The sequence below is a fragment of the Pteronotus mesoamericanus genome, unplaced genomic scaffold, assembly GCF_021234165.1.
Source record: "Pteronotus mesoamericanus isolate MK-2021 breed Mesoamerican mustached bat unplaced genomic scaffold, CSHL_Meso_final contig_246, whole genome shotgun sequence".
NCBI lineage: Eukaryota > Metazoa > Chordata > Mammalia > Chiroptera > Mormoopidae > Pteronotus > Pteronotus mesoamericanus.
This window is the reverse complement of record NW_026555104.1, coordinates 11520761-11637002: the sequence shown is the minus strand read 5'-3', so window position 1 is coordinate 11637002 and position 116242 is coordinate 11520761. Positions and strand designations below refer to the sequence as shown.

Below are 116242 nucleotides of genomic sequence, written 5' to 3'. Positions count from 1 at the left end.
AGATCTTTTGTGGTTTCATCCTCTGATGCTGTGGTCGTGAAGGTCTGGAAAAAGATATTACTCTGATATTTCAAACATATGTTATCTTATGCAAAAAAAGAGTAGACAGGCTTATTTAAGGTAAAAATTGACCTTTCTCAAGAAAGCTACAAGCCTAGGACGTGACTACCCACCATGACTTGCTTTTAGTTAGGATTTTTTTTTTTATTTTCGAAAGATTTTCTTTATTTATTTTTAGACACAGGGAGGGAGGAAGAGAGGGAGAGAAACATCAATGTGTTGTTCCATCTTGAACAATCCCTACTGGGGGCCTGGCCTGCAACCCAGGCATGTGCCCTGATTGGGAATCAGACCGGTGACCCTTTGGTTTGCAGGCTGGTGCTCAGTACAGTGAGCCACACCAGCCAGGGCTAGTTTGGAATTTTTATGTTCAGACCATCCTATGTGATTACTTACAGTCTCTAAGTTTGTTTAAGGCCCACCATGTAGGCCTTCCCTGAGTTTGTCAGATTTAGTATGTGACCTCTTTTTTTATCTGCAGTATAGTTACAATTTGTGTTCTGTTTTCCCATAAGTTCTTTGTTCTCCTTTCATCCCCTTTTTTGCCCTCTTCTGGATTAACCAGAAGTATTTATGATTCAGTTTAAGATTTTCATGATTTAACCTTGGTAGCTTATTGGACATACTTCTTTGTTTACTTTTTTAAGGTGTTGCTTTAGAGTTTCCAGTACACATCTTTAATTTATCACAGTCTACCTTCAAGTAAAAATGTACCATTTTATGTATAATATAAAAAATCTTACAGCCCTGGCTGGTGTGGCTCAGTTGGTTGAAGCATCATACTGTACTCCAAAAGATTGCAGGTTTCATTCCCCATCAGGGCACATACCGAGTTTGTGGGTTCAGTCTCCGATTGGGGTGCATACAAAAGGCAACCAATCGATGCTTCTCTCTCACATCAATGCCCGCCCCCCCATTCTCTCTCCTTCCTCCCTCTAAAAACAATGAAAAAAAAATCGTCCTCAGGTGAGGATAAAAAAAAGACCTTAAAAAAGTATGCAGTACTTCCATTTTCCCTCTCTTAGACTTTGTGCTGTTGTTGTCACACATCTTCTACCTGTTATAAATGTACAATATATTGTTATTATTGCTTTGATCAATTATCTTTCATAATATTTTTAAATAAAAAATGTTTACTTACATATTTACCATTTCCAGTGTCTCCATATCTTTGTGTGGATCGAGATTTCTATCTAGTATAATCTTTTTAAAAATAGTCTTATTGAGATATATAATTCACATACGATGAAATTCACCCACTTAAAGTATACAGTTCATTGATTTGTAGTAATATTCAGAGAGTTGTGCTACCATCACCAGAATCAATTTTAGAATATTTTTAGTATCCCCCGCAAACCATGCATCTGTTAGTCACTCTCATTTTCCTCCAAAGCCCCAACCCTAGGCAATGGTAATCTACTTCTCTCTCCACGGACTTGGAGTTTTGCTCCAAGCATTTTGAAACTGTTATTAGGTGTATACATTTTCAAGACAGTTATGTTTTCTTAATTAACTGGCCCCCTTTTCATTATGAAATGACCTTCTTTCTCATGGTATTATTCTTTGCTCGCAAATCTACTTTGTGTGATATTATTATAGTCACTCCAGCCACTCCAAAAGTTTTCTTTTGACATTAACTCCAGGGAAAGCATAAAGATGTTCAGAAAAGGAAAATACTTGTAATTTGCAACATGGCTAAGCCATAAATAGCATACATATTTATAATAATTCAAATACTTGCCCTGGCTGGTGTGGCTCAGTGGATTGAGTGCCAGCTTGCAAACAGAAAGGGGGCGAGTTTGATTTCCTGCTGGGGCACATGCCTGGGTTGCAGGCCAGGTCCCCATTTGGGGGTGTGCAAGAGGCAACTGATTGATGTTTCTCTCCCTCTCTTTCCTCCTCCCTTACCCTCCCTCTAAAAATAAAATCTTTTAAAAAGTAATGCAGACACTGAATATTGATCTCTTCTAATCTAAATTACAATGTAATTGGGAAGAATAGAGGGATGGGAAATGTGTATGTATATATCCTTCCACATGCTGAGGAAGGAGCTAAGTCTCTATTGCACACTTGGAGATTAATAAATATTGCCTAAGTCAGAAAAAATGATAGCCACACAGCATGTTATTTTGCAATATGGAGGCACTGTCAAAACTAAGCTAAAATAGGTGCTAGGAAACTTTATGCAAAGGGTCAGGTAGTAAATATTTAGGTTCGTGGGTCAGAGGTGACTGTGGCAGCTACTTAACTCTGCCCTTGGAGTGTGAAAGCAGTCATAGACAATATGGGCAAGTCTTTTCCAATAAAACTTTATCATAACAAGCAACTGACCAGGTTTAGCCTGTGGGTTGTTAACTCCTGGGCTAAGTGAATTGAAAAGTAGTTTACTCAGAAGCAAGGAATATAGGGGTGGGGTGGGGCTGGGAAATGCTCTGGTCTTAACAAACCTTGTACTACTGATGACTCTTGAAACTATGAGCATGTGTTACTTTGTTAAAAAAAAAAAAATTCAGCCCTGACCGGTGTGGTTCAGTGGGTTGGGAGTCCTCCAGCGGACCAAAAGATCACTGGTTCAATTCCAGATCAGGGCATGTGCCTGGTTTGCCTGCTAATTCCCTGGCTGAGGGCGTGTGAGAGGCAACTGATCAATGTTTCTTTCACACATCAATGTTTCTTTCCCTCTCTTTCTCCCTCCCTTCCCCTCTCTCTAAAAATAAAATATTTTTAAAAATAAAATAATAAATGGTAAAAATAAAGCCTCAGCCTAGGCTGTCTGCTTCTTGCTTAAAGAGACTGAATGGAGAATTAGTTACACAAAGTACAGCTCAATATCCTATATCAATGTGAGCTTTTAAATTGGTATATTGAATTCTGTATTCTTCCACTGCCTTTGAGAGATTTTCCCAAAGCTAGAAGGCTGATTTCTCAGATGCAATGTTGCAGAGAGTTCAAATTCTTCAATCACTTGGCAGGGTTTGCAGCAATGGTGGTACTTGCAGCAGTGAATCCAAGACACAGAGAAACCTAACATTTTGAAGTCAAGAGTGGGAACTTTAATTAAAGATGCTGGAAGGACAGAGCAGAGTAAACCAGTAAAAGGTAGTATCCTGACTATCATACTCCTGATTGTTACACAACAGAGCATTCTGTCTTTCTCAGACTTCTAGAAATAAGACTTCAAGAACAGAACAATCAACTGGTATTGGATCTAAGGCAACTGTGAGGACCTCAGCACCCGAACTCATGGATTTTCTATTTAATATTTGGACATTAATGTTACTTCTCTAAGTCTCTGCTTCTCTTTGTGTCCATTTTTTCCCCCCTAACCAAGTACTCATTCTCTACCCTTTATCTACAGCTTCTGCTGAGTTGTAGTGTCTGGAAGGCAGTATGCTTTAATTTATTTAAAGGACTCATGACACTTTTGCTGTCTTTAAACAATATCCTTCTAGACAACACGCCTATTGCTATTTCCAGTTTGATTTGCTTATGGTTTGGGTGTGTTTTATATTAGGTCATTTTCACAAATTGGTCTCCCTTTGACAAAGGGTCAATCCCAATTTCAATAGCTGTGTCTGGAGAGTCAGGGTCACATGGAACAAAATATGGTGACCTAGAGGTGCCTCACCAGTTGCAGTCTGCAGGCAGGACAGCTAAGCTCAGACAGTGTATTTAGGAGAAGTAAAATACAGTTAATGACTAGGAGATGAAAGACTCAGAGAGGGTAATTATCATCCCTAAGGACAAAGAAATAGGCAATATTGAGTTCATCGGTCCTGTCTTTTGGGAGAAATCTTTGTAAGATCATGTAGGGGAGAGTACAAACAGAGTTAATGATGACATGGGGTGTGCTAGGTGGGAGTGGCATTGCATAAAACCTAGGAGAAGAATGAAAAGTCTAGAAATTATCTGCAGAGAGGTCTTCTCAGTCCGTGGATCGGGGGTGTCTGTGGGAGTTAAGAGCAGCTGGTTGTCTGATCATGTTTACATTAAGACGGAATGGGAAGCCAGTCATAAGAGACCGCATATGGTACAATTCCACTTAAGTAAAATGTCCAGAATAGGCAAATCCACAGAGAAAGCAAGAGTAACAGTTGCCTAGGGCTGGGGTGGGGGAAAATAGGGATTGACTGCAAATGGGTATGGGATTTCTGATGGGGGTGATAAAAATGTTCTAAAATTTATTTTTATAATGGTTGCACGTAGTAAAAACCACTGAACTGTACATGTTAAGTGGGTGAATTTTATAGTATGTGAGTTATATTTCAATAAAGCTGTTATAAGAGCCAATAGGAAATTTTCTGAGATTCCAATATCATTGTCTTGAAACCTTGTATTGTTCCTGGACCATGGAAAGCTGTAACTGTGAAGGAAAGTGGTCTGGATTGTCTATACCATACAATATCATTGTTACCTATAAGCTATGGGTAAGGAGTCAATACAAATTCAAATAATCAAGTCTAGGGATCTGAAGTATTGTAGAAGTAAATTTAAGTAAATCAATAAATTATGTAGTCCAGCGATTTTCAACCAATATGCTGTGAGAATTTTTAAAACATGCAATACCTGACACTAAGTAGTCAACTGGTGTGCTATGGCACACATGTTTTAAAAATTCTTGTGGCACACTAGTGTGCCATGGCATGCTGACTTAGTCAAATAGATTTAAATATAAATCTAAAACTAAACTGTTGTCAGGTATGAATAACATCTCCTTCACTAAAAGTAAGGTCCTGGTGTTAAGGGGTAGTATTTTACTTGAATGGTGATTAAATACATTCAACCAATCTGCCTTGCTGGTTGTTTAATTTTAAAGTAACTTCCAAAAGACTGAATGCATAGTCATTATCCTAGTAAAGGTTGGAAAGTGTTAGTGAGATGTCTGGGGTGCTGGCAAGGGCAGTAACCAGAAGTTAGGACACGTGGGTGCTAGCTCTACCCCGCCTGTTAGGAGCTGTTGTGGCCTACGTAACTCACTCACTCTTAGAGACTTTCTCATTTATAAAATGGAGATAATAATATTGAGACTGCCTATCTTACAGGTTATTGGGAGGATCAAATGAGCTGGTATGTGAAGATATTTCAAACAAGTTAAAGCACCATGCCAATATAATATTTATTATCATTGAGTTAAATGCCCTTTAGTTAACTTAATTCCCATGATAGTGGTTAAAAGGTAGCATTCTGCAAGAATTTGCCCTTCTTGCTGCCTAAAATACCATTTGTATTTACTGTGAACTCTTCATAAGCTTGTTCTGAAGCCATCAGGATACATGGCTATCTGTTTAATATCTTCAAGAACATTGTTCCTAGAAATGTTGCTGCAAATGCCCTGAAAGGCCCTCTTCCCAATACAGAAAAGGTTTATGGGTTAAAACTGGGCATGCGATCATCCAGGAGATGAGGACTGGTAATAACATTGCCCTCTTATCAGAAAAGGTTTAAAAGGGACCTCAAGTCTCAAATTAGAAGATGTTTGGAACACATCACATTTTGTCAACCAAATAAAGAAAATGAAGTTTAATTTCCCAAAATTTTATTAAAAATGGACTGTCATCAGATATTTTATTGCAGAGATGAAATCTCACAAGAAAGCAGTAAAGTTTGCTGTAATAACAAGTCTTAAATAAATATAAATTCTTTCTGCAGTTCTTGAACTTGAGAGGTTTTTGTTATTCTTCTTTTAAAGGTGATTTCTTTTTTCTATGAAATGGATAAACATTTTCCCACAAGAATTTATATTCATTGAAATAACTTTTAAGTTGTTTAAGTATGTATGGAGGTGGGAGGTGGGTGATGGGGAGGAAGGGTGGTACTTATATACGTCTGAAAAATTGGAAAAACAATTCCCAGTCCATTTCTTAAAATATTACTAGTTACTATTTTGATGTAAAAACTGCCATTTTTTCCTAAAACTGCAGTATTTATTTTGTGCCTTAAAAAAATTAAAATAACTCTGTCTAATCAACCGTAATAGTTCCACGGCAGATAGAAAGTTAAAACTAAAAGGAAATTTTTAAATATATTCTATAATATGCCTTTGGTTATGGCTACCTTCACTGGGTATTTTTTAGATCAAATTTCTCCTTAGGTAGCACTTTTGGTTTTAGAAAGTGCTGAGGTAAGTATCTAGGAGCAGAATATGTCTACGTGGCACTCCTTTCCAGTTGGAAGTATTTTATAGTTAACAAAACTGAACATAACAAAAATATCCTAAATATAGCACCAATTCCATTAGCATTTACCTAGCATGCTTCCACCTGGCATTTTTGCATACACACAGGAGTCAGTCTTGGAGGGCAAGGGAGGTGTAACAGAACTATTTAGTTTTTTGTTTATCTCCATGAGAGCTAAACAGATGTGTGACCAGTGGTACAGGTACTCGATGACGATGTTACCAAATTTCCATACTTCAATTCGGGAATGATCTATACCAAAGGAAAAAAAAGTTAGTGTGGATAGTTTTGTACTTTTTAAATTAAAATATAAGTTACAGTATTATGATCAGAGTCTTTTAGATATGTTTGGAGTCAAAACCATAGCAGAATCTTGTTTAAATAATCACAGGACAATGCATTAAAAATTTTTGGTATATTCAGTTAATGGAATACTACACAACATTTAACAGTTAAAGAACTAAAGCTTCATATATCATGTGGATAAATCTCAAAACATTATTGAGCACAAAATGTAAGTTGCAGAATATATTCTTTGTATACAATTTTTTAAAGTTTTGCCCTGGCTGGTGAGGCTCAGTGGACTGAGGGCCGGCCTGCAAACCGAAGGGTCATGGTTCTATTCCCAGTCAGGGCACAAGCCTGGATTGCAGGCCAGGTCCCCACCAAGTAAGGGGCACATGAGAGGCAACCCACGTTGATGTTTCTCTCCCTCTCTTTCTCCCCCTCTTCCCCTCTGTCTAAAAATAAATTTTAAAAAATCTTAAAAAAATAAAAGTTTTAAAACCTGCAAAATAATATGTTGTTTATGGACTCATAAGCACGTAGTAAAAGTAAATCACACATAAACACCAAGTTCATGGTAGTGTTATCTCTAGGGAAGAAGAAGAAGTAGCATCAGGGAGGGGGTAAGTCTCAGCTGTTCTTATGATGTTTTATTTCTTTAAAAAAGCCTGACTCAAACATGCACAATGTTAAGGTAAGATATAATATGGCTTCATAATGACTACACAAGTATTAAGTCTCAAACTTCTATGTTTGGGGTATTTCCTAATTTAAAATTATTTTTAAGTATATAATCACAGCACACCATTATGATTCATTTGTTAAATTGCAAACTATTAAACTGCCATTTATAAAAGTTACTTTTGCCCAGGAGTCAATTGAAAGGATAGAGTCAGTGCCATTTGCTATTGTGGCACCATTTGCTGAGCTGGCCTATGACCTTATTGAACATGACTGACAATTTACTCCTTTGAGTTTATATCCCAAGGAGTGGAAATCACTGGAAAGCAAGAAGAGAACTAACTGCTCCCTACAGCCACAGACAGAAGATAACATTGAAACTACAGCCTCGTGTTACAACGCCCCAGCAGCCCAGGGGCCCCACAACAGCAACCTCACTCACCCTTTTTTAATCCAGTTATAATCCCATGAAAATTCAGAGTCCCCACCCCTCAATGCTGGTGTATCTATCCACACCTCGCCCTTCTCCTTTCTTGGAGAGTAAATAAAACTTTACTCTCTACACTTTCTTTTCTTTGTGAATTCTTTCACAACTTGCATCACCGACTGCCCTAATATCAATGACTAAAATACAAATAGAATGGTCCAATGGAAAGAGAATATACTGTACAGTTGAACAGGTCTGGGTCCCTATCTTGACTCCAACTAGTCTTGGGACCTCGAGCAGGACACACTTAATTGTTTTGAGCCCTTCGTCCATAAAACATGGATAATACCTCAGAATTATTATGAAGATTAATAAGAAACCTGTCACAGAGTAGTTGCTCAAAAAAAATTAACTTTTGAGGTGCCTTCCACCCTTAGGTCTATGCTTTATTCTTATTTTGTTTGGTTTTGTTTTGTTATATTCATTTTTTTACTTCTAGTGTCTCATGCAATGACTAGCCCAATAAATGTCGGCTAACTTGAATTGAATAAACCATAAATGATACTTATAATTCAATTAGAGGTTTTAAATGTCATCTATCCATAGCTCTTTAACAACAATGATAATTATGTCATTTAGGGATATCTATTACATGACAAAATAGAACATGGTTAACTTACTTTTCTTCTATCAACATGAAGGCACAAAGAATGGAAAACATTCACAAGTCTCAATTTTTATTTGAAACTGACTTTAAAACGTGAACACAATGTTCTAAAATTGTCTTTTAACACACACACACACACACACACACACACAGAGGCACTGTCTTTTCTTCCAATTATAAGTATTCAATAAATGTTAAAACAACATTAAATTATGGAATAATTAAATTAGGTGTTTTAAATAGTAAGTCCTTTCACATTATAACCCGGTAACATTAGTGACAATTATGAATAAAAACAAAAACAAATGCTGGTTGTGAGAGTACATTAAATATACCTGATTCATCTCATGTTATGGGAAATACTAGACCAATCAACATACATACTTAAAATATTGAGGTGCATTTGTTATAATCAACTCTTTTTGTATTTTTTTAGGTTCTGGACCAAGGTAATGCAATAGGCTACAAAGATTACTTTGATTATTGTAATGTTATGAATCAAAATTGAATAAAAGTTCACCCTAAAACACTTCTAAAACCAGTCCTGATTTTCTGAGATACAGCAACTCTCCTGCTCCCCATAGCTTTTATTCTCCCCTTCCTTAACCTCCATTAAGAGCTCTGTTCCAATGGCTTCTGCAACAGTGTTCTTATCTGACATCCAAATGAATACACCCCTATCTGCAACCGTTATTAAGCCAGTCAGCCATCTCCATGGTGATTCAAGGACACAAGGATGGGGAGCGAGGTCACTCCCTTTCACAAGCCTCTGTTGCTTATTTCCTGTTTTATTGTTACCAGGAACAGAAGCTCTGAACCTGTCTGGGCCAAAGTTCCTTTTTCCTGCCCTTTTCAAAGAGAGGTTGATGCATTAACAGCTGGCTCTAATGATTCCTTTAATGAAACCTCCATTGCTCTGTGGCAGAAATTTTAAACCTTTTTCATCTTACGGCACACCTAAATTAATTACTAAATTTCTGCGGCACAACAAAATATATTTTTTTTCCAATCTGACAAAAAAAGGGAATGATTTTGATTGATTTATAATAATAATAGTAATTACCTACCATTTTTGCTTTAAAGTGACTTTTTAAAAAATCATGTTTATTCTATTACAGTTGTGTCACTTTTACCCCCTATGCCCTCTTCCACTCAGCCCATCCTCCCCACCACAGTCAATTCCCACTCTGTTGTCCATGTCCGTGGGTCATTCATACATGTTCTTTGTCTACGCCTTTCCTCTTCTTTCCACCATTGTCCTTTCCCATCCCCTCTGGTCACTTTCAGTCTCTTCCATGTTTCCATGCCTCTGGTTTATATTTTCATTAGTTTATTTTGTTGAATAGATTCCACTTATAGGTAGATCATATGGTATTTGTCTTTCACTGACTGGCTTATTTCACTTAGCATAATATTCTCCATTTCCATCCATGTTGTCACTAAAGGTAGTTCCTTCCTTCTTTTTTTAAAAAATGCAGATTGATTTTATTTATTTTTTAATGTCAAAATTCATTATAAAATATTTTAAAAATTTAAGTCATTTATAAAGTCTCAGCAATTAAAACAACATGACCCCAGCAGAGAAATAATCAAAGTAGATCAATGAAATTAAATGGGCATTCTAGAAACAAATGTATATATCTATCTAACATTGTAATCTATGGTTAAGTTGATATTTCAAATCAATGGGGAAAATAAGGCTTATTCAACCAATAAGGTGCATGGACCACTATTACTTGAAATAAAACAAATATATAGAGCCCTGTTTCACACATTATACAAAAATATTCAGGTGAGCTAAAAATCAATACATAAAATCTAAAGAGTTTTAAGAGAAAATACAAAATTATTTTGTATTTTTACATAATTTTTTTTACAGAAAAATAATTAAGAAATTATTTTTCTTACCCTGAAGTAAAATATTGAAACCCAGAAGCTATAAAGTAAAATACTGACAATATGTATTAAACATTTAAGACTATACAGTAATATACATATAAAAAAAGTTAAAGGACAAGTAATATAATAGGAAAATATTTGCAACACATCTAAAAAAAGGTTAATAGTTTTTTTAGTGCAAAAATTCTACAAACATTTAATCAAAAAATGGATAAAGCATACCAAAAGTCATATAAAGGTTTTTAAATAATAGAGATAGGTAAGAAATATACAAAAACAGGTTTAGTTTCAACAAATAATAAAGGAACAATTAAAATAACACTTCATTGTCACAATCAGATTAATAAGTATTAAAAATATTGGTAATATCAAGTATTGGTGACTGTGAAAGGAACTGGGCATTCATAGACTCTCTTTCTTCATCTTCTTAAAGTCAGTCCCTTTAGCACATCTTGCAATGCTGGTTTGGTGGAGATGTATTCTTTTAGCCTTCTTTTGTGTGGGAAACTCCTTATTTCACCTTCTATTTTCATTGAGAGCCTCGGTGGGTAGAGCAGTCTTGGTTGCAGGCCTTTGCTTTTCATGACTTGGAATATTTCTTGCCACTCCCTTCTGGCTTGCAGTATTTCTATTGAGAAGTCAGCTGCTAGTCATATTGGGGATCCCTTATATGTTATTACCTCTTTCTCCATTGCTTTCTTAGGATTCTCTGTTTATCTTTGATATTTGCCATTTTAATGATGATGTGTCTTGGAGTGGGCCTCATTGGGTTTCTCTTGACTGGGACCCTCTTTGTTTCCTGGACTTACATGACTTTTTCTCTCCTCAGATTGGGGAAGTTTTCCATCATTACTTTTTCAAACAGGTTCTCTGTGCATCCTCATTCTCTTCTCCTTCTGGTAACCCTATTATACGGATATTATTACATTTCAGGTTGTTGTGCGTTTCCCTAAACATCTCTTCATTCTTTTTGAGTCTTTTTTCATTTTCTTGCTCTTTCTGGGAGCTCTTTTCTATATCATCCTCCAGCTCGCTGATTCGATCCTCTGCTTCATCTAGCCTGCTTTTGATTCCTTTCACTGTGTTCTTCAATTCAGAAATTGTATTCTTCATTTCCTCTTGCCTCTTGTTGATAGTTTTTATGTCCTTTTTTCATGCTGATATAGTTTGCAGGTAGTTTTCCTGTAGTTTTTGTAATTCTCTGTGAGCTCACTGAGCTCATTGAGCTTCCTTAGAACCGTTGTTTGGAACTCAATATCTGATAGTTTATTTGCCTCTATTTCATTTAGTTCTCTTTCTGGGGATCCCTCCTTTCCCTTTGAGTGGGGGGTGTTTCTTTGTCTTCCCATTATTTTTGAGGCTCTTCTTATTTGCTTCTGCACTTAAGTTGATCTGTCTTGATTTCCTGACTTTGTGGTGTGAACTTCTATGGTAGGGGACTGCTGTTTTTTCTTTCTGGATCTGCCTCTGATGATGTCAGCTGTTGACCCTGTCTGACCTTAGGCAGTCTGTTCGGGACTTCCAGGAATCTACTGTCTGAGGCTGACTCCTTCAGCTGTTAGTCTAGTCATTCTGCACTCAGCAGACCAGCCTAGAGACACCACAGGGAGGGGCTGAGTCCCTCCTTGGAGTGGGGCTATTGGGTCCTCATGCTGTTGCTGCTCAGGGGAGTGATCTGCCTGAGCAAGATGGCAGCTACAGCATGGGTGAGGAGTCAGCATCAGGATCTCGCTGGTCATTCTCTCAGTTCTCTTCAAAACCTTTTTCCCCAGTCTCTCCTCAGGTGTCTCTAGCCCACTCTGCCCCCGCCTTTGCTGGAGACCAGAGTAAGTGGCTGCAAACAAAAATTTTATGCATTGGCCTCTTAAACAGCTTTTTGAGTCTCCAGCTGCCCATCCGTCAGAGAGCAACCCTGCTGCTTTTTCCAGCTGGTTGTAATCTGTGTATATTTTGGGCTCTGGTGCTGTTGGCTAGAGATTCCCGCTTATGGTTTAGTCCCTGCTCTTCTCAGGAGGATCCAATTTGCCGTTTCAATATCCTTCTGGTGCTGCTGCCCATGGGTGCTTCGCATGCCTTCTTGAGTCTCTACCACACCTCTTACCAGTCGGGTTGTGCTAAAGCTGATTCTTCTGTCTATCCAAGGTTATAAGGCTCCTCTCTCACTATTGTTCAGTTGTTTGTTCCAGGTGATTTCTCCACAGTTTAGTTGTAATTCCAGATTGGTCCTGGGAGGAGGTCAGTGTGACTTCCATTCACTCCTCCACCATCTTGATTTTTCCCTAAAGTGACTTTAAAAAAAAAAATCAGGTGCCTATACTTGTATACAAGGATTTCTGGCATCAAGAATTAACCAATCTGACAAAGCCTCATTATGAGACTTAACCAATAAGATGCAATTTTATTATATGTCCTATATATTTATGATTCGAGATGGCATTTACACATGATGGTTATTGATGTGTTGATTGTTGTCATTTTTTACTTGACAGTCTAAGGGAAAAGAGGTCAGTGCCCCTGATTAAATATACAGGTATTGCATGTTTTAAAAATTCTTGTGGCTCAAGGGTTGGAAAAAAATCCCCTGCTCTGTGGGATTCCCATTAATAATGGTTGAGTGCTACTGCCCTCTTGTGGTGGAGGGATGCCAGCTCTTTGCAGTAGTTTACACATATTTCATAATTCTTTCAGACAGAAATACTACTTCTTTGCTTTTCTAACCATAAGAAATAAGACATTTTTTGCTTTGCCTTTGTAGGAGTTATAATAAATTATTTGAAGACATCTGAACTAAAATAATTGCTGAATCAACCTTTAAGTTTGTTTATAAACCTATTGATTTCAAAACAGATTCAAGTTCAATAAAACTTTTAATTACTTAGGGAATTCATTTTGCTGAAAATAGAATATTTCTAATTAAAGCTCCATTTATGTATGTCTGCTTTAACACTGAATTAAGTTAAATCTTTAAAAAAAATTTTTTTTTGGCCCTGGCCAGTGTGGCTCAGCTGGTTGGACACTGTTCTGGAAAGTGAAAAGTTGCTGGTTTGCTTCCCAGTTGGGACACATGCCTGGGTTACAGGTTTAGTACCTCATCAGGACACATGTAAGAGGCAACCAATTAATGTTTCTATACCACATCAATGTTTCTCTCTCCCTCTTTCTCTCTCCCTTCCCCTTCTCTCTACAAATAAATACATTACATCTTTAGAATAAAAAAAATTTTTTGAATTATCAAAGCTTGGGTGGAAGTCTATTCCAGGCTAAACATTGAGTTCCTGCAGGTATATTACTTTCATTCCTATTGTTAGCACTTCTGTACAATATTACACTGAATTGGGTTCTTAAAATGATGTAGCTATAAATCAAATTATGTACAAATGGAAATTAATGCAACTGGTCTTTACAAAAATTCATACTTTAATGCACTGTCCTCCAAAATATTCAGTCATGTCTCTGTATTAGTAAGAAATGTTCAGCATGATCCCATATATGTGTATTTATTTATAAATTATTTATTTTAAAACATTAAAAAATAGAAATTAGACTTTGATGGGATAAATATATTAGAAATAATCATCCTGGACTATTTTTTTAAAAAAATATATTTTATTGATTATGTTATTTCAGTTGTCCCATTTCCTTTCTCCCCCATATTCCCCTCCACCCTGCAATACCCCTCCCACCAGCATTCCCCCACTGCACACACACTTAGTTCATGTCCGTGGGTCATACATATAAGCTTTTTGGCTTCTCCATTTCCTATACTATTCTTAACTTTCCCCTGCCTATTTTGTACCTATTATTTATACTTCTTATTCCCTGTACTTTTTCCTCCATTCTCCCCCCGCCCTCTCCCCGCTGATCTCCATTTCTGTGATTCTGTTCCTGTTCTAGTTGTTTGCCTAGTTTGCTTTTTGGTTTTGTTTTGGTTGATAGTTGTGAGTTTGTTGTCATTTTACTGCTCATAAAGATCATAGCTTTTGATCTCCTTCTTTTTCTTAGATAAGTCCCTTTAACATTTCATATAATAAGGGCTTGGTGATGATGAACTCCTTTAACTTGACCTTATCTGGGAAGCACTTTATCTGCCCTTCCATTCTAAATGAGAACTTTGCTGGATAGAGTCATCTTGGATGTAGGTCCCTGCTTTTCATGATTTTGAAAACTTCTTTTCAGCCCCTTCTTGCCTGCAAGGTTTCTTTGGAGAAATCAGCTGATAGTCTTACTCCTTTGTAGGTAACTCTCTCCTTTTCTCTTGCTGCTTTTAAGAGTCTCTCCTTGTCTTTAATCTTGGGTAATGTAATTGTGATGTGCCTTGGTGTGTGCTTCCTTGGGTCCAACTTCTTTGGGACTCTCTGAGCTTCCTGGACTTCCTGGACTTCCTGGAAGTCTATTTCCTTCACCAGATTGGTGAAGTTCTCCTTCATTATTCTTTCAAATAAGTTTTCAATTTCTTGTTCTTCCTCTTCTCCTTCCACCACCCCTATGATTCAGATGTTGGAACATTTAAAGTTGTCCCAGAGGTTCCTAAGCCTTTCCTCATTTTTTTAAAATTCTTGTTTCTTCATTCTGTTATGGTTGAATGTTCGTTTCTTCCTTTTGTTCCAAATCTTTGATTTCAGTCCTGGTTTCCTTCCCTTCACTCTTGGTTCCATGTATATATTTCTACTTTTTGGCTATAATAAATAGTGCTTCTATAAACATTTGTTTACAAGTGCTTGTGAGAGCATATGTTTTTAGTTCTTATGGGTATGTAGCCACAAGTGTAATGCTGGGTCATATGTAAACTCCTTGTTTAACTTCCTGAGGAAATGCCTCCATGGTCACAAGAAATTTGGAAACGTCCAAGTTTGCTGTTAAGAAATCTGAATCCTGTCTGATTTATGGTCCTGTGCATGTGACCTTTTTCTGTTTTGTTTTATTTTATTTTATTTTGTTTTTCCAGAAGCCCTTTATTCCCTTTATTCCCAAGACAGTGAAATTTCATAACGATATACTTTGATATGGGTCTGTTTTCACCCATTGATATTAGCATTTGCTGGCCCTTTTCAATTGTGAAACTCAGGTCTGTAAGTCCTTGATTATTTCCTCTATGGCATAAAGATTGCTACTTATGGCTGTGCAATTTGTGCACCACACAAAGGTGCTCTGCTGAGGAGGTAGGAGGGGATTGAAATGTAACCAGGAGTCCATTCATTAAACTGTGTGCTTTAGTTTAAGGCTACATATGCTTGGAGGAGGGACATCACTCTCTTCACACATCTTTTTCTACTCTAAGCAATGTGCTCAGAGTGCATTCACCCCCGTAGGTGTCTTTTTCTCATTTATACAAAGGTGATCTAGAGGTTGGTGGTGGCCCTGCCTTTCTTTTTTTTGGGTGCTATCTTTGGAACTCTTATTGTTTAGATATTGGATCTCCTAAATTCGGTCTCCAAAATGTGTATTTTCTCTCCTATTTTCCATCTTTTGGTCTTTTTGTTTCACTTTCTGAGACATTCTCTCAACCTTCCAATCTATTGATTTTTTTTTTTAATCCTCACTTGAGGACATGTTCACTGACCTTAGAGGAAGAGAGATGGAGAGAGAAGAAAAACAGCAATGTGAGGGAGAAACAACAATCAGTGGCCTTCTATACACACCCAGGGATTGAAACTGCAATCTAAGTACGTGCCCTGATGGGGGATGAAATCCACAACCTTTTTGGTGTATGGGGTGATGCTCTAATCAACTGAGCCATCCAGCCAGGGCTCCTATTGGATTTTGTTTCTGCATGTTTTAAGGTCTAATAGCTTTTGTTGTTCTTTAAATATTTGCTTTAAACAACATCTTGTTCTGTTTCAAGAATGCAAAGTCTTATCTCTCTGAAGGTATTAATGATAATTTTTTTTGAAGTTTTCTTCTCCCCATTGTATCTCCTCTTTCCTTCTGTTCCAGTGTTTTGGTCTCTGTATCTTATTTTTTCTATATCACACCACTTGGAAACTTCCTCTCCACAATCCTAGAAATTTATTCCTTCAAGAAGGTAACATAGAAAGTCTCTGGGTTATCAGATACAGTTGAGAGGAAGAGAACCAGAGTGAAATAGGGAGAGTATTAGTGTGTCTCCTGAATAGCTGAGACACCTGCAGGCTTTTCCACTAAGCTGCAAACAAAAAGGAGCAAACATCCCTGACTACTGTAGCTTAGTGGGTTGGGTATTGTTCCACAAACCACAAGGTCACTGGTTCGATTTCCAGTGAGGGCACATGCCTGGGTTGTGAGCCAGGTCTCTAGCTGACAGCATTCAGAGATGTCACTGATTGATGTTTCTCTCCCTCCCTTCCCCTCTCTCTAAAAATAAATAAATAAAAGCTACCTCCCCCCCAAAAAAGGCACAAACACAACTGGTACCTATACCATTGGAGTGCAAGAATATAGTGCAGGACTGGGACTTCCAGCCAAGGTGGGAGCATAGGTAGATACACTTTGCCTCCTTGCACCACCAAAAGGACAACAACAAATTTAAAAATAAAAAACAAACAGAACTGCCAGAAAAATCAAACTGTATGGAAGCCTGACAGCTAAGGAGTTAGAGAAGAAACATTCATTCAGACTGGTAGGAGGGGCAGAGATGGGCAGCCAGGGCAGAGAGGGCATGTGCGGCAAGGCTGTAGCTGGTGGACTTGGCAGTCCCACATTTGTGTGCACATAAACCAGGAGGAACGACTGGGGAGCGAGATAGACTGTGCAACCCAGGATTCCAGTGCAGGAAAAGAAAGCCTCCAAAACTATGGCTGTAAAATACTGTAGGGGTTGCAGTGGAAGGACTAACTCCCGGCCTCACAGAAGAGTTTGTTGGAGAGACCCACAGGATCCTAGAACATGTGCATACCTACCCACCTGGAAATCAGCACCAGGAGGGCCCAATTTGCTTGTGGGTAGCTGGGAAAGTGACTGAAAGCCAGCCGATAGCTGAGCAAGTGGCATTGTTCCCTCTCTGACCCCTCCCCCACATACAGCAACACAATGCAGTAACATGGGTTGCCCCGCCCTGGCGAATACCTAAGGCTCTGTCTCTTATAATGTAACAGGAGTGTTGGGACAAAGGAATATGGCCCAAATGAAAGAACAGATCAAAACTCAAAAAAAAAAACCCCAACTAAGCAATGAAGAGACAGCCACCCTACCAGATGCAGAGTTCAAAACACTGGTAATCAGGATGCTCACAGGAATGGCTGAGTATGGTCCCAATATGGAGGAAAAAGTGAAGGCTATGCAAAGTGAAATAGAGAAATATATACATGGAACCAAGAGTGAAGGGAAGGAAACCAGGACTGAAATCAAAGATTTGGAACAAAAGGAAGAAATGAACATTCAACCATAACAGAATGAAGAAACAAGAATTTTAAAAAAAATGAGGAAAGGCTTAGGAACCTCTGGGACAACTTTAAATGTTCCAACATCTGAATCATAGGGGTGGTGGAAGGAGAAGAGGAAGAACAAGAAATTGAAAACTTATTTGAAAGAATAATGAAGGAGAACTTCACCAATCTGGTGAAGGAAATAGACTTCCAGGAAGTCCAGGAAGTCCAGGAAGCTCAGAGAGTCCCAAAGAAGTTGGACCCAAGGAAGCACACACCAAGGCACATCACAATTACATTACCCAAGATTAAAGACAAGGAGAGACTCTTAAAAGCAGCAAGAGAAAAGGAGAGAGTTACCTACAAAGGAGTAAGACTATCAGCTGATTTCTCCAAAGAAACCTTGCAGGCAAGAAGGGGCTGAAAAGAAGTTTTCAAAATCATGAAAAGCAGGGACCTACATCCAAGATGACTCTATCCAGCAAAGTTCTCATTTAGAATGGAAGGGCAGATAAAGTGCTTCCCAGATAAGGTCAAGTTAAAGGAGTTCATCATCACCAAGCCCTTATTATATGAAATGTTAAAGGGACTTATCTAAGAAAAAGAAGGAGATCAAAAGCTATGATCTTTATGAGCAGTAAAATGACAACAAACTCACAACTATCAACCAAAACAAAACCAAAAAGCAAACTAGGCAAACAACTAGAACAGGAACAGAATCACAGAAATGGAGATCAGCGGGGAGAGGGCGGGGGAGAATGGAGGAAAAAGTACAGGGAATAAGAAGTATAAATAATAGGTACAAAATAGGCAGGGGAAAGTTAAGAATAGTATAGGAAATGGAGAAGCCAAAAAGCTTATATGTATGACCCACGGACATGAACTAAGTGTGTGTGCAGTGGGGGAATGCTGGTGGGAGGGGTATTGCAGGGTGGAGGGGAATATGGGGGAGAAAGGAAATGGGACAACTGAAATAACATAATCAATAAAATACACTTTTTAAAAAAATGAATGAACAAAGAGAATGGCCAAGTTAATTCCTATGATAGTAATGCCTTGGGAAGGCAAGGATACCAAACAAAGCTGCTCCTTCATAGATGACTGCCTCAATCTAAAGGTGACACAGCTGCCTGGAATTCCACCAGAATACAAAATACCCCTTTCTAGAAATACAAACAAAAAACAGTATGAGATATTACAGCACTCTTGTTAGAATGACTGTGATCAAAAGTATAGGAAAAAAATGTTGGCGAGGATGTGAAGAAAGGAGAACACTTGTACACTGTTGGTAGCAATGCAAATTGATATAGCCACTTTGGAAAACAGTATGGAGTTTCCTCAAAACATTAGAAATAGAAGTCCCATATGATCCTGCAATTCCACTCTTGAGTATATAATCAAAGGAGATGAAATCACAAGCTTGAAGAGATATCTGCACCCTCTGGATCACCGCAGCATTACAATAGTCAAGACATGTAAACAACCTAAGTATCCATTAACAGATGAAGAAAGAAAATGTAGTATGTGAAATGGAATACTACTCAGCCATAAAGAGGAGAAAATCCTGCCATTTGCTACAACATACATGGAGCTTGAGGGCATTATGCTAAGTGAAATAAATCAGACAGGAAAGACAGACTGTATGATCTCACTTACATGTGGAATTTTAAAAAAAAAAAAACTGAACTCGTAGAATCAGACAGCAGATTGATAGTTACCAGAGGCAGATATTGGAGGATGGATGGAATGAGGGAAGGTGGTCAAAATGTACAAACTTACCGTTGTAACCAATAAATTCTGGGTGTGTAATGTGAAGTCTTGTAACTACAGTTAACAATATTTTTTGGATATTTGAAAGTTGCTAAAACAATAGTAGATCTTAAATGTTCGCATCACAAGAAAAAATTGTAACTATATATGGTGATGGATGTTAACTAAGCCTATTGGGGTGATCATTTCACAATATATACATATATCAAATCACGTGGTGTATCTTAAACTAATAGAATGTTATATGTCACTATCTTAATAAAAATAGACTGTACTTTTTCTGAACATTAAAAAAAATTACTCCTCTCTAGAACTAGGATGAAGAGGGGAAAGAGTTGGCAGCAGAAGCCCTAAGAAGGTGTGGGCTCATCATCAGCCCTAATTCTATCTTCTTGGAAAAACCATTAATTTGGAAGGCTTGTTGGGTTAGGATCTATGCTAACAGTCCCTCCCTATCCTGAGCAGGTCCTACAGGTATTAGTGATAGCATTTCATGCTGAGTGGGGTCGTTGAGTAAGGTGCCTTACGTAATGCCACTAGGAAGTTCAGACAAACCTTGAGCAACAGATTGCAATTCCACAAGACTCCTCTTTTTCTGGCACAAACAGAAAGGCATCCAAAGAGTTGCCCTCCTTTTCCCCAAGTGGGGAGCTTAGAATTTCCTGATACAATTGCATCTGGAAGAGAGAGGGTTGGTATCTGGGTGACTAACAAACTGTCTTGATTGCTCCAGAAATGGGGATAATGCCAAGGGCTTAGTTTTGGTGGTGGGGTAGCCTAAGGAACAGTGGTTTCTGGCTGAATCCAGCACTGTTTTCTGCAGTTAGTATTTCTGCCACCTGAGGACAGTGTTGGAAAAGAGAAATGGGTGGGAGCATTGGAGATCAAAGGTGCTTAGGAATTAGCTGGCATGGATCAAAATGACAGGAAGCCAAGCAAATGGAAATTAGCATGTTTTCTGAAACAAAAAGGCTATATATGTTAAGGAGGTAGTTCTGATACACACATTGGAGGAGTAGCCTGAAGAGATTCCCCTGAAACATTGGTACAGTTCCACAGAAAATGCCTTTGTCTGGGGATAGGCTTGTTTAAGGCTGAGAGCCAATCCCAAATACACCCGCAAGGTAGAGGGGGGAAGGGCCTGCTCCTCCTCTCCAGGTCCCATCTGAGGGGACTGGGTTGGACGGTGATGGGTGCCTGAGTCCTCACCCAGGAAGGGGAGCTTTAGTCTGAGAGGACATAAGTGATCTTGGCAGCAGGGCCTGGATCTAGGCCAAGACACTGGCAGGTTGGGTGGGGACCAAGGTAGGTAAGGGCTCAGGGAAGGTGTCAGTTTGACAAACTGGTCATGCATGGAGAGAAGGGGGTCCTGGGTCTCAAGATAGGGACTAAATCTACTCCAAAGGGAAAAGCAGCAATGAGGCACTGGTAGAGAAAACATTTCTTCTGGATTTTTAAGTCCCCACAGAACAGTAAACGAGTCTAGACCTAGTTTATGCAAGTGTATAATGAACAAGTATTCACTCTTGTTGTTGCTATTGTTTCCTCTTAATCACTTCCTTAGAAGAAGTGATTCGTGTAACACCTATGAATCCAGAGGTTGCAGAGAATCAGCCCAGAGCCATGAGGCTACAGTAGAAGCCATTCCCAATAAAAATTCTAATCTTTACTCACATGGTTCATAGTCTGCATTAATTCACGTTAACTTTTGTTCGAACCTTGTGTTCTCTCGTATTTCCTAGCATGCCCAAACTTCTGGGAGTGCCTCGCCCTCCTAGGCCAGAGGCCCCTTTCTCATCCATGCACCTGGTTCACTGCTCCGTGCTTCTCCTGAGCTACATGCTTCCACTGCCAAAGACAGCCTGAGAAGTGTTGTTGTCTTCCTTCGGGTTGCCTTTTCCTTCCTCTTGCACTAGGAGTCTCTCTAGTTCTGAGCCTCTCGGCCTCATATAGGTGTTACAGAAGTCCAGAAACCCTTCTGATTTGATCCAGAGTTTCCACAAGGAGTAGTTGAGGGGAAGGGACAGGAGAGGGATGTTTTTCTGAGCAATTTCTTCTGAGTCATTTTCCCAATTAATGATTAGTTTTTGTGAGTAACAAAAAGGAACTTTTTTTTTTTAATTGTTGTTCAAGTACAGTTGCTTTCATTTTCCCGCCACCGCTCTCCCCCCGCCCCCCACAACCCCGACTCCCACCTTCAATCCTATCCTCCTTTGGTTTTATTCATGGGTCCTTTATACATGTTAAAAAGGAACAAACTTTAATTTTATTCCTTATTGTTCTATTCACATAAACGACCTGAGGTCTCCGGTAGGGTAATGTGTACCCACAGAGGAATGTGTGCTCATATGTGTACAGGGCAGGCGAAGGTAGGTTTACAGTTGTTCATATGGAAAATGCAGTGATTAATAAGTAAATACTAATACAAGAATAAACTTTGTTTCGTGTACTCACAACTGTAAACCTCCTTTTGTCTACCCCTCACCTTCTCCAACCCGGGAGCCTCACTGCTCATGATTCCTGCTGACTCTCCTCCTCCAAAAAGTCTGCATTACAAGTCTACAAAGACTCATGATCTATTATTTTCTTCAATTCTTCATTGAAACTACAGATAATAATAGCCTTTTGGCTAAATATACTTGTCTCCTATCCTCACTGAGGCCCCTATTCACTTTTGTTTTTTAGTGAATAATGTACACATCATCAGTGAGTGAGAGACAGATGTCCTTCTGAATTCTCATGTGTGTGGCGCAGGCAGTCACCCTGGAGAACACAGTAGGTTATAGACAGTGTCCCTCCTTTTAGGAGACTATAATAAGAACTATTTTTCCTAAAAATTGAATTTGTGAGCTACTTGTTTTGTTCTAATATCTCTTGCAACCATGTTTTATTGTTGTTAGTATGATTTAGACCATAATTAAAGTCAAAATTTACCTTTGATATATTCACCAATGAGCTTTAAATTAACGTTCACATGCTTAGCCGTTGGATCGAAGGCACATATTTTCTCAACTAAGTATCTGTTAATGTACTGTAAATAAAGAACAAAAGTTATGGGATCACCAGTGAGTGGAACTAGAGTACATAATTCACCAGTTTACATAATTTCATTCACAAAAATTTGAAAACAGGCAAAACCAATCTATGGTGATAGAAGTCAGGTTTCTGGTCACCCGTGGGGGTGAGTATGTGTGTTTGAGGGAGTAAAGGGAGAGGGTACAAAGGAGGTTTTGGGGACGCCACTAAGGATCTCTTTCTTGATCTAGGTGCTGGTTACAAATGTTCAGTGTGTAAAAAATTCTCACATTTGCACACTTATGATTCATGCAATTATTATTTGTGTACCTCAACTTGTGTGGGTTGTTTTTCAATAAAAGGAATACATAACGAAAACTCACCAGTTTACACTTATCCCAGTTTCCTAAGTCACTTGATAATTCCAACTCTGGATTAATGAACAAGATAACTCCTGTCAGGATGTCACGTATTAGTTTCATCTCGGCTTCTAACAGCCAGGACTGGCTGTCTGACAGAGATGTGGGCTCAGCTAGCGGATCATAATCATACAGCAACAGTGATACAAAGTTCATGGAGGTTAGCAGCCGGAGGCTTGCCTGCAGCTCTTGCAGCATGATTCGGAAGAAGAGAACTCCTGCCCGCTGGACCTCTCCCACACTTTCAATCTCTGTAATAACAGAATGACATCCCGCATGGCTATTCAGTACACACATTACTTTTCATAGAATTTTGAGCATAATGTAGTAAAGAAAAAACATGTCTTATGGGTTTAAACAATCTTAGTTTCTCTAGTAATGAAATCAAAAGGCAGAAATGAAATTACGCCTGGTGAAACTCACAAGAAGAGGCTTTGAGGAAAGGTAAAAACTCCTGTTTTATAGTTAGACTTTAGTTTGAATAACTACTCTCCCTCTTATTTGTTCTGTTGTTTCTGAACTTTCTTTTCCTTGTCTGTGAGAATGGGGCTGATTTCTACTTACTTGGTGAATTGTGGACATTAAGTGAGATGATATGTGTAAAAATGCTTGGTCTTGGCCTTATACATAGTGAACACTCAAAAGACATGAGTTTTCTCTTTTTCATTTCCTCCTTATCCCACCCTACCCTATGTAATAGCTAGAAAACTTTCATCTTATTCACACACGTGTTACTTCTGATTCCATCCACCCTCTTCTAGATAGCCAAAGGTTCCCATGCTTCCTTCTTCCCTCCCTTCTGCCCAAACTAGCTTTGTGCTAAGAGTAGCCTAATTGGATGTGGAATCACAAGGATTGAAGTCTGGTCCTGGCTCTGCCCCTAGTTTGCTCCTGGACCTTTACTTTGATGGGCTTTAGCTTCTTTATCTGTAAAATGAGATGTTCTGATGAATTAATACTATTTAATGTAATGGAAAGAGCACCCAAATTGGAGTTCAAATCCAGCCTCCACCACTTGTTAACTGAGTGATTTGGTGCAAGTTATTTTGTCTCTCTAAACTTCACTTTTCTCACCTATATTGTAAAATGATGCATCACCATTCACCTCACAGAGTTATGGTAAGGACTAATTGAAATAGCATATTTAAAGGGCTTGGTATATGATGTAGCATTTAATAAATGCTAGTTCTATATTATCTTTAAGAGTCCTTTCAGTTCTAAAACCATGTGATGCTAGCCAAGAAAATGCGATTCCTTACCCTTTACTCTAGCATATAGATCATACACATCAGTCTAAGACTGTCTGAAGGAATTTCTTTCATGTGGAAAATCCATATATGGCAACAATACGTTTTAGAAAACACATCATTTGTTGCATTGTCTGCGACTTTCCCAAAATTTATTAAACCCATAAATCCAGACTGTCACCACATTCACAGTACCTAAGACAAGATTTTTCTTTATTTCTCCAGATAATTCGCCCAGTATTTCATAGCAGGCAGCTTGGACCACTTTCATCATTTTCTGTAGGTCTTTAAATTCTCGATACAACAACATCTTACTCTTGCCAATGTTAAAATCGAGAGCCCCCAACGCCTCTCCTGTTCTCTCACGAAGTGGAATGACTATGTGGTTTTCTCCGCAGGCAGAGGCCAAAACAACTTCTGAACTGTCTGTACACTTAAAGAGGAAATCTCTGAAACCAGAACCAAGTAAGCATAAACATGTAAAACATCAGCCTGTTCATAGCATTCTACCCAAACATACTGAATCACTCTCTTTTGTGCCTCCTATACTCCAGCCCACCAGCCCTTGCTGCTGTTTCTTCTGCCTGGACCACTCTGCCCCTTGATTTCACAGATCTCTCTCCCTCAGCTCACTCTCTTCTCTTAGAGAAGCCTTCCCTGACCATACAGTCTAAAGCAGCAGCATCTGAGTCATGCTCCATCATGATACCCTGATTTATTGTGTTTACTATATTTATCTGATAGTTATTCTTTTGTTTGTTTGTTGGTTTACATGTTGTCCAGTATGTGCTGGTGGAATGCCTGAAGGAATGATGAGTGTGTCAGGCTCTCTGGAAGAAGAGCCTGAGACAGGGAAATGATTTACAGGGAAACAGGAGGGAGTGCTCTCAGGAGAAACCTGTGAGGGTCTGAGGAAGCAGGAGAAGGAAGGGGGAAAAGTTACATAAGAAAGTGATTTCAGGTAAAGTCTAAACTCAGCCCGATTCTAAGGGGAGCTCTCAGAGGCAAATTGTGTTGAAATCTGCCCCACCTTGATGCAAGGAAGAGGTCTTTTGTCAGCTTTGGCTCTAAGTTGCTGTGGGTGTGTGGGGAGGGTGTTTACATAACTCTGAGGCATCTCCATCTCTCAGGGGCTCTCCTCCAGAGAAAGCTCCTTGTGAGTCTTTAGCAGCAGTACCTACAGCAGCTGGCAAAAGATACATGGGGGACCCCAGCTGGGCATCGACAGCATCTGCTTGTGAGGGACCTGAGGTTTTCATAGAAATGAAGCAGCTGCTTCCTTCTCTAGTGAGGTACATTTCTCTCTCTCTTTCTCTCTCTTTTAATCTCTTTTCCTCTTCCCCCATCTATATTAATATTGAGATGTCATTCCTTTGAGGCATTTCTTGGTGCTTTGCATAGCCTCAAAAAGGACACTTCTAGTTCATAATATCCATCCTATAATGACAGGTAAGATTGTTTCTTTCTTTTGCTACTCCCACCACTTTGTACCTTTATGATAACCATACTAATGATGCGTCGTGTTAAACTTTCCAGGCATAAGGATAAAGCTGATTCGTCAACAGAGTACCTCAAAAGGCACCTGGTCTAAGTTACAGGGATCAAAGGATAAGAGTCTGGGTAAACTCTTTAACACTGTAAGGAATAATTAACGTGGAAAAGAGTTTAAAACTGAATGAAAATTCTAGTGTGAGGTTAAACTAATATTTAATTAAATAGGTTCTTAAGTATCAATTCAGTCTTTAGTTTTAGATAGGTTATTGGCCACTTAGCTACATTGACCCTCTCAGAAGCAGTCGACCTCTTTGCAATAGGTGCGTTCTCAGTTAAGCTCTGTTTTGCATCTGTTTCTTGTATTCCACAGGTGAGAGGCATTTGAAGTAACCTAGCACTTACTAAGAACAACATTCTTTGATTCTTCTCCACTTTTGTCCAGCCTGCCTTCTTTAAACAAACTTGTTCACAAGCTAGCTAATATTAAGATGAGGAGCTTTGATAAGTGGTGTGGATGTATTTGTCATAATCATGGTGGGTTTTGTTGAATCCCTTGTTTACAAAAAAAATCATAGAAAATAAAACACTATCATGCTTAAAAGCATGCAATTTTAATATAAAATACCAGTGAAATATTTTGTTTGTTTTTTTTACGTTGTTTGAAAAAAGCCCACATGATATAGAGCAGACTACAAGTACTATGAGGCCAATGAAATTTATTTTATAAAAAGGACTTGAGAGGGAAAGTCCCCTTCTCGTCAAGAGATTTTTCTCTAAAACCCAATCAGAGTGAGAGTCAGTGTATACTAATAAGAGGCAAAAGCTGTGTCTTCAGATCTATGACACCAGGGTGCGTGCTCTGGTAATCAAACAAAACAGACATGAAGATGCCTCTCATACCTGAAGATGCATGTCTTCCTGAAGATGGTAGGGGGATTTTTGTGGATTTCTGTTAGACCCAGGGGCCCTGTGACCATCATATTCCGTAAAACATAGTCTGAACCCTTGAAAAAAAGGAAACAACTTCATTATGGAAAAGAATAATTAGACCTCATATTCTCATTAAAGCTTTTGGGGACTGAAAAATAGGAAAAAATTACGAAAGTTTAGATGACCTCCAGTTTTAAGTACAGTGACATTTTACTTATTCAGAACCATTAAGGAATGAGGTGTTCAACAGGAGAAAATTTTCCAAATATGAGATTCATTTAAGTGTAAAAACTTATTTTTTATAATTGTGATAAAATGTTGTATTATATTATTTTTTAGAAGCTACAAGTACATTGCAGAACATTTGGAAAATACAAAAAGTCCTCTCCCCCCAAAATAAGTGCAATAAAAAAATATTTTCCAGTGAGGTCTTGTCTTCACCACTTCATCAAAACTGTTCTTGTCAAGGTTACTAGAAACTCTCTCATTGTCAGATCCCTAATCCCCATCTTCCTCTCCCTCTTGGCCGCACTTGATGCAATGAACAACTCTCTTCTTGATGTACTTTCTTCACATGGCTTTTGGGACACCACTGGCTCCTGGTTTTCCTGCTGCCTCACTAAGCACTCCTCTCATTTTCCTTGCTTTCTTTTTTTTGTCTTCCTCACCTCTAAGGGAGTTTCAAACTGTAGGTCATAATACATATGGGTTATAAGAATATTTTGATATCTTTTTTAATAGCCTTATTGAGGGATACTTGACATACAAAAATGTGCATATTCAATGTCTACAGTTTGATGAGTTTAGGCTCATAAGTTTTGGTCAACTTTTTTTTTTTTGGTAGAAACTAGTTTGTAATATTAATATGTTCTGTAGAATACACTAAGCTTTAGAAGTGACAAATTCAACTGGGAGAAGCAAAGAGGGGCTTTTTATGCCCTCTTTAAAAAAATTATTTGATTAAAAGGGAAACTGTGATAATAGGATCCACAGGGGCTACATGATAGGTGCTGCTTGGAAGAGCAACTGCTTCTCTTGCCTCTCTACACTCCATGACCTCAAGTGTTCTTCCAAACTCTTTGGATGAAATGTTTTCAATAGAATATTTAGTGAACTGTAAAGATTACCCCACATTGGCAATTGGGCTTCTAGCTTTTTTTCTAATTTATTTCTTCCATGGTTTGTTATTTGGTGTTACACATACTAGGCTGATTTTTTTTAAAGAATCTCTCTGTGATTGTGTTTTTAAGTTTAAATCTTTAGGTAAAACCAAACAATTTCTCTCCTGTCCACCCCCACCCCACATTGTATAAATTGACCTCTTCTGTTGTTAGACAAGAAGCATTATATTAAAAAATAAGGGGCTTATAATAGCATGCCTGAAAATAAGCTTGTCTTTCATTTATTTTTACTTGGACCAAGAAACTACAGGTTCAGCAAGTGCCTTGGCTATTATTCAGTAGTGAGATAACTGTTTCTAGTTAAAATATCCTAGGAAATCATTCAGAGAAAGAGCTACAATTATTTTCTCCACCGTTTTCTTTCTTCTCCTATTGACTTGTTATTTTTTCCTTTACATTTGCAATATTTAGTCATTCTTAACTTTCTCATTACACATTATTTATCTTTAGTTCTTATCATCTTTTGCTTTTTTCTTTTGACAAGATTTTTTAAAAATAATTAAATAAAATATAATACAAAGTATTAGAAAACATCACCCATAATAAAAGTAGGTATTTTGGGAAACTTCTGTTTTAAGTGTGTGTTGTGTGTTTGTAAGGGGTAAGGATATAAAATGTTTTTATGCTATGGTCAAGGTCAGTAGAATTTTGAGCCAGTGTGATTTCAAACACTTGAAGTGCCTCAGGGCTCAGTCCTCAGACTTCATTTTTTCTATCTTCACTAATTTCCTTGGTCATCTCATCCAGTCTCAAGGTTTTTGTTTTGTTTTGGTTATTTGATAAAATGTACATAGCATAATATTATCATTTTAACCATTCTATAAGTGTTCAATTCAGTGGTATTAAATATATTCACAGTGTTGTGTAATCCAGTCTCATGATTTTAAATACCATTTAAAATCTAGATTAGCTAGCCTAGATTTCTCCTCAAACACTAAGCTCATATATCTAACTGCCTATTTAGTATCTCCACTTAGATGTCTAATAGACATTTCAAATTATCATTTAAAAAACCTTTTTCAATTTAGTAGGTAAAAGTTATCTTTTACTAACTTTATATTTATTTCATTATGAGAACAATTGAACAGTTTTTCCATATGTTTATTGGTCATTTGCATTAGTTTTTAAAAAATAGACTTGCCTTTGTGTATTTTTCTTTTGGGTTTTTTAAAATCTCACTGATTTGTTTACAGTGTTAGCCCATTGTTGGATATATGGCAATTTCTCCCCAGTTTTTCAAAAGCAATTTATATTTCCTATACCTTTGGTGCAAGACAGTTTTATACTTTTTTTTTAAAAATCATGTTTATTCTATTACAGTTGTCTCAATTTTTCCCCTTTTGCCCTCCCTCCATCCATCCCACCCTGCCCCACTCTCCCACAGTCAATTCCCACTCTGTTGTCCATGCCCATGGGTCATTCATACATGTTCTTTGTTTAGCTCCTTCTCCTTCTCTCCACCATTGTCCTCCTTCCCCATCCCTTCTGGTGACTTTCAGTCTGCTCCATGTTTCCTTGCCTGTGGTTTATTTTGTTCGTTAGTTTATTTTGTTGAATAGATTCCACTTGTAGGTGAGATCATATGGTATTTGTCTTTCACTGACTTATTTCACTTAGCATAATATTCTCCAGTTCCATCCATGATGTTGCAAAAGGTAGGAGTTCCCTTTCTTTCTTTATTTTCATTTTAGATGCAGATTTTATATATATATATTTATTTAAATGTCAAGATCCATTATAAAATATTAAAAAATTTAAATCCATTATAAAGTCTCAGCAATTAAAACATGACGCCAGCACAGAAATAATCAAGTAAATCAATGAAATGAAATGAGCATTCTGGAAACAAATGTATGTATCTATCTAACAATGTAATATATGGTTAAGTTGATATTTCAGATCAATGGGGAAAATAAGGCTTATTCAACAAATAAGGTGCATGGACCACTATTACTTGAAATAAAACAAATATAGAGCCCTATTTCACAATTATACAAAAATATTCAGGTGAGTTAAAAATCAGTATGTAGAATTTAAGGAGTTTTAGGAGAAAATACAAAATAATATTTTTCTTACTCTGAAGTTAAATATTCAAACCCAAAAGCTATACAGTAAAATATTGACAATATGATTGTATTAAACATTTAAGACTATACAGTAATATACACATAAAAAAGTTAAAGGACAAGTAATAGAATAGGAAAATATTTGCAACACATCTAAAAAAAGGGTTAATCATTTTTTTTCTGTTTTTTCTTTAGGCAAAAATTTTACTAACATTTAATAAAAAAATCAATAAAGAATACCAAAAGTCATTTAAAGTGTTTTTTAAAATAATAGAAATAGCTCTTGGGGTCTGACCTACTTTGCAGCAAAATGGCTAAATGCACCAAGAAAGTCAAAATTGTCAGTAAATACAGCACCCGTTATGGCGCCTCCCTCAGGAAAATGGTGAAGAAAATTGAGATCAGCCAGCACGCCAAGTACACTTGTTCCTTCTGTGGCAAAACCAAGATGAAGAGACGAGCAGTGGGGATCTGGCACCGTGGCTCCTGCATGAAAACGGTCGCTGGTGATGCCTGGACCTACAACACCACTTCTGCTGTCACAGTAAAGTCTGCCATCAGAAGACTGAAGGAATTGAAAGACCAGTAGAAGATCCACAATTTGAAGCATTGCTAGCTGATAATAAATGGGTTAATTTATGTAACCAAAAAAAAAAAAAAAATAGGCAAGAACTATACAAAAACAGGTTTAGTTTCAACAAATAATAAAGGAACAATTAAAATAACACTTCATTGTCACAATCAGATTAATAAGTATTAAAAATATTGGTAATATCAAGTATTGGTGACTATGAAAGGAACTGGGTATTCATAGACTCTTTATCTTCATCTTCTTAAAGCAGTCCTTTTAGCATATCTTGCAATGCTGGTTTGGTGGAGATGTATTCTTTTAGCCTTCTTTTTTCAGGGAAACCTCTTATTTCACCTTCTATTTTAATTGAGAGCCTCACTGGGTAGAGTAGTCTTGGTTGCAGGCCTTTGCTTTTCATGACTTGGAATATTTCTTGCCATTCTCTTCTGACTTGCAGTGTTTCTGTTCAGAAGGCAGCTGCTAGGCTTACTGGGGCTCCCTTGTATGTTACTACCTGTTTCTCTCTTGCTGCCTTTAGGATTCTCTGTTTGTCTTTGATAGTTGCCATTTTAATGATGATGTGTCTTGGACTGGGCCTCATTGGGTTCCTCTTGAATGGGACCCTTTGTGCTTCCTGGACTTGCGTGACTTTTTCTCTCTTCAGATTAGGGAAGTTTTCCATCATTACTTTTTCAGGTGGGTTCTCTATCCCTTCCTCCTCTTCTTCTCCTCTGGTATCTCTATTATATGGATATTATTACATTTCAGGTTGTTGTGCATTTCCCTCAATGCCTCTTCATTCTTTTTGAGTATTTTTTCATTATCTTGCTCTGTCTGAGAGCTCTTTTCTACCTTGTCCTCCAGCTCACTGATTTGATCCTCTGCTCTGTCTAGCCTACTTTTGATTCCTTCTACTGTGTTCTTCACAAGAGATTGTATTCTTCATTTCCTCTTGTCTCTTATTGATAGTTTCTATGTCCTTTTTCATGCTATATAGCTTGCAGTAAGTTCCTCATAGTTTCCCTGTAGTTTTTGGTAATTCTCTCTGAGCTCACTGAGCTTATTGAGCTTCCTTATAACCATTGTTTGGAACTCAATATCTGATACTTTACTTGCCTGTATTTCATTTAGTTTTTTTCTGGTGAATCCTCCTTTCTCTGCGATTGCGGGATGTTTCTTTGTCTTCCCATAATTTGTGAGGCTCTTCTTTTTTGCTTCTGCTTCTTAAATTGATCTGTCTTGATTTCCTTACTTTGTGGTGTGAACTTCTATGGTAGGGAGCTGCTGTTTTTTTTTTCTGGATCTGCCTCTGATGATGTCAGCTGTTGACCCTGTTTGACCTTAGGCAATTTGTTTGAGACTTCCAGGAATCTACTGTCTGAGGCTGTCTCCTTCAGCTGTTAATCTATTCACTCTGCACTCAGCAGGCCGGCCTAGAGACACCACAGGGTGGGGCCAAGTCACTCCTGGGGGCGGGGCTATTGGGTTCTCTTATGCTGTTGCTGCTCAGGGGAGTGATCTGCCTCAGTAAGATGGTGGCTGCCTCATGGGGGAATGAGTCAGCACTGGGATCCCACCAGCTACTCTCTCAGTTCTCTCCCCAAAGCCTCCATCTCCAGTCTCTCCTCAGGCAGCCCACTCTGCCCTCGCTTTTGCCAGAGACCAGGGTAAGCGTCTGCAAACAAAAATTTATGTGTTGGCACTTTAAACGGCTCTTTGTTTCTCCAGCCACCTGTCTCTGGCCGAGAGCAGCCCTGCTGCTTTTCCAAGCTGGGTTATCTGTGTGCTTTTTGGGCTCTGGTGCTGTAGGCTGGAGATCCCTGCTTACGGTTTTGACCCCACTCTTCTCAGGGGGATCCAACTGGCCGTTTCAATATCCTTCTTGTGCTGCTGCATGTGGGCGCCCCACCCACCTTCTTGAGTCTCTACTGCACTCCTTACCAGTCAGGTTGTGCTAAAGCTGATTCCTTTGTCTGTCTGAGGTTATAAGGCTCCTCTCTCACTATTGCTCAGTTGTTTGTTCCAGGTGATTTCTCCACAGTTTAGTTGTAATTCCAGATTTGTCCTGGGAGAAGGTCAGTGTGACTTCCACTCACTGCTTTGCCCTCTTGATTCTCCCCAGTTTTATACTTTTATGTAGTCAGTGTATAGACCTCACCTTAATTGTTTTAACTTTCATGTAGGTTTAGCCATCCTTTCCCCAGACTAAGATTGTAAAGTCCCTGTCATCCTAATTTTTAATAGCTTTTCTCATGTATTTATTCTTCTTCCAGATGAAGACTTAAATCATTTTGTAAATTTAAAAAATCATTTAGGGATTTTTATTGGAATTTTGCTAAATTTAGAAATAATTTTTGGAAGAAGTCATAGATTTTAAAAATGGTCTTCTTGTAAAAAAAATTCATGATATGACTTTCTAATTTACACAACAATTTTATGTCCCTTGGTAAAGTTTGTAACTTGCTTCATGTAAAAGCTTAGGGCGATGGCTTAAAGTGGGGAGAATGTTCCAGACAAGGTGAGAGCATTTTTGAAGCCCCTAGGGGAGAAAGCAAAATGTTTTCTATTATATATGATGGGACTTGAAACACTAATTGTGGTATGGTATTTTTCCTCCCCCTCCTTCTTCTGCCCATTTAAGCAGACAGTCTCTATTGCCTTAGAAAAGAAATGTGATGAGGTGAAAAAGTGGAAAGCACTGGCTAATCTCCAGCTTTTGTTTTAAGATGATGCGACTTAAGATAGCAAACGAGGTGCAAATGTTAGCCACCTGCCTCTCAAAAATCTCAGGGAAACAAAAGCCTGAGGTCTTGGCTTCCTTGCTGGCTGTCAGTTGGGGACTACCCTTAGCTCTAGAGATCTTGGGTCCTTGTGCTCAGCCCTATACATCTCAGAATCAGCAATGGGGTGTCTAATTTTTCTCATACTATCATCTCCCTGACTGTTCTCCCGTCCTTTCATCATTCAGGGACCATGGCCCAAAAAGATTCTCTGCTTTTAAGAGACCACTGATACTCTCTACATTTTGAGGTGCAGAGCAGACTGGAGGAGAGAGGAGAGTAGATCTGGAGGGGCTGCAAAAGAGGAAGGAGCAGGCTTAGAGAGTCACTATAGTTGAGTGCTTGAAAAACGGTATCCCTATAGCTACCCTCAGCCATTTTTAACACCAAAACCTCACCACAGTGTCTTTCACCTAGGACAAACCCCTGTGTTTATCCTTAGATAGCTGTACTGGTCTCAGCTTGGCTGTGACCCACCCAGACCCTGCTGCTGAGTGGTCCTCCTCTCCGCCCCTTTGGGGATGATCTTCACCTCCATAAGATGGCCTGGGTTAGAAAGACAGGGACCTTTGTGGCCTCATCTGCAGCACTGAGATTCTAAAACTACTGCTCTTGAAGCCATGCTTCTTGCTGACTGCTATGAGTAATTTTAACCTTTTCCACGATGCCCTTGGTGTCATTTCCATTAAGGCCCCAAAAAGGTGCTTAGGCATGAAAAGACACTGGCCAAGTGGAATCCTCCTTGAACCCCACACTGTTTAGCCCCACTGTGGCTATGGCCTATCAGACTTGGTAGTCTGCTTCCACACTAAGTGGTCCTTACCCGCCAACCTCCCACACATATACATACCAGCTGGTCCATCCTGTTCCAACAGTACTCGGACACTCCCATCCCCACCCCACCCCAGAAACAGCACCCGTAACTAGAAAAAGCTCTTCACATTATAGATTGAGAGTCTTTAAAAAAATTGGTATGATGTAATTGTATCTTTCCAAAACTAGTGCCTTATCCCTTCCCACTTCACCCATATGATTCTGGTGGGGGTTTCCGTTACTGTAAACACCCCATCCTGGCCAGGGGGGGCATATTTCAGCATATCCAAATGAGTTTTCTTTCTTGGGTTTTTCAAATGTAACAGGAAGGAAAGATTCTTTTCCAGCTACTAAGCAACTGGCTTGCCCCATGGAGAAAACCCATCTTCAGCTGGAAGTACAAAGCCGAAGTACAGAGGGAAGCAACCATGAGAACTGGGAAGAGAAAAGAAGATGAGAGAGCCTTGTTGGCATTGAATCTCTGGATCTGCTCATCCTGGAAGTCAGCTCATCACCTGTCCTTTCTTCATGTTGGTCACATGAGTCAATCGGTTCCCCTTTTTGCCTAAGGCACTGTAAAATGAATTCCTGCCACTCATAACCAAGACTCTTGAGTTGGAGTCATGGGAAACATGTCCCAAGTTAGCCCAATAGCTAACTAAATATGGTTTTAAAATATCAGCAAGACAATAACATCTAGAAACTCTATTACTCTGGGAAGGTCTAACACTGCCCAGCCCTGCCTACCTTCTCTGGGCTAGGCTCAATGAAGTATGTAGTAATGGAGATAGCGCCTGGTGTGATGTCATAGAGCCAGCTGATACCAGTGATCACAACATGCAGGATGTGCTCCCGGCTGTGGACGTAGTGATAGGCCTTGCTAAAGACATTGGCAACACCCTGTAGAGACAGAAAGTTTTAATTGCCCTTTCTTTTTATATTAAAATAGCAAAATAATTAGTAATGCATCAATTAGATTATTTTATTCATTAATGATATTCTACTTCCTACAAGTTATTCACCAATTCTCAGAAGGCAGTGTTCTAGCTTCTACTATGAAAAAATAAAAAGAATCATCAAGAAATCAAAGGTGTAAGAAGAAATCTACCATAAGGTCCACATAACTTATGTTTCCTGATAATCATCCAGTGAAATTTGTGATAGGTACATCCAGAAAACAGTTCCAGAAGAACAAAATAAACTTTGAAGTGAGAAAAAAGTGCTTAGAAGCCAAGAACTAATATCAGCCTTGGGCAGATGGGTAGGAGCTGCCCTGGTCTGATGCAATAGTAATGTCTGCATCTTCACTTGGCTATTGTCGTCAGCTCTGCAATACAGGATGTGTTGAGTGTCAAAGCCTGCAACATGCTAGATTACACAGTCTTCTTATAGGACAAAGGATCCTATTTCATAGAGAAGCAATGAGAACTCCTTAGAACTCATCTGTGGTCTTGTTGTCAAGAAACCTTAGGAACAACAAATTCCTTAAAAATAAATGTATTTTATATTAGGACCTAAGGCATCTAAGGTTAACGCAGGAACTTTTACCTCCAAGGACTAGAGGATCAGTTTGTAATTCATTTTGACATGTTCTCTAACAAAGCTATGTGTATATATAGTTCACCTACTGACAACTCCATATTCCTCCATTTTGTTCTTAATATCGTCACATCATTATGTAGATGAGAATGAATCTTATTAAAAAGATGTCCAGAGAAAGATTCAACCACTTTCCATTTACTCATCCAGTAAGTGGAAAATTTTAAAATAATGGTAAATAAACATCAAGAGGCAAGGACTTACGGGGAACAAATGATAAGGGCATAGCAAGTTCCTGGTTGCTGCTGCACCCCAGTCCATTGCCTCAGTGAAGGCTTTTGGTTCCCCTTCATTGCATTTTCTATTCATAAAATTAAATTTAAATGCTTTAAAAATGATCCAGTTATTTTATAGTATTAGAAGAGCCTAAAGCTTAAGCTCTTTCCCTCATTCTTCATTCATTCTTCGTTCTCAAAAATTACAACACTGATACCAAGAATTAAGGGAATGCATATCATATTTAGCACCATTTGTGGAAAAAACAAAGGATTTCCAGGTACTGTTATTAATAAGACATAAATATATCCTTTCTAAAAGTTCATTCCTAATGTGTAGGTATTAGTGATCTAATAGTTGGATTTTGGTTCTATAGCATAAAATTCTTTATATGATTAATTCAATGGGATATATACTAATAATCTTCCCAGAGAGCCTTAGGCATAGAGGTGCAACTGAGGCTGAGTTCTTCCATGTGTAATGGGGAACCTCTCCAAAGACTGACATACACACAGGGAACTGGAACCAGTATGATGACACTGTCTACATATTGTACACAGCTCTACCCTAACCTACTTTCAGGTTTTGCTTTTTAAAAAGTATAGAAGGAGAGGCCATCCTAACATTACTATTGAAGAATTTTCCTCTGACTTACCTGATAGAATCTGATCTCATGAGGCAAGAAGATGTTGATTTTCTGAGGATCTCTAAGGGTGTCAACAGCCATGACCCCAAAAATCCTCAAATATGCATCCTGAAGAGGCAAAGCAAGCAATGACCCATTTTGATCAGTCTTCTGGCGGGAATCGTTCCAGAAAAAAATGTTCCCATGGTGCTGAACTTGGGGGACGTGTATTGGCTTCCCTTCATCTACTACTGTAAAGCTGAAGAAAAGGAACATTAGGATGAGAGAAAAGCACAGGAGGGGCTTTAGATTAAACCACTCAGGGAAGGAGATCAATTCTCCACAATCATTGGCATTGTAAAATTACCTGTTTGGAGAGTCTGACTTGAAAGATTTAAAAAACAAGCTCAGACCATAACAGAGATAACATATAGACAGGAAGCAGTCACAATTAATAGAGCAGGAATAACTGAGCTAATATTGTGAAGCAGAGTCCCTACATGGTGACTCAATGCCTAAGGTGAGCTCTAGAAATGATCAGGTGAAATCACCTGAGACTGGAAACCCATCACCTCCCATTCTAGAAACATTGGTGACCTAAGGCATCGCTCTCAGGCAGCTAACTAGGATTTCAATGCTAGCTTACTTCAGGAAGGGAATTGTTATATTTTTTAGAAGGCTGAAAACAACCTTTTCAAGAAATCCTTACCTGATTCCTTTCATGTCCCTGTAGAGCACTTTGTTTAGTACAAACGGAGCATCATCTAAAGTACAAGCTACATTCCTTAACAGAACAGTCCCTCTATCAGGCAGTAGTAGGTTTTCTTCTAAGAGGGAAATGTGAGCACTGATCTTCTTATTTCCATGGGTTTGAGCATCCTACAGCAAAATGTTTCAGATCATGCATTTGCCAATAGCTATTCTCTTGTGTCTCCATTCATTAGCCAGTTTGTGCATCTGACCCCAATAATTTCATTTTCATGAGTAAATAATGAACATATTACCATTCATGGGCAGTCCCCCAAACCTGAGTTTTAGTGAGTGGAATGAATTTATGCCAACTGGACTAGTTTACTAAACAAACAAACAATTCTCAAAGCCTACTCAAATCTACAGGTTTAAAACTTGGATTCCTTTGAACTACAGTCATATTGTCTGGGCTTTAGTTAAAAGTATTTATTTTAGAGAGGTGGTGCAAGAAGATGGCTTTATTCCACTCATTTCTTATCCATCTACTATGATGTAAACATGAGAAAAGTGCTCTCAACTAATTCTTAACATAGTTTGGCTATTAATTTGATTTATGTCATTTTAGGAAAGGATATCTTGGGGCCCCAGATTGCAGACTTTATGCAACTCTATTTCTAATTGAAATAACTGAAAATTCTCTGTACCTAAAATATTGTTATGTCACTAAGAATATTATGTGTTAACACATATATTAAACATGTCCATAAATTGGGGGGGGGGGGTGAGAGACACTTTCCTTGATATTTGTCTCCTCTTTCTATATATTGGAGTTTGCTTTTCTTGACTTTTTTCTTCTGCTTTTCTTTCTTTCTTTCTACACAAATGATCTATAGAGTAACTAACAAAAATGTGGTACTGCAGATTTCTGAAGCCAGTTGGAGTAATAGCTCTTTTTCTTGATTGGTCTCCTGTTCCTAGTCATATCATTTCAAACTACATTGGAAACTTCAGCCATTCAGGAGATGATTCCAATAATCAAGACTGCTATTTAGCTGAGCTGAATGACAAGGGTGCCTAGATCGATAGAATCTGTGATATATGTAGGAGATAGCCATGCTATTACAATCTGGGAGGAGCAGCAAGCTGGATTCTCTGAGGGAGTGGCAAAGCTGTCAACAGGGACCCAGCAGGGTAATGTGTTTTAAGTGACCAAGTTCTGTTATAGACTCAGTTTGTTTCTAGGCAGTGCTATGAAAAATTGTGTGAGGTTGGATTCAACTTTATAGTAACTTTATGATTTAAACAGTTCCTTTTTTAACTGAATCCCAAAATATCATGCAAGGGAAATGCAGCTTGATCTTCTTGCACATTTCCCTACTGGTATTTTTCAGTATGAGTCTATTTTGTGATTTAAGTTTATTTGAATGTGAGCACAAATGAAATTTGAAATCCCAAAACATGATTCTTTTACATCTGTACTTTCTGCTTCTACCTTGCCAACCTGCAATCATTACAACTGCATCTTACCTAGGCTTTGGGTCATTGCAATGTATTAAAATGAGTAAAAAATGTATAGCAGTACCCAACATATTTTAAGAGAATTTAGTGTGCTCTTCCTTTGCAACCATTGAACATTGCCTACTATGAAGAAATTTTTCTTCTTATATATCATTTTGGGAAATATACCTGTGTGAGGGCCTTAAAGGTCTCAGTGTACACTGGTTCCAGGGAAACCCCACTTGTTTCGGCAGCCCGTTGAATTTGGTGCAGCCACTTCCGTCTGGCACTATTTCTCAGACTATCAGTATGGTTCCTCTCTAAAGCAGTCATCAGAAACTCCACAAGGCTTTCCAGAACATGATCTTCATTGCCCTTGTGTTCAGATACAACCAATTCTATGTATTTCTGAAAGTGTTTTGAAGACAGCCGTACTTCATCACCAGGATGTGGCTTTGGGAATTGGATGTGTAGTTTAGCTAAAAGATACAAACACAAAACCAAGGACTAACCAAAAGCTCATTTATCTGAGGGGGAATTTTTATTCTCCTCTTATAGCAAACTGAAGTGTCTGACAATGGCTCCTATGGAAAATCAGGTATATCAAAGGCATCTAAGCCCAACAGAACATCTTACAGTGACTTCCTACTCTAAGCTCAAGACGACTCCTGTGTTGTCTTCTCTGTTGTTTTTTAAAAAATTCTACCACTTAGGTGAAATTCCAGGTTTAACTTTGATTCCTCCCTACCTTTTATTGGGTTGGCCAAAAGTCCATATGTTTTTTTCTGTAAAATAAAAAACATTTTTCATTTTTTTTCCAGGTATAGGATTATAACACCTGCAAATAGACAAAGTTTTATTGCTTCACTTCCTTTCTAATACAAATGCTCTCATTGTTTTCTCTTGACTGCTTTGGCTAAAATGTCTAAAAAAATAATATTATCAGACATCCTTGTCTTATTTTTTATTTTAGGAGACAGTGTGTCACCATTTAATAAGAAAGTGTGTTTATTATTAATCAAGAATGGGTGTGGAATCTGTTGAATGTTCTTTTAATATGTTAATCATAACATTTTTAATTTTCAACAATAATTTTATTGATTTGGATATTTTGAACATGTCTGCTATCTCCTTCATGGTGTGGCATTGGTTGTTCTCAATTAAAATCTCGATTTGATCTTTGGTCGTTAACAATTGCAGCTGGTCCACCCTACTGTAGACCATCATCCAGCAAGAGATCTCCAGCATGAAACTTTACAAACCACTTTTGACACATTCCATCAGTCACAGCACCTTCTCTGTGCACTGCACAAATCTTCTCTTGCATTTCAGTTGTGTTTTTACCTTTCTTGAAATAATAAAATGTAATATACTGAAAATGTTGTGTATTTTCTTCCACCTTTACTTTTAAAATGGCTACACAAAAATTCACTAATTTTTATGTTTTTTAATGCATATTGATATGACAGGTGTCACAACACAAACTAATAAAATTTTTATGAATGAAGTTAAAGACAACTAAGTGCTACTAAAGCCATCTTACAGAAAAAGCCAAACAAAATTTTTGGCCAACCAATACCTTCCATTTCCAAGAGACCACTTAATTCTATCCTGTTAGTCTTTGACAGTGTATCTGGTGGACATTCCTCTCCATTCCTATTTTCATAGTCCCAAACCAGTATTAAACACTTTATAATTGGATTACCAATGATAAAGCTCAATACATATTTATAAAATTAAATTAAAACACCACTTCCATTATGCAATTCCCTGCTTCAAAGTATATTTGGATCCTGCCCATTTTCCAATAATATTCCTATAATAATTTCCAGTAATATTCCTATAATACCATATAGGAATTATTTGCTTCAGCATCCCCGTTTTTCTCATGATCTCTGGCCATGCCTTGCACACTTCTGTACCCACATCTCTCTTATTTTTTTATACTACAATCATTATCTACTACCACATCTAAATATTACCAATACCTTACATCTTCCTCTATGCCCCTGCCATTGTTCCACTCCCTGCCTCCCATACCCTGCACCAATATCCTGAAATTTTGCTTTTGATTTTTTTCTCTCCTTTTATTTTCCCATTGGCATTATCATATGTGATTGTGTGTACATGTACACAGGTGTACTTCTAAACAATATGTATTTTAGTTTTGTCTGTATTCTTTAGAAAAAGGGCATCATACTCTATTTAGTTTTCTGGGACTTGCTTTTTTATTCAACATTATGCTACTATATACATCCATGTTGTTCCTGCAGCTGTTACTCATTCATTTTCACCACTATACAATGTCATTATGTAAGAATACCACCATCAATGTATTTATTCTCTAATCAGTGAGACTGTAGGTTATATCCCATGTATTGTTCTTATGAATAGCACTGTGAGCACTTTTGTACATGTTTTCTGGTGCACATGCATAAATTAAAAGTTCAAAATCTGTCCTTCCTCAAGAAGGTTTCCACCTGAAAGATAATAGCATCCATTCTATATCAAATATTTGACAATTAACAAATATTTCCCCTTTTAGTCATCTTATCATATGAAAGCATCTCATTTCTAGAGTTGGACTTTTGTTGATTTTTGCTCTTTAGCATCCACTCATCTTTCTCCTGGTAATGGTACCCCAAATTTTGCTTTGTGGAAACTGCTCTAATCCCATGTCAGGTCATATGTTTGAGTGAGGTTCCACTTGTGGATCTAGAGGTGAAGCATGCATCCCAGATCTAAGCCAGTCAGAACATTCTGTTCCCCTAACCAGAGCAGTTGGTTTAGTACAGAGGTATGCCAGACTCTTTATTTAAATTAAGGAAGAAGTTTTTTCTTTCTTATTCTCACTGGACTTGAATAAACCTGTGAGGATGTGAGAGTGAACCTGGTCGCAACAAGGGGAAAGGGTATGTGAAAATGGAGTCAATAGATAGAAGAGAATAGGGCCAGACTGAAAGAGAAAAAAAGAGAAAGTGAGAAAGGAGATAATTGTCCTAATGCCATTATTTGAATTCCCAGATCTAGTTGTGTCCTGAACTAGCCCTGAACTTTTCCATTACACGAACCACTAAAATCCTTCTTTGCTTAGCCATTTAGTGCTGGGTTTTTTTTTCTTTCTTTCTTTTTAACTTGGACTAAAAGGGTCCTAACTCATATAGTCTCCAGTTAGATTAAACATAGCTTGTGGGTTCTTCCTCTTCTATATTTTTCTTCTTCTTCTCCTTTCATTCCTTTCTTCTTGAACAATTTGGTCCTAAAGCCATTAGGTGGAGTGGAGCAAGGTAAGTATCTGCTCCTGGTCAAAGGAAGCCATAGTGGCCCAAAGCAGTGTATCAGAATCCAAGGGGGCAAGGAGGGCATCTGTGCAGGAAGTGCCTTGGTATGGGTTGTCAGAGCCCAAGCAGGGTAAGGGGGTTATCTGTGCACAAGAGCAATTGTAAGCCCACATAGGCCGTTTAGCTTAAGGTATCAGAACCAAAAAAGGATAATGAGGGTGTTCCCAGGGGATGTCCAACATGGAGTATCTAAGCCGGAGCAGGGTGAGAAGAGAACCCAAACGGAAGGCCAGTCTGGCTTGGGAAGTCAGAACCGAAACAGGGCGAGGAGGGTGTCCGTGTGGAGGGGCAGCCCTGCATGGGGAATCAGAGCCCAGGCAGATGGAGGGGGACTGCCAGGCGGAGAGTCTGCTCAGCATGAGGAGAGGCAGAAGCCTGGGTAAACCAAGGAGGGCCCCTGCGTGAAACGGCGCCTCGTCCTGGAGTGCCAGAGCTTAAGGAGTGTGTGAAGGGCGTCCACATGGCGGGGTGGTCTGGTGTGGGGTGTCAGAGCCTGAGCAGAGTGAGGAAGGAAACTGTGTGGGAAGGGCTGATGAGTACAGGGTGCTGGAACTTAAGTGTAGAGATGACATCAGTGTGGAGGGGAGGGGAGTGTGGTGGGGGATTAGTTCCATTCGGGGAGGTTGATCAAATAAATACAGTCATGCGCCTCTTGACGAGAGGGATTCATCTGAGAAATGTGTTGTTAGGCAATTCTGTCATTGTGAGAACATTATAGGGATGTACATACCCAAACCTAGATGGTATAGCCTACTACACACCTCGGCTCTATGGTATAGCCTGTTGCCCCCAGGCTACAAGCCTGTATAGCATGTGACTGTACAAAACAACAAAAGTCAAGCACAACAGAAAATGATGCAATCAAGAGATGCAGTGAAAACAAGATATATGAGGCTGCTGCCATTGTAACATAGCACACTGTTTTATAGCAAACTTTTTTTCTATATGTAGAAAGAGTACACTCTAAATTAATGATATGTATAATACAATAAATATATAAACCAGTAATAGAGCCATTTACTAGTAAGTATTATGTACTATACATAATTATATGTGGTATACTTTTATCCAACTGGCAGTGCAGTAGATTTGTTTACACCAGCATCACCACAAACATGAGAATAATGTGCTAGGCTGTGATGTTCCAATGGCTATGATGTTACTAGGAGATAGAAATTTTTGAGCTCCATTATAACTTCATGGGAACATTGTCATATATGCAGTCTGTCGACTGAAATGTCATGTGGTGCGTGATTGTAAGTGTATTTAGGATAATATGAGCAAGATAGCAGAGAGCTACAAAAAAGAGAGAAAACTAGAATGAACCCTCTGGTATTGGACTGGACTTTAAGGTATGGGTGTGAACTTATGATTTTTTTATATTAAATGATATTTACAGAGATATGTACAGATAAATGTTTGTGTACACACACACACACACACACACACACACACACACGTACACATATTCCCTTTAAGAAACTTGGGGTTAGGGACCTAGGAGCAATAAGCATGTGTAGAACCTAGATCTTGGCTTCTAAATGCCATTCTTCACGAAAAGAAACCAGGGACAAGTAAGTGATTTCAGGGAGCAGGGAGAGTATAAGGTGAACATAGAAGATTCCATTGTTCCAGAAAGCAAGGAGATGCTCAAAGAATAATGAACACACCTTAAAAGGACACAGAAAACTGTCTGGCAGTTTCTTATAAACAGATAAGAACAGATAGTACACTTGATCTTAGCCAAAAGGCTGAGAAGCGATGGCAGTTTCTTATAAAACTAAAGATACTACCCCGGGGCCAAGAAATTCTACTTCTAGGTATTTTATCTGAAAGAAATGAAAATGCCCTGACCAGTGTGGCTCAGTTGATTGGGTGTCATCCTGCAAACTGTGGTTTGCAGGTTTGATTCCTTGGTTGGGGTACATGCCTGGGTTGCGGGTTAGGTCCCTGGTCGGGTATGTGCAAGAGGCAACAAATTGATGTTTCTCTCTCACATCGATGTTTCTCTCCCTCTCTCTCCCTCCCTTCCCCTCCCTCTAGAACAAATTTGAAAAAAAGAAAAAGAAAAAAGAAAAGAAATGAAAACACATATACAATTATTCATATATGATTATTCATAGCATCTTTATTGAAATAGCCTAGAACTGGGAACAGATGTTTACCAACTGAAGAATGGAATAACTGTAGTATATTTATACAATGAAATACTACTTAGCGATAAAAAGAAACAAATTGTTGATAATGCAACAACATGTAAGAAACTCAAGGAACAAATAAGGGAGTGAAAGAAGCCTCATTCAAAAGAATACATGTCTTACTTATATGAAGCTCTAGAAGAGATAAAACTAACTTATGGTGAAAAACAACCAGAAGAGTGATTGCCTTGGGAATTGGGTAGTGGGGACTGAATGAAAAAGAAGCATGTTTTTGTTTGGCACTTTGATAGGGATATGGGATACACGGGTTATAAATTTGCCAAAACTCAGTGAATATACACTTGAGAATTTGTGTATTTCATTGTGTGTAAATTTTACCTCAAAAGAAAATAAAACCATTAGCATATATTGAACTCTAACTAATGATATGCATACTGAAGTATTCAGGAAGGAGTGTTTTATGTCTGTAATTTAATGTGAAATGCATCAAAAGTAAGAGAAATGCAAGGACAGATAGATGGAGACATGAATAGATAGATAATAAAAAAAACTGTAGGAAAGTGTTAATGATATAAATCTAGGTGGTAGGCATATATATACTCATTGTAAAATTCTTTCAGCTTTGCTGTATGTTTAAAATTTTTTATAATAAAATATTGGAGGGGAGGGGAGGACACAGGAGACAGATTGAAAGGACTTCTATGGATCAAATCTAGTACAATATGAACATTAAAATAAATAATGATAGTGTTGGATTATAACCCACTGAATAAAATAGGAAACCATGAATACCTAGTGTCATGCATGAACAAAAGGTTTGACACGAAAGGGAATGTTTATATGCTTTCAAATTACCCACAAAATACTTATTAATTACAAAAAGAAAGAAAAGTAATTTTAAAACAGCATGAGATTTCTGATGGCATTCAATGAGAACACAGCTTATATGATATTCTTGCCAAAAATGAACAACCTGAATTTAATTATGAGGAAATATTAGATAAACCTAAAAAAAGAAAAAATTAACAAACAACCTGTTAAAGTATGAAAATCAAGGAAAGACTGAGGAGTTTCTTAGAGATTCCTTGTTCCAGAGAGAAGAAGCAGCAGTAGTTTTACACTACTTGTCCAGATTTAACTACTTGTCTAATTTATAAGATGACTAAATTTTGAGGATCCAATGTACAGCACAGGGACTTTAGTTAACAATGCTGTATTATACACTTGAAAGTTGCTAAGAGTAGATATTAAATATTCTCACCACACACAAAAAAATAGTAATTATGTGAGGTGGAAGTTTTAACTAACACCACTATCGGAATAATTTCACAATATATGAATGTATTGAATCAACACATACATCTTAAATTTATATATTGTTATATGTCAGTTATATCTCATAAAGCTGAACAATTCATAGTCATACTAGAAGGTGTTAAGGTGGTGTCTTGTGGTTTTAGAACAACCAATGCCTAATTGTATGTCACAGTATTGGGAAACTTGAAGCCAAATTGTTACCACAACTTAAATAAGAAAATTCTTGTATTTTTACCTGTCTCTATGGATTTTTTTTCCATTCCCTCCTTGTATGTATACAAGAGTTCATCAACTTCCTCCAGATCCAGGAAACCTGAGCCATCACCGTCCCACATCTGAAAGAGGGCTTCTAGGAGAAGTCCCCGTCGAACTCTGGACGCATTTTGTCTCACCTGGAATACGAACAGGAAAACGAAGCACAGAAGACATGCTTTTTCTTTGGACTAGCTAGCATCCTGTTTATTCCCCCCCAAAATGCAGTACTTCTTATAAAAAGAGCTTTACTTTGGGACTAAGCATGATATTAATGGAATAATGAAGCATTTAATTTTAATCCTCTAAATAACATTTCTGTTTCATCTCTCGACCAAAAAAAAATTTGCATTTTCTGCACTGGATTAAAACACAGTAATTTAGGAAGAGGACTATACTCCGTTAGAGTCATTAATTCTTTCCTTTCCACTCCCTCACTGGTAGTTCAGGAATCTGATAAACACAGGAGTGTTTGGCCTGGCTTCTTGGTGGGATATGTTTTGTAGTGAAGGGAGACAAATATCTGTGTTCAAACAATAAAAAATGACTGTGTTCAAAAATTCTTTTTTATATTTAACATTGACCTAACTTGACATTAATTACATTTTAGACTTTTACTATATTAATCATATCAATTAGACAGTAATTTAATTAATAAATAGATTTAACTGTTAAAAGAAAATGAATAAGTACCATTTGGTTAAATGGGGGAGGGGACTCAATTGAGGAGGCAAAAGGGATATCGACTCCAGAATTAAGTTGATAAGACTCTTAAGGCTGATGAGATTACTGAATGTGCCTAGTGAATCCAACTTACATATTTCATATAAGAGCACATAAATTGTTTATATCAGCTAATGTGTGTGCATTTACCTAGCACCTAAATAAGTAGTAAGTTCTTATAAAGTATGTACTACCTGGGTGCAGTGCAAATGAATAAAAATACATATTTAAGCCATAATCAAACCCTAGGTATGTGCATTTGTAAATGCACTCACATGACACACACAGTGCACACACAGACACACATGTGCACATATTCTTGTTCATACACATATCTACTCCTTAGAATCTGCTTTTTAGGCTTCAGTGAAAGAAAAACACAGCTCTACAAAATGATCTCCTGCCACCAGCAATCATGATATTAGGGGAATGAGTTCTCTAGAGTGTGATCTTAGAACATTTGACCACAAAATATTGAATGGCCATGCTCATTGAAATAGTGGTAAATTGGGTTGTAAGTTTTTAAAGAAAAGCCTACTAGGAACTGGGATTGAGAAATTTACTTATAATAGTGACCTCACTTGTTTCATTGATAAACAATATTACCCACCTCTTCTAAGGCACTCATTTTCTCTTCTTCTGTTTCAGCATAGCTCCCCTTAAAAAAGGAGGTGAGTGTCTCACTGACACTCAAAGGGGCATCTCCGCCAACAAATGTCTCAAGGAGTTGCACAAACTGGACCAGATTGAAGGAAACTGCATTGAAGGCACTCCTACCTTTCACTTCTTTGTAAGACTGAATATTTCTGATAATTGGATGTAGGTCTATCAAGCAGGAAACATACACCAAACAGTAAAGTGAAAAATTTTTTCAAAGGTTAAGAAAAAGCAGTACTTCTTGTAATGGATATCTGCTATTATTTTCCTTTCAGAAACCCATGCTCCCTTTCTGAGGACAGCACCTTTCTTTTTTTTATTTGACATGTTTTCATAGAATTAATGTTTCTTCCCCAGTGTCAGTTTAGATAAATCAATGGTGCTTAACCTCTCTCACCCTTGCCCCTGGATGGCCACGTGGTATAGTTTGGGTCAATGATTTGTATATAACAGCAACAGGCTACAAGTCAATGAGAATTAGACCCAGAACTTTCGGGGGATCTCCTGGGGGAAGAACCATTCTTTTTGTACTCTGGTTTCTAAACTGGTAAGATGTAGGCTTAGAGATATTCTCATGGACATCTTTGTCATAGTATGGAAAAAACAACCTAAAACTGAAAGTTACAAAGAGAAGAACAGGGTTGAGAGGCAAAGAGACAGTGTCCTGCTGCTGTACGTGAGCCCTTGGATTCAATTGTATCCAAAATCAGTTGTAATCTGAGCTGGCCAGTTAAATAAGTCTGTAAATACCAGCATGGTAACCTCTTCCCCAAAGAGTCTTTACTGTGTTTCTCTTGAAGCTCAATGTTATGCCATGAAGCATATTTCATAAAATTTTAACCTGGTGACTTACGTTTGATTTATTTGTTGATTTAATTATCTATGCCCTTATGACTTCCATATGAGATCTGACATAACTTAAAAATAATCACCCATGCATTTTTTTCAAATAGTAAAGCAAATTGAAATAAAGATGTAAGACCAGGAGAAGAACATAAACTAGCAGACCACAAGAGCTGGACTAATGCTGTGCATTTTCACCAAAATATTTTGAGGATAGAAAGTTTACTATTTGACCCATACTTAAATAAGAAAAAAATTGCAGGTAAGAAGAAAATGATCTTGATCTAATTAGCTTTACTACTTGTCAATGAAATGTAAAATGATAAAATAGCATTGTAGTAAAATATAAGTACTTGTTGGAATAATCACTGTTAAATACATGGTTTATCTGAGAGCTAAAAGCTACTGTTTGCTCTCTCTGTTGAGCAGATCTTTCTCTATAAGTCTTCAAAAACAATCTGTATTCTTACTGTCTCACATATTTGGATGTGAAACTACCAGGGAGAGGAATAGCCAAAATGATTTCTACTGAGTAGTAATATCTAATATCTGATTCCCTTTGTATTCCTGGATCATAGCTTCAAAGCAGCTATTGGGGCCATGTAATTAATGATTTTAAAAAACTGCATATTAATGCATATGTTTTTAAACACAAGGACATTTATAAATAGTACATTCCTACTACCACCAGAAATATTCATCTTGCATATTTTTAGGTCCGTCAGCTCAGGGACAAAATAATGCAAAGTTCACCCTGCTGTTGTGCCTTGGCTAAGTCCAGTCTTCATCATGTGGTATCACAATAGATTAAATTCATCAATCAGACTGCAATTTTTCCTTTCTAATTTTGTTGTTAACATGTACCTGTGAACCTGGAGTTACCATAGATTAAGTTTGCCTGTTCCTCATCTTCATATTTGGCATACTTCTTCCAGTTACAAGAGAAAAGTTCACCTATAAAATACACATTCCATAACATAGGCAGTTTAACTTCACTTTCACAATGTTTTTGTTCTAGAGTATAAATAAAAGAAGGATCAAATGAGTCACCTGACCATGACTTTCCTTCTACTTGGGGGGACTTGGGTTCACAGGCTTTGTCTTTCTGAACTTTCTCTTTTGCAGTTTCTAAAAGGTACAAAGGAAACTGTAAGTTGGACATTATATTTTCTTAGGTTAACGAACAAGAGAATTGCCTTGCATATAGAACACTGAAAACTTTCTTTCAGTACTTTCCCATATACGTTGTGTCATAATCAACCACAATGATATTAGTTAATAACTCTAGTTGTTGAGAGAAGCTCTGTGATGAAAGCTATTTGTTGTACCCCAATTTGGCCATGCAAAATGAGAGCTACATTTCCTAGCCTCCCTCACAGCTAGGTGTCACTATATGCCTAAATACTGACCAACGATACGTGAAAGGAAGTGATGCGGTGCCTACCTATTTTCCTTTCTTACCATCAGGTCACAGTGCAGACATGGCAATAAGCCATCTTGGACCATGTGGTTGGAGGAGACACAAGATAAAAGGAGCCTGAGACATTGAAGATTTCATGAAACTGAGCTGTTATATAAATTTTGACCTTTGGACGAGAAAGAAAGACACTCCTATCTTATACAGACGTTGTTATTTTGTGTTGTTTCTGTTTATGTTTTTCCAAACACTGTCATTTTGGATCACTGTTACACATAGCCAATATTAAGTCTTCACTAACATAACATGTAATTGAATAATAACCACTAATTTTTTTTAAAACTGCACTCCTATGTAAGGAGAGGCAGAAATTAGTAGCTCTGTTTTGTGGAGAAATAAACATGATGCTAAAAAATAAAAGATTTCAAATTAGTTAATGATAGTGTAGAATCTAAACCACAGGTTACCAATCTCTTAGAATTTCCTTTGGTACTGTAGAATTAAGGAGCAGAGCTTTAAAATATTTATGCCTAACTGAGATCTTCAGTGGTATTGGGATTGGCTCTCTAAAAGTTAAAATTTTCAAAAAAGGTCATAAATTGGCACAGGCAATTCAGAGGAAAAGTTTTCTACAGAATAAATATTTTAAAAGCAGGGTGCTTTCTGTGTTACATATGACTTTCAGAAACACTTCTAGAACACATATCTCATATACAACTAAAAAAAGCAAGATTCATTTATAGTTGAAATAAAAGAAATGTTTAAAAAGTAGTTTCTAACATCAGATACCACATTTAAAACAAAAGGGCTTCTACTGAGTTTTTAGAGGTCCAGTGCAAATTTCTTCATGTAACATTACCAGATTTTTCCCTTACAAATGGGTTTCTAGTATTAAAGAAATTCTAGGTAAATAGACAATAGAAACTTTCTAGTTTGCATTTACTCAATTGTTCAAGGTCTAGACTCATGCTGAGTAGCAAAATATGTCTCGGATTTGCATGACCTCATGTGCCAGAAAATATCCTAATTGAAATGAGTGTTTTCTGAAAAGACTTTAAAAACCACTCCACAAAACAGAGAGATAATGTAAGAGAGCTGCACCACTACCTGAAAGGTGGTCTTTTCTACTTGATACTGGATCATCCTCTTGCAGTTCAGAAAAGGTGAATAGTTTCTCTTCATATATTTGCTCCTGAGTGTTCTCTTCCTGTAGAGGGATTTCAGTGTGCTCAAAGGGAGTAGGCTCCCCAGATTTTTCACTTTCTCTTAGGATACTACTTTCCCTTGATTGTGAAGTTGAGTCCATGCCATGTTCCTCTGGAATTGTCTCTCTGGGTTGTTCTTGTTCTTCAGTTGATTCTTTATGTGTTTCTCCTATTATTGACTGTCTGCGTGACCCTCTCCGTGATCCTTTTCGTGTAACTGACTCTCTGCGTGATCCTTCTTCTGCAATTGACCCTCTGCGTAATCCTTTTTGTGTTACTGACTCTCTGCGAGATCCTTCTGCAATTGACCCTCTGCGTGACCCTTTCTGTGTTATTGATTCTCTGCGAGATCCTTCTGCAATTGACCCTCTGCGTGACCCTTTCTGTGTTATTGATTCTCTGCGAGATCCTTCTGCAACTGACTCTCTGTGTGATCCTTGTTCTATTACTGACTCTCTGCGAGATCCATCTTCTACAGTTGACTCTCTGTGTGTTCCTTGTTGCATTGTTGGCCCTTTGTGTTGTTCTTGTGCTGTTATTGATTCTTTGTGCAGTTTTTGTTCTCCAGTTGACTCTGTGTCTTGTTCTTCAGTTAAAATATCATGTGGTTCTGGTTCTGCAATTGTCCCTGTCTGCTGTTCTGGTAGACTTGGTGGTTGTGTTGGTATTCTATGTATATCATGTTTATGTTGATCTTCTGAATGTTCTGATAATTTTGGGGGGGTTTTGCTAGCATGTTTTTCAGACAGTAAGGTATTCATCTCTAAGAGCACATTGTCAAAGTCTTCATAAACATGTTTCTGATTATCCATGTCTCCCCAGAACTCAGGCAAGTCTATCTCTTCAAACTCAATGAATGGCCCTAGTGCAGAAAACAAAACATTTACCTAAACAATTGATCTTCTAATGCAGAATCAGAACTGTCAAATTAATGCAAAAAAGCATTGAGCACAGTGTTTATAATATAGGCCTATTGCTTTAAGTAAATATCAGTTACCTTTCCTTGTAACACAATAAAAACCAGAAAAGTACACATTTGAACATAAAAGATGCTCACTATTGTAAATTATAAAGTATTCCTTCCTAAAAGATGTGGTTTTGAAAGTGAACATGATTCTTCTTTTGCTAGTTGGAGAGTTGCTTAAACTGCCAAGGCAAATACAACTTATTCTCTACTTTTGGTCCTACCACAATAAGGCTGGCATGGGATGAAGGAGATAACTCATATCATCCACCTCAGATAACTTTTCAATATCTTTAATAGCAAAATAAAATCACGTCTCTATCCTTGACAATCTTTCACTTGGTTATTTTTTCCAATATTAATTTTCTCTCCCTTTCTTCCTGTCTACCTTTCTTTCTTTTTCATTCTTCAGTTCTTTTCCTTGACAACCTATGTGGACACCTCACTGAAATTTCTAGGGGAAGACTGAATAGCATTCACCAGAATCCCACTGTTAACAAAGACCACCACCAAAATGCCACTGGTGTCCTGGATTACAGAGAGTGAGACCCTGCCATAAGGCTGCCCCCTCCTTTCTAAAACATTTAGGATTTAAGCTATTAAATTGTGACTCCAATGGTTTTAGGGAATACTCTACATACATCATCCACAAATTTTTAAGTATCCAGGTAATAAATTTTCACACAGAAATAAAATAGTGGCATTCTTGGGAAACCCATTCATTCAATGACTTTCTCTTTAAAAAAAATAAAAATAAAATCCATAGTCCTATTTGTTTTGGTAGTAATATAAACCTTTCACTGTATAAGTACAGTAAAGGTATACAAGTAAAAATGCTTAGGAAAAGGAAGCATTTTTCTTCAAAATGCTAGAATTCTAAGTTAGACATTAAAACTAGAATTACCATTACCAACTTAATTTGTTTCAGAAATTAACTAATTTAATTTGTTTCAGATTGTTACTAAAACACCACTTCATTTAAATGAATTCAAAATTGAGTTCTAGTTGAGTTCTAGCTTGACAACTTTTAGTATTACACTGTAATGAAAAATACATCTGGTTGTGATGAAGAGTAAATTTTGTGGGGAATGAACAACCAAGTACAGCTATCATGATCTAAGGGAGACATTATGTGAAGAAATTCCACAGGGATAGAATGACCTTGTATTATCATATTAGTATACTTCATCATTTCAGCCTGAGCATGCTCACTCTGAGTGGCTCTTACATTGTCTTGGATTTCGGAGTAAACGTCTAAGCATTTTTGGACTTTGGTCATAGAATATTTCCAGCAAAGCTAATGTCCTCTGCCGATCCAAAAACCCGACCTAAGCAGAGAGGTTGCAGTTAGTTGTTACAGAAGATTCGAGATTTTTATGTAGATGGAATATGACTTATTGAAACATTCATTATCATCACCACCACCACCACTGGGTAAACAAAATCTGAGTCAAAATCAGGAAAGCTCTATCTTGCCACTTTAGGCTTATGCTCTAATACTTCCCTATTCTGAGACATGTCAAAATGCCTTGCACTTAATAGACGCTTAACAAATATTTGTTGTTACTGATGTAATTGCTAAATCTAATGTATTATACAATGTTCAGTTCTTATCTAATCTGACCTAAGTATGACACTTGGAACAATTAACTGTTCTCTACTTGTTCTTTGTTTTTTGTATTTTTATTTTGAGAAAAAAATTATAATTACAGAAAAATAATAAAATAATAAAACTAACCCTTGTGTTCCCAACACCCAGAAATGATGCTTGTTAACATTTTGTGTATATACTTTAAAAATACATAAAAATCATAGCACATGTCATTTAAATAATTTCTTATGAGTTAATTTGAGCCAAAGTGATGCCATATGCTGGGGAGCAAGATTTCAAATGTTACCCCTCTTTTAAAAATTTTTTGTAAGCATTTCATAGATCCTTAATATTGCTTTTATTTATGCAAACTTGAAGTCTGATTCATGTATATAAAGAAATATATTTTGTTTTTTAACTGTGTGTTATTCTATAATATAAAACCATAATTTTTTTAAAAGTCCCTCTTTTGATGGGCATTTAGATTATCTTCTGTATTTTGATACCAAATATAATGTGTATAATGGATATCCTTATACACATCTCCTGTGTGTATATGTAAATCTTTCCCTAGGGTAAATAAATAGGAGGGCAATGAATTGTATACTATATACATTTTCTCTTTTTAAAAATATTTGTTTATTGATTTGAGAGAAAGTAAGAAACATCAATTTCTTGTTCTACTTATTTATGCATTCATTGGATTCGTTGGTTGATTTTTGTATGGTCCCTGACCAGGTATCAAACCCCCAACCTTGGTATGTCAGTACCATTCTCTAACCAACTGAGCTACCCAGCCAGGGCCAGTGCATTTTCAACTTTAGCAGTTCTTGTGCAAATAGCTCCACAAAACACCTATACCAATGTACATTCTTATTATTACTGAATGAAGATATATCTCCATATTTACCCAATACTTGATATTGTTAGAATTTATGATTTCTCTAATCTGATAGATAAAATATATTATCTAATTATTTTAATTTGCATCTTCCTGATTATTAGTGAAATTGAATATGTTTTCATGTTTATTATGTATTGTGGTTTCCTCATCTATGAATGGCTTTTTCATATCCTTTTCCCTTTTTCAGTTGGGAAAAATTGTCTACTTCTTATTAATTTGCAAATTTTTTGTAATGATCATTCTGTTATCTAGATAGCACATATCCTTTCCCAGTTTATTTCTTATTTTTTTAATTTAAATTTTGGTGAATTTAGTCATATCGATGTTTCAACTTAGAGGTAGTCAAATGTATTAATCACTTCCTGTATGGTTTGTGCGTATTTGGAGTATTATTTAGGAAATATTACCTATACTGAGGTCAAAAGGTATACTTCTCAAACTAAAAAATTTTTCTTTTCTAATCCTCACCTGAGGACACTCTTTCATTGCTTTTTAGTGAGGATGAGAGAAAGGAAGGGAGAGAGAGAAACATCAATGTGAGAAAGAAACATCAATTGTTTGCCCTCTGCATGCACCTGGACTGGGGATCACACATGCCAGGACTGAGGATAGAGCCCGCAATCCATGCTTGTTCCTCAATCGGGGACTGAACCCCCAACTGTTCTGTTAAGGGATGATGCTCCAATCAACTGAGCCACATTGGCTAGAGCTAAAACTTTAAAAATTTTGTTTTCCATATCAAGGTCTCTGAACAGATGGAATTTATTTTTCTCATTAAGAAGTTGACGTTTAATTTTATATTTTTCCTAATATGGAAAGCCAATTGTCCCAATATCATTTACTGAATAATCCTTCTCACTGATTTATATTGCTACCCATGCCATACACTAAATTCCCACAGTCTCATGGGTCTGATGCCACTTTCAAAATTCTGTTAGTATAAGTTTATTTTTAAAAATCAGATAAATTCTCCACTTGTTCTTTTTTTTACCTTTTTGTTTTTGTTCTTCATTTTGTAATTGTTTGTGTTATATCTAGACCATCATTTTTCCATATAATTTTAAAAAGCTAATCTTTTAAAAAATATATACAAAAATGATAATGGTATGAGTTTATGAATTGCCATAATATAAACATAAGGAGCTGTTTCTCAAAAGAGAAGAATTAACTTTAGTAGAGGGCATGATTTTGCTCCAAAATTTGATAGGTCTACACTATGATTCTATTATTGCCATAGCATTTCAGTTTGCCCCATACATTTTAAATATTGTAGGATCTTCTAGGTGATAAGGCACAAGAAAAAGAAGAGTTTTTGTATTGCAAAGCCTTTTCTTGCTCTGGGGTCCACTCTGGATGCTAATGGCTCAGTGAATGAATAAAAACAACACATGAGAATAATTGTTGTTCCTACAATGTAAAACGGTAAAATAAACATAGTGCTCTTTCTTACTGGTTGGTGGCACAATGTGATAGCAATTTGCCTCATACTTGAAAAAGATCCTGTTATGCCTCAGGCTGCTTGACTGCTAAAAATTTCCCATGGTAGTAAACCCTGAATTTTTATGGTTTTTCTCATTTACCTTCTGACACGCATGTGTATTACTAAGGCATCAAATGCTTTTTCCAGCTTACCAGCTCCAATCACCATGATAGAAATCATCAAAGCAGTGGACTAGCATGATGTCCTGCGATATGTCAACCTAATCAAGATCTAGGCAGCCCTAGCTGGGCAGCTTAGTTGGTTAGAGCATTGTCTAGATACACCAAAGCTGTGGATTTGATCCCATGTTGGGGCACATGCTAGAGTCAATCAATGAATGCATAAATAAGTAGAACAACAAATTGATGTTTCTCTCTCTAAAAATTAATAAAATTTTTTTAAATGTTCTCTTTATACTAGATTATGATAGAAGGAAAGAGAGTTGCATTGGCCCTCTGGCAAGGCAGTGAAAGTATACTGCTGTTCATGACAGGTGAAATTTAAACTTCTGTTGGTTCTTACACACCGTTGTAGAGAAAATAGTATTTGACAGACTAATAGTGGTGAAAGAAAGGGGTGTGTCAATTTGGTCCAATAAAGATTCCACCTCTTGGATAGCAGCTGCAAATGGAGTCACAGTAATGTACAAAAAATTCTGTTCTTTGAAAGATAGTTAGAAAATTCCAGTTAACCATATGTTTTGTTTTGAACATTTCTCTAAGCTGATGTAGCTACAAGTATATAGACATATGTCTATATGGTTTTTGTCATTGTTTTACAAAAATGGAATTATATTGTACACATTTCTCTGTATTTTACTTTTTTTCACTCAGTAATAAAGTGCAAAATTTCCTCCAAGTCCACTGGTGTAGATCTCTTCAATTTGTATAAAGGCTGCATAATATTCCAAGATGTAGACATACCATTATTTTAAAAACATTTCCCCCTACACATAAGCATTCCCTTAATCTTTCTCTCTCCTTCTCTCTCTCGTTTAAACAATACCACAGAAATCATTCTTGTTCATGTATTTTCTATTTACTAGCGCTTTTACATTTGGGGGATAAAAATTTCAGGAATGGGATCACTTGGTTGAAGAACGTATGTATTTTTTATTTAAAGAATATAACCAGCCTTGTCTGGTGTGGCTCAGTGGACTGAGTGCTGGCCTGTGAACCGAAAGGTCACAGGTTTGATTTCTAATCAGGACCTGTGCCTAGGTTTTGGGCCAGGTTCCCAGCTGGGGTCATATGAGAGGCAACTGATCATGTATCTCTTGCACCTCAGTGTTTCTCTCTTTTTCCCTCCCTCCCTCCTCTCTAAAAATAAATAAATAAACTATTAAAAAATAGATATACCCAGATTGCTCTACAAAGATACTATAAGTATTAAATTTTCACCAGGAATAGTGAGGAAATAATTTTCTTCTATCTTTACCAGAAATATGTATTATTATTTAAAAATACTTTTGCTCATCTGTTGAACATATAACAATTCCATGCATTGTGTGTTCATACCTTTTGACGAGTTTTCTTTAGGGACTTCTTATATAGTGCTCTACCATCAGAGAAAGGGGCATTTAGTTCAGTGTCAGCCATAGTACTCTTTGACTCAAACCATATGGAGTTCATCACACTGAGTCATTTGGAGGTTTTGTTTGTGTTTGTTGTTTATGCCAATGGTTCTTCTTGTCCCAATTCCAGGTGTCTTCTTGGAGGTACACCCAGAACTTTTTTACTGCCCTCTTCTCTACATACCCACTCCCCTTCACACACAGGTGTTTGAAAATACTCATCACCTTTCCTCTAGCCACAGGAGTGGGACTAACCTCAGCCCTGCCTACCTAGACCCCTCCTTCTGCAGTGGTTATACTCCCTCTTTAGTGTCATGTTGGATTCAGGGCTTCTCTATGAAGCTTGCAGTCTCTGAGCCAAACCCAGGAAAAGAAGCATAAGCCCTGTTGTTCTTAAATGTCTCCTCAGCCTACTTAGAATTTCCAAGAGTATAATATTCCCTTCAACCCCCAACCCTGATTGGGGATCAGGGATGGGGGATCAGATACTAACTCTTGACTTAGAGACCCAGACAACCTCTCACCCCTAGTCGCATTTCCTCCACCTCCTCCTTCCATCAGCTAGTCACAATTTCCCAGTGATAGAAAAAGGACTTTGATGCCATAGTTTGCATTCTTCCTTACTCTACAGTTCATTTTTTTCCTCAGAAGCCCAGGATTTTCAAGTAAAAGTATAGGCTCTGAGCTCTTGTCTCAGCTATTGGTTAAATATATTCCGAAACTCAATTAAACTTCTTTATCCCAGGCTACATCTATCTTCCCTACATGATCAACACAAACTTCTATTTGAATGCTGGAAAGAAAAGCAAAATCACAAGAAAATCTCAGTTTATTCTTCTAATTATTATCTCACTGTGTTTGTTATGGCATATGAATTAGTATTAAATTGGCCAACAAATAGTTGATATCTAAGCATTTACCAGAGAGTAAAATCTTGACCTCCTTGTTATCCAACATTTATTATAAGCTCTGTTAAAAGAACCAAAATTCAAGAAGTATTGCCTGGAAGACATGTAAACCATATCAGATTTTATAAAATATAGTTCTAACTTAAGCCAAGTTAGCAGGGCTCTGAGAACCTAGACTGCAATATATTGTTTCCTTCAAGAATTGCTTTTTTTGAATTGCAATCAGGTGTGATATCATTTGCCTATATTTAAAGTGGTTATAAAAAAAGAACCTTCCCTAAGAAAGTCATTGTTTCATTTATTATACATCTATGATAAAGGATGTTCACTTCAACTCTTAGAGCCCCTTTGGGGAGTATTTGTGGGAGAAACTCCTGACTTTGAACCCCAAGTGTCTGTACTTCTTCTTAACACCAGTCTGCAGTTATCTTATAAATTTTGTCAATGGAATGCTCAGTCATGTTTCCCTTTTTGCATTCACTGCTAGGAAGCTTAGATTCAAACTTGTAGATACCCCAGAACAAATATTTAGGTCATTATAATACACATTTTGGGCTTTGTTCCCAGCTTTATTTACTATCTTCTCTCTTATACTTTACTTCTTTCTTCCTACTTTTAATTTATGTTCCTTTGTTGCAATCTTTTTTTGGAATGTGGGGATACAAATGAAGTTCATAAACATATATCAGTAAATTATTTTTGCAAATCCATTTGGTATCCTCCCAATATCCTCCCAAATACCACTCTTGGAATTTTTTTTTTATAAAAACTTATCTTGTTTTTTAAGAAGCAACATAATAAGATATGGTAAGCTTTCTATTCCCAGAAGCTCTTTCCTATAGGATGCCACCAGAAAAAAAGAGTAAGCAAAAACAATGTTAAGCAACCCATTCTTAAGAATGGGACAGAGTTCTTTATATAAAGGACCTGTGGACAAAGCCAAAGGAGGGGTAGGATTGAGGGTGGGAGGTGGGGTTGGGTGTGGTGGGGGAGAGTCACAGGGGGAAAATGGGGAAAACTGTATTTGAACAACAATTTAAAAAAAAAAGAATGAGACAGAGATTTAGAGACAGGTTATACACTGTGAAGTGCTGTGCCATGCAAGGTGTGGCCTGTAAACTGGTAAAAGTCTGTGATGAGAACAATAAAGAAATTGAGAATAGCATCTAGATAATTTTACAGCAATTTGAGAAAGTAACAGATACTAAATCAAATTTGAATCTGATAATAAAAATATCTGGGTTGTATTTTGCATGTCCTTTCCTCCTTGCCATGTGCCCCAGTAATCCATTTTCATCGTGTATCAGTTCATAGCAGATTGCAAATTAAAAATATCACCATCAACAATAACCTAAAAACTAGTCCTTTGCAACAAACAGTTTGAAAAGCGTGGCTTTAAGGGCCTTACCCTACCTTCCCACAGTCACAATGCAGGAAGAGTTCAGCAAACATCTGCCTCTGCATATCCATTTTTATGACCTCCCGGAATTCATCTGCACAGTGGCAAAGATGTTTAAGGAGTTTCTCAAACATTTCACTTTTAAAATCTGAAATGTGTGAAGAGATGTACTGCAAGGAAAAAGAGAATAAATGATTGATTTAAAACTGTGCTCTTTACTTGGATTTTCCAAAGAATTCACTTGATGTGCATGAAATTATTGGCTGCAATTTTCCTCCCATATCATTTGCTTGTCACTTAGATAAAGCATTTCATCTTAGTGCTATTCTACATGCTGCACAGCAGAGAGAGGTAATCAGTACAGCTCCCAACACCATACACCAGGGGGACTAGATATTTTTGGAGAAATTTTCCTCTAGATCAATAAGCACTATTTAGGGCAGACTTTTTAACTTACTGTATGAAATAGCAGCAGCCATAGAACTTTGCCTGTAAATTACTAGTTCTAAGAGTTGAATGCAGTTTTTCTTATGATGTATGGCATATAAGACCATCTGTTTTCCAAGGCTGGCTGTATTTAATTATTAGAGCATAAGGGATAGAGATTGAAGGCAGGGTGTATGTTAGTTTGTTTTTTGTCTTCTGATATTGCAATAAGATATTATTTGCCTATGATTTTCTTTTCCTTTTGAAAGTGTAGAGTCTGAAACATCTAAGATCCTGGGCCATTTCTATTTTTTTTTAATGTAAATTTCCAGTCAAGGAACAAATCCCCCTTTCTTATCACATTCCATTTAGATAACTGCAGATTCTTAGCAAGATGGAAAGTGATGCAGACATAAAAGTTAAAGGATTAAGTATTTGGTGTGTTGGTCACCAGTTCATGGTTGACTTGTTTTGAGATGATATAGACCCAGCTTATACGCAGTGTACACATTGTTTTATCCTGAGGGATCCATATTCCTACCATCAGTATTCTAAACTCATATGACCCTGGCCCATTTTTCTTGTTCCCTGTTGAATAGGTTCCTGGAAGTGGGATTGCTAACTTAGAAGGTTAATGCGTTAGTATTTTTGGTAGCTTGTCACGTCATGCTTGTACACTTTTGTGCTTCCACAACTAATGTATGAGTGGCTCTTTCTCCTCAGCCTTACAGATTTTTGCTTATTTGATAGGTCAAGAACATTACATCCTTGATCTATACCTAACTATAGTATCTCATGATAGAGAAAAATGGATCAAGCTCTGAAAGAGTTTCTGTGAATTGAGTTTTTAACCCAGTTCACAGTCAATGATCTCCTCCTCTGCCCCAAGCACAGCCACAACCAAATTTATACTGGTAGCCAAATTTGTACTGAATAACCTTACTTTCTTAGCCATAAATGATCGGACCGGGGAGTATACTTAACCTAAACAAAGCCATTCAGATTCTCTCTACTGGGAATTGGGAATTAGGAGTGGGGAATGGCTAGGTGGTCTCTGAGAGACACTGGATCTGTAAATGTAAACTTAAGGATTGGTGGCTGGCTAGATTACTCCATGTCAACTGAGGATGCAGAGAAAGTCTGTGCACAGAGACAGGTAAATCAGAAAGCAGAGAGAAAAGAGTCTTGATGTTTTCCAAGTCCCTATTCTAGTCTCTTCCTGAAGCCAGACCACATTTCTGCTCTTGAATTCTGCACATTTCATTTTCAGCCACATTAGCTCAGGTTGGTTTTTGTTTCTTGAAATTAAAAAATAGTAACTAATAGTTTGTTAAAATAAAACATTCTGTTGGCACATTTCACTGACATAATTTTTTCATTTCCACCTAAGGACATTTTTTCATTGCTGTTTGAGAGAGAGAGAAACATGGATGTGAGAAAGAAAAGTCAATTGGTTGTCTCCCATACGCACTGGACCAGGGATCAAAACTGCAACCTAGGTAGGTGCCCTTACCAGGAATCAAACCCACAGCCTTTCAGTTACTGGACAAAACTCCATCCAACTGAGCCACACTGGCCAGTGCTGATATACTTTTTGAAATGAAAGCTATAGTTGATATTTTACTTCCTCATTAATATAATCTAGGCAAATATAGGATGTATTATGCAAGAGATAAATAAGGCTTGTATCCATGCTAACAAATCATAAACCATTATTCAACTGACTTAGAGATCAAAAGAGGAAAATTTAAAGCAGAGCAAAAGAGCTTTTCTAAATATTTAGTTTCCTTAGTGGCCTAAAGCACCTAATTATCATTATTCTTATTGGCTCAATGAGCACCATTAAGGTCTTATCTGTTACCTTGGAAAACAGAATAGTGTAATATTAATAACTTGCATTTAGAACTTGTCTAGGTTCAAATCCCAGTTCCCATATCTAGTGGCTGAGTTACCTTGGATGAATCACTGAACTTCCCAGTTTCCTCATTTGTGAAATGGGTGCTATAGTAGCTATCTCATGGAGAGGATACTGTGTTTACAGAGCATAGGTAGTCCATGTGATAAGTTCTCTGTAGCTATTGCTCTTATTTCCGTTGGAGCTAGGCTTAAAAAAAATCAACCAAGAAAGTTTTCTTTACAGGATAAAAGTCTCAGCTGACTTACAAATTTAGAAGAAAAAGAAATCCAATGAGATGATTGGTGGCTCTTTTTTTTTTTTCAGTTTGCCAAGTTTTTATTTTTTTTTCTCAAAAAGACATTTCATTCATTCAGAATTATAACTTTAAAAACAAATTAGCTTCATAGGAAAGTCGCTGCCCTTTATTTTTTTTTTTGCCCTTCATTTATTTTTAATTTATTTTTTCAAATACATTTGTCTCTGCCTACCCCCCACCACTTTCCCTTGCCCCCTCCCTCCTTCCCTCCCTCATCTCTTCCCCTTTGGTTTTGCCCATGAGTCCTTGCTATATGTTCCTTGACTTTCCCCTTCCCTTCCTTTTCCCCGCCCCCCCCCTTCCCTCTTGTCTCTGTTGATTTCTTTTCCTTTTAGTGTTGCTGGTCTTATTTTCCTTGCATCTTTGTATTGTTGGTTAGGTTCCACTTATAGGTGAGATCATATCGTATTTGTCTTTCGCCCCCTGGCTTATTTCACTTAGTATAATGCTCTCCAGTTCCATCCATGCTGTCGCGAAGTTTAGTAGTTCTTTTTTTCTTTCTGCTGCGTAGTATTCCATTGTGTATATGTACCATTATTTTTTGATCCAATCATCTACTGATGGGCATTAAGGTTGCTTCCAACACTTGGCTATTGTAAATTGTGCTGCTATGAACATTGGGGTGCATAGGTTCTTTTGTATTGGGGTTTTGGGATTCTTAGGGTATAGTCCCAGCAGGGGAATCACTGGATCAAAAGGCAGTTCCACTTTCAGCTTTTTGAGGAGATTCCACACTGCTTTCCACAGTGGCTGCACCAGTCTGCATTCCCACCAACAGTGTACTAGGGCTCCCTTTTCTCCACAGCCTCGCCAGCACCTGTTGTTCGTTGATCTGTTTATGATGGCCATTCTGACTGGTGTGAGGTGGTACCTCATGGTGGTTTTGATCTGCATTTCTCTGATGGCTAGTGATGCTGAGCATCCTTTCAAATGCCTCTGGGCCTTCTGTATCTCCTCCTTGGAAAATCATCTGTCCAGGTCCTTTGCCTATTTTTTGATTGGATCGTTTGTCTTCTTGGAGTGGAGTCGAGTGAGTTCTTTATATATCTTGGATATCAAACCTCTGTCTGATGTATCATTAGTGAATACATTTTCCCATATGGTTGGCTCCCTTTTCATTTTGCTGATGTTTTCTTTAGCTGTGCAGAAGCTCCTTATTTTGATGAGGTCCCACTTGTTTATTCTTTCCTTTATGTCCCTTGCTTTAGAAGACATACCAGTGAAAAAATTGCTGCATGGGATATCTGAGAGTTTCCTGCCAATGTTCTCCTCTAGGACTTTTATGGTGTTGCGACTTATATTTAAGTCTTTTATCCATCTTGAGTTTATCTTTGTGTATGGTGTCAGCTGATGATCCAATTTCAATTTTTTGCATGTAGTCGTCCAGCTCTCCCAACACCATTAACACCATTTGTTGAAGAGGCTATTATTGCTCCATTTTATGCTTCTGCCCCCTTTGTCAAATATTAGATGCCCATATAGACCTGGGCTTATTTCTGGGCTTTCTATTCTGTTCCACTGGTCTATGGATCTGTTCTTGTGCCAGTACCAGATTGTTTTGAGTATAGTGGCTTTGTAGTATAGTTTGATGTCCGGTATTGTGATCCCTCCTACTTTGTGTTTCTTTCTCAAAATTGCTGCAGCTATTCGGGGTCATTTATGGTTCCATATAAATTTTTGAAATGTCTGTTCTATTTCTGTGAAATACGTCATTGGTATCTTAATAGGGATTGCATTGAATCTACAAATTGCTTTGGGTAGTATGGACATTTTGATGATATTAATTCTTCCAATCCATGAGCACAGTATACGCTTCCATTTATTTGTGTCTTCCTTAATTTCTTTCTTCAATGTTGTATAGTTTTCTGCGTACAGGTCTTTTACCTCTTTGGTTAAATTTATTCCTAGGTACTTTATTTTTCTTCTTGCTATATCCAATGGTATTTTTTTTCTGATTTCTTCTTCTTCTATTTCATTGCTGGTGTACAAAAATGCCTTTGATTTCTGAATGTTGACTTTGTATCCTGCTGTTTTGCCAAATTCACTTATTAGGTTGAGGGGTTTTTTGGTAGTCTACAGGGTTCTCTATGTACACTATCATGTCATCTGCAAACAATGATAGCTTTACTTCCTCCTTTCCTATTTGGATGTCTTTTATCTCTTTCTCTTGTCTGACCGCTGTGGCTAGGACTACCAATACAATGTTGAAAAGAAGCGGTGAAAGCGGACATCCTTGTCGTGTTCCTGATCTTAGTGGGAAAGCTTTCAGTTTTTGCCCGTTGAGTATGATATTGGCTGTAGGTTTTTCATATATGGCCTTTATTACATTGAGGAATGTCCCATTTATTCCCATTTTGCTGAGGTTTTTGATCATAAATGGGTGCTGTACCTTATCGAATGCTTTTTCTGCGTCTATCGAGATGATCACGTGGTTTTTGTCTTTTCTTTTATTTATGTGATGTATCACGTTTACTGATTTGTGTATATTGAACCATCTCTGCATGCCTGGGATGAATCCCACTTGATCGTGGTGAATAATCTTTTGAATGTATTGCTGGATGCGGTTTGCCGATATTTTGTTGAGGATTTTAGCATCTATGTTCATCAGCGAAATTGGCCTGTACTTTTCTTTCTTTGTAGGGTCTTTATCTGGTTTTGGGATCAGGGTGATGCTGGCCTCATAGAAAGAGTCTGGGAGTCTTCCCTCCTCTTGGATTTTGTGGAATAGTCTGAGAAGGACAGGGGTTAGCTCTTCCTTAAATGTTTTGTAAAATTCTCCTGTGAAACCGTCCGGCCCTGGGCTTTTGTGTGCCAGGAGTTTCTTGATTACTGCTTCAATTTCCCCAGCTGTTATCGGTCTGTTCAAGCTTTCTGTTTCTTCCTCCTTCAGTGTTGGAAGATCATACTTTTCTAAAAATTTGTCCATTTCATCAAGATTTTCAAATTTCTTGGCATATAATTGTTCATAGAAGTTTCTGACAATCCTTTGTATTTCTGTGGTATCAGTTGTTATTTCTCCTCTTTCGTTTCTGATATTATCAATTTGGGTCCTCTCCCTTTTTTTCTTGATGAGTCTGCTTAAAGGCTTGTCAATTTTATTTATCTTTACAAAGAACCAGCTTCTGGATTGGTTGATCCTTTGAATTGTTCTTTTCGTCTCTATGTCATTCAGTTCTGCTCTAATCTTGACTATTCCCTTCCTTCTACTTGCTCTGGGATTTATTTGTTGTTGTTTCTCCAGTTCTTGAAGTTGTAGTGTTAGGTCTTTTATTTGAAATGTTTCTATCTTTTTTAGGTAAGCCTGTATTGCTATGAACTTCCCTCTCAGGACTGCCTTTGCTGTGTCCCATAGGTTTTGGACTATTGTCTGTTCATTTTCATTTGTTTCCAGAAATGTTTTGATTTCTTCTCTTATCTCATTATTGACCCATTCATTGTTTAATAGTCTACTGTTCAGTCTCCATGAGTTTGCAAGTTTTTGAAGTTTCTCTTTGAGGTTGATTTCCAGTTTCAAGCCCTTGTGGTCCGAGAAAAAGTTTGGTATTATTTCAATTTTCCTGAATTTGCTGAGGTTTGCTTTGTGTCCTATCATGTGGCCTATCTTTGAAAAACTGCCATGAGCATTTGAAAAGAATGTGTATTTTTCTTCTTTGTGATGTAAGGTTCTATATATGTCAGTTAAGTCTCTTCGATTCAGTGTGTCATTCAGCACCACAATATGTTTATTAATGTTTTGTTTGGAATATCTGTCCATTTTTGACAGTGGGGTGTTGAAATCCCCTACTATCAGTGTGTTGCTGTCTATATCTTTTTTTGAAGTCATCCAACAATTTCCTTATAAACTTGGGGGCTCCTATATTGGGAGCATATAAGTTTACAATGTTTATGTCTTCTTGATAGATTCTTCCTTTAAGTATTATAAAGTGCCCCTCCGGGTCTCTTTTTATGGCCTTTGTTTTGAAATCTACTTTGTCTGATACAACTATGGCAACCCAGGCCTTTTTCTCTTGTCCATTTGCTTGGAATATTTTTTTTCCATCCCTTTAGTTTCAATCTGTGTAGGTCTCTTGCTCTGAGGTGGGTCTCTTGTAGGCAGCACATGTGTGGGTCATGTTTTCTTATCCATTCACCTACCCTGTGTCTTTTGATTGGGGCATTTAGTCCATTCACATTGAGAGATATTACTGATAGAAACTTACTCATCTTTTCTCTTTGTACCTGTGTTCCTCTCTCTCTCATTCTTTTCCTTCATCTTCTTAAACCAGTCCTCTTAGCATATCTTGGAGTGCTGGTTTGGTAGAGATGTATTCTTTTAGCCTTCTCTTGTCTGGGAAACTCTGTATTTCCCCTTCTATTTTAATTGAGAGCTTTGCTGGGTAGAGCAGCCTTGGCTGTAGGTCCTTGCTTTTCATGACTTAGAATATTTGTTGCCATTCCCTTCTGGCTTGTAGTGTTTCTGTTGAGAAGTAAGCTCCTAGGCATATCGGGGCCCCCTTGTATGTTACTTTCTCCTTCTCCCTTGCTGCCTTGAGGATTCTCTCTTTGTCTTTGATAGTTGCCATTTTAATGATGATGTGTCTTGGAGTGGACCTCCTTGAGTCCCTCTTGAGTGGGGTCCTCTGTGCCTCCTGGATCCATGAGAGCCTTTCTCTCCTCAAATTAGGGAAATTTTCCATCATTACTTTTTCGAGGAGGTTCTCTATCCCTTGCTCCTCTTCTTCTTCTGGTATCCCTATTATATGGATATTATTGCATTTCAGGTTGTCCTGCATTTCCCTAAATGCCTCTTCATTCTTTTTGAGTCTTTTTTCTATTTCTTGTTCTTTCTGGGAGCTTTTTTCTACCTTATCCTCCATCTCACTGATTCGATCCTCAGCTTCATCCAGCCTGCTTTGGATTCCTTCTACTGTGTTCTTCAATTTAGAAATGGTATTCTTCATATCCTCTTGTGTCTTCTTGATAGTTTCTATGTCCTTTTCCAGGTTGACAGTTTGTTGTAACATCCTGATAGTTTCTCTGCAGTTTCTCATAGTTATCTTTGAGCTGGCTGAGCTCATTGAGCTTCCTTAGAACCATTGTTTTGAACTCAATATCTGATAGTTTCCTTGCCTCTATTTTATTTAGCTCTCTCTGTGGGGAGTCCCCTTTTCCACTCATTTGGGGGGAACTTCTTTTTCTTCCCATTTTTGTGAGAGTCTGTTAAGTAATTTACTTATTTATTTATTTTTACTTCTGCTTCAATTGGGCTGTCTAGATTTCCTGACTTTGTGGATTAAACTTCTATGGTAGTAGGTGGGTCTTTTTATTTATTTATTTATTTATTTATTTATTTATTTATTTATTTATTTATTTATTTTTTCCCTTTACTTTTCTTTCTGGGCCTGCCTCTGATGATGTCAGTTGTTGACCCTATATAACCTTGGGTTGTTTGTTTGAGCTTTCCAGGAGTCTACTGTCTGTGTCTGACTCCTGCTTGGGGCAGCTCTGTGACCCCTTCGGTCAGGGATGGGCTCTTTTTTGGGATCGCTCTGCACTCTCATGCCAGCTCCTTGAGCATGCTTCTCAGCGCGGCAGGATCCCCCGCCTGCCTGGGCTCACTCATGCTTGCCCCAGACCCGGGGGCTTATTCGCGACCTCACATACTCGTCTGGCCCCCCTGGCCGGTGAGCTCCCAGGCACTGGTCAGTTTAGGGTCTTCTATTGTGTGTTTTCCTGCTTTTGGCTCTTTGGGTGCATTGCTTGCCCTCGCCAAATGGAGACTACGGAAATGAGAGGAAGTCAGCTCCAGGACTCTCCGGTTAATCCTGTCTCTGGTCTCTCCTCCAGGGACTCTGGGCCGCTCTGTGACCCCTTCGGCCTGGGATCTACTAATTCTGTGAGCTGCTCCGCAATCGCGGGCTCAGTGGGTCAATTTACGCCTGCCCTTGCCGCTCTGTGCACTCCCTCACAGGCCATATCAGTGCCAATCTGTGGGAGGCCTTGCTGGCCGGTGCAAGCATTCGCCAGCCCACGCGGGTCACACACACGCTCGCCGACCCTCGCCGGCCACTCAGCACAAGTGTGCGCACCTGCACTGGGTGGTTTTGGGGTGTCTATGTGTGCTTTTCAGCTTTTTAGCTCTTTGGGGGTGTGGCCTCTTCCCGCACAATGGAGATTACGGCAAGGAGAAGGAGTCGAGACTCCCCGGCTCCTCCTCCCGTTCTTTCCCCACCGCCTCCGTTTCCAGTCTCTCCTCCGGGGTCTCTGGGCAGTTCTGTGACCCCTTCGGCCAAGGATCCACCACCTGTGCGGACTGCGTTTCAATCACGGGCAGTCTGGTTCGTGCGTGCCCCTCTTCTGCTTCTTTGGGGGTGCGCCTTTCCAGCCCACAATGGAGACTACCGAACAGGGAGGGAGTTGGGGCTCCCCGGTTCCTCCTCCTGTTCTTTCCCCAATGCCTCCGTCTCCAGTCTCTCCTCAAGGCTCTCCCAGCCAGTCTGCACTCAGCCCCGCAGCTCATATGCACAAGCTGTGCCCGGAGCGCACAAAACGCAGGTTAATTGATTCCCTTATGCCTGAGCAAGATGGTAGCTGCAGAGTGGGAGGTACATTATCATCGCGGCTCCACCAGCCGCCATGTCAGTTCTCTTCACAAAGTTTTCCTCACCAGTCTTTTCCCAGGCACCAGCCCACCCTGCTGCCGTCTCTACCCATAGATCAAGGAGGGTGGCCGCCACTGCAATGTTTGCGTTGGCCCTTTAAATGTCTCTTTGCATCCCCAGCCACCTGTCTCTGGCAGAGAGCACCCCTACGCTTTTCGGGGTTGTGTTTTGTCTGTATTTTCTTGGTTTTAGCTGCTGTAGTTTAGGGGTCCCTGTTTATGATTCAGACCCCGTTCTTCTCAGGTGAAGCTAACTGGCTGTTTCAATGTCCCTCTGGTGCTAGTGCCCGTGGGCACCCAGCCCACCCTCTCGAGCCTCCACCGCACTTCTCACCCGTTGGGATGTGTGAGAGTCGAATCCACTGTCCACGGCTGTAAGGCTCCTCTCCCACTATCGTTCCATTGTTTTCCAGGTGATTACTCCACTATTTAGTCGCAATTCCAGTTTGGTCTTGGGAGGAGGTCAGCGTGACTCCCATTCACTCCTCCACCATCTTAATCCTTGATTGGTGGCTCTTAAAGCATGGTCCCTTGACCATATCACCTGAGAGCTTGTTAGAAATGCAAATTCTGGAACCCTACTCCAGACCTACTGAATCAGAGACTCTGGGAGTGGGACCCAGAATCTATGTTTTTTAAAGCTCTCTGGATGATCCCTGTGCTCACTAAAATTTGATAACTATTAAACCAGATGGTCTGGGATAACTGGTCCTGATTATTCTAGTATCCTAAGATTCTGTTGTTTGATCCTTAATCACTTTTTACTTGAATGTCAGGTATTTTTCTAAGTTATGAAGGTAGAACTATTGATTAGTTGACATTTTCTGGCAATATGTGGTTCAATCTTCTAACACTGAAAAAAAAATTTACCAATTCATGAAAAGGATCATCCTGTTTTATATTAAGGTTTTGGGAACTGACCTCAAAGCCGTATGAGTTTTTGGGCTGTGGGAATCCTATTATATCAGGAGACAGTTCTGGGTTTATAGCGCATGAGTTTTCTGAATGAGCATGTTCTAGAAGTAAGTGTGGCCTATATGACATAAATACTACCAGTTGCCGACTCCCCTACAAATCAAATTCCAAATAAAACAATTATAACTGTTTGCCTGTGTCTCTTGTAAAAACAGAAAAAGTGAAAACACTTAGTAGCCTTTGTGTTTTCATATCCTTCCAAAGGAATAAACAAATTAACATTCATAGATCCTGAAATTATTGCTTAAATTAAGAACATAATTAACAACTAATATCCTTCAATTTAATAACTCTGTGAGCTGTTAAGCATTTCAGCTATACTTAATTAAGTTGTCTCTATGTGCCGGATTCCAGTTTGGAGGGCTTTTCCTTTCTAACTTGAAAATCAAAGTATTGAGAATATGATACATATCACATTTAACAGGTTAGTAGCTATTATTAGATTCTATAGCTCTGGGCCATTGGGATTCACACTCAGTTTAATTGTATATATACTGGAGAGCTGATGAAGTGGGTGATATAAGAGCTCGAGAAAGAAAACTATGTTTGGAAACTATCTTAGGTATTAACTTCCAAACTGTATTGATAAGCCCTGGTAGTAAATAACATTTTCAGGAATATCTGTAAATAGGTCTTTAAGAATATTGAAATATTCAGTATATAGATTATACTTGCTATCTATCATGAAGAAGTTGTGTGGTTCATATAGCATTTGGGCAGAAAATGAACTTTCCTAACTCAGAGAGGGAACTTTTAAAAACAATCAATGTTAATTACATACTCAACAAAGCAGAAATACACTTTAATCCTGCTTTTTAAAATTATCCAAAAAATAGATAAAGAATACCAAAAAGTCATTTAAAGCTTTTTAAAAAAATAATAGACATGGGCAAGAAATACACAAAAACAGGTTTAGTTTCAACAAATAATAAAGGAATAATTAAAATACACATCATTGTCACAATCAGATTAAGTATTAAAAATATTGGTAATATCAAGTATTGGTGACTGTGAAAGGAACTAGGTATTCATAGACTCTTTTTCTTCATCTTAAAGTAGTCAGTCCCTTTAGCACATCTTGCAATGCTGGTTTGGTGGAGATGTATTCTTTTAGCCTTCTTTGGTTGAGAAACTCCTTATTTTGCCTTCCATATTAACTGAGAGCCTTGCTGGGTAAAGCAGTCTTAGTTGCAGGCCTTTACTTTTCATGACTTGGAATATTTCTTGCCATTCTCTTCTGGCTTGTAGTGTTTCTGTTGAGAAGTCAGCTGCTAGCCATATCGGGGATCCCTTATATGTTACTACTTCTTTCTCCCTTGCTGCCTGTAGGGCTCTCTGTTTGTCTTTGACATTTGCCATTTTAATGATGACGTATCTTGGACTGGACCTCATTGGGTTTCTCTTGACTGGGACCCTCTGTGCTTCCTGGACTTGTGTACTTTTTTCTCTCCTCAGATTAGGGAAGTTTTCCATTATTACTTTTTCAAACAGGTTCTTTATCCCTCCTTCTCTTCTTCTCCTTCTGCTATCCCTATTATATGAATATTATTATGTTTCAGGTTGTCCTGCATTTACCTCAATGCCTCTTCATTCTTTTTGAGTCTTTTTTTCATTATCTTGCTCTGTCTGGGAGCTCTTTTCTACCTCATCCTCCAGCTCACTGATTCTATCCTCCACTTCATCTAGCCTGCTTTCAATTCCTTCTACTGTGTTCTTCAGTTCAGAAATTGTATTCTTCATTTCCTCTTGTCTCTTATTGATAGTTTCTATGTCCTTTTTCATGTTGATATAATTTGCAGTAAGTTCCTCATAGTTTTCCTGTAGGTTTTTGGAATTCTCTCTGAGCTCACTGAGCTCATTGAGCTTCCTTGTAAACATTGTTTGAAACTCAGTATCTGATAGTTTACTTTCCTCTATTTTGTTTAGTTTTCTTTCTGGGGATCCCTCCTTTCCCTGCGATTGTGGGGTGTTTGTTTGTCTTCACATTATTTGTGAGACTCTTCTTTTTTGCTTCTGCTTCTTAAATTGATCTGTCTTGATTTCCTGACTTTGTGGTGTGAACTTCTATGGTAGGGGACTGCTGTTTTTTTCTTTCTGGATCTGCCTCTGATGATGTCAACTGTTGACCCTGTCTGACCTTAAGCAGTCTGTTCAAGACTTTCAGGAATCTACTATCTGGCTGTCTCCTTCAGATGTTAATCTAGTCATTCTGCACTCAGCAGGCTGGCTTAGAGACACCACAGGGCAGGGCAGAGTCCCTCCTAGGAGTGGGGTTATTGGATCCTCTCATGTTGCTACCGCTCAGGGGAGTGGTCTGCCTGATCCAATGCCTCCTGCTGTATTGGGGAGGAGTTAGCACCGGGATCCCACTGCCCACTCTCTCTGTTGTCTCCCCGAAGCCTTTGTCTACAGTCTCTCCTCAAGTGTCTCTAGACTAATCTGTTCCCCCGTTAGCAAGGGATCTACTATCTGTGGCTGCCACTCTGTACTCAGCTGTGAGATTTTAGCACTATGGGGCCTAGACAGAGCCTCCCGGGGGCGGGGTTATTGTGTCCTCTCACGCTGTTGTCGCTCAGGGGAGTGGTCTGCCTCAGCAAGATGGCAGCTGCCGAATGGGGGATGAGTCAGCACTGGGATCCCGCCCGCTATTCTCTCAGTTCTCTCCCCAAGGCCTCCCTCTCCAGTCTCTCCTCAGGCGTCTCTAGCCCACTCTGCCCCTGCCGTTGCTGGAGCCCAGGGTAAGTGGCTGCAAATAAAAATTTATGCATTGGCCCTTTAAATGGCTCTTTGTGTCTCCAGCTGCCCATCTGTCAGAGAGCAACCCTGCCGCTTTCACAGCTGGCTGTTATCTGTGTACTTTTTGGGCTCTGGTGCTATAGGCTGGAGATCCCTACTAATGGTTTAGACCCTGCTCTTCTCAGGGGGACCCAACTGGTCATTTCAATATCCTTCTTGTGCCGCTGCCCATGGGAGACCTGCCAGCCTTCTCAAGTCTCTACCACACTCCTTACCAGTTAGGTTGTGCTAAAGCTGACTCTTCTGTCTGTCTGAGGTTATAAGGCTCCTCTTTTGCTACTGTTCAGTTGTTTGTTCCAGGAGATTTCTCCACAATTTAGTTGTAATTCCAGGCTGGTTCTGGGAGGAGGTCAGTGTGACTTCTACTCACTCCTTTGCCATCTTGATTCTCCTGTTTTTGCAGATAGTCATTCTTAATTAAGGTCATTATATAACCTCACACTGCTTGTAGTTCAGGCTTTCTAAAGGATGATGCTCCAGAGAAACTGACCCTTGCTTTACTGAGTTCCACAGTAAACAGGAAGGTATTGGATTGTTGTCACTTGTCCTTGGTCAGCAGATAGATGTTCAGCCAAAGTTTCCACAACAATCGTGTGAGAGAAAAGGTCCAAGCAAAGCAAACTCCTCAGTTAGGGTGACCACCTGCCTCACTTTGCCTGGGACTTCCCTGGTTTTAGCACCGGCAGCCCCATGTTATGAGAAACCCTCAGTTCCAGGAAAACCAGGGTGGTTTGAAACCCTGTACCCTGATCCATGCCAATGATCTAATTTCTGTGGGGACTTTAGGGGAATATCTGTTTGGAAACATGCTGTGTTGTATCCTGCTTTATATAACAAATTATCTCTGTAAGTATCTCTATTCTTTGTCATAAAAGACACTTTACAGCCTTTAACTGTGTCTGTAGCATGGCAGTATCTTTCCCATCACCATCCCATTGGGACAACTATACATAAAACAAACTATATAGAGAGTTTTATTCTATGATGTGTATTCGCACATTCTCAATCCATTTGTTGTGTTTTTGTAATCACAAGACCAAAAAAAAAAATCTAAATCTTTGTTATAGATAACTGAGCCAATATTCTAGTACCTAGAATGAGCAGAACTGAGAAGGTCACACTCTCCTAGAGAACAGCCCTTTAAAAGGATTCACTCTTGTTTTAGAAAGCTGTACTTTATATTACTTTGGAGGCAAGATTATAGGGGACTAACTGTGAAACTACATTAGGAAAGAATATAAGTAAGTCCAGAGCCAACTGATAGTATCAGTGGAAAAAAAAAGTGTGCCATTTCTCGAGCCCCCAAATGTGAGAGAAGAGGGTCTGCATTGATGAGAGATCAGCCTCCCTCAGTTCCTCACTCTGGGGTCTTTGGAGGCTCTCCTCTACATGAAGTCTTCCTTACCCCTCACTCCATGAACTTTTATCACACTAAAAGTCTTGTATGTAGTCATCATCGATTTAGAGATAAAAAAATTTCCTTTCCTTGGTACTGCATGATAATTCCCTCTTCTTCAAATAGCATTTTCCCCACAGAAATAGTCACTCTTATTAAAAATTGTATTTCAGGCACATTGAAACCAAGGACCCCAGCCACTCTATAAAATACTGCTTCTTTTTGGAAAATGGGTTCCAGGTTCCAAATAAGCAGTCGAGTTATAGGAAAAAAAAATTTTTTTGGACAGGGGCATATAGCCATTTGTGGGACTGTCAATTTAAAAATTATGGACACTTTAACAATGCAAGGTAGCCCTGGGCAGGTGGCTCAGTTGGTTGGATCATCATCCTGTACAGCAAAAGTGTGCAGGTTCAAACCCTGATCAGGGTGCCTATGGGAGGCAACCAATCAATGTTTCTCTCTCCCTCTTTCTCTCCCTCTCTCTCTCTCACATATCAATAAACATATCCTTGGGTGAGGGTTGAAAAACAACAAGTCAATGTAACCTTTGCCTTAAGATGTACCAAGAAAAATTTAGACATGCTTATTTCTCAGACTTCTCTTGAAGCAAATTATTAGTAAATCCTTTGTAAAAACAGAGGGAATTGGAGGAACTCGAAAAGTCAAAGAAATTAAAAAAGAACCTTCCAATTTAAAAAGTTAACTAAATTTTGAATATCCACATTAATGGTGTTTAGATAAAATAATTATACTTGAAATGGTCTTCCGTTGATTAAAAAAAAAATTAATCAGTGAAATGAAGGGATAGATCCTCGCTAAGACCAAAATTTGGGAATTTCAGGACTCCTCAGTTTATCAGTGCCTTCCTCTTCCTGCCTGAACACAAGACAATGAGGTTAGTTTTGTATTGGGAGCCCACTGAAATCTAAGGGTTAAGACTTCTGTTCCTTTTCAAACTTCTATAGGGAACACAATATCTACTTGAACAACTTAATATCAGCATTAAAATGATACAGATGGGAAGTTTTGTGTCCTGGAATGAGTTGTCTTTTGAGAACCAGAGTGTTCTGACAATTTAAAACAAACCTGACACTCTCCCAAAACGTATGTCTTATGTGCCTAAATATTCAACTCACAAAATAAAACAAAAAACCCTCAAAGAAACCAATATATTATGTATTTTAAATTGTTTCTGTCAGTATATAAATGTTTAAAGCATTGATCTTAAGGTTCCTTTTAAAGTAAGGAGGTACGTGTTGTGGCAGGTGGAAGAAATTTAAAACTCATGACCACCAGATGAGTTTCCTACATGTAACCTGCCTCACTGAGGTCTCATTTTCTTTCACTAAGAATCCCTTGGCAGCAATGAATATAATTTCATAATGCTTTGCACCTGTTCATTGCTTTGTACTTGTTTTTTTCATGGTGTGTGTTCCTAACTTGCTTGCATTTTGATCTTTTCATTCCCTGGGTCCTACTCTGATTCCATCAAGCATGTGTATGTATGCATGCATGTACATACCTGCACACACACGTGGACATAAATGCCTGCATATACCCATAGGCACATTCCCAAACAACAATGCATTATTCAGTCCTTAAGTGTGGGAATTTTGACATTTCTCCTAGCACAGAGAGTAAATATTCAGTATATATTTAATAACTGAGAGACTAGAAGTAAATATTCTAAAATAGTTACTTTTGGTCTTTATTTATTAGAATAAAACAGATGAACAGTGAGAGAGGTTATATTCAATAAAAACATCATCGTCTGTTCATTTATCCATCAGAAAACAGATACACTAGGAAAATGATATGCATATGGAGTCCTCTGTGACCATTCTCCCTATTTGTTTCTCCGTACATTAATAATTACCCAATGATTCCATTTTCTCCAAACATGCTCCAACCTGAGTGTTAATTACAATGCTCGTTGCAAACCATCAGTGGGGCAATTGCATGGTGTATTTTCTCCACTAGGTGGCACCTGTAATATCTTGACTTTAAGCCTGCCATTTATTTCATTTTCTTCCAGTTTCATTAAATGAGTTCTGACAAAATAGCCTTAAAACAAATCTCTTTAAAAGCAAGTGTCCCAAATACTACTTCTATGTTGTATGTTATATAATATGGTTCAGTGATTTATTGATTAATTAAACACTTTCAATAAATATTTCTGTACAAGAAATACTTTCTTGGTTTCTAATTGATGTAACTTAACAGCTCTTCTCTATAATGAAAGTACCTGATGGGGGAAAATGGGGAACATCTGTAATAATGTCAACAATAAAAATAAAATTAAAAAAAGAAAATACCTGAATATTGGCGTTTGTATTTCAGGAAGAGAAGTTGGGAAATGTCAGGAAAACTAATGATAATAGCCCAACCTATTCATTAAAACAAAATTATATATATAGACAAATATATACACAAAGGAATAATATAGAATGCTAATGAATTTGTATCAAGTATCATTAGGCATATATTACCCTTTTTCTCCTTTAGTTGTATAGATATCCATACATGTGTATACATATATACAAATATATGGATATATACATATATGTATTCATATGTAATGTGTATATGTACCTATTTGTTGAATTAAATAAAATGAAAGGAAGAAAAAAGTAAAACTAACATCATACTTTACAACATTCAATATCAGAAAATGAACAATGGCTATATTGCTTTGGGGTAACAAGAAAATGTGACTAATCCAAGGTATAATTTTAGAGACAATATGCAGACATTTTCAACATAAAAGAACTTGAAATATGTAGGATCTATGTAACCTTCTGGAAAAAACTACTTTACAATAATTTCAACCAATTAAGAGATGAATCAAAATAAATAACCTAGGAATAGCAAAACCATTGTAAAAGGATAGAAAGTGAACCTCAAATCCATTTAAATATTATACTAAGATTAATTAACTATGGGATTGTAATTGCAGAAGAGAAAATGAATGGTATAAATCTGGATAAAATTAAAATTAAAAAATAAATAAAATTGGAAATATAAGGAAAAAGAATAGGAAGACATGATAAATATTAAATACCTTTACCTTTTATAATAGGGTGTCAAATGTTATTTCTATAATTGATCTTTGAGATTAAAAAATAATGACTGCAAACTTTTCTGATTTTCATTATATAGTCTTAGAATTATTTTAGAATAACTTTTGTGAAGGTATATTCAATTTCAATAATTTCCTTATTTTTACTCAGTTTCTCTTCTGTTAGAATCAAGTACAATAAGATATTTTAAGTAATTAAAAATGTATAACAGAATATTATACTAAGATGATCATTTTATGATCATCTACAATGCCATATATCGATTTACCTATTGAGACAAAGTATATAAAGCTGTTTAAAATGATGTTCATCTAAGGGTGACAATGTCATTCCTGTATAATAAATTTAATTGTGATTTTAAAATCCTCATCTTTTTCATACTTTCATGTCTTGTTTAAATTAATTTTTTTGGTCATGATAATTTTTACAAAATTGAATAATTTTTTTCTTAGAAAACATGCCAAGGTTTTAACAAGAATTAATTCTAGGGTATGAGAATATACAATTATGTAGTTATTCTATTTTTATATTTATCTGCATTTTTAAAATTCCTCATTCTGCCATTTTTAAAAGTTTTAAGACTATAGTTTTTTGTCTGAGTAAACATTTAGTAGCATTCCATAAAATTAGTTGTAAGATTTTAACCCAAGAATTATTTGAGTATTTTTAAATTTCCAAAAGTTTGGGCTTAAATAATTTTAAATTTTGTTTATTATTTTCCAGTTTCATTACATAACAAGAGAATCTGACATGTCAGATTTCTAGATCTTAGAACTTACATGGTTTTCTTGGTGGCCTATTTATAATAAATTTTTACCAATATTCCATGAAAACTGGGACACAGAATAGGGTCACTGTAGGGATTAAAGTTTGATACACACTAATATAATGTCTTATTGAGAATACAGGTACTTTATATTCTTATTTATTTTTTATGATTTTGACTTATCAAGTAATTTTTTAAAGTTTTACTATTTCATATCATATACAAAAATGAACTCAAAATGGATCAAAGACTTAAATAGACATATATGTAAGAGTTAAAACTATAAAACTTAACCCTCTATCTTTATGACCTTGAGTTGGGTAATGGTTTCTTAGATATGATTCCAAAAGAAAAAGCAGTAAAACAAAAAAAAGGTAGATAAATAGAACATCATCAAACTTTAAAACTATTGGGCTTCAAAGGACACCATCAAGAAAGTGAAAAGAAAACCCACAAAATAGGAGAATATATTTACAAATTATATATTTGACAATGGATTATACCTAGAATACATAAAGAACTCATAACTCAATAATAAAAAACAAATAACCCAATTTAAAAATGGTCAAAGGATCTAAATAGATATTTTTTCAAGGAAGATATATAAATGGCCAATATACACATATAAATATACCCAATATCATTTTGGCTATCACAGAAATGCATTTCAAACCACAGAGAGCTACCACTTCATACCCACAGAAATGGCTATAATTTAAAAAAACAAACAAACTAAGGAACAACAAGAGTTGATGAGGATGTGGAGCAAATGGAACTCTCATTTGCAAAAACTTGTATATAAATGTTCATATTCACTATAGTCAAAAAGTAAAAACAACCCAAATGTCCATCAACTGATGACTGGATAAATAAAATGTGATATGTTCTTACACAGGAATATTATTCAGCAATAAAAAGAAATGGAGTATTGATACATGTTAAAATGTGGATGAAACTTGATAACATTTTACTAAGTAAAAGAAACCAATAACAAAGGCCACTTATTTTATGATTTCATTCATTTGAAATTTCCAGAATAGGTAAAGCTATAAGAGACCGACAGATTAGTGGTTGCCTTGCCTGGAGGTTAGAAGGGCAATGGGAAATGACTGCTAATAAATAGGTATGGGGTTCCTTTTTGGGTGGATGAAAATATTACAAAGTGCATTGTTTTAATGGCTATACAACTCTGTAACTTTACTAAAAGCCATTGTGTCATATACCTTAAATGGGTGAATAATGACCCTGAAAGATATCAGATCCTAATATTACCTGTAAATTATCTTATTTGGGAATACAGTCTTTGTAGCAGTGATTGAGAGAAGACAGCAATTTTCAACCTTTTTAATAAACTAATTACTAAAATTCTGTGGCACACCAAAAATGTATTTTTTGCCAATCAACCAAAAAAAAAAAAAAAAAAGGTATAGTTTTGATTCATTCACACCAGAGGGCTATTCTTGTGTTAGTTGTTATTTTTAATTTGACAATTTAGGGGGAAAGAGGTCAGTGCCCCTAACTAGTCAGATATTGTGTGTTTTTAAAAATTCTCACAGCATACCAGTGTGCCTCTTGCACTGCAGCACACCAGCTGAAAATTGCTGAGTTAAGGTATTTGAGGTGAGGAAATTATCCTGGATTACCTGGTTGAGCTCTAAATGCAATCATACATACCCCTGTAAGAGGGAAATTTCTCACACAAAGAGGAGGCCTTGTGACTACAGAGGCAGAGATCAGTGAGGTGGCCATAAATCAAGGAATACAAGCAGCCTTCAGAGGCAAGAAGGGGCAACTCTCCACTATACCCTCCAGAGTGAGTACAGACCCACCAACAACTTGATTTTGGCACAGTGATAATATTTTGGGCTTCTGGCCCCCTCAGAACTTTGAGAGATAAAATTTCTGATTTTTTAAAGCACCAAATTCATGGTTATTTTTTACAGCAGCCATAGAAAATAAGTAGTTTGTGAATCATCTCAATAGAGCTGTTATAAAAAAGTTTTAATATTGCCATAATTATTGTGGACTTTTTTTCACTTACCTTACATTTATAATGTATTTTTATATAGTCTATTATAATTTTCTATAAACTCATAGTTTAAAAGTGTCCTATTATCTTTTTTAATTTTAAATTTTACAAATATAGAACTTTAGCACTTAAAATATAAGAAAGTCATAATTCCATTAAATTATTTTTAATTTTGAAACCTGCTCAGTTTTTTTTGATTGCTTATTTTAATTATCAGACATTCCTTTAACAATTCTCTTAATTTTATTTTTTGTTATTTTATGTTAGGTGCTTTACCTATAAAGTGTAAATAGCATTTTTTTTCAATTAGCAAAAATCACCAATCATAAGATAGACTATTAAGAACAGATTTTGGGGGTTGGAAAGAGAGGAAAATATTATTCCATTAAATGTATACATTGATTGTAAGATTCATCTTTTTTAGAAATATACTTTATTGACGTATGGATGACATGTAAAAATCTGTACATATTTAATATACACAATTCAAGTGTTTGGAAATAAGTATAAACCTATGAAATCATCATTGCTCAGCCCATAGACATCCCCATCATGTATAAGATGCATTTTGATTTCTGAGGTAGAAAAAGAAAACTGTTCACCTTAGTATTGAGGAAATATGAAATATGAAAAGGTCTCCAATCACAAGAAAGAATCAAAGAAATTACATTTTAACATGGCATTGCTAAAGAAGACCTCCCTCTCTCTGCAAATTGGGGAGACTGGGTGTTCATTTTTACAGCATTACTCTAATGATAATTCTCTTACCTTTAAAAAATTTACTCCAAAGATATTATTTTGGCATTTATAGGTAAATTGGAACTCTGAAATACATTTATTCTTGATTGAACAGGGATAAGAAGTCACACCATGATTAATCTTTTCATTGCAGCCTGGCAAATTAAATTGCCTTTTTCAAGAAATATGAAAATACAATGAAAGGGTGATGGCTTTCTCAACAGCAGGCAAGGTAACGAGAGACCACAAGGAACTAGGATTTTCTCATCAATTCTATATAATTTACCTGGGAAAGACTGAAAAAATTTTTACTGAAAATTGTGATGTGTTAGTTGTGGCTGAATTTTTTTTCAAAAAAGGAAAACCTCTCTTCTGTCCTTCTGGTTTTGATTTATCTGATACCAACACAATAATTCATGAATTAAAATACACACATTCTTGAGGAAATTCATGTCATAAAGAATACTCTTCTTTCTGATGAAATTGAATTTACACAGACACTAAAAAATTTCAGTTATTCGAATTTTGTAAAATGTTCTACTTTTATTTTCCATTGAAAAGAAGGAAAAATGATGAAAATTAGCTACTTGTAAAAGAAAGTTTTGTTCAATAAATAGAGTGGTATATTTGGCTAGTCATTTTAGGGGAGACATGAAGTTAGAGTCTCCCTTAATTATTTATCAAAATAATTTTCTGATTAATTTAAAAAATAAAAAAATCTAGAAAAAAATGGGTGGATATGTAGCTATCTTGGGAAGGAAAAAAGCTTCTAAGCATAGGAGTAGTGGGAAAGACCTAAAAAAAAAAATCAATAAATTTCTTTACATAAAAATTAACAAAAAATTTCTGTGAGTTTTAAAACGTCTTTTAAACTTTTTAAACAATTGAGAAACCTTGAAAAATATTGGCTTGGTAAGTTCAATTTAGATAAGGAGGTGATTCAGAGTATGGACCTCTGAATCGGGGGGAGTATATAAACAACTTTGGTCCTGTGACTAATGGATACCAAATAAACAAATACAGAATGTAAGAAAACACAGGACATAAGTAAGAAAGGATTGCCAAACTCTTATCTATGTGGTTAGCATTTCAAGAAAGATTTCAGAAATTCTTCATACAGAACTTTGAAATTGTATGTAGTGCATAGTCATCACCTTCAATGGAGCAAGGGAGTAGGAGAGCAGAAGAAGAAAGTCACCGTGACTCTAGGACTCAGACAAAAACAAGGAAAAGTAGAAGAAAGAGATGAAAAAATATAAAAGAAGGCTATAGAAGACTTAGAAGTCTGGTACCATTAAATTGCTTCTTTTGCTTATTCCATTACAACAGAATTGCACTTTCCCAGATGCAATTATTATGTAGACTTTGAAACCAAACTTCCTAAATACAAATTTCCCCAACTCCACTGTCAGACCTTGAGCAAGTTATGTGAACTTTTTGCACGTCAGTATGTTCACCTATGAAATTAGGAGTAAGGATTACTGAGAGGATTATCTGAGTTAATATAGAGGGTATGGCAAAAGTAGGTTTACACTTTTTCATATGGAAAATAATGCAATAATTAATATATAATAATACAAAAGTAAACTCTGTCTTTCTCATATTCACAACTGTAAACCTACTTTTGCCCCACACTGTATGGATAGCTTAGGACAGTGCCTGGCGCATAGGTAAGTTTTAGATTTCATTATTATTTATGTAACCAGATTCACTGAATACTAGAAGCTGGTTCTTGATCTTACCCGAAGGTGTCAGTGAAAGTTCGTCACACTTTTACATCATAAGTGCCACTGATTGAAAGAAATTGTAAGATACCTTTGACTATAAATAAGATGTAGCCTAATTTCAGAGGTATTATAATATTTTAAAGTGTGCATCTTAGAATTGATAAGTTATTGTACTTTAATTTAATTTGATTCCATTATGTTTTCATTTAATTTAATTCTAAGTTAATATATATGTGACATCCCCCAAAAGACAACTGAAACGGGCAAAATAATTGAGTCAAATAATGAATAATGTAACTTCTTACTTCTGCAAACTCCATTTTGTTCAATCTTTGTTCCATTGAGTCAGCAATATTCCACTGTTTGCAACTTGCTTCTAATTATGGAAGAAAGGTAATTTGCTAGTTAGTGTGGTTACAATACATTCATGTTTTATATTTATATTATAGTGCTTTAAAAGAAGAATATAAAAGTATTTCTTAATTAATGTCTATCAATATTTACAATAAAGAAAATGATATGTAGTTGGGTAACATTCTAATCGTTACAAAATTATTATTTTTCTTGGCTTTTATTTAACCAAACAACCCAAACAGTGAAAAGAATGTGCTGACCTTTTTAATGACTAGGTTGAAATAAAGCAGAAACAAATATGCACATCAATAGTATTAAAGACCACACACACACACACATCTTTTGTTTTTCTATGTATAAAGGTGATCATATTGATCTGCAACTCGCTTTTTTCATTTAACCACTCATGTTGTAGATCTTTTGAAATAGAATCTGAAGTTCAAGGGGAAGGTTTGAGATGAGAATATGGATAAGAGTCAGCTGAAGCCATGGGTTTGAATAAGAAAAATCAGGGAGTGCATGTTGTGTGTAAAAGGATAATAGAGCCAAAAAGTAAACTCTGGAGAACAGCTTTTAAGGTGCAAAGAAAAGAAGAACCGAGAAACAAAAATACTAAAGATGATCAAAGATAGAAGAAAAAAATCAAGAGAGAATGATATCACAAAAGCAAAGAAAAAAAGTTTCATGAATAACAGAGTGATAAATAATGGTGAATGTGGCAGTTAGTATGAATAAAGATTTTTTAAACTTCCATTTAATGTGACAATTATGTGATCCTTATTGACTGTACCAAAACACAAAAAAGCAAATTGTATGAAAGCTCAAGATGAAAGAATTAATACACTGACTTCCTCTCCCACTTCTAACAGTAATTCCTCCTGACAATCATGGGCTGGTGGATAAAAATATTCTTCAGTCACTCTTGATTTTTTAACTGCTTATTATGAGATGTCAGTTATTGTCATAAAGAGACTGCATAAATTTTAGTAAAGTGTACGTATTAAATACTATTATCTCCATCCCAGATCCTCCCCCAAGCTCTGGAAGATTATGCAAGCCAGACTGGTTTCTACTAGTAACAGTTGTTATTACATATTATGCTTCTAATGCTGGCTGAACTTTGAGCAATTTAAGGGCAGTGGGAACATATCTTAATCCTCTTTCTATCTTCTACCCCATCACAGTATCTGTAACTAAGTGAGAGTTCAATAAGTATTGAATGAATAAATGGTACAGAAAATAAATACTATATAGGAGATAAGAGAAGAAAAAATCTGTCAACTAGAGTGTTCTAAATTCTCGAATTTTATCACAAACTCAAACAGAGCTCTCTTAACTCATTCCTCTGTACCCCCATCAAAAACTAAATAAATTTAAAAAGTAATTTCAAAAATTTTCTAAAAGGTGAGTTGAGATTGGGGTGACTGTGAAGAATTATAGTTTTTGGATAGGCGGTAAAGATAGGAAGAGGAAACAGTGACAGCAAGGCCCAAATCATGTTTGGGAAACAGTGATTGGGAGGACAGGAAGTATATTCTACAGTCATATCTCGGTACTCGTTGGCTTCATGATGCATCAAACCCTGTACTCACATTTTGACGAGGAAAAAATGTTTCAACACTCACACTTGTTCAGAACTTGTGAGTAATGTCACCTGCCCCATAAGAGAAAACGCTTCATAGTTCAGTACTCATCAGTTTTGGCACTCATCAGGAGTTCCAGAATGAATTAACAGCGAGTACCAAGGTACTACTGTATTTTTAAAAGTAAGAACATCCTGCAGACAATCTGTTGTTATCAATGTATTAAAGTGGGCAAAAATCAACTGAAAAAAATCATTTGGCTATAAATGATATAAATTTCAGGACCCAAACTCTAGTTCTTTATTCAATACGTCCATTGTTTTTGTTGTTTTTTTTTTGGTTTGGTTTTTGCTTAATCCCATATAAGGAAACTTTTATGAAAACAAAAGCATCAAAACCTGTGGCTATCTATAGGTATAGTACTGTTTCCCTCCTCCCCTGTGAGCATGGAGGAAATCTGTAGGTGAGTTTTTGTTGCTACAGTGATGGGGAATAGGAGTAGAAGCAGAACTCCTGCAATTCCTGCATAGTAAGGACTCTCCCTCTCCTGCCAGAAATTCAAGAAAAATCTGCTTAGAATAATTTGGAGTCTAGAACCTAATTTTATTTTACATATAAACATAGAACAATTTTTGTTGTTGAATTTTTGAAGAATGTAATTACTATGAAAATTTGAGAGAGGATTGTACTCTGTTTCTTTCTGGAACTTTACCAAGAGTTATTCACCATTTCAGGAAATTATGTAATGGGAGGTAATAGCATACATTTTATCTGAACTCAAATACAACACACTGTGTCAGCCTGTGTTTTATACTTCTCCTATTCATGGGGATTCTACATATATATACAAATTCCTTCATTTTGTTCTTATTTCAAACTTTCAAATAAAATAAATGGTTAATTAGATATAATTTTAGATATAATTTTACTTTACTGTTTTCTTGTTTTTTTTGGGGGGGGGGGGTTTGCCAATCATTTATATTTCTATGTAGGAGAAAATCCAAGGGGGAAAGCATCTGTTTAAATCCAGGAGGGCCCATTCTAGTAATAGACAACACATCATTATACCATTGACAAGCAGAGGAATGAATTGCTTAGTATTTTCCTCTGACTCCTTTAAGAACTGCCCTTTGAGTTTTTCTTTTGGTTTTAAAATGGAGTCGCTTGGATCTAGGCATTCTTTGAAGTATAGCCGCACCACTTAGAAACCAGTATTTTGTTTTAAGGGAAGAAAAGTCACACAAGAGCAGAGCTGAAATGTTTCTGTCTTAAAATCTGAATGCACAGACAGTTTACATCAGCTCAGATTTTGCCACTTTGTCACAACTATACACAGGTCTAGTGAGTGGTTAGATTTTACACTTTCAAAAAGGTAATGCCATCATACTTCCTTAGATCTAGATGCGTACTGATGGAGAGCATTGGGAAAAATTCTTCAGATACAAGGACAATGCAAACATGCATCAATGTTCTAGAATAATGAGTAGACTACAGACTCAATTCTAGAATAGTAAATCAATAGAGAAGTCCAGCTATTTAGAGGCTTACTCAAAGTGTCATTTGATCATAATCTGCTTTTTATAATGCCAAGAACCATTTATATGTAATTACTACTGTCTACCTATTAATAAAGTTTCTTACGAATGTCTAAAGTTTCATAGGGAAGTCTCTATTCCCTGGGCTTCAGATTATCTTCTCCTCAAAGGGCTGAAAGGGAGCACTTACATTGACAGGACAGTGAAAGATGCACCAGAAACTAATGACAATGAAAAGGACTCCCCTCACTTTTCTTATTATCTAAACATTCACTGTAAGTAGGGACAAATGGTACTACTCCATTATGTTCTATAATGAAGTTATAACCAAGCATTTATATAGTGAAATATAGTACATATAATTTTTATATCTTTTATTTCTCCTTTGCATTACATTTATGAAATTTTATCTTTCTTTTAAAATTCTGTGTATGTAATATTTTCTAGGAATTTGATAGGATAATAAAGGGGTATTACAGAATATTTGCAGTAAAATGGGGCACTAGGCTAGAAGGATTGAAAATTCACTGATTGCTTCTCTGCTTTTCTACATTCTCCATCTCCAAAGAGAAAAAAAGGCTTAAGTATTAAAAATATATCTGTAAGAGCTTTGAATAACATCAATCTCAATATTGACTCTTCATCTTAATTCAACATCCCTCCTCTTCCCCTCAAAATAGAAAGAAACAGAAATACTATATTAATAGGCATGCTTACCAAGCTGGAAATCTGGATTTTCAAAAAATTCATGAAGAACATTCTGAATCTATAAATCAAAGAGATCATATATTACTTCTCCATCACCATATATTTAGTATATTAGACTAAAGCCATCTACAGTTTTTTAGTTTAAGTGCTGGGGAATCTTCTTAATCTAGAAATAGTAATAATTAAGATTTAGTTTATGGACAATTTCAAGGTATATAAAATGCTTTCACATATATGTTCTCAATGATCCCCAACCTTTTTGTGCACAAACTAGAATGCTGAGAATGATCTAATTTTACCTCCTCCAGGGACATTTCTATTAACCCTTAGACACTGGGCATGATGGAGCTAGGCACCTTTGTCAACCTACTTGGCAACTATTTTCTCCCAGTCTGTGGCCTATCATTGGTCTAGTTTTAGTAATTCACTTTAGGGAGGGACATTGGGGAGCTGGATGGAAAAGGTGAAGGGATTAAGTGAAAAACAAAAACACAAAGAGCCCTCTTTAATTTCTCATTCCTAAATTATAAAAAAGAAAAGAAATGTCAGAGCTCTCCTTGGTCCATTTATTAAAAATTTACTTTATTCTTTAGAGCAGTTTTAGGTTCATAGAAAAATTGAGCAAAAAGTGTAGATACGTCCCATGTACTCTCTGCCTACTACCACATATACAGATGCCCCCATTATCAACATCCCCCACCACAGTGGTACATTTGTTACAATTGATAAACCTTTACTGAAACATCATAACCCAAGGCTCTTACTTTACATTTGGAATCATTCTTGGTGTTGTGCATTCTATGGGCTTTGATAAATGTATAATGACATGTATTCATCACTATGGTATCATACAGAATTGTTTTACCACCCTAAAAACCCTCTGTGCTCTGCCTATTTATCCCTCCTTCCCCTTTCACTCCTAGAAACCACTAACCTTTTTAATGCCTCCACAGTTTTAACTTTTCCATAATATCATACAGTTGGAATCAGACAGTATGTTGCCTTTCAAATTGGTTCCTTTCAGTTAGTAGTATGCACTTAATGTTCCTCCATGTCACGTCTTTTCATGGCGTGAGAGTTCATTTCTTTCTGACACTGAGTAATATTCCATTGTCTGGATGTACCATTCACCTACTGAAGGACACCTTTGTTTCTTCCAAATTTTGGCAATTATAAATAAAGCTGCTGTAAATATGTGCATGGTTTTTGTGTGAACATGTTTTTAACTCCTTGGGGTAAATACCAAGGAACATGATGGCTGAACCATATAGTAAGAGTATGTTTAGTTCTATAAGAAACTGCCAAACTGTCTTCCAAAGTGGCTATACCATTTTGCATTCCCACCAACAGCATGAGAGTTTCTGTACCTGCACCTCTTTGTCACCATTTAGTGTTGTCAGTATTCTGAAATTTGGGAATTCTGATAGGTGAGTAGTAGCATCTCATTTTAACTTGCATCTCATTTTAACTTGCATAACATATGTGGAACATCTTTTAATATGCGTATTTGCCATCTGGATACCTTTGCAGAAGTGTCTGTTTAGGTCTTTTACCTATATTTTAATTGGTTGGTTGTTTTGCTCTTGAGTTTTATGAGTTCTTTTTATATTTGGGTTAATAGTTCTTTATCAGATATGTCTTTTACAAATATTTTCTCCCAGTCTGTGGCCTATCATTGGTCTAGTTTTAGTAATTCACTTTAGGGAGGGACATTGGGGAGCTGGATGGAAAAGGTGAAGGGATTAAGTGAAAAACAAAAAACCTCATAGACACAGACAACCATACGGTGATTACCAAAGCTAAGGAGAAGGTAGAAGAGAATAAAGAGGGGATAAATGGTGATGGAAGGAGATTTGACTTGGGGTAGTGAACATACGATACAATATACAGATGATGTATTATTATAGAACTGTTACACCTGAAACTTATTTACTTTTATTAACCAGTCACTCTAATAAATTCAATAAAAAATAATTCACTTTGAACCAAAAGCATGCTTGCCATTTTATCTAACCAGTATGTATTCTCGCATCTATATATGAGATCTGCCCAGAAAGAATCCACCAAGTAATATGAAAAACAGGCACATTTATTGAAGATACAAGGTACAAGAAATGCTACACATTGGATAATGACACCTCAGTCCCTTTCAAAGTAGGTACCTTGGGATCTCACATGGTTCTCCCAACTGCAGCACAACGTTCCTTCTGCTCTGGTAGCAGAAGCCACAGAATGGATTTTGCCACGACACATTCCATGCCAAGATCCTACATCAAAATCTTGGACACAGTAGTTTTTGGAATGCTTCTAGTTCTCACACTGTCAGTCACCAGTCTTTGTTGATTGCAGCCCTTGATTGCAGCCCGTAAACATTCAACACTCTCAGGTGTTCTGCTTGTTGCAGGCCTTCCAGAATATGGATCACTTTCAACAGATTCTCGACCATCTTTGAAGGGTTCGTGCCACACTTTTATCTGCACTGCACTCGTTGCATTGCCCCTGAAAGCCTTCTGAATCATCTAAATAATATCTGCGGAGGAATGTTCAAGCTTAATGCAAAATTTGATGCAGATTCGTGGCTGTACTCGCTTAGTCATTTTGAATGCAACAGTCACACAGTACACATGCTCACTCAACAGCATCTACACTCCCACTGACTAGTATAATGAAGTTGTCATTGTTCACAAATGTACATTCCAGTCACCTCTCCTTGGTTGTCAGGTTACATCAAAGTTGCGCAAACTGTTCTCATTATATTAACTGGTTGGACTTTTTCTGGACAGACCTCATATACCTAAGAGAAAATACTTAATTCCTAGAGTACAAATGTCTTCTGGAGATAAGATAGTCTCTTAGCCCACAGAAGTAATTAGTCACCTGCATACAGAAAACAAACAAACAAATGAAAGCTATGTCTGCCTGTAATGAAGAATTTAGGAACCTCAGCCAGAGTCAATATATTTTAGAACTCTCCCTAGAATTTTTTTAAATACTCAAAAGAAAATTAAAGAAATCTACTCTCATAGACTAGATGTGCCAACAACTGTCTTAACTCAGCAGGCCTGAAAATTTAAAGGGAAGTTTTTAGTACTCCACTCAGTAATCCAGCAATCACCCTCTTATTTTCCACGCCACCTAACCTTCACATACACCCCCTTTCTTACCACTGTCATAGGAATCATTCCTTTAGGGTCTAGAATCCATTCACTGAACTGCTCTTGGAGAGCCTGTTTCCGTGTGTTGGCCACCTTGATTTTGACATTGTTTATGTATTCTCTTTGTTCTTGTCTCTCTTTGACCTTCTCCTTCATCCTGGATACTCTGAAGGATATAGAGATAGAAGGTATGTTGAGTTGAGACCATTGAGTTTGATTCAGATTGTTCAAATGGCAGAATGCAGGAGTTCAGAGCCTCATATAAACTTTGTACCTGTATTTTCTCCATGAAATTGTCCTTGATTCGAGCCTGTGGCACATTAATCATAGGTTGCCTTCTACTATTATTAGACTTTTTATAGAGGTAGGCCTTATTTTACCCACCTAAACACTATACTTAAGAAGTACTAAGAATAGCCCTAGAACCTGCCACATACACATGAAAAGCAAGGTTGAATGTACTAAGGCTTTAAGGTGGTGGGCCTCTCTCTTCCCTGGATGCAGAAATATTGTGAAAGGACTCTGATTCAAGGTTTAAAATGAGAGTCTCTCAAGTAATTCCAATGCGTTTGACCAAACTTTTGATTTCTGTCTAGGAATTTATATTGCCAATTTCCTTTATCCAGCCAGAGTTGAATACTTTGACAGCCCCTGAGCTTAACAGTTATCATTGTACTCAGACAGAGCTGTATTATCCAGGTAGAAAATGGGGAAAGAATTGTGATTTTAGTTGTTCCTATATTCATAATCACTATTAGGACTTCAAAACCCCCAAACTGGTTTTGATTGAAACACCAAAATGGCTCAGAATAATAAAAATAGTTTCACCCTAACTGATATGGCTCAGTGGGCTGGGCATTATTCTGCAAACTGAAAGGTAGCTGGTTTGATTCCCAGGCAGGGAACCTGCGTGGGTTGTGGACCAGGTCCCTGATTGGAGGCATGCGAGATGCAACTGATCAATGTTTCTCTCCCTTTCTTTCTCCTTCCCATCTCCTTTCTCTAAAATAAATCATAAAAATACTTTAAAAAAATAGCTGCTAGTTTCAAATACTATTTTCTAATAATGTTTGAGTTAGGTCTTCATCTTTCAAAGAAGAGAGACTAAGGTAATCCAACAGATTTTAAAATGCAAAAGAATTTCCAGTAAGAATTTATTTGGATACTAATACTAATACTACTACTAATAAAAAAAAAAAAAAAACCCAAATCTGAGTCATTACTTTATGCCCACATAAAGCTTTCAAAATTTTCTAGGAAAATAAGCCTTCAAAAATAAACTTTGAAGTTTGAAACCCCAAACAAGCAAGTGGTTTAATAGAGTAGAAGGGCCTGTTCCTGAACTGCTGGAAGGTTAATTAGTATTTTAAAGGAAAAGCTAAGCTCCTCTGATACAACTGCCAAGCAGCCAAACCTCTACCACTGATCTCAGAGCTCCCAGGTCCCTTCCTCCGTTGGCTCCCCAGCTCTTCCCCTACCGTTTCTCCCTCTGCTACTTTATCTATCTCCCTCTCTCTGTTTCTCTCTCTGTTCCCTCTTTCCCCTTCTCTATAAAGCATTCTCCTAAATTTCTGTTTTCATTCCTGCATGAGCTCTATTCTGTGTCTGTCTTTCTTCTAGCTTTTTTCTCACTATTCACTCACTAAGTTAGTCATTACACAAACATATTTTATTCACTACACAAACATTTATTGAGCACCTATTATGGATTCTGCTATTATAAAGATTAGAGTCCAATGCAGAACAGTCAAATAAACAATGTTGTGTAATAAGTCCTGGGTGTCTCCAGATTCTTATGCATATTAATCATTGCACCACAAAAATGGATTAACAAAATTGGGTTTCTGTCATAGTTCCATCTGCCTGAAATACTTTTATCCCTCTCTTTGCTTTACTAGGTCCTTCATATCTTTTATGTCTTGGCTCAGACATCATTCCCTCCCACTTTTTAATGACCACATTTAGAAAGAAAATGTGGCTTTGTGCTTTAGGACTACTAGACGTGAGACTGAAAATATAATCTAAATGACTTTAAAGTGATTATGTAACTCATTCAAGGAATGAATAAAATTTCTATCCTGTGGTCTTCATTATCTTATGATGATATCCACATCAATCAACAGAACTCTATAGAATCCAAAACTCTTCATTTTGAGCAGAAGAGTAGACATAAACTGCAAGCAGTATAAATATAAGTATAAATCCACATTTAAGGATACTGGATAGGAGAATAAAACTAGTGTGGTAAAATGCAAAAATGGTCACAAATTCTTCTTATTCCTGTATCCATGTCTGTTTGTATGCAATGTAACTTTGCACCTCCTCCCACAAAGAGGGGGAGTGTATTTCTGTGCCCACGTGACTTGCTTTGGCCAATGGACCATTAGCCAACATATGCATGAAGAAAGTTGAAAAATGCTATCAATTATATCACAATAAAACTGAAAAGGAAAAAAAAATGCTTGAATTTTGGGGCCCTATTATTGAACTTAGGAGCTCTTCCACCACCACCTTGGAAATGAGCCTAGACTAGTCTGCTGGATGATGAGCATTACCTCCATTGTTTTAGCAGCCAGCCAACTAATAGACAAGTGCTTAAGGCTATCAATTGACATCTTACTGCAATGCATGAGTAAGTCCAACTGTTACCATGTGGAGCAGTGAAGAGCCATGAGCCCAGCACAAAGTTACCAACCAAAAAAATGATGAGCAAATAAATGATGATTGCTTTAAGCCACTAAGTTTTGAGGTACTTTGTTATGCAGCAAAAGCTAACTAATAAAATTTCCCCCATCTTAAGATGTGTTTTGATATCTTTTAAAGAAGAAACATAGTATAAATCTAACTAATTAAAGAGAGAAGTAAAAGTTCCTCTACCCCAATTGTAACAATCCAAATTCCATACATCCATTCAAGCTGTACAAGGAAAATCCTCTACTTACAGAACAATTTACCTAAATTATATCAAAACTGAGTGTTGTATTTCATCAAAACTGGTTCTAACCAGCTTAAGTGGATAACTGATCATGAACTTTGAGTGACTCCAGTTCACTAGACCATTACTGGACCTAACTGAATATTCTTTCTTGACTTCTGAACAATGGAACTGTTTTAATCAGTCATGTACATACTTTGGATTCACTCTGCCCTATATACAGTGATAGTTATCAGCTGCTATAAGTATAACCATTATGATGCTCTTTTCCTAATACCTAAAATACCCTGAATTTTCCTCTTCTGCAAACTATTCATTGACACCTTCACTGGTTTATATTCATTTGCCTAGAAAGTTAATAAATTGTTTGTTTTTTTCTTTAAAGATTTTATTTATTTATTTTCAGAGAGGGGAAGGGAGGGAGAAAGAGAGGGAGAGAAACATCAATGTGTGGTTGTCTCTTGTGTGCCCCTTACTGGGCACCTGGCCCACAACTCAGGCATGTGCCCTGACTGGGAATCAAACCGGTGACTCTTTGGTTCTCAGGCCAGCACTCAATCCACTGAGCCACACTGGCAAGGGCTGTTTCTTTATTTTTAAGCTTTGGAGGTCTCAGTTTCACAAAGCTAAACTAGAATCCTTAGCATTCTGAGAGCACATCCATATTATTTCTGTAATGGGTATTATTATAAAAATCCACATATGGCATGTGTTTACTTACTATACTTAATTCTTATTCTTTTGTTTATTCAACATAGATCTTATTGTGAAATAAAATTCCTAACATAAGGTGTAATGACTTAAGAAAACCTAAGATACTGATTAATCAATGATATTTAAAGAAATAATTAGGCCTATTTGGAATTTTATAAAATGATGAAGAACATTTATTATCACCTCCCCATTAAATACTGATAATTCCAGAGATTTCAACATTAGTCAATTACCCCAAATTAAGACACATCTCCTAATAATCTTATGTATGTAAAAAACCCCCAAAACAGTAGAGACAAGAGGGAAGGAGGGAGGGGGGCGGGGAAAAGGAAGGGAAGGGGAAAGTCAAGGAACATATAGCAAGGACTCATGGACAAAACCAAAGGGGAAGAGCTGAGGGAGGGAAGGAGGGAGGGGGCAAGGGAAAGTGGTGGGGGGGAGGCAGAGACAAATGTATTTGAAAAAATAAATTAAAATAAAATTTTTAAAAAAAACAAACCCAAAACAAACACATGGGAAAAAAAACACAAAAAAACTTACATCATGAGGGCAAAACCTTGATTACGATTTAGTATTTAAACTTAACTGAACTCTAAAGGATTGGTAGGATAAGTATAGAGAAAGAGGAGTGATAATAGGCAGAGGAAATGGCATATGTAAAGACTCTGAGGTGGAAAGAAGCATAGTATGCTAGAAGAACTGAAAGAAATCCTTAGCGCTTGGAGTATAGAGTCTAAGAATGAGAGAGGCAGGAGCCCCAGATAGAAAGAAAGTTAGGGCCCAGGACATACAAGGAAGTTCTTATGGAGTAGTTAAAGATTTGGGGGTTTATCCTGAGTAACAATTTGAAAGGTTTCACACTGGAGAAAAACATGGTAAGATTAATCTTAAAAAAAAAAAAACATTTCAGATAGAGGTAAAGAATAGATGAACTGGCTTGTGTGGCTCAGTGAATTGAGTGCCAGCCCATATGAACTGAAAAGTTGCTGGTTCAATTCCCCATCAGAGCACATGCCTGGGCTGTGGGCAAGGAACCAGCTGGAGGTGTGCGAGAGGCAACTGACTGATGTTTCTCTTGCACATTGATGTTTCTCTCTCTCTCTTTCTCCCTCCCTTCCCCTCTCTAAAAAAAATAATTAAGTAAAATCTTAAAGAAAAGGAAAAGAATTGATTGGAAGAGGGCAAGAGTGGATGTAAACATACCAAGTAGGAGACTGTTACAATAGCTTAGACTAGGATGGTCACAGTGGGGAGGGTCATAAATAGACAGATTAGAGAGGAGATAAATAAACAGGACTAATGATTAACTGGAAGTGAGAAATAAGGAAGCAAAAGGTGTCAAGATTGATCTTTGGGGCTTTAGGCTTGGGAATCTGGATGGATAACCAAGTAAGACAATGAACCTGTGTGGATGGCTCAGTTGGTTGGAGCGCTGTTCAATACATCGAAAGTCTGCAGGGTCGATCTCTGGTCAGGGCAAATATGTAGGTTGCAGTTTTGACCCCCCATCAGGACACATGCAGGAGGCAACCTATTGATGCTTCTCTCTCATAACAATGTTTCTCTCTCTCTCTCTCTCCCTTCTTCTCTCTCTAAAATCCATGAAAAGATCTTCAGGTGAGTATAAATAAATAAATAAGACAATGACTTGTTGAAAGTGAGGTATTTGTGAAACATTCAAGTGAGGATTTTGAATACATAGTGACATATACTGGTCTGGAGTATACAAAACAAAACAAAACAAAAAAAAACCCAAACAAACAAAAAAACAAAAAGAGGTGTTTGGGTTGGAGCTATAAGCCATGAATGTATAGGTAGGTCATGTGTTGGAATGAGAGCACTCAAGGATGGATTATGGAGTGATAGGAGGACAAGACCTAGCACCATGCCTTAATGAACCTTAATCTTTGAAGATCAAGTAGCAGAAAATAAGCCAGGTCGTACACTGAGAAGGACTAAACAGAAGTAGAAGGAAAACTGGTAATGAATGATGTTATGAAAGGGAGGAAGGGTATTTCAAAGAGAAAATGGTCAACATCATTGAATACTGTTAAGAGGTCATGTAAGATGAGGATTGCAAGCTTCCCACTGGGCCTAGAATCATGAAGAACATTGTGATCTTGGTAAGTGCCATTTATTGAAGAGAACCTGGAAGAAAGTCGAGATAGAACAAGTTGGGAAATGTGTGGGAAGTGGGAGAAGTGTGGAGTGTGTATACAGACAACTGTTTTGATAAACAGCCATTTTAGTTATATTTCTTCAACTACGCTGTACAAGTTCCTCATGACAAAAACCAAATTTTGTCTTTTTCCCCTATTAGGGATGGCTTAACATTGAGCATTTGGTAGTTCATTCATCTAACAAAAACTTACTGAGCCCCAACTCATGCCAAGCACTGTGCTCAGTATTGGAAATAGAGACATGATAGAAAATAATCCCTGTCTTAGAAGAGATGAGGAGGTATATCAGCACTTACATTACAGTGTGCTAAGGACTGACATGAGCCTATTGGTGTTTCAGGAATATATAGAAAGAGTACCAGACCAGATGTGGCAGAAGGTATCCCAGAAGAAGTGATACTTGAGCTGATGCTTGAAGGACAAGGAGAAATTAGCAATCTGGAGAAAAGAGGAGCAGAATGTCCTAGACAGGGAAGCTGGCACTCTAGATTCAAGAAAAGGACATCTGGCTGGTGGTTTTCATGAGCTCATATGCATAAATTGATGTGCATAAAGAATGCATACTACACGGCCCAGGTATACTAAATCAAAGCTTGGTGGTCTGAGCTTATTGTCCCTACATGCTGGGTACTTCTGATCTAGTGCCTCCAAAACTTAAAACTGGCCTTGATGGTGAGGTGAGGATTTCCTATTTCTAAATGAGGTGGTTGAGTTCCAGTTCAATATTGGAAGGAGTAAGAATATTTCCCCCCAGAGGGCTGGGAAGCTGTTTTAATGGTGTAGAACTGAGTTAGTACAGAGGATATATAACCCAAGCCAGTTGCCATAAGATCTTCAGCCATTAGAAACCAAGGAAATTGCATGTAAGATCTTCAGTCTGTTATCTTCTCTGAACAGAAAAAAAATCCTATCTTATTTTGATGATGTCAGTTACTGGATAGTTTAAAATGAATCAATACAACTGTTGGTTAAGAATTTCTGAACATCTTAAATAGTTTCATATGTTTCTACTCTAGTACTAACACACCTTGTCGGGCATTATCCCAGGTATCCAGCCGTAGCTAGGGAGAACTTAACTCAGGAACTCTACCTCAGTCTTTTTAACATTAGCAATGTTCCGTGCTTCTGAGGCAGGACTATACATTCATTCAACATCAAGTTGCAGAGGTGTGGGAGTGTAATATATTGTGATAACATCCAGCAAGACCAGGATTTCTTGGTCCATAAGTACTTGAATTTCTAATTACTTAATAATGGGATATATAAATATAAAACAGAGTGCAGTTTAGAAATTAATATGAAACTAATCAGTGCATATACATTATTTTTATGCTTCAGCTTGAACAAAAGTAAAACCTGTTCGGATAAAGTCCTGTCACATACATTTGTGTATAATAGTTATTCAAACACTATAAAAACATTTCCTTATCTAACCACTAACTTTTGGCATAATCTATTTTACTGGATTGATAAAATATGATATTCAATACAGATTGACAAGATGATTAATATTAACATCACCCCCGGAGAAGTACTAATGGGATTTCCCAGCATAATGTAAGCACAAGGGTTTAGCTCAATAAAGAGATGGCAGCTGGTGTGGAGTATGAGCAGACAGACATCTGTTTAGGAAGTCACTGTCTCCTGGCAACTGAGGAAGCCCTATATCAAGGATGAAACATTCCCTCAGTCTTGCCAAGTCCTAGTGCTGGCATCTTGTAAGGATGAGTTAGACATTTTGAGGTTTTGGGGTTTTTTTTAAATACAAAAAGTAAGTACTTTGAAGTAAACTTCAAACCCTTTGCAGATACCATATTCCAACAGGAACATACATAATGGATTTGTCACATAATCCTGACAAGTTCCTTGAACACTGTACATAAGTTAATTTGCAGGGTTATTAAAAGTAAAATAAAGGCACATGTCTCTTTTCCTTTTCCTTTTCATTTGGTTTGTTTCCTTAATGCTTGAGTATTTATACTGGCTTATTTATTGCCCGTATGTAGGTATGGTAGAGTAGTTCTAGGAATATTTCTTTGTGATTCTTTCTCTTCATGCAATAAATGTTCATTATTAGTCCAAAGACTAAATAAACAGGAGTAACGGGAAAAATGCCCAAAAGATATCTCAAGGTTTGTCATAGACGCACAGTCATTATGAAATAAGCAACAGATGTAGGGATCAGAGATAATTACCAAGCCAGAACTAGATATGTATCGTTATAACTGCCACACAGGGAAAGATCCAAGTTTTTGCCTTGGCTCTACTTCCTGTTTCATTTAAACTCTCAGGACTAGTAGAGAAGAGAGAGAAAATTTAGAGTATAATAGGTCCTGCTTCTTTGAAATATTGTGACATCCTAACATTAATAATCATTCTCTATAATCCTTATTTTTACTGTTTTTGAAAATATCATGCAGTAAAATTGACCATTTTGGTGCATAGTTGTACAAATTTCAACATATGTAAAACATGTCTAACCATCACAATAATAGGGCCATTGAAAGTTTGTAATCCTATACTAAGAGCAACTTTTTTCATTATGAATTCACAAGGTAATAGTGACTTATAGAATATGTATTCTCAAGCACTGGAGGAACCAAGAGTCAGAGGGTAAAGTTGCGTAAAAAAATATGAAGAGAAGGAAAATGATACAACCCTAACATCCTTATTGTTTTTGCAAAACTATATGCAAGGATTAAGTCCACTTTAATTCTATACCTCTCTTCTAGAAACCCTGATGAAAAGCAATAAAAGTATTGTATGTATAAAACTTACAAACAGGAGTAATATTTTATTTTTCAGATAAGTGGCTATCACTATAAATATTGTTCCAAATCAGTAAGGAGTGTCTTTCCTATCTACTGTCCTTAGACACTGAACAGAGATGAATCCTTCTTTGTTCTGGAAAGCAGACAGATGACAACTTCACCTCAGGTTGAGGCAAATGAACATTTTAACATTATTACCACAAACAATGATATAATTCAGAGAATTTAAAAGCAGGACTGTTTTTGCTAAGATGCTGGGTATTCAAGCTTTAAGTCTATAGACATTATGTTTTTGTAAATTATCCCTAGGATTTCTGAATATTCTACAAATGCCTGACACTGTCACATGTTGGCACATAGATCTTGAATTTTGCCAGAGAGAGATGAAGCCCTAATCCTGACAATCCAGAATTAATGTAATCTAATGTAATTTTTGATTACATTAATTGTTTTTCCTAAAACAGCATTGTTCCAATAGAAATTAGGGCTCTATTCAAACATCAAATGACCCTAAATATTCAAACTCCCAGTTCAAGAAATATTAGTGAAATAAATTAATCTTTCTGTGTCATGCTATTGGTTGGCAATGGAACCTAGACTAGAGTCCTACTATGCCCATTACTATCCTTACTATAGATGTTGAAAAAGTGTCTAGTTTTATGTACTGACTGAGATTTACATATATATACCCAACAGAAGAAAGAATTTGTCAATGGAAGGTGGAGGTGTAGGTAAATACACTTTGCCTCCTTGCACAACCAAAAGAAGAATAACAACAAATTTTAAAACAAAAAACAACCAGAACTGCCACAAAAATCGAACTGTATGGAAGTCCAACAACCAAGGAGTTAAAGAAGAAACATTCATCCAGACTGGTAGGAGGGGTGGAGACAGGAAGCCGGGGCAGAGATGTGGCAGCTCAGCAAGGCAGCAGACCGGGCGGATGAGGTGGCAGATGGCAGGCTGGGCAGTCCCACATTTGTGTGTGGACAAACCAGGGGGAACAACTGAGGAGTGAGACAGGCCACGCAACCCAGGGTTCCAGTGTGGGAAAAAACAGCCTCAAAACCTATGGCTGTAAAAGACTGTGGGGGTTGCAGCAGCAAGAGAAACTCCCAGCCTCACAGGAGAGTTCTTTGGAGAGACCCACAGGGTCTCAGAACATGCACATACCCACCCACCCAGAAATCAGCACCAGGAGGGCCCAATTTGCTTGTGGGTAGTGGGGAAAATGACTAGAAGTGGGGCAAGAGCTGAGCAAGCAGCATACTTCCCTCTCTGACCTCTCCCCCACACAGAGAGCCACACCAGTCATGCGAGTTGCCCCATCCAGGTGAATACCTAAGGTTCTGCCCCTTACAAGGTAAAGGGAGCACCAATACCAAGAAATATGGCCCAAAGGAAAGAACAGATCAAAACTCCAGAAATAATACAACTAAACGATGAAGAGATAGCCAAGCTAGCAGATGCACAGTTCAAAACACTGGTAGTCAGATGTTTACAGAAATGGTTGAGTATGGTCCCAAAATAGCGGCAAAAGTGAAGGCTATGCAAAGTGAAACAAAGAAAAATATACAGGGAACCAGGTGAAGAGAAGGAAACTGGGACTCAAATCAATGATTTGGAAAAGAAGGAAGAAATAAACATTCAACTGGAAGAGAATGAAGAAACAAGAATTAAAAAAAAAACGAGTAGAGGTTTAGGAACCTCTGGGACAATTTTAAACGTTCCAACGTCCAAATCATAGGGGTGGCAGAAGGAGAAGAGGAAGAACAAGAAATTGAAAACTTATTTGAAAGAATAATGAAGGAGAACTTCACCAATCTGGCCAATGAAATAGACTTCCAGGAGATCTAGGAAACTCAGAGTCCCAAAGAAGTTGGACCCAAGGAAGCACACACCAAGGCACATCACAATTACATTACCCAAGATTAAAGACAAGGAGAGACCCTTAAAAGCAGCAAGAGAAAAGGAGAGAGTTACCTACAAAGGAGTTCCTGTAAGACTATCAGCTGATTTCTCCAAAGAAAACTTGCAGGCAAGAAGGGGCTAGAAAGAAGTTTTCAAAGTCATGAAAAGCAGGGACCTACATCCAAGATGACTCTATCCAGCAAAGTTCTCATTTAGAATGGAAGGGCAGATAAAGTGCTTCCCAGATAAGGTCAAGTTAAAGGAGTTCATCATCACCAAGTCCTTATTATATGAAATGTTAAAGGGACTTGTCTAAGTAAAAGAATAAGATCAAAACTATGAACAGTAAAATGACAACAAACTCGCAACTATCAACAACTGAACCTGAAAAAACAAAAACAAAACCAAAAAACAAACTAAGCAAACAACTAGAACAGGAACAAAATCACAGAAATGGAGATCAGAAAGGAGGGGTAGGGAGAGATAGGGGAAAATGTGCAGGGAATAAGAAGCATAATTGGTAGGTACAAAATAAACAGGGGGAGGTTAAGAATAGTATAGAAAATGGAGAAACCAAAGAACTTATATGTATGACCCATGGACATGAACTAAGGGATGGGGGAATGCTGGTGTGAGGGGGGTGCAGGACAAAAGGGATAAAGGGGAGGAAAAAACTGGGACAATTGTGATAGCAAAATCAATAAAATATACTTAAAAAATGAAATAAAATAAAAAAGAATTTGTCAATGTATTGGTTTACAGTCTTGATGCCAGTTCCCAAATTTTAAGTGTTTGGTTTTTTTAAATAAAAGTAGAGCTAAATACATCTAATCTATTGCTCCGCAAGAACAGATGGTGAACATAAATGTTCTTTAAGCTGTTAATTAAATTTAATGGCACTGTTCCCTGCTGCCACTGGAACTTTTCACCAGTACTAAAACACCCTTAACTTAGCTTTGCTAAATAATTGGCCTTGGAAATTTAATGTGCACAATAACCTCCTGTGGAACTTGTTTTAAATGCATTCCTAAAGGTTCTGATTCAGAAGATCTGAGGAAGAAGCTAGGAATCTGTACTTTTCACCAAGCACCCAGGTAATTCTGATACCATTGGCAGGCAGCTGGAAATAAAAATTCCATGTCTACACATAAAGTGAAACAAGTGTTCTGCACATCTCTTACTTTATTCCAGAGAAACATATGTACCTAATTCCAAAAGAATTATCATTCTAAATCTTCTAATTAGGTGCTTACCTTACAAGAAATACACTAAAGCAAGTCACAAAGAATTTTAGGTTCCTTTATAAAGTTTAGTATAAGTATCCATGTCAGAAGACATTCAAAGGAAAATATGGAGATTCAAGAGGAGAATCAGAGATTACAAGTGTCTTCTTTGTTATTTAGATCTAGAAGAGACCTAACAGATATTATCTCAACGAAGGGTCAGCAAACTACAACCTGGGGGCCAAATGCCTCAGTTTGTACAACTCAAGAGCTAAGATTATTACATTTTAAAGTAATTTTATTTTATTTTTTAGATTTTATTTATTTATTCTTTAGAGAGAAGGAGGGAGGGAGGAAGAGAGGGAGAGAAACATCAATGTGTGGTTGCTGGCAACCTGGCCCACAACCTAGGCATGTGCCCTAGACTGGTCATCGAACCAGGGACCCTTTGGGTTGCAGGCCAGCACTCAATCCACTGAGCCATACAGCCAGGGCTAAAGTAATTTAAAAAAATAAGAATAATATATTATGGCATGTAGAAATTCAAGAAATTAAATTTTTAGTATCCATAAATAAAGTTTTATTGGATCACAACCATTTTTATTCATTTATATATTGTCTATGGCTACTTTTGTACCATAACAGCATAATCAAGTAGTTGTCACTCAGTTCTCCAGGCAGAAAACTTTTAATTTTTATGTAATCAAATTTATCAATATTTTCATCATTTTGAGTCATGGTTCAAAGGCTTTTCTCTGGTTATAAAGGAACTTAACCCCTGATTTCTTCTAGTTTTTGAATGGTTTTCTTTTTTTACATACACATACTTACTAGGATATATCCTATAGCCAAAAAAAGCTGAAAATATATCTAAAATGTCATTTATTATTTCTATTATTAGTAGACTTGTTGATATTATTGACTGTTTTATGTAAATTATAAGATAAAGCAAATGAGTATTTCTGTCAATTTTGTTAGGAACCAAGATTTTCAGTGTATAAAGAAAAGAGATACAAACATAAAATCAAGAAATTAGGTAAAAATGCCAAAACATTATATTTGATATGAAAGTGTAAGTGTGAACTTATTATTTTTAAAATGTTATTTGTTAGTAATGAAAGAACCTAGAAGCAATGACAATATAATATTTATGAGCATTCCTAGCTCTCAGATGAATGACCTCCACCAAAAGGAGCTAAGAATCCTTAAAAAAATGCATGAAGCTTTCAAAGATTAAGGAGTATGTCAGAAGAACACAAGAGCCAAAGATGGGTCAAGGTGAGCATCAAAAAGAAAAAATGTCTGCCCTGGCCAGGTAGCTCAGTTGGTTAGAGCACTGTCCCCATGCACCAAGGTTGTGGGTTCAATCCCTTGTCAGGGCACATACAAGAATCAACCAATGAATGCACAAATAAGTGGAACAAAAAATTGATATTTCTCTTTCTCTCTCCCTTCTTCTCTCTCTAAAATCAATAAATTAAAAAATATAAAAAGAAAAGAAAAAATGACCAACACCATGTGCAGTGGTGTTCAAAAAACAAGTGTTTCCCTTAAGATGGGGAACAAGACAGGGATGTCAGCTTTTACCATTCTTATTCAACATAGTACTGGAAGTTCTAGCCACAGCAATCAAAGAAGAAATAAAAGGCATTCAAATTGGAAAGGAAGAAGTAAAACTGCCATTATTTGCAGATGACATGATACTGTATTTAGAGAACCCTAAAGATTCCACCCAAAAACTGCTAGAACTGATAATTGAATTCAGTAAAGTAGCAGGATACTAAAGAAATATCCAGAAATCAGTTGCATTTTTATACCAATAATGAACTATCAGAAAGGGAAACTAAGAAAACAATTCCATTCACAATTGCCTCAAAAAGAATAAAACACCTAGAAATAAATTTAACCAAGGATGTAAAAGACTTGTACTAAAAAATTTTTAAGACACTGAAGAAAGAAACTGAAGAATATACAAATAAGTGGAAGCACATGCAATGCTCATAGAGAGGAAGAATTAATATTAAAATGTCCATACTACTCAAAGCAATCTATGGATTCAGTGCAACTCCTATCAAGATACCAACAGTGTATTTCATAGAACTAGAACAAATATTCCAAAAATGTATATGGAACCACAAAAGATCCTGAATAGCCACAGCAATCTTGGAAGAAAAAGAAAAACAAAGTTGGAGGAATCATGTTATCAAACTATACTTTAATCCCATAGTAATCAAAACAGCATGGTACTAGCATAAAAACAGACATATAGATCAACAGAACAGAATAGAGAGCCCCAAAATAAACCCACACCTTTAAATTCAATTAATATTTTACAAAAAGGGAGCATACAATAGGGTAAAGATAGTCTATTCAATAAATGGCATTGGGAAAATTGGACAGACACAGGCAAAACAATGAAACAACATCATTTTCTTATACCATACATAAGAATAAACTCAAAATTGATTAAAGACAAATGTTAGAGTTGAAACCATATAAATCTTAAAAGAAAACATTGGCAGTAAAATCTTGGGCATTTCATAGCAATATTTTTTCTGATATACAATATCTTCTTGGACAAGAGAAACAAAAGAAAAAATAAACAAGTAGAACTACATCAAACTAAAAAGTGTTTGCACAGCAAAGGAAACCATCAACAAAATGAAAAGACAATGCATGGAATGGGAGAACATATTTGCTGGTTCATCTGATAAGGGCTTAGTATCCAAAATTTATAAGGGACTTACAAAACTCAATACCAGAAAAACAGACAATCCAATTAATAAATGGGCAAAGGACCTGAAAAGACCCTTCTCCAAAGAGGACATACAGATGGCCAATAGGCATATGAAAAGATGCTCAATGCCACTAATCATCAGAGAGATGCAAATTGAAACCACAATGAGATATCACCTCACACTTGCCAGAATGGCTATCATCAATATATCAACAAACAACAAGTGTTGGTGAGGATGTGGAGAAAAGGGAACACTCATGTACTGTTGGTGAGAATGTAGATTTGTGCAGCCACTGTGGAAAGCAGTACGGAGTTACCTCAAAATATTAAAAATGGAACTGCCTTATGATGCAGCAACTTCATTTCCAGGAATATATACAAAGAAACTGGAAATACTAATGTGAAAGAATATATACATCTCTAGGTTCACTGCAGCATTATTTGCAATAGCCAAGATTTGGAAGCAGCTCAATTGCCCATCAGTAGATGAGTAGGTAAAAGAGCTGTGGCACCTTTACACAATGGAATACTACTCAGCCATAAAAAAGAAGAAAATCTTACCCTATATGATAGCATGAGTGGACCTGGAGAGTATTATGCTAAGTGAAATAAGCCAGTCAGAGTAGAACAAGTACCACATGATTTCACTCATATGTGGAATCTAATGAACATAATAAACTATCAAAGTAGAAACAAACTCATAGATACAGAGAACGGACTGGCAGCTGTCAGAGGGGAAGGGGGTTGAGGGTTCAGTAAAAACGGTGAAGAAATTAAGCAAAGAAAAAACTAATAGACACAGAAAACAATATGGTGATTGCAAGAGGGAGAGGGGGTGGGGGTAGAGAGAGGTAGAAGAGGGTAAAGAGGGGAATAAATGGTGATGGAAGAAGACTGGACTTGGGGTGAACACACAATGTAATGTACAGATGACGTATTATGAAATTGTATCACGGAAACCTACATAATTTTATTAACCAATGTCACTCCAATAAATTCAAATTAAAAATTATTATAATAGATTAAAATACATGGAATATGTATTAAAATCCATGTGTTCATAATGATACTAAAAAAAAAAACTCTTCCCCAAATGGGGAAAAATATTTCATTTGTTGCCACTGGTGGTGACTATTGATGAAAGAAGGAAATAAACTATATTCAGAAAGTCTGTAATTAAAAGGAAAGAATTAAATATTTATTTTGTTTTCACCAGGAGGAAGTATATTTCAATGCAACTAAATATATAGCAACTAAGTGGGATTTATTTCAGGAATTATAAGATAGCTCAAAATGAGCAAATTTATTAGTAAAATTCATTATTAATGAATCCACGATGAAAAATCAAACGATCATCTCCATAGACGTTGAAAAAGCACTTGAGAAAATCAATATTCTTGATTTTTAAAAATCACTCTATAAGACAGAAATTAGGGGTGTGTGTGTGTGTGTGTGTGTGTGTGTATGTATGTATAACTGTTTATGGTAAAATAGTAATTAATACAGGAATAATTTCTACTTGAAGTCATAAAAAAAACAAGGATGCCCATAGCACCACTCTCATATTGGATGTAATAGCCAATATAATTATGTAGGAGAAAGATGTTAGAAATATAAGAATTGAAAAGGAAGAAGGAAAACTATTGCTTGCAAACAGTATGGCTGCCTCCCCAGAAAACCCAAGAAATGAACTAAAAATTTACTATAAGCAGTAAGAGAACTTAATAAGGTAGCAAAATACAAAAATATACAAAAAATAATAGCTTTTGTGTATTAAAAAATGTAATGGAAGAAGAAAGTCTCACAATGGCAACAAAAATGATAAAATAGTATTAAGTTTAATAAAAGATGCAAACCTATGTGAAAAAAAAACTGCAAGACAACACTAATGGATACAAAATAAGATGAACAAATGGAAAGACATGTTCTCAGACAGAAAAAAGCACTTGCCATTATTAAAGGTGTCGATTTTCTCTAAGTTAATGAATAAACTTAATCAGATTTCAATAAAAATTCCTGCAGAAAGACAGGGATGGGAAAAGGTGCCGGTGTGCTCCATAGAGAGAGCCACCTTATTTTAAGTCCTTTTTTCACATGAATATATTATTGCTCTATGTGCTTTTCAATGTAAGGAGCTATATCACCAACTGAAAATATAACAAATTGTACCTGTTGTGGACAGTGTTGGTAACATGTATCTTCAGATCTTCTGTGACATCTCTCATCACCCTCTGATAACCAGACTTTCCTGAGTCTTTGATATAATAAGGATTGTTCCTCATTAAGTATTCCCCCAGATAATTAATTGGATCAAACTTAGTTGGAATATCAACTTTTGCCAAAAGCTTCTTTTTTTCCACTTGCATTAACATTTTTTCCACTCCAGGAACTAAGGTGGGTAGAAGTTTGTCAAGCAAATATACACGAGTGTCTAGCGTCATGTTTTCAATATTAAACCACTCTCTGGCCAGATTATCCTTAGGGAGTGTTTTCTCAGCCTTCTTTTCTAATTCTTTCTTCAGATTATCCTTATCTATTATTCTCTGCTGCATTGCCTGAGCTCTTGCCTCCACTCTTTCAAAAAGATTTTTCCTCCATGATTGTTCTAGCTTTAAATCCAGTATAGTTTGATCTAAATTGAAAACCACTTTTGCAGGTTTTCTTGCCACAATATTTTTTGAGACTCCAATGTTAGATTCCTTTATTGAATCAGTTGAGGTTCTTGGCTGCCCCTCCAGGTTTAATTCTGAGGGGGAAAAAAAGCAAAATGTAAGAAATATCAGAAGTAGATTTTAATCTCTGCTAGTTTAGAATATTATTAGGAAAATATAATGTCTCTTTACATGGTGTATTCAAACAAAGCTGAAAGTAACAGAAAATGAGACAATAATGACTTTAACCATAAAGACATCTATTGTTGACTTAATCAGAAGTCATTCAGCAGCTTAGTGTTTTTTATTAAGTACCTTGCTTGTATTAGTGTTCTTTTTTTTTTTTTCTTCTATTGATTCTAGAGAGAGGGGAAGGGAGGAAGAAAGAGAGGGAGAGAAACATCAATGGGTTGACTCTTGCACATATTCCAACTGGGAGCTGAACCTGCAACTCAGGCATGTGCCCTGACCAGGAATGGAGCCTGTGACCTTTTGGTTTGCAGGACAGCACCCAACCAACTGAGCCGCACTGGCCAGGGCTTGTTTCATTATTCTTTAATCATTTTTTGTGCTTGTACCTCGGGATCACAAGATAGCTACTGCAGTTCCAGGCATCCCTTCTTTACAGGAAAAAAGTATTGAGAAGAAAGGAGATTTTTCCTCTTGAGGTTCTGTTTTATTATCCCAGAAGAGAAGATCCCAGGTCCCTCCTCCAACACTTTCCCTTACATTTCATTGACCCTAATTAGGTTACATGTCCACCCCTAGAAAAATAGCTGGTAAAGGGAAAAGGGACTACTATGAATAGTTTTGACCAACCATAATTTAATCCTTCAGGTCAGGGTTTAGAGCAAGTTCTCTGATATCAGGTGATTTCCATCGGCTATAATATTGAGGTTCAGTCAGCAGACAAAAGGGGAGGGAAATGTTTGTTAAGTAGGCAGTAAAGAAAGTCTACCACACATGTATATTTAAATATATTTCTTCCCACTCTCATACTTCCAGCCTGTTTCATGTTTTCATTTTTAAAATGTAGTATGGAGACATTAAACCAAGATAGCAGACTGGGAACAAGCACCTACATTCCTTCCCTACCAAAATCTCTATGACAGAAGAGATTTTGTGGTTGTGTATTTAATATGAACATAAGAATGCTGGAAATCATGAAGGAGGCCATCAGCAGTTAGAAATTTTGAGTGTTTCTGAAAAACGTAAGGTAGGTGGGAATAGATTGACTGAAGAAAATATAGGGCTGCAAATATACAGGAGAAAAATACATTGTAAAATTTGGGAGCAGTTTTGAGGCACCCTAAGTTTAAAGAATTTAGATATAGGTAGCAGGGGAACAATTGACCTTTTTGTGTGTCTTCCTCGCCATTTAAGCCATTCGTCAGGCACCAGAGCCATTCACCCATGCACGGGGACAATGTGGTTTGGGAGAGAAAGGCAGAAAAATGCCTCTACACTGACAGATTTCACTGGCTGCACGTCTTACCCTTCACCCACAATCACTGGTGGCAGGCTCCAGAAAACAAAAACTCCATCCACAAAAGAGCAAACAGGGATTCCCAAATGTAAATGTAAGTACACACGTAAGAATCATGACTATTTAAAGAAAACTATCTCCACGACTAAATTCAACAAATGCAATAATTAATGCTACCCAAGGAAGTACCATTAGAAAAGTATGAAGAGTCTAAAAGAATTGTAATTAATATCCTCAAAGCAGAGAAATTAGACAAAATAAAAAGAATGTTATAAATGTTATTAAAAAACAGTTTAGAAAGCTTGGATATCTAGTGCTCAGATCTTGGTCTAATATCATTCTCCAATTTTTAAAATATCGGGAGTCATTGGAGAAATGGCTAATTTAAGGACTGGTGCAGGAAATAGACATGAGAGCCTAGAGCATCTTGCAGTGTCAGGAAGTAAGAAAATGCTCCAAAAAATTCTACAATGATTGAGATATGTCAAAGGGACACAATAGCCAACTGAAAGAACTCCGAATGGCCAAAGATGAAACAAGCTGAGAAATGAAATATAGTAGTATTGGATTATAACCTGTTGGGAAGTGCCCTGTTTGGTTTTGGGAACTGTGGCTCTGTGGACAGGCAAGAGGGCCCCAGGCCAGGAAATAATCAAGGAGGCCTTGGGAAAACAAGCCACTGAGGAGATGACACCTGTCCCCCTGTCAGGGGCACAGCCCCTGCCTCTGACATCACCCTGCTTGGCCCTGTGATGGCTGGTAGTCGATGACAGGTAAGATCTCTCATGAGGAGAGATGACCTAAGACAGACATGGCTGGTATGGGCAGCAGGAGAAGGACTTGGGGGACATGGAGAAAGGGCAAAAGGCCCACACCCCTTGGCTCGGCTTGGACATGGCCAGAGTCCTCATTCTACCTGAAAGAAGCCTCCTTGTCTCTCGGCAGCTCCCTCACCCCCCCTGGCTCAGGCTTGAAACAATACCGGAGATAGTCGTAAACTGGATCTTGTGGTTCCCAGGGGAAATCAGGCCTAAAAGTAAATTCTTTAAAGCATGCTTTGTTTCTCCCTCAAAAGCTATGATAGCCAGCTTATGCTGGGAAGGAAATTTACATTATTCACAGACCCTAACCTTAAATCCTTTGGAGCTCTCATGTTTACTAGTGTGCTCTCAGACCCATGTAAATCGGTGTGTTCCTGCCTTTTGTTTTCTTCAAAACATCATCTATTCTCTGTAAACATTAACACACTGATGTAATAACATAAGCTGCACATTCCTATTACCTAGTCTCATTGATAATCCTTTCAATAAAAGCCTTTGGACAAAGGGGCTCAGGAGCTTCTCCATTAGAGGGAAGTGTCCTTTCTCCTTTCCTGGCAAACAGAGAAGTGTTTGTGACGACTCGTGTTTATTTCCCCCTCTGTGACAATCCTGGGGCAGGCTCTGCAGGATTCAGAACCCTGCTCCCCCCTCAGCTGGCCCAGGACAGTAACCCTCAGAGCCGGGAGCCCCATGCTCCCCGCGATGCGCTCCGTCCCCATGACAATAACCAAGTATAAAAGAAATATCCATAAATCCATATTGATATAAACAATATTTGAATAAATAAATAAATGGAAGGAAATAGCCAAATGTGCTACGCAGAATATTCCAAATAATTTAGTAGATACTCTGCTCTCCCCTAAACTCATACCCCCAATCTAATCATTATTTTTAAAAACCCACCAGACCGATCCCAATTTGGGACATTCTATAAAAATACCTGGTAGTACTCCTTAACACATGTCTTATTTGCAGAATGTGACACAGTTGACCACCTCATCTCCAGTGATAGATATTTTTTTCTCCCCAGATCTCTTTGGGAGCCACCCTTCTCTTATTCTTAATCCATTTGGTTTATATGGGGCTGACATCACCCATTTAGATCCAGGGATGGGTGGTGATCCAAACCTGACCACTGCTAAGGTCATTAAAAATAAGGAAACCTGAAAAACTGTCAGAACAAAGGAAAGTCTAATTAAGCAATCTATAAAGAAACCTGTGAAAAGCCCATATTAAATCTAAAGAATGTCTTAATTCCAATAGTGGATAGTATTTATGAACCTCCTCCCAAGTTTTTATTTCCTCTTTGGCTAATTCTCTTATTCCAATATGGAGAAGTGAGGAAGGGAGGATAATGCTCTCCTTTATATCTCAGTTATATTTGGAAACAAATTAACCTTTTTTTGAGGGGGAATCCATTCTGTTTTGCAACATTGTTTATCAATATGCTTTGTTTATATTTTGATTTTAAGTAAGCCTGGAAGAGCAATTCTTTCAAGTCTACAGGTTCTAGTGCACTCTTTTTGCTTCTAACATTTCCAGAATAACCCAAGGCAAATAGATATTCCTTCTCCTGCTTTAAGAGTAGTGTTACAGGTGTATAACAAATTAGTATCTACCCACCTGCCATCATTCATGAGTAAACTCCCACATGAACTAGGGCATTCTCTATCTCCATTGCAGCCTGTTAGTGTTCCTCTAGTGTGTTTGTCTATTATAGGTTGCTAAGCAATCATCCTAGTGTTTACATAGTCTCCACTGATATGCAGAATAAAAGTAGATGTGTGTTTGGTTATAGTTTGGTTATAACTCCAGTCAAACACTTCTCTCTTAGGGCCATAAAGCCAAGAAAAGAAAAGGAGGTGCAGCAATAGCAGGTCAATAAGTCAGGATTCTGAACAAGCCTTTCTGCAACTGTCTTTTGATTGAGTGACTTCTGAATTCAGGATCACAAATTACAGCACTGCTCCAATGGCAAATTAATTCAGAGATTCAATTGAATAGAGTTTCAAACAAGTACTAGAGTTTTTAGCAAATTTGTGCTTAGACATTCTTAAGCCTTCTACAGATAGATTGATTCATTTACACATTCACTCAATAAATAATTATTGATGTCTTGCTTTGTGCCCAGCACTATGTTAAGCACTGAAATTCTTTTCTAAGATTGTCTTCCTAAACTCTTCATAGAATTCTCCCCCAACACACATACCTTCACCCCTATATTAATCCACCTTCTAACATACAAAGATGTATTAATTTATGCACTATGGGCATAAATGCTTTCAACTAAATAGGAAGGGACACAAAAGAATTCCTTATTCATATTTTAAAGGTCCAGCCTTATAAGATACTTAATATTTCTTGCACTTAGTGCATGGCTCACTGCTGGGCATGGCCGTATAATCATAATAAGCCTTAGTAGACTCTTTCTTCACAAGAAGGTATGTAACATTAGTGAGACTGGGTTCTAATTAAACTGGTAAAAATCAACTCAGCAGGGCTATTCAACTAGATTTGTGGTGTTCTCTTTAAATACAGGCCCTGTCTGAAACTCAGCTGGCTTGGTCTTATTAGGATTTCTTAACATTTCTACATACTGGAGAATGACTACTGTGAAAGTAGAGGAAAAGAAGCACTACTAAATACTACTAGAATTAAATTCAATAGCTATAGGAAAAGGCATTTTCCTACAAAAGTTTGATAATCTTAGGCTGTGTAATGTGAACACAGCAGAACAAATTGGTGGTTTTTAAAAAAGATTTCTCAAAATGCAAGTTAAGCTCATAGTCTAAAAAGTAAAATAACTAGGGTAAATAAAAGAGAAATTCACATGGTATATTTAACCACAATATTTTCTTGTAAAGATATGTACTTGAGCACATTCTGGGGGCTGCCTGGCAAGACAACATCATTTTGACAAATATATAACAAGGATAAAGATACTTCCTTTGATGTGTTGAAATTGAAATATCAGTTCCTCTTCCTATTTCTTACTTAACACATACACACACTCACAAAGGTAGATTCAGAATATTAGGTTTAATTGTGACTGATCACTGAATAAATTAAGTACATTGCATTGCATTTAATATTACAACAAAGAACTGCAGTGTTTTCAGTATATATCATATTCTGGGATGAACAGAATTACACACACACACACAAAAACATGTTTCCCTCTACTATACATAGAAAAGCAATAACAGAAAATTAAGTACAAGGACAGGAAAGAGCCAAAACTCTTGATTGACATGTTTTCTAGGGAGGCAATTAATTACATGAGGGAATACATGCGTAAAGTTTTGCAGATGAAAATTTGGCCATAACTGAGTAATGTGAACAGCTAATTTAATTTTTAACAGATTACCTAGATCACAATTTTGTTTGGCATGTTTAAAATGAAAGAGTTCATTGATAAATCTGGCCCAAGTGATTATGGAGAAGGTAAAGTATATGTATGGGGTAGTGGTAATGGTGGGTGGGAGTGAGGAGGAAGTGAAATCAAGAAATTGGCATGGGGGAAAGGGAGAGACAGGTGGAGAGGGACTTGCAAAGAAACTTTTATTTAAAAGTTAGTGATGTTGTGAAAATTTTACTTAGTTTACAGTAATGACAGAATAAATGTTGGAAAGCTTGATTCCTTTTTTTTTAAAAAAAAGATTTTATTTATTTTTAGAGAGTGGGGAAAGAAGGGATGAAGAGAGGGAGAGAAACATCGATGTGTGGTTGCCTCTGGCATGCCCCCAACTGGGGACCTGGCCTGCAATCCAGGCGTGTCACCTGACTAGCAACTGAACCAGTGACACTTTGGTTCACACACCAGCACTCAATCCACTGAGCCACAAAACCAACGTGTAAAGTTTGATTTTTAATGTGTACATATTAATATGTGTGTTAACAAGAAGAATAGTCAATTATTGCTTTTAATTCGTTAAAAAGGTAGAGGCCCTGGCTACAGTGGTTCACTTGATTGGATCATGGTCCCATAAACCAAAAGTTTGCAGGTTTGATTCCCAGTCAGGGCACAAGCCTAGGTTGCAGGTTCAGGCCCTGGTCGGAGCATATATGAGAGGTCCCCAGGTTGGTGCAGGTTCGATCAATGTTTCTCTATCACATAGATGTTTCTCTCCCTCTCTCTCTCCCTCCCTTCTCCTGTCTCTAAAATCAATAAGCATGTCTTCGAGTGAGGATAAAAAAAAAAAAAAGACAAACGTTTTGGAGAAAAGTAAACACCTAAAAATTTTAACTAGTGTCTACGTAGCAATCTATAGTTTAGAAAATGCTTCAATAATTATCATTGTAATTCAGCCTAGCACAGCCTATCACATACTAAACACGCAGTACTTGTAAATCAAATTGAAAGGAATTTCAATGAATGAAAATATAAACTGAAATTATTAAATTGTAAATATTGTAAAGAATTTCTGTTGTACAGGATTTCACTAAGTATCTGAAGTTAGAAGAATTAATGAAAGGGATGAATGCCTTGCCCACATATTTGTTGCATTTTTTACTATATAAATTTTCAATCTATCTGCATGATTCCGTGGGATTTTGGTTAAGAATTGGGCTAGAATTCAAACAATAAATGTGTAGTCAAGTACAGGGGAAAAAAGAAGAAACAGAAAAACAATATGCAGGCCTAATCACTATGGCTCCTCATTTTATGTTCATATTAATGGGTTGTTTGGTATGTGTCAGTCAGCAATCTTAGTTAATTGTCATAAAAGTGCCTCAAAAGTATTACTAGAAGGTAAAGGTATACATTTTAAACTATTTCCCAAACTGCATTTAAAATATTCCTAAGATTATATTTTTAAAGGGTAAAACCTTGAGGAATGTATCACTAATAAAAACTACATAATAGTTTTCAATTCTATTGTGTAGGGCAGCTATTTTCAATCTTTTTCATCTCATGGCACACATAAACTAATTACTAAAATTCTACAGCACACCAAAAAACAAGCGGTTTTTTGGGAGGGTTTTTTTGCTGACCTGAAAAAAAGGTATAATTTTGATTCATTCGCACCAGATAACTATTGTTGTATTGGCTATTGTCATTTTTTAATTTGACAATCTAAGGGAAAAGAGATCAGTGTCCCTGACTAAATAGGTATTGCATATTTTAAAAATTCTTGCAGCACAACAGTGTGCATGGGGTAGCACAAACATTGAAAATCTTTTCTGTAGGGGAAAGGCTAGTTCTCTACCTTGAAATTTGATTTCACTGGTTGCTTCCTCCACCACATTGTTGCTGGTATCCAATGCTGAACTGCCTGGTTGACTCTGTTGACTCTGAAAAGAAGAAGAAACATCAACTTCAAAATGAGTTGCTTTTCCTCAAAGTTGCATCAACTCTCCCAATTAAAGAATGCAGATAAAGGCCTTGTAGGAGTTACCAAACATTCCTACTTAATTTTGCTAGCATTAAATGCTGTATATTAGAAGCAATGCAGTAATCAGTCTTTATACTACATTCCCAAGATAAAATGTATGGGTTCAATGTCTTATCTTCCTATTGTTAACAAGTAATATGCTAAGAATATTATATTTAATGTATATTAAAATTTGAATTATACAATACTTGGTAGAAACATAATTTGAGACCACAGCATAGTGAAATCAGACTTTTGAAAATGTTACTTCCTTTACTATTGGAATCACCTTTCATGTTTGTGATGGAAAGAAAAACATTTCATTTTAATTGAGGAAATTAAAGGTTAGTTTTATGAATAAATAGTGGCAAAATAGCTTTTTGTACTCATGACAATGTACTTTTAAAAGAATAATAATAGAATATTTTAAAGACTCACATTAATCAACTTAATGGTGAATCCATATAGCTATTTTGGTTGCCTCCCTGTTTCTGTAAATGCTTTCTCATATGTCTTGTATTTATTTAAACACAAAGTTAATTAAATGATTAACATGGAAATTACATCTTCAGAATGATAGTGAAATTACCCTAAAAACTAGTGGATATAATACTTAGGGTAATATTTTGATTTTAGAAAGCAATCTTGTATGTATCCTGACCAGAGATTGAACCTGCAACCGCAGCAGATAGGGACAATGCACTAACCAGGGGTGTCCAACCCATGGCCCGTGGCCTACATGTGGCCCAGGATGGCTATGAATGTGGCCCAACACAAAATCATACATTTACTTAAAATCTTTTCTTTGCTCATCAGTTTTCATTAGTGTTCAGTGTGTGGCCCAAGACAACTCTTCTTCTTCCTTTGTGGCCCAGAGACACCAAAAGTTTGGATACCCCTGCACCAACTAGAAGAAGCAACCAATGAATGCATAAGTGGAACAACAAATTGATGTCTGTCTGTCTCTCTCTAAAATCAATTTTAAAAATTCCCAAACTTATAAAAAAAAAGGACAATCTTTATTTATATATAATTTATAATAGCTCTTTACAAATAATTTATCTATGGAATCTTACTGTAACTGATTAAAACATCAGCTTAATTTTTCCATTTGCCATTTTATCTATTTGAATAGCCACATCTTTTCCTTCTTTCATAAGAAAATTAATTTTTCCAGTTTACTCCCCAGCATTAACATCCAATTTTTCATGAAAACTCTACCTCAATAGGCTCGTTCATTTCAGTTGCTTCCTGTTTCCCTTCTTTGTCTTCTCCATTTTCCTAAAATGGAAACAGTGTTAGTAAGTGGTACCCAAAAGGAACTGGAAATAAACTAACATCTTATACTCTAGCATATCAAGCTTTTTATGTTAAACATTTTCACAGGATGAGTAAACATCATACAAAATAAAATCACACCAAGTACTTGTATTAACAAATTCAAACAGTAACAAGCTCATTAATACATAAGGAATGTGAATCAACTAGAAACAGTCCACTGCTTCTTAGTTGATCTCTTTTTTTTTTGCAGCATTTTTTGTCAAAATCTGATGCAGAATACTTCAACTAAAAAGAGATATAATTAAATGATAAAATATGATATTTCATCTTAGCTCTCCCAAGAAAGTTGAATCTCAAATCCTCTTATGGTTAAATGGTTAGGAATCTATTCAAGTCAGGTACCTGAGCAGGTTTGGGTTCCTCTTGAGATGCTGACTCACTCATCTGGGTCACTATAAAATATCACCAAATGGTAGGGGGAGGCATTACCAGACCATTATTAATAACAAAACAAGAGAAAGAAAATATTAATGAACAACAAGAGTATTCTGAAAGACCAAATATCTCCCCCAACCCCCCACCATATCCCACTGTTCTATTGAATGGTAGTAAGTTCTCAACTGCTAAATTTTTCAAACTGTACTTCTGTTATTACAGTTATTACTGACCAAAGCTAATTAATGCTAGGCTAGTGCTCAGTGAGACAGGAAAATTCACTCCAGTAATCATCACCATTATCATTTTTTTTTTAAAAACAGCAACAGTAATGCAACTGAATTTTTAAAAACATTATTAGTATCCTCATTAATTTTTGAAATAACAATCAAGGTGAGGTGAAGTGAAACTTTGATG

At 37.1% G+C, this 116242-nt stretch overlaps 2 protein-coding genes and 1 pseudogene across 2 annotated transcripts; 1 reads left to right on the top strand and 2 right to left on the bottom strand.

Annotated features, from left to right (window-relative positions):
* Nucleotides 1–6294: 6294 nt before the first annotated feature.
* On the bottom strand, nt 6295–115834 carry EFCAB5 (EF-hand calcium binding domain 5). Its single transcript, XM_054572997.1, has 24 exons — nt 115793–115834; nt 115331–115390; nt 113945–114029; nt 105946–106522; nt 89315–89471; nt 86160–86208; nt 83169–83175; nt 82276–82339; nt 59196–59351; nt 52555–52654; nt 50265–51224; nt 48791–48868; nt 48605–48694; nt 46851–47065; nt 45501–45657; nt 38638–38927; nt 36971–37140; nt 36292–36520; nt 34569–34721; nt 26381–26484; nt 24182–24435; nt 22704–22990; nt 22240–22336; nt 6295–6488 (listed from the first exon to the last, which is right to left on the bottom strand). The coding sequence occupies exons 1-24, from the start codon at nt 115832–115834 to the stop codon at nt 6295–6297; spliced, it is 4575 nt and encodes a 1524-aa protein (XP_054428972.1).
* Nucleotides 29968–30312, top strand: LOC129070152 (60S ribosomal protein L37a-like). The gene has a single exon (XM_054572974.1). It carries the CDS (start codon nt 29968–29970, stop codon nt 30244–30246), a length of 279 nt encoding a protein of 92 aa, XP_054428949.1. The 3' UTR covers nt 30247–30312.
* Nucleotides 43431–43552, bottom strand: LOC129070366 (uncharacterized; annotated as a pseudogene).
* Nucleotides 115835–116242: the final 408 nt, after the last annotated feature.

Coding starts and splice junctions, on each gene's coding strand:
- LOC129070152 (XM_054572974.1), top strand. CDS start 29,968: ATGGCTAAATGCACCAAGAAAGTCAAAATTGTCAGTAAATACAGCACC.
- EFCAB5 (XM_054572997.1), bottom strand. CDS start 115,834: ATGAGTGAGTCAGCATCTCAAGAGGAACCCAAACCTGCTCAG. Junction 106,523..113,944: donor CAGTGAAATCAAATTTCAAG/GTAGAGAACTAG, acceptor TTTCCCCCTCAG/AATTAAACCTGGAGGGGCAG. Junction 36,521..36,970: donor AGGGACATGAAAGGAATCAG/GTAAGGATTTCT, acceptor CCTTTTCTTCAG/CTTTACAGTAGTAGATGAAG.